We start from the raw sequence: 144,179 nt of genomic DNA on the forward strand, positions 1-144,179 counted from the left end.
TCTCAACATTTAAAAAATACATCAAGCAATTTAGGCTAGTTCCAATCTGTAAATTAACTGGCATATATTTCTTCTTTAACATATTCGACAATCAAGTACAATAAATAGGAATACAAGAGAAAAACTTGGAATTCTACTAATGTCACCAATGTTAATCTTGGGTACTAGTACAAAGCCAGTAAGAAATCTACAGTTGTACCAACCAAGATATTTACAAGACTTGATCACAAAAGGTTCATTTAGCACAAAACAACTTCAAAAATATTGTATATATACACTCTTTGACACTGTCAAAGGGAACCATTATTTTAATGATTTTTTACGTAAGAATTGCTAGAGGAAACGATAAACATGATCTCTTTGTTTGGTAGAATCCACCATTAAATTCCCTTGTGATTCACTCTCATTATGTCTCCCTTTCCACCTAGGATGATTTGCTAGATGTACTCCTAATTTATTAGTATGACAAGTCTTGTTGGAGCTACAAGCTTCACTACCATGAACATGTTCAATTGGAGATCTCAATTCAACATCTTAATCATGCTTATGTGAGAAATTTAATGGGAGTTCATACATCAACACGTCATTTGAAATGGTTTTAATAACTACTTACTCTTATCCACTCCTAATGTTAATAGTAGAAAATTCCTTTGAACATGTATTATCTGGATTGGTATCATCTATAATTAGCTTCAATGATCTACTTGTGAGAGAGATGTCTAAACCTGTCAACAAAAGTCACAAGGGCTTCAAAAACAACCAAAGCTACAATTTTAACAGAACTATGAGGAGGTACAAATTCGTGATTTTTAGCAAGTTTGGTGATGATAACAGTACATGCAAGAAGAAGGCACAAAATGAAGTTTGCGATTGCCCACAATAATTTAGGGCCTGTCCTACGAGCCATAGTTTCTATTATCAAAGAACTTGCTCTTAGCATTAGGCCAAATGATCCTAATCTAACACCTTCATCATATAAAATTGGAAGATGTTCAAGACCAAAAGGCTTTCCCTTATAAAATTCTTGACCCATCCAATCTATGTCAAAGAGTAAGAAGGGGAACCATGCAAGCCATTCCAATGCAGTTACAATAAGTAAATACAACATTGGAGAAGGGAGATCTTTGAAATCCCTAAATAGCTCCCATATGAATGTCTCCTGGGTTGCTTCATCAGCCTCATGCTCCTCATCATCTTCATCATTTTCATCAACTGGATTATGAATTTTACCTCCCACTACCTTTGCCCTCGCTTTTGCTTCTTCTCAAGCCTTTGACCATCTTTTTTTAGGGGTGGCTGTTACACTGAGAATGGTAGCAACCACTAGGAGGATTATTGCTATAAAAAATGCAAACTTTAGATTAGCACAGGTGACACCACAGGCCTCTGTTCTTGTGAATGGAAGAATTTTATACCATTTACTGTAAGAACCACTTGCAAATCCTAACACATTCCCTACTACCATAAACAGTGAGGAAAAGGCATTGGCACTCCTAGTTTGTCTCTAGTTTTTTCCTGCCAGAGGAAAAGAATTTAGAAATACATATGGGTGGAGCTTCAAGAGGCGCTAGAATTTAGTAAAATATTTCATTTATCAAATTAAATTCCTTCATTTAGCAAGAGAATACAATCTAGAGTTCATTTATGGTTGTCTAGTTTTAATTTCTTGTGGCTATTTGTGAAGAGCAAAATTTACTCATGGAAACACTATATTGAGTCCTTGAATGATAGGGAGATTCAAAATTCTTCCCTTAAAATTTGCACTACTTAGCCCATGAAAATTAACAACTTTTTCCTTGGAGTGAAATTCCCTATGGACAATGTCCCTCTCCAAGAAATGCGAAGAAATCAGAACTTTCTGGGATACAGTCAATGAAATATAAACCAAGTATGGATGTTCTTTTTGGCAAGCCTCTTCATTGAGAAAAGAAATTGCATTTTTAGTAGAGGAGTCTTTAATGGGTACACACTAGAATATAAAAAAACCAAACCTATCTAGCACTGCCTATGATGAAATATGCACTCCTAACAGGAAATACTCGACATAAGATAATGGGATATAGCCTTTGATGAGCATAATTATTCAAATTACAACCATCAAGAGCTAAATTTTAAAACTCTATAACCATTAATAAAATCTAATGATAAACCATAGGAAATTATTGGCTTCAACGAAAGCCTCTTTAAATGTAGTATGGAAACAATTTCAAAGACCTATGATGAGCTATGGTAATGAAATATTTTTCTTAACAAAATTTTTTAAAGCAAAAACAATTGGTACATCCCTTTGTAAATGGTAGATAAAAAATATCCCATAGGTAAAACTTTCTCTGAAGGGAATGAATATAGTTGATTGTGGATTAATACAGTAATAGTTTAATGAATCTAAACATTAGTCTCCATAGATTAAAAATTAATCACCTCACCATCCTGTAATGGCTGATCTTAACAGAGACATTCTATAAACATATACTTCCTTCAAGGTCTATTTTCTGCATGGCTAAGCTAAGGAGGTTTTCCCAAACAACCCTTCATGGAAAAGTCTTGAACATTGGGCATTGAAGATTGAAAACCTCAAGAGGTGGGGAATGTCAAAGTTTTGCATTAATCAAAAAGGTTTCTTTCTCTAAACATTTGAGTTGTTTTATGCATGGTACTTTTTGTTGGAAATTTTCTATAAATGGTCATGTTCAAGTGAGATTGGAGCTAACACCAACATAGGACAAATGTCTGCAAGTTGACCATTACCTTGAAAAATACTACAAGATGACATTGAAAAAAAGAGAGGGGAAAAATAAATGTAGCTCAAAAAGGCTATAAGTAAGGCCTTAACCATCATCTTAAACATAAACTTTCTAGATACCATTGCAACAAATAGAAAAACAATATAAGCATGACATACCTAATAAATCTGTGAGGATTTCCCTGCAAGGACCTTTAAGCATATTGTTGGCAAGATTAAGGAGCCAAAACCCCAAAACAAAAATAGTAATAGCTCTTGTCCTGTATGAGATTGAATCACCAAACATACATCCCAAATCTGCTGAAAATCCAATGAGCATAACTACCATTACCATAATGCACGCTCCCATAACTATAAATGGCCTCCTTCTTCCCTGGAAGCACTCTCATATATCACTATAATACCCCACTATTGGCTGCACAAAAATGCTAGAAATAGGGCCACACAGCCATATATAACTAGCCCATGTATGAGGAATACCTAAAACCTACACATATGGTGTCAGTAAGGAGAGCTGCAAGGCCCATCCAAATTGCATCCCTGCTACCACTGATGCAACCTTGCTAGAGTTCTTAGAGGAACTCCATTCTTCACTTTTCTTCCAACACCAAAATTTCTATTCATGATTAAAAAAATCCCACCAACTCCAAAAAATTGGTATCCGTATGATAAATAACAACAATTTTTCAATGAAACTCATAGTCAATTACTATGGCGATAAAAGAGGTTTCAAATGATGGATATGCTGATAACATTAACTATTGCATGAACCTAATGATTCCAGATTATATATATATGATGTCTTGTGATTCACATGTGAGCAGGTCACTATAGTCTTTGTGATGTATATTGGAGCTACTTACTATGTATGTGATGTATGGAAAGCTAATTAACTTGTGTACCTGTGATGTGTATGAGCAAGTTTTTGTATATGAGATAGGTGCTCGCTATAATCACGATGTGTGTGATTTGTGATATGATCCTTATGAATATGTGTAAGTTACTACAAATAATGATAGGTGATGGTAGAGATGGAAACATCACCTGAATACAATGAGTATCTTTATTAGTATCTTTATTTGTGATGGGACTAAGATTATTGGGTTTTTATTGTCCAATCCTGAATAATTTTCAAAAAAACACAAAAATTAAATCTGAGATGTGTGGCAAGATTATCCAACACAATCTCAAATCTAGCTTAAACACATTTGATTTTGATAATCTCTAGTATTCAATGAGGAATAGCAAGCTTGAAAGAAGATACATCAGATTTGAATACATAGAAATTGATTCTTGGAGCCAATAACATAGCAGAAGCTAAGGTTGTGCTCGGGTCTAGTTACCAAAGTCAATCACAATTGTAAAATTACATTTGGAAGGACATTGTCTTATCATGACAAATGTTGTCCTAGGGGAGATTGTATTACTGGATAATTAACAAAGTGATGGAGATCCTCTCAAGTCTACTTCCAACATTCTAAAGTTTCAAAATATTATGGTAAAAAAAGAGGGAAGCATGGATGAAACCCAAATTTCTAATTTGGCCATCGAGTCAAAGGATCACATGCATGCAATGACATTCATGGATCTAAGGAAAATTAGTGCCAAGGATTGGTGAGAAGATAGGCAAGTACACAAGTCAAATACAAACTCAAAATTGCATCAGTCATAATCCTCTACAGAGTAGTAGATATCTTGTGTGGAAGAAATTGTGATCTCAAAAGGGATACCACATTCAAAGGTACTTTTGGATGTTTAGAGGTGGCTAGTGAATACCACCTTTCCACTAACAATGTTGGAAAATTTCTCTCTTCGGGCCACAAAAGCAATGATTGTATTTTTCGAGAAAGTTTCCTAGAATAGATTGAAAAAAATGAAATCGTGCATAAAGTGTCCATTATGTTGGGGGATGACTATCTTATGGAAAAAGGAAGATACCACTCAAATGTGGAAATTACATCATTGTTTATGGGGCAGTTCTTGGAATTAGATACAACTACAAACATGAGAAGGGTCATTGACCTTGGAAGCAATAGCTAGAAACTATTTACTATTCCCAAGCTATTGTCTATTTGCAATTCTATATTAAAACAAAAAACAAAACTAAGGCCTCACAATGTTACAATGCACTACTTTGCTGTAAATTAACTTTCTAGAATGATGACATGGTGAGTAGACCCAATTGGGGGTATATATTTTACAGATTAAAATGTCCATAACTATCAAAGCTACTATTACAAATTCAAGTAACAGTATGAAAGAAACATTTCTACAAATGAAGGAATGAAGTATGAAAAAGGGCTAGACCTAAACCAGTGCATTCTTCAAAATTCATCATGTCAAGAGGAAAAAGATCATATAATGTATCTCACTAAATAGATAAGCATGCAAGCATGAAACCCAGATATCAAAAAGCTTTGTCTTAGCTTAAAAAGTTACATCACAAGAACACAAAGTAAATAGGAATTTTACTGGAGGACTGGAAGTGATAGAAGAGTTATGTAAAAATCTGACAAAAAATAGTTGAAGAGCTTGAAATCAAGAAAAGACCTAGATCTGTGCTCGAAAGCATTCTTCATCCCACTGATCCAAGTAGTAAAATTATTAAGTTTGTACTGCTTAACAGTCACAAGGTTTCTAATGCAAAAGTAAAGATATGTAGTATGTTAGTGCCTAGAAGCAATAAATACGCCAGCCCATAATAAGAATCTATTTGTTTCCATGTCTTACATATCAGTAGTGACTCACTAACTTATTAGTAGAACATATCAAGGACTACTTAAGTAAATGGCACTAAGTTTGAAAATTTAAACATAATACCCATAGCTATGCATATAAAAAAATTATAGAGGTTGTGTGGATATATCCATGGAGTTGCTGGTTTCTCAGGTTAACTATGTTGGATAGTAAAAATGTTTTCTAGAAATTTTTTTCACAAGTTTGAATCTGTCAGAACTAGTAGCTACTAATTTATTATGTCAAATCAACATACCCAACATCTAGCAGATAAATGTGCAATACAATTTGTGTGCTATTCACATTAAATTGTACAAAAATGATCCCTCAATTGAGGACAAAGTATCTTTTAATGAGTACATCAGATATGTTGGTCTGATTTTTTGCGAATCAAATTTTCTTAGGATCATAAAAAAAAATTAGATGAGAAGTTTCTGATAAGTCATAGGGCTTTAGGTTTTGGCATAGTATATTTTGATACCTTTGAAAAATCTATGAAAAACCTTAGGTTTGTCCTTTTAAGTTTTTCCTGGCGCGAAATTTAAAAAAAAAAAAAAAAAACAACAAGGAGCAAATATTATTTTCCCACCTGCTTGATCACCATTGTTAAGTCTTTTGAAAAAGGGGTTTTAATCTTGCCATTTGATTTGATTTGAATCTACGGTTGTTGCATGTTAGCTATGGCAAGATGCTCATATGTTATGCATAGTGAGGTAGTGACCTTCAAAGAATTATGTGTGATACTGAAAAGTGGAGTCTGGTGCCATGAAATGTGTTGGCAGGAACATCTATTGACAATGTACTATGTCCTAGACTAGTCTGTTTCAAGAAGAAAGGCTAGTGGAAATATTTGCAAGTAGTGTCACTAGAGTATAATTTTATCCGAAAATTCACCAAGTCACTAACTGAAAACACTTGCGACTTACTAGTGGTGATATAGAAAATGCTTAAATTTTCCAAAGACGACGTCTTTTTGAGATCAGAAGTAATTTTGAGGATCTCGAGGAAGATATGGTGCACATTTCACTTTTGTCCCTCTACAGGTTATTGTCTTTTGTAGTTCTTTTTTTGGGATTTGTTTTTAAAGTGCTTACCGGAACTCGCCATATTGCTAGCTAGATTTGTGGTTTTTGTGCCGATAGTGATGTAGCGATTGCTCAAAAAATGGTAATGTAACTGAAAATTCCTCAAACATGGGCCCCAAATGAGTGACATGATAAGGCTGAGCTGTGCAGATCAAATTACATGATGGCGTCCTGTTGAAATTTCTTTGAGCAGGAAAACTCTGATTCATCGAAGCTCGCCATGTCACTAGCTAAATTGTTGGTTTTTTTGTCGATAGCCACATAACAACCCACCTGAAAGTCATAAAAATGGTGAGGCCCAAGACATGTGATGCCATCTAGAGATTTAAATAAATAAATATATATATATATATATATATATATATATATATATGCCAATGTGTTGACCCAGCTCAACGACAGCGGTATCATGGACCCACTTCCCGTGTATAAAGTACAAAGATTTTTGATCATGAGATTGATTCAGGATCAAAGGCCATCATTAGCTCACTATGAAGAAGTTCTTGGAAGTTATTTATAGCAAGTTGGCGAGTGGTGGCCCACCACTATTGCAGTAAATTGTTGATCGCAAGATCAAATCTAGATCAACAATGCTCGTTAACTCTCTATGAGGAGATGTGCAATAAATAAGTATAGTGAGTTAATGACCAAGGGACCCACCATTGTTTTCTTAAAGGTTCTTTCAATTATCTACCACATGATTAAAGTAAGATCAGTGGTTATTGCTAGCTCACTATGGAAAGGTGCTTGAGAGTTATGTATAACGAGTTAGCGAGTTGATGACACGTGTTTGTGCTCATCCGTGGGCCCAATTTGAAGCCCTAACCTTGAAGGAAAGGTATAGATGGAGGTATTTCATTGGTTTGATTGCCAATGTGTTAAGAAGAAAGCTGATTCAGCCTAGTTGTCATTCCCAGGTCATAGGATTTTTCATGGATCAACGGTGCAAGTTTAAAAAAGAAAATGCAATGCCACTCTATTTTCTATCTTACACGTTTATGATAAATGAAAGCTTCGTGTGTGGATAAAATAGAGTATAATACAGAATATTTTCATTAATTCTAGTCCCACGCAAACAAAGATTGTAGATTTTCTGAGCACAAGAGCCTATTGATTTCATCGTGTTAAGCTTGGTAAGAACGAAAAAACTATTCCTTAGTTGTTCGAGATCAATTACAGAGGTTTAGAGAAGAAAAATTTCAGAAAGTCAAGTAAGTACTCATACTATAACCTCTGTGGCATTCCAGTTCTCTCAATACTATCAAAATGCCTCCTAAGAAGCCATTTTCTAGGCAAATTAACTATATGGATAGGAATGTCCATGATGATTTATTAGAATTACTCCCAAAGTCTACTGTAGAGCCTACACAAGTTAAAAATTTGATTTCCTTAAACCCTAGGCTTAAAATTGCGGATGGCCTATATGACAAGGGGAATTGGGTAAGTGATCCAACAACTACTCAAACTAGTCTTATCCTATTTAAAAAGTGGTTTTCAGAAAGGAAGTTGTTTGCCCTACATGCTAATGTCTGGAATTTTGATTTGGGAAATTTAGTAGTCCCAAGTGTTTTCATGGATTATAATTTTCTTGAAGCCATTGCTAAGAATTATGACCAAGCTATTAGGGTTGTAAGAAGAAAGGATGGTGTGCCTCTGGTCTTGATTACTCCTAAAGAAATTAGAGAGTTTTTTCACCTAGAACCATTATCAGATTACAATGTGCAAATCAATTTGCTAGAATTAGAGAATGAATATAAAGCAAAGTAGGATGCAATTAGGGGAGGTGCACTAAGGGAACATATTGGTACAATAGGAACTTTTCCAGTAATTACTGCAGCCTCTAGAGAACCTTTTAAGAAGAGTCTTTTTACTTCTCGGGCTATAGAGATATATATGGGACCTTATGCTGAGTTTTTGGTGAAGATGAGCAAGAACTTATGCCCATTGGTTTCATGTACATGATGGTTCAGATTTCTTCCTTTGGTGAAGTTGTTATTTTTTATTTTTCTTCCTTTTTGGCTGAAGAAATTCACATTGGTTTAGTTGGGATTTTGAAGGGCAAGGTGGAAAAAAAAATTGTTCACTACTCTCTATTAATGCATATGTTTTTGCTCAAAGGAGTGACATATTTTGGTAATGAGATGGAACTAAACAGAGAGGAAGAATGGGGAAATACTCTTAGTCCAGTTGTGGAGTGTAGATATGACCTGAGATGCAATTAATGCTAGTTTTTTCAGATTTGATAGATATTTTGCTTCTAAGCTGAGGTGCCTTATATTGAGTGACAATCTTAGAATCCCTAAAGCACTAATGAGTCTCATTAGGCCTACGGATAACCCCCATGACTTTAAAGTTTCACATAATTGGGGAGATATCATCCCTTACTATGTTTCTAATATTTTTAGAATATATGGTTTTAAAGGGAGTCCTCATATTTTGCCTTACCAAGTACCTTTGAAGGTAGGAGTGGCTAAAGTTTTGTGGCAGTTAGGGGGAGTTGAAGAAATGTTTTTGTTGAAAAGGCAATTATGGTTAATTTTCCCTACCTACATAGTGGCCCATTAGTTTGTGATTACAAAAGGGGGATAGCTCTTTTTGCATAAAATTTTGGAGCAGTATATGATGGCTGTCTCTCATCCCCATTTTTGTGATTCTAAGGGATTTTTCAATCAGATGTTGAGGCATAGAATCAAGTTGGGATTGGTCAAACACAATTCTTATTATCCATAGGACATTATAAGGAATGAATTCTCATTGCAAGAGCAGGAAACTAAAAAGGAAAAGTGGAGAGTTTATTCTTGGGTCTTAGAATTCATTCATTGTTTTGATAATAAGTATGATCCTTTAGATAATGCTATTAGAAAGGCTAACAAAATAAGTAAACTCATGAATACCTTCCCTAAAATAATGGAAGTCATGAATGAAAAGATTTTTTTTTTATTGATTCTTATCCTGATAAGGCTAGAGAGGTCATAAGGAGATTAGCTTTCACCCCAAATGTGGGAGTTGGTAAAATAATTGTACAAAAGAGGCTTGGGTATACTATAATTTCGAATAAAAGGGTTCCTATAGATAAGGGCAAACAGATAAAAGGATCCACTGGTATAGCCCTAGAGGAGAGACCTGATGAGCCTAGTCCTAAGAGGCAGAAGGTAATAACAGAAGAAAGACCTCAAGTTGAGGAATATTCACCCACTCAGTCCCCTTTTAGGATTGGAGAAGAACATCTCACTGGTGAAAAGATCGAATAGATGGGATCATAGGGAGGTATTTTTACTACTCAAGCAGAATTAGATGAGGGTAACCCTCCATAACCTTCCCTCCCAAGTTTGGATCTAACTGTAGCAGATTTTAGTGGTAGGGAATTAGACCCTGTGTTAGAGCAGGCAAGTCATAAATTTTTGACTGATGACAGTTTTGTTAAATCTAGGGCTTTTCAGCAGTTTGCATGGAGGGAAAACATGAACCTTTTTTAGGAGAAATGTAAAAAGATGAAAATAGAGCATCCAAAAATGGATGAAACTTCCATTCATAACCAAACTAAAGAAGAAATAATAAAAGAATTGTAGAATATAAGCCTTGAGGAAGGGAGGAAAATGATCAAGGCATCTAACATTTTATTGTTGCCAAATTGGGATATTACTGATGCTTTAGTTTTAAGTTCTATTTCAAATAAATTGACTTTGCAAGACCGGAATAAAGAGAACTTTCAAGGCACTTTATTCATTGAAGATCAAGCTGCATTGGTCAGTTGGTCACTAAGAAGAGGATCCAAACCCACATCATCGCAGTCAGATGACTCTGGCTTGATGGGAATCTTAATTGTGAGAAGAGTTACTGATACCTCACATGTGCAGGCAGCATCTTGGAATGTTTCTTTTGGATACTACAAAGAAGGAGGAACAGGCCATGTCTATGTTACAGGGTAAATATGAAACACTTCTTGAGGCCTATATAGGGAGGTAAAAAGGAGAATTGAACTTGAAAAAAAGGTAATGGGGAAGTGCATAAGGCCAAGAATAACATACCCGCATCCTCCAGTGGAACCTTTTAAATCCACGCCCCTTGTAGAACTACCAGACACACCTCAAAGGCTAGAATATTATACAACTGAGGATTTTGAAGAAGAAAAAAATAAGCTATGGGCTTTACATGTAGAGTTAAATATGCAATATTAGGATAAGCTTAGAAAGGCCCTAATGTATTTGGTAGATAAGATTGAATGGCCCTTGTTTTTTGATCAGTTGGCAAGAGTAATAAGTATATGGGACCAACTGAAAACCCATGATGAAATCCTCAAGCCTATTGTTAACAAGTGGGGGAAAAGGGAAAAAGAAATCACCCTTTTATGTTATTTAGTTATAAGGTCTTCAAATGACCATATTGAAAAATTATATGATATTGTTAATGACTTGATAGATTTTGATAATAGGAGAGTTGCTTTGCAACTGAAAATTGTTTCTTATTTGAATAAATACAAGAATAAAAAATTTGATCTGTTTCCTTGTGCTTTGGATAGAAAGAACCAATTGAAAAACAAGGATGAATGGAGTAAACAACTGGATGACCTTTTCTACATAAGGATAAATAAAGTTGTTAATGAAAAGGGGCATGCCTAGTGGGCCACCATGATAGAGGAATTGGTTAAAGTCCAGTTATTTTTTTATTCTTTGAGGCAAAAATTTGTTGGTTTTGAAAAGGAGGTTGATTATATATTAAAGAAACAAGATGATATCCTGCGGTTTAGCTAGCTGGATGACATACAATTTAACACATGGATGGTAGATATTCCTTCACACCAGCAATTAGAGGAAGACAGTTCAAATAATGATAGGGAATAGGAAGATGAGGTGTAGGTCATTGACACATCAGCACCAAAATTAAAGGGAGAAGAAAGTGAAAAGGAAATAGTGCCTGCTCAAGGTGAAAGTAGTGAAAACCCACAAGAATAAACTAATTTGAAGGCATGAAAAGATCACCCCTCATTGGCTAGCCTGGTAGCCACATATTCTAAGGGTCCAAAAAAATGAGAGACAAATCAGAACTTGATAAGTACAACAGTAACAGGAACGGGCCTACCTAAAAGAATATTTGATACGCCTGGCATTCTGTCATGACCTTTTTGTTTTTTGTGTTATGTTTTGTTCCTTGGACACCTGTCAATCACATTTTCCCTTTTCTTGTTGCAACTCATATCTATATAAAAGAGTTTTCAAGGCGTTGTGATGGTCTAAGACTTATGTAATTTTTTGTTTTCTTTCAAGAAGAGTACATATATAGTCGGTCCAATAGTATGCAGGGCTTTTGAGTTTGCTTCCATTGTACTTTCTAATAAGAAAATTGAAATGATAGAAATGGCAATCTATTCTAGGCATTCAATTGGTTTTCTATTGGTTATTATATTAGTCATATGAAAAGGATAATACAACAGGATATTTACACTATATCTGTGTCATCAATTTCTATCTCCAGTTTATGGGTTTGTTTACTTTAAAGTCATTTAAATAAGGTTTATTTGGCTGAATGCAGTTTGGATGGGTTGTATACTGGTTTTATTGTTGCTTTTAATTCAAGAAATTACATAAATGCTTTAGTAAATCAGTAGGGTTTATGAATTCATAAAAGGGATATAACATAAGAATGGAGATGGGTGATTGCAGTTGATTAATTCTTATACAAGTTATTTGAATTAGATCTCTCGCCAATAGTCAATTTCTTGCCCAATGGATAAGGCACTAGTCCTATAAATTAGAAGTAAACAAGGATGAATTCTACTATTCCATATCAAGTCATTTCATAAAATCAAAATTATTTCAATCTTGTTCAAGAATTACAAATACTGGTCTCAACTCATTTATATCTAATTCCTGAGTCTTAGGTAGCTATTATTTCCAGGAATATTTATAAATTTTAGGAGAATTATGACCAGATCTGTTGATAAAGGATGTGTATAAGTTTGAGAGCATTGAAGAATTGAAGTGAGCTATGTATGTATGTGAAGGTAACAGATGAGAATCAGAATGAAACTAAGATAATTTCATACAAAGTTGCATTAGAATTATCCCTAGGTATACCCGCCTTGGTTTAGTAGAGCCAGAAGAGTAGGAAACCATCATTTGGATTTGTTGAAGTTAGGTTATAGTGATTCATTCATATAGTTGATATTGGGAATTAGCTAATCCCTAGAGTGTGTGAGTCATTTCACTGTGATATTAAGCATTTTGTTGCTTGATAGTTTCAGCAGTTTGAAACACCAACAAGATACACATTACTCCTAATCATTCAAAGCACAAGCATGAGGGAAAAATGAATAATTATTTATAGCAGGACTATCTATGAGAGAATATAACACAGCTTCAAGAGTATGAGCTACGTCTTTAGCCAGAGATGATAAAGCAAATTGTTTATTTTCTTCTTCTTTTGTCTCCCACACAAGCATACCACGTCATCTGCTAGAATTAGTACAATACATTTTCTATTTTGGAGAAATAGTTCCTTAAAATGGTACTTCTAGATTTCACTAGGAAAGCATTTATAACTTATAATAATGCATCTCATATAGTTTCCTCATAGTATTTACATTGCTAGGTCTCCAAACTCTACAATGAAGTTCTTTTGAAAACTTGCAAGCTAAGCTTCCTTTCTTCTTTAAATAAAGTAGTGAAAAAGACTTCTGACTCAACAAGGTCATGTTGTGGATGCAAGCCATACAGAAAGATGAAAATAAACTACTGGAATGAAGAGGAAAGGAATGCAGATATAGATGTTCTACAATATATCAATCCTCCCAAAGATTGAGTTCTTGTTTAATGTCTTGCAAAGAAATCTATAGTAAAATGGCCACAAACCTATGTGAATGGGTCTAGATCAAATTCTATCAGAGGCAATGCTACTAATTTGAGTGAAAAAGAAAATGGGACTAGCTATGGCATATTACATTCTTTGTTTCTGATCCAAAGTTTTCCAACACCAAGACATCTCGAGATCCCCTACATGTAAAAGAAATACAAAAAATGAATAGTGCATTATATCAGAAATATAAATTTTCCACAACTTTATCCTTGCACTTAAATATATGCTAACCCTGAACCTAAACATCATCTATAAAACAACTTTGTGACCTGAAAGAATTAACAGTGGCTCTATTTTTTAAATTGTGATGAGTAGAAGAGAAAGAGAAAATGTAAAAGTATTGAATAGCTTTGGAATTTTCCTCTGCAACTTTTTGATAGATAACAAACTTGGAATGATATCTGATGACCAAATTCTTACCTCCTTTCTCCTCCCCTATTGACCTTGCACCAAACTCCTGCCCATTGTAGTCACAGGTCGCCCCAAAACAAAATTACCACTTTCGTGACCTTTTTTCTTATGCTCTAAAGGTCAAAATTTAAACAAATTTACCATAGTCAAAATTTGGTCAAAATTTTGACCATATCGGGCCCATTTTTTTCAAAAAAAATGAATTTAACAACCCAAATAGGCCTTTGGTCAAAAATGGGGGCCTAATGTACTAGTGGAAGGATGGGATCACCTATTGGATACAGTCCATAATGGAAGAAGACAAGGTTGAGAAGGCTACTGCTAAGACATTTTTGATGAGTGGGAAAGAGTTCCTTATAGACGTAAAGGAAGGTGGAGGAGTAGGGTATGCCATCATGGTAAAACCTAAGTAAGAAAAGACATCACACACGTATCTATATCTACAAAGGTACAAAATCTTTTGGATCAATTCAAAGAAATAATCTATAATGGAGCACTACCACCACTACCTCCAAAGAGGACAATAAGTCATAAAATTGACTTTATACTAGGAGAAAGACTACCAAACAAAGTTGCATACAAGATAACTTTAGATACGTACAAGGAGATGGAAAGGCAAGTTCAAGAGTTGCTTGATCAAAGGCTGATTAGGAAAAACATCAGTCCATGTAAAATACTAGTTTTCTTAATACCTAAGAAAGGAGGTAAGTGGAGAATGTGCACTAATTCTAGATAAATCAATAGAATCACATTCAAGCATAGATTTCTAATTCCTAGGATAGAGGATGTAATGGATTATCTAGGTGGGCTTGGTACTTTTCCAAAATTGATCTCAAGAGTGGCTATTATCAAATTAGGATGAAGGAGAGGGATGAATGGAAGTTTTCATTTAAGAGTAGTGTTGGTCTCTATGAGTGGTTGGTAATGCCATTTGCCATTACCAATGCACCAAGTACCTTCATGAGAGTCATGAATGAGGTCTTGAAGGACTACATAGAAGTATTTGTTGTTGTGTACCTATATGACATCCTTATCCTCAGTAAGACAAAGGAGGAGCATATGAAGCACCTAAAAATGGTGTTAAAGAAACTTAAAGAAGAGGAATTGACAGTGAACCTTGAGAAGATTGAGTTCATGAAAGAGGAGTTTGTATATTTGGGTTTTTTAGTCTCCTAAGGGAAGTTGAAAATCAATAAGAGAAAGGTAGAGGCTATCCTAATTTGGCCTACTTCTAAATATGCTACTAAGGTTAGAAGATTTCATGGCCTAGCTTAGTTTTATAGGAATTTTTTGAGGAGATTTAGTGAGATTTATGTACCAATGAATGACACCATCAAAGGAGGCATGAAGACCAAGTTCACATGGACCAAAGTAGAAAATGAAAGTTTTGAGAGATTGAAGAAGGAGGTGGAAAATCAAGTAGTATTGGTTTTGCCTAATTTTGAGAAGCCATTTGTAGTGGAGTGTGATTCTAGTAACATAATAGTTAAGGCAGTTTTAAGCCAAGAAGGTAGGCTAGGAGTATTTTTTGATGAGAGGCTTAATGAAGCTAATACAAGGCATTCAAAATATGATCTAGAGCTCTATGCACTTGTCTAAGCCATCAAGAAGTGGATGCATTACCTATTGCCTAAGAAGTTTTTTGTCTTCACAAATAACCAAGACCTAAGTTTTATCAACTCACAAGAGAAACTAAGTTTTAGGCACATGAAGTGGATGGAATTTTTGTAGTCCTACACTTTCACAATTGAACACAAAAAAAAGGCACAAAAAATAAGGTGGAAGATTATTTGAGAAGATAGACTGTCAAGAATGTAGAGAAGGTAGGGTGGGTAGTTGGTTAGATCTAGTATGGATCGTACATGGTCCATAGTTGGAGTTGGCGGCTCTCCTAGGGGTCTTTCTTATAGGATCCTTGGGGAAGAGGATCAAGTTGGCCCTTGCGAACAACTTGATGTACTATCTCCCTTCAACCCTTTTTAGCCCAAAAAACGGGGGCAGAAAGAAAAGTCATGCCATGGACTGACCCCATCATCTCCACCCCGTAGGAACTACGAGATCACTCCAAGGATGCTTTCGTCATCTAAGGGTCACAGACTGACCACAAACCCTGATTTGAGAAGTGGAACGCATTAGCTATCTCTTCTGATTGGGCAGGAAGGGTCGGAGAAGGGCAATCTTTTTAAGATAAGACCAAAGAGTCGGTGGAAAAAAGAAGAGCTTTTTGTTCCTAGTTCTTTCAAAGTTTTTTTTCTTAAGAACTTCAAGAATTCCTAGGGTCAACAACTTATTTCTTTTGGGAGGAGTTGCTCTTTGGAGAGCACAGTACAATGAAAATTGTGAGCTGTGTTCGGGGGGAAGGCTATTGTCGATTGTGGACCTTCTATGGTAGACTTAATCAAGAGGGTTCAATAGATAGTGGTAGACCCTGTGGCGGATGCCAGTGGTTCGAGTCTACTTATCTCCACCCTGTGATGATTCTGCGGAGCAGATCAGTCATAATCGACAGTTTTATCTATGATTTATTTTATCAAGTTGCAAAGCATAGGATTGGATGGATTCAAAGATCAATATGAGGAGGACGTTGATTTCTCAGAGGCTTATAGGGTATGTGCTAACTTTGAAAATCATTTCCATGGTGACTTTTCTGAATACACCTTTCCAAATGGAGTATTATTTAAGGGTCAATGGTTGTACATCCCAAGGGGGTCTATGAGGGAAAATCTCATACAAGAGATCTAGTACAATGGGTGTGTGAGTGGGCACATTGGTCTTAACAAGACTTTGGACCTTGTGGAGAGGTTTTATTATTTTCTTAAGATGCAAAGGGATGTAAGGATGTATGTGGAGTAGTGTCGCATATGTCAAAAGACAAAGGGTACTTCCTCTATTGTAGGACTCCATCAACCTCTACCCATTCCTAATAGGCCTTGGGAATGCATTAGCATGGATTTTATAGTGGAGTTACCAAAGACTAGGATAGGGTTGGACAATGTATTTGTGGTAGTAGATAGGTTCAGTAAGATGATCCATTTTATCCCATGTAGGATTACACATGATGCAAGAAATATAGCCAATTTGTTCTTTAAGGAGGTGGTTAAAATACATGGATTGTCAAGGAGCATAGTTGCTGACATAGATGTCAAATTTATGGGGCACTTTTGGAAGACTCTATGGAAGAGGCTTGGCAAAAATCTAACTCAAATATCTACCTCCCATGCTCAAACTAATGGTCAAGAAAAGGTCATCAATAGAGTCCTAGGCAAGCTTTTAGGGTGTGTCACCAAGGAATACAGACAAAGTTGGGAGCAAGTCATTCTTCAAGCTAAATTTGCATACAATAATAGAAATAATAGGACAATAGGGTTAAGCCCTTTCCAAATAGCATATGGGACACATCCAAGGGGCATGATGGAGCTAAGGGACCTATCAGAACATGATAACATTAATGGGCACATGATCAAGTGAAACAAATCTTCATGGAGGAAAATCAAAAATTGAAGGAGAAGAAATATGAGAGGAGAAGAGAGTTGTAGTTTCAAGACTTAGTGATGGTTTATTTGAACAAATCTAGGTTACAAAAGGGCATCTCGAGTAAGTTGCAGTGAAGAGGATCGAGGCAAGCAAGATACTCGAGAAGTATGGACTCAATGCCTATAAGGTAGACTTACACAAAAACATGTATATCTCTCCCACATTTAATGTCCAAGACTTAATACTTTAAAATGTCCTAAGTTGGATGAAGTAGAGTATCACGAAGAGCTAAGCAAGAATATCAAAGACCTCAAGGTTCCTAAAAAAGAAGTAACTACATGTTGAGAGGACTTTGGATTCTAGAGTGAAAAAAAGTATAAGGAATAAGGTTTACAAGGAACATCTAGTGAAGTGGATAAATACACCTGAAGCTAAGACCACTTGGATTGTTGAGAGTGATTTCAAGAAGCATGTGTTGGAATTATAGATGGATTAACTGAGAGGGGGGGTGAATCAATTATCACAAAAACAATTCATAGATCCCTTAGATGTCTTTTAATACTTATTTACTGTTGATACTTGGTAAACAATGCAGGAATACTATAACTCGGTAGATTAACTAGTTACTGATCATCTAGCATTCATAGTTATTAATATGCATGCAAAAGTTAAATAAAATGAGCACAAGAGACACCAAATTTAACATGGAAATCCAATATGGGAAAAACCACCAAGTAACTAGCTACCAATTTTTCCCTCTTTTGAAGTTAGCCATGTTAGGAGCCAACCCTATTAAAGGTTACAATGCACACTATTAAGTGTGACCCTATTAGAGGATTTAATCACCCTATTAGGAGTGGCCTTGCAAGAGGTCTTTAGAAAAATTAAACTAAACTGCCACCTTGTTGGAGGATTTACAAAATGGCTATTAAACCAACTCTGTTAAGAGATTTGAAATCATTGCTACAATGGTTAGAAAGCAACAATGAATTGACCTGAACAAGATGCAACTGAATTTGCTGACTCTAGGTCTCTCTTTAGCATCATTAGATCCTCCTTGATCAAATATAGCTTTTCTGCTCCTGAATGATCTCTGATCATCCTTCCAATGTGCTTCCACAATAATCAGTCCTCATATCACATTAATTCCACACACACCTTTTTTTTTAACACTTTCAATTTGCAACTTGACCTCTTAAATATACCATTTAGATTATCAAGTTGGCCCATTTACATGTTACATTTATTAGTAAACCATACATTAGCTGGCTACAAATATTACTCTAAACAAATAAGCGTTATTTCATAAAACAATGAAATCCTTTACCAGTCGACCCTGCTCGGTGAATACTGCTTCCAAAGATTTCCTAAGTTAACCTTCTTGACTTGGTTAATAGGGAAATATCCTTAAAATCCTTTGGCTGCCAAGTTTACTCAGTAAGAACTATTTTAGCCACATTTCCTTTGATGATTGAGTGAGCTTGATAAGAACTATTTCTGCCACATTTCCTTTAATGCCAAGTGAGCTCGGTAAGAACTATTTCTGCCACATTTTCTTTGATGACCAAGTGAGTTTGGTAAGAACTATTTACTCAGTAGATACTGCAAATTTTCTTTACTAATCTCCTGTGCTTAGTATATTCTATTCTTTTGCCTTGCTAAGCATCTGAGCTCGATAGACTCTATCTTTTGCCTTGTTGACCTTCTGAGCTTGATAGAATCTATCTGATGACTGATATGACATTTGTGCGACATCAAAGATAACACATAATTGAACAATTGTATCCAACAATCTCCCTCTTTGGCATTAATGGCAACACAACATGTTACAACACAATGAAATTTGAAAATAAGTCTTAGACTGACAGAATCAAGTCTTTTACTGACAAAATACTTCACTTTCTTTAAATACAAAAAACTCCCTCTTTCATAACAATCTCTCCCTTTTATACAAACTTTTATTATTTTGCAAATTTCAAAAAGATTCAGAAAGATATGACATACTTTCCCTGTTTGATAAAACATGCCAAAGACAACTCAAAACAACTGAATAGCATTGTACCTGATGCACTCATTCATATGCAATGTCTTCATTGGTTTGATGCATCAACTGATAGATCTTCAGTTCTATTTCTATTGATGCATCACTAGAACTATATTTTAGTGAGCTTCAGATAAGGGAATGATCCCTAACTTACCTCTTAAATACAAGAATGCATCCTTAGGTAAAGGCTTTGTGAATATGTCAGCAATTTGTCCCTTTGTATGGACATATTCCAATCTTATTTCCTTTTTTTGCACCAATTCTCTAGCAAAGTGATACTTTATGGCAATATGCTTTGTTTTTAAATGCATCACTAGATTCTTGGAAATGTTAATTGCACTTGTGTTATCACAAAACATAACAAAAAGTTCTTTGATTTCATGCTTGATACCTTCCATTAATTGTTTAAACCACACAATGTTTGAGAAATTTATTGCTACTACAACATATTTAGCCTCTGATGTGGATTGAGATGTACAATTCAGCTTTTTGCTTGTCCAAGAAACTGACCTTTTTCTAAGAAAGAAAGATCCTCCACTTGTTCTCTTTCTATCTTCAATATTTCTTGCCCAATCTACATTAGTGAACACCTTTAAATTCATATTTCCTCCAAGTTTATACCATAATCCATAATCTTCAGTTTCTTTTAAGTATCTCATGATCCTTTTGATTTCCATCATGTGATTTTCTTTTGTTTTTGCTAAGAATCTTGCTACAATTCCTACTGCAATGGAAATGTTTGGTCTTGTGTGCACTACATATTGCAACTTTCCAATCATAAATCTATACAATGTCTGATCTACTTCCTTTGATTCATCATCCTTGGTCAATATTAATCCAGTACACATAGGAGTCCCAATTGGTTTGCAGTCTTCCATACCAAACTTTTTCAGTATCTCCTTGATGTATTTAGATTGAGTGATATAGATGCCATTCTTACTTTGTTGAATTTGAAGACCAAAAAATAATTTGATTTCACCAAACATTGACATCTCAAATTCCTTGTTCATTTGTTCTGAAAATTCTTTGCAAATATCATCATTTCCTGTGAACAAAGTATCATCTACAAATATCTCTGCTAAAACAATCTTATTATCTGGTCCTTCCTTTATGTAGAAACTATTGTGATCATTAGTCCTTTAAAAACCAATCTGAATAAGATAGTTATGGAATATTTCATACCATGCTCTATGGGCTTGTTTCAGACCATATAATGCTTTATGTAGTTTGCAGAGCATGTCCTTCTTGTTTTGATCAATAAAACCTTCAGGCTATTCAATGTAAACCTCTTCATCTAAAATGCAATTTAGAAATGCTAACTTGACATCCATTTGATAAATTCTAATTTCTTTATATGCAGCATATGCAAGTAAGGTTTTGACACCTTCCAATCTTGCAACAAAACAAAAAGTTTCTCCATAGTCTACACCTTCTTCTTGAGAGTATCCTTTACATACCAGTCTAGCTTTGTTCCTTGATACCTTACCATCTTCATTTAGTTTTTTTTCTAAATACCCACTTAGTTCCAATCACATTTTTGTCTTTAGGTCTAGGTATAAGAGTCCATGTTTTATTTTTCGCTATCTGATCTATCTCTTCATTCATGGCCTCAATCCAACTTTCATTTTCTAGTGCATCTTTGAGATTTCTAGGTTCAAAATTAGCAAGTAAACAAGTGCCTTTCAACTTACTTCTTGTCGTTGTTTCTTCTGATTTATCTCTAATGATTTGATCTGGTGCATGATGCTTTCTGACATACTTGGCTTACATGGGCTCCTTTCCTTTTGAATGACTTCCATTGTTATCCTTTTGCATCTAAACTTCTTCTCCTAGATCTTCTTGCTCAAGCTCAGTAGATGTTGATTCGGTAGGTTCTGTTTGCAACTCATATTCCTACAACATAGGTTCTTACAACTCGAGAGGCATTAGCTCGGTTTGAACTTGCTATGACTCAGTAACTAAAGAGTTTGGAGTTGAGGATTCCTGATTAACTAGTATACTTGGCATTATATCAAGTTTAATGTAAACAAATCTCCTGTAGTCTTCATGTACACTTTTGCTTTCTTCTTCTGATCTTTTTGCAAACTCATCAACTTTCACATGTGCACTTTCTATGACTTTGTGAGTAGACAAATTCAAACATCTATATGCTTTACTTTTGCAAGAATATCCCAAAAAATATTCCTTCATCACCTTTTACATCAAATTTACCTTTTTTGGATTCTTTCAAAATGTAACATTTGCTTCCAAATACTTTTAGGTAACTTACATTGGGTTTCTAGGAATACCATAACTCATAGGGATTTTTGAATGAGTCCTTTTTCAGTTGTGCTTGGTTTAAGGTATGAATTGTAGTGCTGATAGGTTCCTTCTAGTATTTCATAGCAATGCCTTTCTCAATCATTAAGGTTCTTTTACAATCCATGATAGATCTATTCATTCTTTCTACTATTCCATTTTGTTCAGGAGTTCTAGGTCCTGAAACCTATCTTTTGATTCCCCTTTCAATGAAAAAGTTATTGAACTCATGTGAAATGAATTCACCACCTCTGTCAGATCTTAAGCATTTTAGTCTTTTGCCTGTTTCCTTTTCTACTCTGGCCAAATACCATTTGAACTTTTAAAATGCTTCTGATTTCTCTCTTAGGTACATGACAGTCATCATTCTTGAATAATCATCAACAAAAAGAATGAAATATTTCTCATCAGTATAACTTTCAATGCCAATAGGTCCACACAAATTAGTATGCACAACTTCTAGAACTTCTTCAGACTGATAGTTCTTGCTCTTACAATTCTTGCATAGACCACCCTCAGGTTTCTTTATGTTAGGAATGCCTCTTACTTTCTTGAATTTACTTATCTTTACCAGGTTGTCAAATTTTACATGACACAACCTTCTATGCCATAACTAACTTTCTTCAATTTGAGCAATAAAACATGAACATTCACCAAGTTAAAGATAAAATAAGTTACCTTTTGTTTAAGTGCCTTATCCAATCATCTTTCTTATGTCATCCACCAGTCTTGCTTTTCGATGCATAAATTCCACTTTGAATCCATTATTGAGTAGCTGTGCCACACTTAATAAGTTATGCTTTAGTCCTTCTACCCAATATGCATTATCACACATGAGTTCCTTTGTTAATGAGATTCTTCCTTTTCCTTTTATACAACAAGGTTCATTTTTATCAAATCTTACATTGTCACCATCATAGTCCTTAAAGTATTCAAACTTAGTTTTTATCACTAGTCATGTGATGAGAGCAACCACTATCTATTATCCATGTATCATTTATGCTCATATGAGAAATGACTGCCATTTATTCATCATTATCAAACTCATCTTTCATAGTAATGTAGACAATTTTATCTTCTTCTTCATCATCAAAATCATTAGAATCTTTAGCCATAAAACATGTTTTCTTACCTTTATCCTTGAATGATTTGAAGTCTTTCTTGGCATTGTACTTGTGACCTTTCCTATCATCCTTGTTTTGATTATTTGGGCACCTAGCAGCAATATGTCCAATTTCTTCACAAGAAAAATAGATTAAAGGAACCTTACCTTTGTATTTTCCTTTTGCTCTTGAATATTTCCTTGCTACCAGAGCTTCAACCACTTCAAGATCACTATCTAAACTTTTTTTTGATTCTTCATCACTATCTTATTAAGGATCCTTTAGCTTTTTTCCTTTTTCTTTCTGTGAAAGCTTGGCTTCAAATGCTAATTCAATGTTTTTGGTAGCTGTAACATAATTATCATAGTTGTCTAGCTCAAATGCAGTCAATCTTCCAACTATGGCCTCTAGATTTATGTTATGGTTTGCTTCACATCTTCTTTCTTGAATTGTAGAGACTCTACTTGCATAAATGGGAAGTAGAGTTCTAAAAACTTTACTTATAACAATCTCCTCCTTGATATCTCCTCCAGATGCTTTGATTGTACTAGCACATGCTTTAACTCTTTGAACATATTTTGCAAAGTTTTCATCCTCTCTCATCCTTATTTGATCAAAATTTCCTCTTAGACTTTTTGCTTTTTCTCTTCTTACATTATCATCTCCTTCATAGATTTTTTTTAGCTTGTTCCACATTTCAAAGATGGTTTTGTAGTCCTTGATGTCATCAAATTCTTCCTAACTATGAGAAAATGCTATATCTAACATCATGTTGTTGTGGGTCTTCTTTTCAGCAATATCATTAACAAATAATGTACCAGCAGGTTCTGCATATTTTTCATCAAGGTGCTTTAGTCCTGTATCTCCAATAGAAGCTAGATGAAGTCTCATCAACCCTTGCCATGCTGAGAAGTTTTCCTTGTTAAGTCTTGGAATTTCCCTCTTATAAGACATCCTAACCTTTGGCTTAGATCCTTGAAATCTTTTCCTGCAAGCACCAAGAGCTCTGATACCAATTGTTGGAATTATAGATGGAGTAATTGAGAGGTGGGGTGTATCAATTATCAGAAAAATAATTCACAGATCTCTTAGATGTCTTTGAATACTTATTTTCTATTGATACTCGATAAACAATGCAAGAATACTGTAACTTGGTAGATTAACAAGTTACTGATCATCTAGCATTCATAGTTATTAATATGCATGTAAAAGTTAAATAAAATGAACACAAGAGACACCAATTTAATGTGGAAACCCAATATGGAAAAAATCATGAAGTAACTAGCTATCATTTTTTCATTCTTCTAAAGTGAGTCCTGTTAGGAGCCAACCCTGTTAAAAGTTACAATGCACACTGTTAGGTGTGACCCTATTAGAGGATTTAATCACCCTATTACGAGTGGCTTTGCTAGAAGTCTTTAGAACAATTCAACTAAACTGTCACCTTGTTAGAAGATCTAAAAAATGGCTATTAAACCAACTCTATTAAGAGATTTGAAATCATTGCTACAATAGTTAGAAAGAAACAATGAATTGACCTAAAAAAGATGCAAATGAATTTTCTAACTATAGGTCTATGTTCAGCATCATTGGACCCTCCTTGATCAAATATAGCTTTGCTGCTCCTCAATGATCTTTGATCATCCTTCCAATTCGCTTCCACAATAATCAGTCCTCATATCACATTAATTCCACACACACCTTTTTTCTTAACACTTAGAATTCACAGCTTGACCTCTTAAATATACCATTTAGATTGTGAAGTTGGCCCATTTACATGTTACATTTATCAATATACGATACATTAGTCGGCTACAAATATTACTCTAAACAAATAAGCGTTATTTCATAAAACAATGAAATCCTTTACTAGCCAATCCTGCTTGGTGAATACTACTTTTAGAAATTTCCTAAGTTAACCTTCTTGACTCGGTTAATATTGCAATATCCTTAAAATCCTTTGGCCGTCGAGTTTACTCAATAAGAACTATTTCTGTCAAATTTGCTTTGATGATCAAGTGAGCTCAGTAAGAACTATTTCTGCCACATTTCCTTTGATGACCGAGTGAGCTCGGTAAGAACTGTTTACTTGGTAGATACTACAAGTTTTCTTTACTAACCTCCTATGCTTGATATATTCTTTTCTTTTTCCTTGCTAACCATCTGAGCTCGGTAGACTCTATCTTTTGCCTTGATGACCTTCTAAGCTTGGTAGAATCTATCTGATGAATGATATGACATTTGTGTGACATCAAATACAACACACAATTGAAGAATTTTATCCAATAGAATGGAATTAGAAAGGAATTCCTATCTCTATTAGTACCATATGCTTTTTCTTGTAGGGGGGAACAATACAGGGGCACATATGGGTAAAAACCCTAACTTGCTTTTGGTTTGTAAACGGTCTAACCAACCATTGAGGAAATAAGGACTGGGAATAAATTCCCAAGGTAAGTTGAGGAGGTTTAAATAGGTAGGATTTGGAATGTGAGTCAAATTTTGTCAATTAGGTCCTAATAGGCAAAAGTTGCTCAATAAGGAAAAATATGGGAAAAGGCCTTAAAAGGGGTAATATGTGTTTAAAATTAGTCCTTACATGTTTTAAGTTTACTTTATAAGATATGGAAACAAATTGGTCAAGTTTGAAGGCTCAACTTGCAAAATTGCAAAAGTTGTCAAAAAGTTGCTCATTGAAAACTTTGTAATTTTTGCAAAATTGCATAGCAAATTTTTGCACAGATTTGAAGAATGAACTACATGGGTAGTTATGACTTGAATAAAATACTAATATGTAAGAGAGAGCCTATTTAAACATTCTTAAACTTATTTGTATGGGTTGGATGCTAAGTTGTATGGACAATACAATTTGAAGGAGAGTTTTTTTGCGATAGAAACGTAGATTGAAGGATTGAATAAAGAAAGTGCATTGAAAAATTACTATTTTTAACGTAGTCATTTCTTGGTTCCTTTTATTTATTCTATGCATATTTCTTTTGGTCTCAAGAATTCATTTGATAAAGTTTAGAAAATTAATTAGTTTTAGTGTTCATGCTATCTAATTTGGCATTTTTAGCACTAAAATCAAATCACCATGGACTTTGTAAATCAAGTAATAGCCCTTGCAAATAATGTAAATAGAGATTTTGGAGTTTTTGGAAGTGAAACAACTATTTTTAAAAGTGAGCTCTAGGTAAGGAAGAAAGGCTTGGCAATGTGCAATCAAGGTTTGTAATGGGGTTTTGAAGGGAACAAAGGATTGGTACATGCCAATATTGTTTAGGAAATGAAGGAGAAGGATACCAAAGGTCCATAACTCAGAGGAAGATGTTGGAAGTGGAGTTGGGAACCATTTGTGTGAGTTTCATTGACATTGCCTTTAAAACCCTTTAAACTAAGTTTTTTTGGAACTATACTATATGCTCACTGCAAAGACCTAAAACATAAAAAATATTAAATATTATTTCATTAGTTGTAAAAAACCTAAAGACACCAAGTGGCCTTGTTAAGATTTTTTGGGTGTTATAGCTAGTTCCTACTTTGTAGGAGGGCTAATAGGGCTATAAGGTAGAATGGGACAAATTGGAGTTGTGGGAGTGTGAAACTCAAAATAATGATGAAGAATGGTGGGAAATGTGACAAGAACCCTATATTAGTGGTTCAAACTTGATTTTGACCTTCTTGGTACACTTACAAAAATATTGCCACATTAGGTCAAATAGTGCATAGCTGGTGAACTAAAGATAGAGGATCGAAACTTGAATTGTTCAGAGAATTTCCTAGTGAAAGGGGATTGGGAAGGAGTTGCATAGTTTGGGGTTAGGAGGAGTAATCCTAAATAGTGCAAGAGTAGTCTTGGAAAGAGAAAGAAAGCTCTAGAGTGAAGAAGCTACCCATCAAATAGCTTACTCAACATACAACACTATGTTTGAACACATACTCCTTGTTATAATTGCTTTAGAATAACTAAGAGGTGGGGTGAGTTAGTTATTCAAGGTCCAAATGTCCTATTCAAAATTTTCACTAAGTATAGTGAACTCATTCAACCATTCATTCATCGAAGATTTAACTTATCTAATTAGAAAGTTACTGTAAATCAACATGCAAGTATAACACACAAGAAATCAACACACAACATAGTGATTTATGTGGAAACCTAATTTAGGAAAAACCACCAGTAACATGCTACTCAATTTTTGCTCTTATGAAGTGATGCCCTGTGAAAGGCTTGCCCTATTAAAGGCTTACAACACACTATTAGATGTGACCTTGTTAGAGGATTTAGCCACCCTATTAGAAGTGGGCCTGGTTAAAGGACTTTAGAACATTCACTTAGAATGCCACCTTGTTAAAGGATTTACAAATGGTTATTAAACCAACCTAAGTCCATAGGATTTTCACACCTAATAAAATTTCTAGAGGGTATTAGAAAATCTTGACTTGACTACAACATACAACTTATCTTGTAGATTTTAGATCACTTCTTTGCTCATACTCTTGCCTGGCCTTCAATCTCTACAACTCTTGACAACTTTCCTTCCTTTCAAGCTTTGTCCCCTTGACACTTCATACTCAATGTACTAGTGTAATCATCTCTTCATGAACACTTAAAGAAGCAAAGCCTCTACGCTCTTCCTTCACCTAGATATCACCTCCTTGACACCCTTGTAACCACTTCGTAGATTTTGGGTCTTTAGTAGCAACAGTATCAACAACTCTTTGCTTCTTGGTCTATGACTTCTTAAATGGAAGTCTTGAAGTTCCATTTCCCACTCAATTCTTCCTATCTTCAATTTCAATTAGCATGGATAAGGTAGGATACATTGTATCTAACCCATATTATATTTCCTCTAGAAACTTCTTGAATAATCTTTTAGAATTTGCCCAAAAAGTCTTACATAGGATTTTATGCTAACAACTCATCATCCTTATCTTCCAACTCATTCAAAAAATTCAATGCAACCATTATATCATCTTATATTTGGAAAATCTTTGTGATTTGAAATAATGCAGCAGCTCGACACTATTGAAATATTGGTGCTTGGCACATACTATGTTACTTGGCATCAACTTTGTTTTTCCTGATACTTGGCACTTGGAGATCACTCAACACCAACTGAAAATTTTCTATTGCTCAGAACGTGATCTTCACTCAACACATGAAGATCACTTGGCACACACTAGAAATGTCTGTTACTTGGCTCCTACTCAAAATTTGCTTGGTTTCAAGTAACTTGCTCAACACCCACTAAAGATCTTAGTTTAAGATTTGCAATCAACCTTATTACAACTTCTTCCTCCAATATTTCTAAGTTTGGCCAACCTTTGTATCTTTGAGTATCTCATCAATACATTACTTAACCATCGTCTTAACTAATCTTTGCAATTCATTACATCACCATAACTCAACCTTTCCCTTAGGTGCTCTTGTTACATCTTGTTGATCAAATCCTCTTCATCAATCAACTAACTGATAGTACTTGGATCTTATAAGAAAATATCATCCCTACAAATAGCATGTTTGACATCAATGACAAAACAATGATTAAAAACATTCTTTTACAACAATCTCCCTTTTTGATCTTCAACAACAACGAGCTTTTCAATCAGATTTCCAACAATCTCCCTCTTTGGCATTGATGGAAAACCAAATTGATGAACCATCAAACTCAAATATTCAACCACAAACTAACTAGGTTAGAATACTAAGCCAAATGCCAAAAAGTAAACTATAACTTCATATCTCCTTCTACTATTTTGATTGTTTCATTTCAGTTTCTCCTTGTTTGCTATTGTATCCTTGTTCTTTGTCTTTCTCCCTTTATATTGTTCATCTTCAATTGTTCTGATTAACCTCTAAAATTTCCTCTATCTTTATTTCAACTGTCTGCTTCTCCCTTCTTTCCTGATCTTTTATCTTCAATAGTTGTTGATGAGTTGTTTACATCTCCCTCTTTGACAACAATGCCAAAGACATATTAACATCTTAATATGTTGATGTAGCTCTTACAGGATCATTTAATGTCTCCCTCTATCATCTTGCTTGTGATTGATTTGGAATTTTAACATTTTTTACTACTTTAGACATGAATTCCCAAAGTAAACATCCTCTGCATCAATGTGTAATATCTTTAACATTAAGCTCATTTGATGCAGGGCATACTCGCTTTTGCTTCAAGTAGCCTTAGCTAGGGGTATCACCCCTAACTTACCTCTAAAACACTAAAAGTCATCCTTAGGTAGTGCTTTTGTGAAGATGTCAGCAATCTATTCTTTTGAGCTAACATATTCCATCTTTACTTGTTTGTCTTCCACCAACTCTCTTACATAGTGATACTTGATTGCAATATGTTTGGTTTTGGCATTCATTACAGGGTTCTTTGATATGTTAATAGCACTTGTATAATCACAATAGAGTATCACAGGCTCAATTAACTCTTCCTTCATACCTTGCAACAAATATTTGATTCATACAATATTGGTGCAGTTTATAGTAGTTTCCACATATTCAACTTCAGCAGTGGATTGTGAGGTGTAGCTTTGCTTTTTGCTAGTCCATATAATCAATTTTTTTCCTAAGAAAAGTGCTCCTCCACTGGTACTTTTTCTATCATCAATGTTGCCTCCCCAATCTGCATTAGTATAGGCTCTTAGTTCAAACTTCTCATTCCTCTTGTAGTATAGACCAAAGTCATAAGTTCCTTTTAGGTATCTTAGTATTCTCTTCACTTCCATTAAGTAAGTTTCTCTTAGATTTGTAGAAAATCTAGCTACTATTCCAACAGCTAATGCAATATTTTGTCTACTATGTACAACATATTTTAGCTTTCCAATCATTGACCTATACAATGTTTGATTTACTTCAACAGATTCATCATTCTTGGATAGCTTATGTCTAGTTGCCATTGGTGTGCTTATTGGTTTTGAGTCTTCTAGCCCAAATGTTTTGAGTACTTCTTTGATATATTTGGATTGAGTCACAAATATGCCATGCTTCAATTGATGTACTTGTAATCCAACAAAGAATTTGATTTTTGCAAACATTGACATCTCAAATTCATGCTTCATTTGATTAGCAAAATCTTCGAAAAAAATATATTTTTCTCCAAATATTACATCATCAACAAAGATATCTAAAATCAAAATATCTTTACCTTCTTCAGCTTTGATGTACAAATTTTTGTTGTCATCTATTCTTTCAAATCCTATCTTCACAAGATACTTGTGCAACCTCTCATACTATGCTCTTGGTGATTGTTTCAATCCATAAAGTGCTTTATGTAGCTTGCAGACCATGTCTTTGTTCTTCTCATCAACAAATCCTTCTGGTTGTTCTAGGTAGACTTCCTCATCCAATATACCATTTAGAAAAGCAAACTTCACATCCATTTGGTAAATATTGAAAACTTTATATGCAGCATATGCAAGTACCATTCTTACTCCTTCCATTCTTGCAATAGGGGCAAATGTTTCCCCATAATCAAGTCCTTCTTCTTGTGCGTAGCCTTTGCAAACTAGTCTGGCTTTGTTTCTTATTATCTCACCATTCTCATCAAGTTTTTTTCTAAACACCCACTTGGTACATATCACATTCTTATCAGTTGGTCTAGGAACTAGAGACCATGTTTTGTTCTTCTTAATCCGATCTATCTCTTCTTTCATGGCTTTATACCTATCATCATCTTGTAATGCATCTTTTATTGTTTTGGGTTCAACCTTGCTTAGCAAACATGATTCATTCCTAAGCCTATTTCTTGTCATTGGTCTAGCTTTCTTGTCACCAATGATTTGATATGCAAGGTGATGTCTTCTAACATACTTGGCTAATTTAGATTCAGTCCTTCTCTCCATGTTTGATCCTTCAGCTTCAGAGTCATTTTGTTCTTCTTCATCTAGCATTTCATCGTTCCTTTCTTGCATACTATTTTTAGAACTAGAATGTGCATTTTCTACATTCTACAGCTCAACTTTTGAATGTAGCTTAGCATTCATAAGCTGAGACTTGATAGATACTAAATTTGTTGCTAATTCCCAATTTGATTTGTAGTGTTGTCTTCAACTGTTATTGCTTCATAGAAGTATACAAAGGATCTATAATCCTCTAGTTGCTTTAACTCATCAACTTGGACTTATCCATGCTCATCAAAATTTACATTTGCACTTTTCACAACTTTGTTAATGTTAACATTCAAACACTTATATGCCTTACTTCTAGTGGAGTATCCAAGAAATATGCCTTTGTCACTCTTAGCATCAAAGTTGCCATTTCTAGTTTCTTTAAGAATATAGCATTTACAACCAAAGACTTTGAAATGTTAAACATTAGGTGAGTGACCATGCCACAATTAAAAAAGTGTTACATTAGTACTTTTCTTGACTTGAACTCTATTTAGTGTGTAGATTGCAGTACTTATAGCTTCTCTCTAGTACTTTAGTGCAACATTTTTCTCCATCATCAAGGTTCTAACATACTTAATCACTGACCTATTCCTCCTTTCAGCAATACCATTCCATGGTGGAGTTCTTGGTGCTAACACTTGCCTTTTAATACATTTGTCATTGAAAAATACTTCAAACTCTCTTGATGTGAACTCACCTCCTTTGTTTGGTCTTAGGCATTTCGGGTTCTTCCCTATTTCCTTCTCAACTCTAGCCAAATACCACTTGAACATTTGAAATGCATCAGATTTTTTCTTTAAAAACATAGCAGTCATCATCCTAGAATAATCATCTATGAATAACATTATGTATCTATCTCCTAGGTAGCTTTGCACTTCTATTGATCCACATAAGTCTGTATGGACAAACACTAGTACTTAATTGCAAGTGTATTTTTTTCTTTTGAAACTAGACCTAGTCATCTTTCCTATTTGACATTGTTTGCACATTGTGTTTTTAGGTTTCTTCAACTTAGGCAACCCTCTAACTTTTTTTTCTTGCTAATGTTGATCAGATTATCAAAATTAACATGACACAACCTTTTATGCCACAATCACACATCATCAGGTCTAACAATAAGACATGTTGTATCTTCCATATCAAGATAAAATAGATTACTTCTAGTTTGTTCACCTTTTCCTATTAGATTTCCACCAGTGTCATAAATCTTGGCAGTTTTATTTCCAAATTCAACTTTGCAACCTACATTGGCTAACTGAGATACACTTAGCAAGTTATAGTTCAATCCTTTAACATAGTATGCATTATCACATGAAATTTTCTCTATGAGCTTAATAGAGCCTTTTCCTTTGATTTGACATGGGGCATCATTACCAAATCTAACACTATTTCCATCATATTGAGTAAATGTAATGAACTTACTTTTGTCTCTTGTCATGTGATGTGAGCATCCACTGTCTATGATCCACTTGTCATTCTTGTTTACATAGGCAACTAATGTTGTTGCTTCATCTTCACCTTTGTCTGATTCATCCTTCATGGCTACAAAGACTACTTCATCATCATTCTCATCAGAATCTTCTTCAACAATGTAGCATCTCTTGCCTTTTCCTTGTAGTCCTTGCTATCATCTTCTTTCTTATTCTTGTACTGGCTTCCTTCCTTGTAGTTCTTCTTCTATGTACATCTTGTAGCAATATAAACAACTTCATTACAATTGAAACATATGATAGGGAGCTTACCTTTGAATTTTCCTTTACCTCTATGGAATCTCCTAGCCAGTAATACTTCTAACTATTCCACATCTTCCTCATATATACTGCTCTCACTGGATCCATATTTTCCTTTTCTTCTTCTCTTGCTTAATGTGTCTTCCTTAGTATCTTTCATTGTCATCTTGGCCTTGAAAGAAAATTCAAGGTTAGTGTGTTTCCTTGTACACACCTTAGCTCTTGGATGGCTGAAACTCTTATGGCATAGATAGGGAGTAGAGTTCTTAACTATTTGTTGATGTTTGTTTCTTCTTCTAATTGTCCACCTAGACTTCTTATTGCATTCACCACTTCTTTCATTATTGCAGCATACTAAGAAGCATTTGTTCCTTCCTCCATCTTCATGTCATCAAACTTTCCTCTTAGGGTTTCTCTTTTGGCTATCTGAACATTCTAATCTCCTCCATGGATTTTTAACAAGGTTTTCAACATCTTGAATTTAGTGTCACAGTCTTTGATGTCATCATATTCTGCATAGCTAAGTGTAGAGGAAATCTCCAACATGTCTTGGTTATGGTCATTCTTTTTATTCAAATCATTTGCAATAAGAGGTCTTGTTGGAGTTACATGTTCTATTCCTATTGAGGTCTATGCATAGTCACCTATTGATCCAAGGTGAAATTTCATTAGACTTTTCCATGTAGCAAATTTATCTTTGTTCAGCTTGGGAACTTCCCTCTTAGACATCTTGATCTTCCTGCTTCTAGTAGCTTGAAACTAAATCAGCAGATGGCTCTGATACCAATTGTTATAATTGCTTTAGAATAATTGAGAGGGTGGGTGAATCAATTATTCGAGGTCCAAATGTCCTATTCAAACTTTTCACTAAGTATAGTGAACTCATTCAACCATTCATTCATCCAAGCTTTAACTTATCTAATCAACAAGTTATTGTAAATCAACATGCAATTATAACACACGAGAAATCAACACATGACACAGTGATTTAAATGGAAACCCAATTTGGGAAAAACCATGAATAACATGCTACTCAATTTTAACTCTTTTGAAGTGATGCCCTATGAAAGGCTTGCCCTGTTAAAAACTTACAACACCCTGTTAAATGTGACCTTGTTAGAAGATTTAACCACCCTGTTAGAAGTGGACTTGGTTAAAGGACTTTAGAACATTCATTTGGAATGGCACCTTGTTAAAGGATTTACAAATGGCTATTAAACCAACCTATGTCCATAGGATTTTTAGATCTAATACAATTGCTAGAGAGTATTAGAAAATCTTGACCTGACTACAACATACAACTTATCTTGTAGATTTTAGATCACTTCTCAGCTCCTAGTATTGCCTGGCCTTCAATCTCTACAACTCTTGATAGCTTTCCCTCCTTTCAAGCTTTGTCCCCTTGAGTCTTCATACTCAATGTACCAGTGCAATCATCTCTTCATGACCACCTAAAGAACCAGAGCCTCTATGCTCTTCCTTCACCTAGATGTAACCTCCTTGACACCCTTGTAACCACTTCACAAATTTTGGCTCTTTAGTAGCAATAGTATCAATAGCTCTTTGCTTCTTGGTCTATGAATTCTTAAATAGAAGTCTTGAAGTTCCATTTCCCACTCAATTCTTCCTTTCTTCAATTTCAATTCTCATGGATTAATTAGGATACATTGTATCTAACCCATATTCTATTTCCTCTAGAAACTTCTTGAATAATCTTTTAAAGTTTTCCCAAAAATGACTTACATAGGATTTTGTGCTAACAACTCATCATCCTCATCTTCCAACTCATTCACAAAATTCAATGCAGCCACTATGTCAGCTTAGATTTGGTGAATCTTTGTCATTTGAAATAATGTAGTAGCTCAGCACTATTGAAATACTAGTGCTCAACACATACTATATACTCAACATCAACTGTGTTTTTCCTGATGCTTGACACCTGAAGATCTCTCGGCACCAGCTAAAAATTTTCTTTATCTCAGTACCTAATCTTCACTCAACAGATGAAGATCACTTGACACACACTAGAAATGTCTGTTACTCAACTCCTACTGGGAATTTTCTCGGCTTCAACTAACTTGCTCGACACCCACTAAAGATCTTAGTTTAAGCTTTACAATCAACCTTTTTACAAATTCTTGCTCCAATGTTTCTAAGTGTGGCCAACCTTTGTATCTTTGATTATGTCATAAATACATTACTTAACCATTGTCTTAACTGATCCTTGCACTTCATTACATCATCATAACTCAACATTTCCCTTAGGTGCTCTTGTTACATCATGTTGATCAAATCCTCTTCATCAATCAACTAAGTGACAATACTTGGATCTTATAAGCAAATATCATCCCTAAAAATAGCAGGTTTGACATCAATAACAAAATAATGATTGAGAACATTCTTTTACAACAATCTCCCTCTTTGATCTTCAACAAAAATGAGCTTTTTAATCAAATTTCCAACACTCCTAACCCTAACCCTAAATATTTTCCCAACCCTAACTTAATAAAAATTTACCATAATTCAACCCTAACAATGACCCTAAACTCAATCTTAAAACCAAATTGTAACCCTAAAATTAACCGTACCCATAATATAAAGCATAATCATGATATAACATTGACCTGGAATGCCAACCCTAATCAAATTAATTTATACTATGAGGCATGTGCAACAAGAACAATATGTACCACTAACTATAGTGTAAACCTAACTATAACCCTAATAATAGGTCTTAACCTAACCCTAATATTTTAACTTTAATCTTAGCCCTAAATTTAACCCTAAACCTAACACTAACTCTAACCATATTGCTACTTATTTCCTTAACCTTAGGCATGATCATGACAATATACGTATTGAATTATAGAGTGAATCTAGTTCTATATTTAACCTAGTTGTGTGTCAAGTAGTCCAACCATGTGATCTAGACTCTATCTAGACTTAATTGAAATAATTCTATGAAGTTGTCTCATGCATACATTATGCATATATGAAACTTTTACGAGGTAAAACACACAATGTACACATGTCTGTTATGTTTGTTTCATGTTTACAAAATTCTACGTACATGTACATAACATATGTTTATTACATGTTTACATGTACTATTTAATTTCATGTTTACAAAATTCTAGTTTCTTAAATGTCATCAAGTACAAAAAATTTCAAGTTTAATTTCATGTTTATGAAATTCTAGTTTATTAAATGACATTGTACAATAAATTTCAAATTTATTAAATGTCATATTTTAATTTTAATTTTAGGTTTACACATTATATACACATACATACTACATAAATTGACCTCCATATGCAAAATCAACAACCTCCTATCCCCACAAGAAACAACCTCCTATCCCCCTAAGAAGTACTCTTGTATCCCTCCTGAGAAGCAACACCCTCCTATATCCACTCAAGAAAAAACACCTTCCTATCCCCCATGAGAAGTAGCCTATCCCCCCAAAAGTGGCCTATTCTCACAAATCAATAGCCTATCCCATTTGACATGCTCTATGATCATACTAGCCAAGAGATTCAGAGACTTCATGAATCCTTGGCTAGTGGCACATGCTCTAGTGTACACAGTAGTACATGTCAAGAAATCTTATGAAGCCTCACATATATTAGAGATGAGATTCATGGCGCTGCTCCAAATTTTGCATGTACTATATAGATTGTCCTTATAAGAGACAAGATTTCTCTTTAGGTCTTTCACTATAGTAGGTATAAGGCTTAGTGGCTAAAGAGACACTGAAGAGGGAATTTTCCCACATTATGTTACACTAAAGTATGTAAAGGGGTATTCCCCCCTTAAGTCTATAGATCCATAGATGGTTTTACTTCCATGCTTCCTTCCTACTGATGGTTGTTAGCCAAATAACGACCAAATTCCACTCTATTTTGTAGGTCAACTTTATGCTAAGGTTCTCTTAGGCATGGTGGTTAACTAAACTTATTTATCATCACATTTAGGATAGGGGCATGGTACGTAGACTAGTTAATAAGTAGTTAGGTCATCCACCATGGACACATAGGTCAATTATTAGAAAGAGGGCACCTATTATTTCCCCTATATCACGTTCATCAGCTAATGAGGCCATGTGTACCACCCAGTTATGGGGGGTGATTCAGGGAGTTGGAGATATTGTTGTAGCTATCTAATTGATTTCAAGTGACAAGGGTGGCCATTATTTGATATCTCCTTGGCATTCCATACCATCATCTAGTGCTTCATCTTTAGGAGACTTGTACAGTGCACCAGACATCCATTCATTGACTAGCTTAGAGGGTCTCACTGGAGTGTTGGCACAAGATACTATGAGTAGTCTTGCTGAGGATCTATTATATTTATATAGATTCATATCAAAGAATCTTGGCATACCCATATTATCATGTCCATGGTCCTCAATGAAATTGATCAAGTAGTGGTCATGGTGATAGCACACATCATGATCCACCTACCACTCATTTTCTATTGAGGGACATATACATACTAGTACATACCCTTTAGCTAGTGTAGGGCATGGTTAGAGTTCATATGTGGGCCTTAATGATGTTGACTTCACCTTGTCAACCACAAGAAGGATGGACATGTTGAAATGTGATGATTCTAATTCTATGCAATCTCATCTAGTCAGTCCACTTGGATCACCATTATTAGGATGTGTGCTAGTCACTAGTCATACTAGCATAGATGCAAAGATGGAGTTAGATGAGGTCCAAAAATGTTTTGATATATTGGTGGACACAATTGATGTTAGAGAGTCTGAGTATTATAAGATGCCAACATCTAGACAGGTAGATCTATAGTTTTCTCGTTCATGTTAAAATTTCAATTGTTTCTTTGAATAAAAATTTATGCATGTATACATATCGTGCCTTTCTAATTATACATTTTTAAATTTCATTTCTTTCACATGTATTTATGTATTATAGGGATACATGCCTCTTTTTACTCCATATTTGATGCAAAATTGTGTACGCCATTGACACTCATTTGATGATATCAGTAGTGGATAGGTGAGTTTTAAATATTTTGAATTAGATACATGTGAGTTTTAAATGTAATATATAATTTGCATGGAATTTGTAAATTTAAAAGAGATTTAATTTAATATAAAATTATGTACATTTCTATCACTTTCTCTTGAATATATATATAGGGGTCAGCACATCCTAGTGAGCATCCTGATAGTCAATCTTTAGACTACACTGTGAAGAGACGTCATGATCATAGTCCTGCACCTGACAATCTATAGTTTTTTAATATTATAGATTAGTAGATCTAGACTTTCATCTATGTTATATATGCTTTTGTTATTTTTTCAATGATTGATACATATATTGTAGACTCGAGAATGATGTTCAACACATGTGTTTATGTTCAAGTTCATATACATTTTTGATGATTGACCTGCATATATACATTCTCTAGAAATTTATTTTATATGTTAGATTATGTTGAGTAATCTTCTATTATGTTAGATTATGTTAGATTATGTTCTTTGACATGTTAGGTAATGTTGGATAATGTTCTATTATGCTAGATTATGTTTAAAGATTATGTTGGATTATGTTCTTTTCCATGTTAGATTATGTTAGAATATGTTGGTTTATGAAATTGATGTATACATATGTGGCTAATTTTATTCTATGCAAGTGATATTTAGATATGATTAAATTCCTAATTAGTTACAAAATTCCTAATAGTGTTAGGGTTAGGGTTTAAGGGTTAAAGATGGAGTTATATAATTCCTAATAATGCATATAAGTTTCTAATATCTATAATTGGCTACAAAACACAATTTGAACTTGACAAGTTAAATGAAAGAGTAAAAGTAATATATAATTAGTTACAAGTCCTAATTTCAGCCCCTTAAGACAAGTGTTCAAAATTCTTCCCCTCAAGGCACATGTCGCAATTAGTTGCATATAAGTTGTTAATTTCTATAACTAGCTACGAATCACAATTTAAACTTAACAAGTTAAATGAAAGAGTAAAAGTAATATATAATTAGTTACAAGTCCTAATTTCATCCCCTTAAGACAAGTGCTCAAATTTCTTCCCCTCAAGGAACATGTCCTAATTAGTTGCATATAAGTTCCTAATTTCTATAATTAGTTACAAATCACAATTTAAACTTGACAACTCAAATGAAAGAGTAAAGTTAATATATAATTAGCTCAACCAAATTGAAAATTAAAAGTGATCAAGTTCAACCAAATTTCAAATTGTTGACTCAAATTTCAAAGTTTAAATAATTGAACCAAATTTCAAAATGTTCAAGTTGTTTCAAAGTACAAGTTGATTATATCTTGTATCAAGTGGGCCATCCAATTGTTCGATAACATTTAATATTTTCCCATTGTCATCAATATCAAGCCTCCACTTACATGTTCCAAGTCCTTTAACTAGATGAAGAGTTAGACCATGGCAATAACATGGTTATTTTATTGATATACCTTATTGTTAGGTTGATAATTAGGGAAATGAATCCCATTATTAAGTACTCTTTTTTGCTTCAAATATGTTCCCTACACAACAATAGAACCTACATACACATTTTAAAAAATCACATAGATTAATTAATTACTAAATATATGTACTCATATGCATATATATACATCAATAAACTAAGTCAATCAATTTGAATTCACAAAAGCATAGATGTACATACATGATTCAACTATACACTAACCTATGGGAAACATAATTCCATCACTTATTTCAACCTTTGTTAGATTCTCTCTTTGTATGGTGAAATGCAATAAATAATAGCTAACATTTTCTAGGTTTCTAGATTTTTCCATGGCTTCCAAAACATTGCCTACACAAAGTATATGTATATAAATTCCATGTGTCAAGTACATGAGCATATTTATTAAATCAATTAACCAAAATTATGAAACAAATACACTTGTACATAAACATGCATACCAACTCTGATCAATCCTGAAATATGGTCATAATCACTAGAAATTAATGGAATATCATCATAGTTTTCATCCTCAAATTCAGTTGTATTGACAACATCTAGTACCACCAAAGTGTATTCACCCAGATATCCACATTCTTGATTAAGGCAACCATCATAGTATTCTTGAATGCTATGAGGGAAAAAAAAAAGAGTATTCTCTTGTGTACAATGATCACACATTACTATCTAAGCTCATAATTGAATGGAAAGATTGTGTCATCTCTACCTTCTTCCATGCATGCATTGATCTTCTATCAACACCTAAATGTAAGGTCCATCCATACATATAAAAAATGATTTTAAACATGTGTGTACATAATTTAGTTATCACCTAATGTATTAAATATAAATTTTATTCAATTATAATATTAAATTAATTTATACCTGATACCTCCCAAAACAATCTGAATGGTATGACTCGATCTGTTGGTGATGACATGTTATTTGTATTTGTTGGCACCATAAAATGTATTTTGTACCACTCAACCACATCATGAGCATTATTAATGTGGTATCCTTTATAGTCCATTTGAAACTTTCTTAAAGCATGTTTGATATAAGCTCTTGCACCATTAGGATCACCCTTTCCATGTTGACTCTAAGAAAACTCCAAATGTGTAGTATATTAAGGTATCGATGATATATAAGTGTAATGCATAAAATGGTCTAACTGATTTAAATTGTGATGCACATCTATCTGACCATACAAAATGGTTTTCCATTTTTATTCCTTTATTTTTCAAATATTCAAAAAATGTCTTAAAATAATATTCCACAAAATATGTGTTGTGTTCTTTGTCATCACTAATGTAAAAGTGATACTCTTTTTTAATGACTCATTCTTTATCTGTACTTTCCACACCATCCAAATTAATTTGTGTATGTCAATAGGACACTTGAAACATAATAGTAACCTGCTCTATATAGCAATATTCCTCTTGAAGTTGTTGAGAAATGAAAGAGTAATTCTCTACAAAATCAACAAAAGATAAAATTGTTCTGAGTGGGAAATTTTATCTTAGTGTTTGAAACTGATCTACTTTCCACTTAGCAAAAAAAGAATGACACACATATGGTTGAATCAATTTACAAAAAATTGACATAAATTCTCTAGCAAGTATGTCATCCTCTACATAATCCAACCTTGTTGATTCTTTTCCAACTTTTATTTTTGACTTTATATACTTATATCTATTACATTTTACCATCCTAATAATATTCAGTATCTTCATCTCTCAAAGGAAATTTAGTCATGTTACCACATGTTTCACAAGTTCCTCTTATGCAATCTATTTCACCTATTGCACAATCATTTGGGTTGTCACATAAGATTGATGTTATGAACTCGCTCAATTGTTTATGAAAAGAATTTTGAGAACTACCACTTTCTTCTATCATATTTTGTAATCCTTGATAGTACAAATAAAATTCAATGTGATATTGACAACAACATGTTTCAAAATATCTATTTATCTTCACAAAATATGGTTTCAATATTTTAAACATTGTTTGTCCAATATTTGTGTCAGGATTTAAATTATAAAATGAGAGATATAGTTCATGTTGCATGACATCCAACCAAGTTTTTGTGTGTTGAAGATACTCCTTAGGCCCAATCCTCTACTTGATGATTTCTCTTCTATTTGGTGAAGGATGATTATTATCAATCCAAAATTGAATGACTAAGTTCTTAATCATTTCCACAATCCTATCAGATGAAGGAACTCTACACATTAGCACCCATTTTGTTCTGATGTACTATCATCTAAATTGTTTCTCCTTTTTAGATAATTTAATATTGTCTTTTGACTATACCCAATATCAGATGATAGTCAATATATCTTTTTTTTTTTTTCTATAATTTCTTAGTTAAAATTGATGTCAGTATCACTCTTTGTGCAATGGATTTATCTGCAGATCTAATTTCTTTCCCAATGGAATGTAACCCTTCCTTAACACTTTCAATAATATCTTTTTGTTGTTTAGCAGTCTTCCTATTTTTTATACTTGTATCTACACCCAATAGTCTCAATGACTCTTTCAATTCATCTTTAAGAAGTGACATTGATAATAGTTGAGTTTTCTCCACTGTATCAAGATTCTCAAATTATGAAATTAATTTTTAGACTTTTTATTCAATTTCCTCTTCATAGTATGTGTAGGTTAACTAGCATATTCTCTGAATTTTTCCACATCCATTAAAATTAAATGATCTATGTTTTGATGATTAATTTTTCTCTTCAATTTTCGATTGAGATTAACATTCTCATTTGTTTTTTTCACTTGAGATGCAAGAAAAATTAAAATAAAGAATTAATATAAAAATTCATTTTAGGGACATATGTGTATATACATAACAAGTGAAATATTAAATACAATTTAATCTAACCTTTATATTATCATTGTTCAATATCCATTGCTTCATCTTCAATTTCCTCATTTCCAACATTTTCATAATCTAATATTGCATGTGCATGATCTATAAAAAATAAAATCAAGCAATTTTGTAAGGGGATTGATCTCTAAAGTTAAAAATCAAAGATGTAAAGTTTTCCTAGACCTAGAAATCTAGAAAGAGATTGTACTTGTGAGAGATGCATGCATACATACCTATTTGACCTTGGGATGAACTTTCTCCAAACTTAGTAGGTTGTCCTAGTTGACTACATCCTAAATAAATAACAATTTGAAAGACCATAATTAAAATGCACCCTAATTCTAAATATTCATAATTTAAAATTCATAATGTAATAAACCCTAATCCTAAATATTTGGCTCTTTAATTTAACCTAATTCATAATTCAATAAAACCTTAAAATATTAAGTTAATAGTAACCCTAAGTTAATATTTACCATATTCCTAATAAGATAAACCCTAATCCTAACTATATGTACAAAAAGTCTAGAATACAATTATACACTATATGTTAAATATGCATCAGAAAAATGATTGCACATGTGTACCTTGCCTCCTATAGTATGATGCTAAAGCCTTTTGACAATTTTCATCTTCTTGTTCATGAATTATTCTTTTATCGTATTTACTTTCACTTTTATCTTTATTTCCCATGTCACAAATTCTTCTTCCAAAATTTGAAAACAAAAAGTTAAAAAATATTTCCTCCCTCCCAATTGAAGTGTGAATTATCTTATTGGATTTGAATTTTAAAATTGAAAAAAAATAAAATATTATTTATATGAAAAGTTTTATAGACAAAAATAAACCCCTAAAGGCTAACAAGAGTTTCGATTGAAATTACCAAGGTAGTTTCATCAAAACTACCTAGGGTTAGTTAACTGTACACATGATCCACTTTCTTAGTTTCAATAGAAATTTTAAGATTTGGTTTCTATCTAAACTAATGTTTTTAGTTTTGATAGAAAATTAGTTTCTATCAAAACTAGAAAATTATAGGTTTTCCCCAAAGGTTAGAAGATATCAAGTGTTTTCATGGTTTCTAGGATCAATTACTAGGTTCAAATGGAGCACTGAAGACATTTCATTTTGCATGATATAAGTACTATGAATGAGCTTTCTAATGACTATGAATTTGATACATTTTGAATTTTTTAGGTATATAGTTTTTTATGTGAATTGAACAGAGGTTCGTTATAAAAAATAAATCTTTATATTGAAAGGTCATGGAAAATGTGTATCTCAGAGATTTTTTATTTTTTTTGAAGAATAGCTACAGTCTCCTTATTTGAGTTCTCTTTCAATCAAAAATAATAATTTGAAATCAAATAAATATATAATAAGTTACATGTGTCAAAAGCTAGGTATGTCCAAATTAGTGTTATGTCAACTTTAAACTTTGATAAAATATGAAATAGTAGGGATAAAGACATCAACCACCTCCACAATTTTGGTATGGATGTTACCAAACTAAATTTTAAAGAATTAAATTGATATCTATTTTAGAAAAAAATAGTTATGGGTGTCAAAAGCAACGTCACTCTTTCAAAATAAGGTTTTTGATAACGTACCAATTTTTGTGGGAGAAAAATAATAAATCAATAAAATCAATGAAAAAAATTTAAAAAAATATTTAGAATCTAGATAGAAAATCCTAAAAAACTCTAATTTACTTAATGTTCAAATTCTTAACTTTAAAATGGAATTTTGCATTTGAAAGTGAAAGTTTTCTCAAAAATTCATATTTTAGTGTCAGTTTAGGCAAAAAAGTGTAACCCACTATTGTGGGTTCACCCAATATACCTTGTATGGATAGTGTTCCCTGTTATACAATTTCATCAATGATATCACTAATGAGCTAAAAGGGAAACAAGTAGAGATACAAAATAGTGTAACTGAGTTAAAGTCACCCAATATATAGATTGGGGATTTAGAAAGAAGAATTGGAAAGGCCAATGATGATATAAGTTTGATAGAGTTGAAAAGAGAGATGATAGTTAAAAGGTTTTCATTGCTGAGAGAACACTTCACTTTGAAAATCAATCATATTCAAAAGCATCTGGATGAATTCCTTAAAGATAAGGCATCTTATGAAATATTTGTTTATTCATACTTTAATGTAGTTGAAGTTGACGCATATCAAACAAGTTAGCATGAAGTCAAGAAGATAGATCAATTTTTTTTTATTTATACCCAATTGTCAAAGCGGGGGTGATTTTAAGGAAAATTGTATATTTTATATGTAAAAGGAGGCATAATGTAGAGTATAGAGTAAGGGAAAATATGTATAATGTAAAGATGATATGATATGTAAATAAGTTAACACATTTTGAACTTGCAAGTTTCTAGGATATAGATAATTTCCCCATATGTTTCCATCATTACCAGAGGGGAAGATTGTTGGAAGTTTGGCTAAGAGAAGAGTATAGAAATATATTAAAGTTGTAATTTATGGGAACATATTATTTTTATTGAGTCAACTTATTATGGAGGTATAGTTTTGGTTGAATGACTTAGAAAATTGTCTAAGTATTATAAAGTTTATGGGTATTTACAAGATCATGGTCAACCAAAATGATGGCCTTAAAAGTGGACACATAATTTTAAAGTAGTTATGGAATTTATATCAAAAAGTTGTAAGAAAATAATCTATAGGAAATTGAATGTAATTCATAAACTACTAGGCCTTATCTGGAGAAAAAATTATTTGATTGGTCAAGATTTTGGATTTCAATGCAGTACTGAAAAATTTCAAATTAAAAATAAAAAGTAGGTGTATGTCTGACCACCTTAATCAAAATCAAATGATAATAGTTTTCAATATAATTATAGATATAAAAGGTAGACTCATGGCCATATGTAACGCATATTTTTGGATATTTTAATTCTAAATAAATAATTAAATATGAATTTTCTCTTACAATTTTTTAAACACTCATGTGTTTGTCCACCTTAACTAATTGAAAATTTTACAAAAAAAATTCTTATACTAGGTGAGGCATAGAATGTGATGCAACTTTTAGATTATGAAAATGCTATACTATTTGAAAGTTATAGCTATTTTTCAACCAGTATGTCAATCAACACTTTGCATACATCTTCATTAGAAATTAACTAATATATACTTATAAAACTCATAATTAGATAACAATGATATTGATGGAATATTGAGAGTGTTCTCAAGAAGCCCTTTTCATTTCATTGAATTTGGATGAAAAAAATGTTGTCAAATTGCCAGTCAAAGCCCAAATGTCACGAAAATATGGCTCAAAAATGGTTTTTGAGTTGACCTAACAAGTTTGGATAATACCAAGCCTAACCAAGTACCCAATACAAAATTGGGTACCCAAAACTTGGCGACAAAGTACAAATTTTCAAATTTGAGATATTAGGGACCAATTGTACATTTTAAACCAAAAGTCTTACAAACATATTTAAATAAATTTTACATTTAAGATATAATGATATTTGAACCTTATTATTTTTTATTTTATTATATATTATATAATAATTTTAAATATATATATATTATATGTGGTATTAAATATGACTAAATAGTATAATAGAATCATAGTACTATATATTATTATATAGTACTCTATATTCTCTATTGTATTTTATACTATCCATATATTATTATTATTATATATAATATATAATATATTATTAAATATACTACTATAATATATTCTAACATAGTATTAGAAATTATTACATATTGTTATATAGTTTATTAAATTACAATATGTCCCAAGGTGTCCTAGAAATCCTAAGGATATGTGTTGTGATGATATAGGTCAAAGGGGCTCGTAGGTTACCTTTGATCCATATGATCGATTACAGTACGTCCCTAGGGGTCCTAGGACCCCTAGGGACACATTTCATGATGAAATTGGTTGAAGGGGGTTGTAGGTTATCCTATGACCCCATTCGAGCTATATAATCAATTATAATATGCTCCTAGGGGTCCTAAGACCCTGAGGGATACATGTCATGCTGAAATGGGTTGAAGGGGGTCATAGCTTAGGCTACAATGCCCCAATCTATATGATCGATTATAATATGTCCCTAGGACCACTAGGGACACATGTCATGACAAAACGGGTCAAAGTGGGTCAGAGGATAGCCTACGACCGCCTTCAACCCACACATTGATTACAATATGTCCCTAGGGGTCCTAGGACCCCTAGGGACACATGTGGTGATGAAATAGTTTTGAGGGGTTCGTAGAATAGCCTGAAAACCTCTTTGACCCATACAATCGATTACAATATTTCCTTAGGGATACAGCTAATGATGACATGGGTCAAAGTGAGTCATAGGTTAGCCTATAACCCTCTTCAAACCATACAATTGGATGTAATATGTCCCTAGGGGTCCTCAGAACCCTAGGGACACAAGTCATGATGAAATAGATCAGAGGGCATTGTAGGTTATCGTATGACCCCACTCAACCAACATGTTTGATTACAATATATATCTAGGGGTCATAATACCCCTAGGCACATATCTTGTGATGAAATGGGTTCGAGGGGGTTTTTAGGTTACCCTATGATCCCATTCAATGCATATGAATGATTACAATATGTCCCTATGGGTCCTCAAACCCCTAGGGACATGTCATAATGAAATGGGTTTGAGGGGGTCATAGATTAGCCCACAACCCCCTTTCACCCATACCATCAATTACCTTTGACCCATATGAACTCCTGTCAGATCCATGCTAGAAGTGGGCTAAGCGAAATGGTTGACTTGGTAGACAATCACTTCAATGGTTGTATAGGCCACTCTACAAGTGTGTCTTCCAATAGATTCACATCAACCAAGCCCAAATCTAATTCATGTTGATCATTTCCATCTAAAGACTTAAATTTTGAAGTTTCCTCAAAAACCAAAACTAAAACTCTCATACATAAATTCATTAGTAGATGCATAAGGTTTTAGTAAGAGTTGAGGTCAAAAAATCAACCATGAACTTGGCATTGGAACTATGTCCTCCATGCCTACACAAGCCCTTTTAGTGTTGACCTCAAATCATTTTATCAAATTCATTTCATGATTCTTGAACTAATAATTTATTAATGTCCAAAAAATGTATCCCAACCTTTTATCCATCCAATAAGAAAGGAAACCAAAAATGTAGCTCCCTTGTGATATTTGAGATAAAATATATTTTTTCCCTTTTCCCTCTCTCTTCATAATTGAATATTAATTATAACATTTCATGTTTATTTTCTATAATATATTCTAGTTCTATCTTCTCCTCCATCCATTTGCCTCTAAAAGATCTATATATTTTTCTAAATGATTAATATCTTCTTGTTCGATTGGATTGAATAAGAACCCAAAATGACTAAGGTGTTCTCTTTAATAAGGATGTAGTTTATAGTCTAGTCCATGGATTAATTGCCAAATTTATTTATAATTTTGTTTCATATTTTTTCGGTCATGTTCAGCCAATTGTAAAACTATGATAGAGGTTTTTGGTTATGTTTTTAGGTATATTGTGAGATTGATGTGGATGAAGGTGTGCAAAGAAACTCTGCAATTTTTTAACATATATTATTTTATTTTATTTTTTAAAATTATGTTGTAAAAAATTGATTAGATTTGGTAAAAAGTGATTAATTATTATTTTTATATTTTGAAGCTTTTATCAATACTTTTTACAATTTAAATAAGTTAGTAATTAATGAGAATGCTTTATTTATGATTATTTTAAAATATTATTTATATTTTAAAACTATTAACATATTTGTTATAAGTTCATAATTAATTTTACTCAATAAGAATTATATTATTTATCTTTATTGTTCTAACATAAATGTTCATTGTAAAGCTCCAAATCATAGTTTATCTTAACATTGGTTTCCTTATATTAAATTAAAAACATACATAATAATTTTTATATTTATAAATTGTTGGACATATTCAACAAAATGACTTAAATTTTTTTTTTTTTTTGATGAATATACATTTTTCATTAATTAAAATTTAAACATACATATTCAAGAAAAAGGGGTCAGGGGATACATGATCACCCCATGAGTTCAAATAGCCCAAGGTCAGAGATCAACTATTCATAAAAAAAATATATAAAAAAACATAAATCCTTTAGCTTGCAAGAGCAGTGCCAACCAAAGGAGGGTGTTTATCATTAGAACCCCATAAATCCTTGGGGTTGGTGGTTGACTCAAGGGGAGACAACCATTAGCAGCAACATCATCTTATTAGCATCATTGTCTTTAGCCTCAATCCTGGGAGGAGAAATGGCTAAATCCATATGAGGGAAAGCGCACTTGGGGTCACAGGGAGCAGATGACCAACCCACATCAGCGGTAGTAGGGGGAAACACCAGGGACTAACCCGACCCTAGCCTCCAAGGAGGTGAAACTGAGTGATGACCATGAAAAAAACCATTGGAAGAGTAGCAATGAGGTTGCGACCTCGAGGTCTATTAGCAATGAGAAAAATAGCTCCAGCTGCATTGATGATCGTGAGGAGGAGTGTGGTCTCTAGAAAAAGCATTTAGAGGCACATAAGCAACTGTATAATGGGCATTTCTCTAGTGACCAAGTAGCTCCTATAGGTGAGCCACCTTCAACAAAAATTTGTCATTTTGTACATGAATATGCAACATGAAATTATTACATATATGTCCTTTAGAGTACATAACAACATGACTATTAAGAAAGCTATGAGAGAATAAAACAACATTGCAATCTTTCCGAATAGTAAAAAAAATCTCTATTCTAAAAGCATGCCAAATTTGGGAAAATCTAAAAGGAAGCATCACCTAGACCCACCATATGCCATCTGAAAGCCTTAGGATGAAAAAGGATGAAAAAATCATAACTCTAGAGAAATTAGTTCTAGGCTCAATTATATAACCAAAAAATATACATGAAGCTTTCAGTCTGACCACAAAAAGGGCATCTAGGATTAGGAACTTCCAGATGTTAGAGCTGAGGACCCAATAGCAAGCCCTAGAAAAGGAGACACTAGGAAAAGTGAGAAATATTTGACTTTTTCATGGTATTCCAGATGGTGGAAAATTTAAGACTCCAAGTCTTATGAGAATAATATAAATGCGAAAGCTAGTTAAGAGTATCAATCGTCAGAAGATGAGGCACCAGCTATTGATAGGCTAACTTGGATCTATAAGTGGTAATTGTAGTGGTAGGATACCACTTCCAATCTTTCCACCAAGGGTGAGATGAGTGAATTCCAAGCTTATGTAACAAATTGGGAGGTGTCATAGAAATAAGAATTGTTTGTCGATCAAAACAAACAAGCTTATACTGTACCTAAAAATCCTTCCATGAGCGAAGGCTCGTAGTAACCCTGGAGAATAAATATTTGGGTGTTTTAATACACCTACACAATAAATGAAAAGCATTGGCTTCTTGAATCTTGGCTAAAGGCACACCTTGAGTTGGAAACAAGGGCGACCACCAAAGGTTATATTGGTTTATTGAGAGCCCATCTTTGAACCCATTACCAGTCCAGTGAAGCCATGGCTTAATGGTTGTCTAGGATTTCCAATTTCTCCTATCAACAAAAGTGCCCTAAATTTGAAGAGGTTTAGAAACCACAAGAGGGGTTTAAAAGCCAATACCCTTCCAAGATGACCAGTGAACTGGAAAGCCTAAAGAAATACAACATCATAACAAAGTTTTCCAGGGCTCATCTCTTGTGAGAGCCCACATGACCCACTTGGCATAGAGGGAAATCCCCTATTTGCATGTAGAAAGAAATCCAAGGCCACAAGAATCTTTCAAAAAATAAGAAAAATCATAGGCAACAATGTGAAAGCCATGATGCACAACATTAGAGGCCGAGAGAAAGTCCCAGAGAAGACATTCAAGTTTAAGATACAAGGCTTTGGAGGGAGCCCAACAAGAAGAATAGTACACATGCATAGTAGCGAGTACTTTGGAACAAATTTGGAACTTCCCCACAAGTGAAAGGGGCTTAGTGATCCAATATTCTAGCTTATTCTCAATCCGGGCAAGAACAACATTCCACAACTCCCTAGGAGAGGCTTGAAAAGAAAAGGAAATTCCCAAGAATTTAAAATTTTCCCCACGTTGGACCCATTTCCACCCATACTACTACAACCAAGTGTTGTTTTCCTATCAAGAATAATTGTTGGTGGCAGAAGGTTTTGTGCCATTGAATAGTAGATCTTGAAGAAAGGAAAAAGGTATCCAACCACTGGAAAGCATTGGTAATGTTTTCCTTGTCCTCAATTAGAGTGAGGAAAGAGTCATATACAAAATGACTATTAACCAATGAATTGGTCAACTCTAGAAGAGAAATGCCATGCACAACACCCTGTGAAATGGCATTGGCAAGAATATAGGGAAAGCCCTCGGCCACCAAAACATAGAGAGAAGGTGCAAGGGAACAACCTTTTCAGATAGATCTAAAAACCCCAAAAGCTTTAGACTATCATCCATTGATGGTGATGCAAGTAGAAGCATCCCTAAAATGTATTTGCACCAACTATGAAAGACTGGGCCAAAACATAGAGCTTAAAGAATAATTAAAATAAAAGGCCATTCAATATGGTCATATGCTTTGGTAAAATCAATCTTGAGGAATAAGGCCTACTCTTTGGATTTCTTGGCCCATTCCATGCCTTCCTAGAGAAAAATAATGTTGTCATATATATAGGAAGACTTAATAAAACTAGGTTTTTTGGGCCAAACAATCTGAGGGAGCAAATGCCAAATTTTAAGAGAGAGGGCTTTGGCAATGATCTTGTAGGAGACATTCAACAAGGTGATGTGCCTCTAGTTAAAAATCTCTTTAGGACCACCAGCTCTTTAGGTATGAATTTAATATTTTTTTTATTAATGATGATGCCCAAAAAATTAGAATTGTATGCTTCATGATAAACACGAACCAAATTAGGGCCAATTTCATCCCAAAGTATCTTGAAAAATTTACAAGGGAAGCCATCACATCTAGGGGCTCTGTCAATAGCCATGGAAAGGATAGCTTCCTTTAGGTCTACAAGCATTATCTTTTTCTAACAAAAGGCATATTGCTTAGGAGAAAGTCTATTGGGAGCAATAGCAATCTGGGCTTGTAATGTGTGATCATGCACAATAGAGGGCCCTTGGGCTATAAAAACTTGCTCATAATGATGCATAAAATCCTAGAGAATGTTTGGCAGATTAGTGAGAACTTGTTGATCTTCTTGAATGCATTTAATGCTCACCACAGAGTGATGAACCCTCACAACAATAAAAAAATTCCTTAGAAGCTTAATCACTGACCTCCAACCAATGGAGACGAGCCTTGATCTAAGCTCCTCAACCAGCATAGCTATCTAAAACCTATTTCTAATGTCAAAGGTTGGTAAGCTAAACCTAGAGATCCATAGCAAATAGATTTGTGGAAAGAGCCTCAGAGGTTGTAAATAGATCTTGGGTTATGGCTTCATAAGATCTTTTGTGGTACATAGCCAACTGTCTCCAATAAATGCTAAGAAATCTCATAGTATAGAGGATAGCATTATTCCACCACTAAATCCATCCATGGTGAGTGTGGGGTTGAGGTTCAAGATTCTAGATGCATAAGATGTGTGCAATAGTTGGTCAATGGGACAACAAGGAAGTGTTGAGAGGAAATTGGGTTTTACATAGGCAAGGTTGAGGTGTCTGCCAACTGACAATAAATGAAAAAAAAATGGGTAAGTGATCAAACAACATCATATCTAGTAAGGGAGTGATAGGTAGGGAATTCTTTTGAGAAAAGGAAAAAAAGGTACTATGTAGAAATCATAGCCCTACCAAGTCTCTTAAAGACTCAGTTGAACAAAACTCAAAAATTGGACCAAGTATGCCAAATCCCATCTAGGTGGTGGCTAGCATTCAAATAAAAAATGCCTAACATGTTCTACATGTAAAACCAAGTCTCCCTTTCACTAGCTACCCATCTGAAAGGTAGATGACCATCTTTGTCAGAGGCCATCTCAACCATGTTAAAATCCCCACAAAAAACTAGGTCACAGGTGGAAAATGATCTGCCAACCAATGCCACAGGTGTGAACTCTCAACAACATCATTGGGGGCATAAATGTTAACAATATTAAAAGAATGATTATAAAATGATAAAAAAATCCAAACCACTTTATGCAAAGGATTAGAACCATATTAAATGACAGAGGAAATTAAATGAGGGGAGAGAAGAGTAACAACACCACCTTGACTAGATTCATGTTGAGAAGAAAACAGGGCGTTGTTTGGCTAAATAACACGACAAGCTAAGGTTAGAAGAAACCCAATGACTTTAACTTCTTGAAGAAAAATCACATCAAGATCAAGTCAACATTTTGCATCATGGATAGAATAGTTTCTAGGAAGGTCTGTCAACTCCCGCACATTCCATGAAAGATAATTCATGGTAACCTAGCTTGCATGTCATCCTCATCCCCAAGAGAGAACCTATTGTGCAAAAAAGAGGAAGCCTCAAATGAGGAGTCATCAAGAGCAATGACCCTCTATTTTTCTCCCCATTGTCAAAAAAACTCATCACGACCATCTAGGCTATAAGACCAATGTAGAGTTTCCTAGCCAATCATCGACGTTGCTTATGGTGCTTGAGTCCAAAGAGGGCATGGATCTAGTTTATGAATACCCACTATCCCTTGGCCTCCAGGGTTTGAAATAGGAGGAAGAGGGAGAAATCACAGTGAGGATTCTACTAGTATATGGTTTGAGCTAGATCTACCATTATCCACAGGCAGAGAGCATTCCTTAGTCATAGCTAAACCCTTCCCTTTTTTCACCATTTTAGTCTATTCATTTTTCTTGGTGGTTGTAGCAAGCTTAGCTTCCAAAATAGGGGGATAGTTATGGTCCAACAAGGAACAATCCCTAATCTTATGCTAAGTTGACTAGCACTGATAGCAGGTATTCAAAAGGTTGAGGTAAAGAACCTTTTGAGTAAAGGTGGTACCACCTATCTAGATTTTCACTGTATCTTTGAGGTCCCTAAATAGGTCAACCTCAACACAAACCCTATGCTAGGGCTGAGAGTTGAAAAACTTGTCTAATTCAAGGTACAAAACTTTGCCAAAAATTGGTGTAATAGTGGTCAAAAAGGAAAAGCAAGGAATGGGAAGCCCAAGTAACTCTACCCAAATCAGCACCTTAAACTTTCGATCATCAAAAATTATAAAATCATGCAACTAGCATTGAAAAACCAAAAGGGAGGACCTGACGGTCCATGGACCTCACACAAAAACATGTTCAGCTTGGCCTACATTGGCAAAGAAAAAAATAAGAAAGGCTTTGGTAAGGCTTTGGATGCCTTCAAGGTGAACACCCTGAGGTGTCCAAACCTCGGAAACCCATTGCCACAGCATGCATTCAGAAGTACTATGACCCAAAATGTCCCAATGAGGGTTTTCTTTTCTAGCCATGTGCATGAACTATTAAATGCCTTGACATTCAAAATAAAATCAAGAGAGAAATTACCTCACGAAATACCTTAGGTATGAACTTGCGTTGGCGCTTGGTCGGCAGAGCCATTCTCTCCAGTAGCAACAACAACTCCAATACCAGCATCAACTACTAGGTCAAAGATGGTCAAGCTCATTTTAAATGAAAACTAATTCCCATAGTAAATGCGGTATGACAGATGGTGGAAACCTACGAGGATTCAGATGAAAACCATATAAACCCTACGTGAACTCATTTTCCAAGTCCACCTTCAAGATACACCAAATTTCTATTATTTTGAACATGAGTATTTTTAATTTTTTTCTCTTATTTAATAAATAAGTTTAAATAGATTTTGAGAAAAAAATATAGTTAGAAACACAAATTATCTTCAGTTATTTTAAATTTGTTAACACTAACAAACAACAAAGTGAAAATTAGCAAGATGGAAATATTTGTTGAACATGGAAGCTATGAAGCAAGAAAATCTCCCTTTAAATTATAGATAAGAAAATTACCTTGCCACATATTATTTATCTTTTTCTTTCAATGTACATTAATACAAAAAATATTGGTAGATACATAGATCATTTTTTATTATAGTTATTTCTTTATTTTATTAAATTCATTGCTTTCTTCTACTAGTTTAGAAAAATTCATATAATTTATGTCCCTTCAACTTTTAAGTGCATTAAAATCTATAATAAAAAATTATAAATTTGAATATCAATAGGAATGTTGACTTCCTTTGTGATATATTATAGAATCATGTTATACTATCAATTAACTTTAATCTCATTTAGTTTAACTAAATTCTTAATGATAATTTAATAAGGTACCCAATAAAAGGTAGGACTTGTTGATCAAATTGACAAATGAGTGTCAACACACTTAACCATCTTCACTATACATGCTGAGTATACAATGTAAGTTGAGCTAGAACTCTAACACATGCCGAATTACAATTAGTGCCGAGTAGATCAAAAAATAGTATGTGCCCAGCAAAGAAAAAGTCCAATAAGTGTCGAGTAACACAAGAAGTCCAATGTGTGTTGAGCATTATGAAGTTAATAGGAGCTGAGTGATTGAGGAGTCAGTAGAAGTTGAGTGACACAATAATTCTATAGGAGTCGAGTAACATAGGAAACACAATGGATGCCGAGAAATCTAGAATAGATGGTGTTGAGCATCAGTATTAGTTCATTTGCCAAGCCATATAGGATCAGCATGACAGTTTGTGCAATTGGAAGCCAAGATGTAAAATGGTTATGCATGACTCATGATAGGATAAAAGGATAAGATCAAATGGTCACAACCACCTATGCAATCCTCATGTAGCTAATTAGAAAATTGGAGATTGCATGCAATGAATAGGTGAATTTCAAGGGTTTGAGTGGGAACATTTGAATCAAGGATGCATAATGAACCACTAATCTTTATAAGGGAGTCTTGACGCGATTGAAAAATATAGAGAGAGGAGTCATTAGAAGAAGGAAAAGAAGAGCCTATTATTAAGGTCATTGCAGAACATTGGTGTCAATGATTTAGTGGAAAGGACAGAATTTACACATCTAGTTGATCAAAATAGAACAAGGAACACAATCAACAAATCAGATCTAGCAGAGACCAGTGATAGAAGAGTACATCAAGTACCTAAGATCAGCATTCGAGATTGCATTAGATCAGGCATATTATTCTAATGCTCTCTCACAATTGTATTAGGAATTTGGAAATCCTATTGAGTTAGGTGGGTTTAACAACCTTATGTAAATCATTTAACAGGGTGGCATTCTAAGTTGAATGTTCTTAAGTCCTCTAACAAGGCACACTCCTAATAGGGTGTAGAAATCCTTTAACAGAGCCACATTTAACAGTGTGTTGTAGCCTTTAATAGGGCAGGCCTTTAACAGGGAAAACCATCAGAAGTGGTTGAAATCAATTACTGGAGTAATTTTATGGGTATCATCCCCACCCTAGTTTTACCTTCATATTCCTGGAGGTTTTCTAGGTCACCAAAATCTCAAGTGTTATGTGGTGATGCATGTTTTCTTTTCATGATTTTTTAATGTTTATATGCATGCTTGTTAATTTCAGTTATATGTTAGTAAGGATTTAAAATATATAAAAAGGATAGTACTTTTGATTCCCCCCCCCCTGCACCTCTCAGAAGCACTCTTCCCATTAAGACATTCCAATAATTGGTATTATAGCCAAATTCTCTCAAGAAGAAGCCTAACAGATTAGAGGAAAAGATCTAAAGATGGAAGTCTTCAAACTTGGGAAGATCATTGAGACCCAAGTGATAGATGTGCATCTCACTCTACACAAGGTAGAGGAAGCTAGAGAGGAATTAAGAAAATTCTTTAAAAGAAGGAAGGAAATAGCTATAGCCAAAAATGATATTCACTAAAAGGAGGTTGACATTACACAAGTATTTTCCAAAGGAGATTCCAAAGAGTTTGATGTCTACCAATAGTAGAACTAATGGAGAAAAATATAGTTCAAGTAGAAGAGATAAGAGCTCGCAAGATGGAACATGAATCAAAGGCCATAATGTTATGTGAAATCACTGAGCAAAAGAAAAGAACAGTTGAGGACAGAGTCATGCTTTAAGATGACAATGAAATCTTGCAAACAGACTTGAAGAAAAGTCTACTAAACTAACAAGGATCTCAAGCATGCAGATGGATACACTTTCCGAACTGATGAACCTTCATCATGAACTCAATATGAAAGATATTGAGATCTCTACTTTGAGGATGTAGAATGAACAATTGTAGAATTAATTGGAGAGAGAAAAAGAAACAGCAGAGAATCTCAACAAGTCAAGTGAAGCTATCAAGTACTTTGAATAGTTGCTAAAATCCCCAAGATCAACCCATGATACATTAGGACTTGGATACACTAGCACTGAAGTTGGTGAATCATCAAAGAGTGCTAAGCAAAGAAGTGATAAAGGTAAGGATTCAAAACCCACTTGTCATTACTATAATAAAAAGGGGCATACTGCTAATGTTTGCAAGAGTAGAATGATCAATTAGCCAAACACACCCAAAAGCAAGGGTTATTGTGACAAGTGCAACATGCAAGGTCACAAGACACAAGACTGCAAGTCTAAATTCATAAGGACACAAAGATTTGATGGACACTACCATAATTGCAAGAAGTATGGACATAGAGCCTTTGAATATAGATCAAAGCCTATGTGGACACCAAATTAGCATGCAAGAAGGGACAACTTTTTACACCATTACAATTGGGACTACAATACAAGGCAAAGTTGTCACTATTCTCAAGGGTATGGACATATACCCCAAAATTGCATTAGAACACATTTCAAGGGGAACTATAAAATATGGTTGAACCAAACTACTTGCTTTAGGTTCTTGAAAATTGGACATGTTAGTAGGAATTGTCCAAAAAAGGCCAAGGCACCCAAGACTGAAGTAAATAAGGGCAAAGAAAAGGTTGATGAGGAACACATCAGAACAGACATGAAGAAGACATGGCAAAAAAAGATGGACCAAGTACATCCAATGAAAGGGTCACTTGACCCAAGAGGTCAAGTGATCATATCTCATCCAACTAATCACAAGATGAGCCTATGGGGCTGATACATATAAGAGAGTATCATACATCAGCCCTAAACCATGATGAAGCACTACAAAGTATAAATTTGCATGAGATAAGATGCTAAGACAAAACTTGAATAATGATGCCAAACTATCTTTGGTTGCCGTGTAAAACTACTTTGGAAGCTGAGTCAAGAAGTTTAGTGCAAGTCGAGTAAAAATTGCAATGGTTGTTGAGTTATCAACAAAGTCAAAAGATGCTAAGTGATAATAGCTGCCGAGTGGATGTCGAATTGAAAAACCTTTGGAAGTCGAGTGATAGGTGAAAGTACAAGAATGCATTAAATGCAAGATTTTTGAGCCACTTAAAGGTGAAAATCGATTCATTTTGAGCCATTCAAATGAAGAGCGATTACCAGGAGCATGATTGAGTGATTTTCAAGCATTCAACCAGCAATTTGTAGTGATTTAGCATCCACCGAAGCGATTTAAGCATTTATCTAGGTATTTCCTTTAGGTGCTGAGTTGTACAGCTTGTGAAGTTTATTTTAAAATGTAAAACCCTAGTTCAGTAAAACTGGCATCTGGTTCAAAGTCCACCAAAGGGAAAGAGAGCAATGAAATTCAACTTGCCAACAACGAGGTTAAGCAACCCGAATTCAAGCCAATCCCAAAAGTTGCATATAAAAATGATCCCGCTAGTGCCCTATCTACCATCCCTGATAAAGTTGTTATGGTTCAAGATGTGTGAAGGTGTTATAACTACAAAATAGGAGCCATAGGAAACTTGGAAATCTTTAATGCCTTTGACAAACTTTGTGACAACGGTATATTGAAGGATGAATTTTCAATCATAGAGAAGAAGGCTTTAACCAAAGCCTTAGTTTTTCAAATTGTATTCAAAACTAAGTGGATATGTATAGTGCTTACCAGAATTCATGATGGATCATTCTGGCTAGAGCAAGGACTAGTCAAGCTTACTAAGAAAATGGTTCATAGGGTCACAGGTTTTCCAACCCTGGATAGGCCAAGACACTGAGAAGTGATAAGAAGGAAAAAATAGAGAAGAATACAGGTGTGAAATGGAATAACTGGGGAATGAAAATTGACACAGTAACAGATCCCCTATTAGATTTTGTTATGAGGATCATATCACACAAATTTTACTAGTCTAGCAGATTAAATAATGTGCCTTGTATAGTTGCTGATGTTGCATACAAATTGATAAAGAAGGATCATACATATTACCTTGCAAAGCTCATGATGTAACAGATTAATGAAAATCTTGGAGCTATTAGAAAATCCAAGGGGGCACAATGCAAATTTGGGTCAGTGTTAGTTTGTATGTTCTTCTACATAATGAAGGAATTCCCTTCATTTGGAAAAGTCAACTGGAGTCAGAACAAAAAAATTGTTGATCAAATCAATGACTTTATTGGACAAATGGGAGACAATTTTGATTATCAAATGACTTTATATTTTGATGATTTCAAGAACTCAATGAAAAAGAGAATGAGGATACCAGTTTCACTGGTAGAAAAACATGTAAATGACATATGCTTTCTAGTTGATATTGACTACACCTATATACAAGCAATCATTCCAAGAGTAAGATAGCTCGAATAGTTGGGATATGAGCTTGATGTTGACCAATCTTCAATAGCCATCACAACATTGCTTGTAGAGGAAATGGACAAAACTACAAAGGCATTTGGAACCTATGATGTTGTTAGATACAGGGTGGTAATAGACCTAAAGAGAAGATGGTGAAGAAGATAAAGAAGAAATTTGGTGTTGAAGAAACAAGTGCAATAGGACAAGAAAAAGAAATTAGTGGAGATGAAGAAGAAGTTGATAATGAGAAAGAAAAAGATGAGAGTGCCAAGGAAGCACCCATCAGAGGCAAAGTCATCAAAAGGAAGGAAAAAATGCCTCCTGCACCTCAACGTAAACCAAAGAAAGCTACCATGCCAACACCCAAGAAGCCAACAACCAGAGCTACAACAAGGGCCTCCACAAAAAAAGCCAAAGAGGAAGCTACGAAGAAGAAACCAACCAAGAAGGCATAGGAAGAGCCAAGGAAAAGGAAAATATATGTGGCTTAACCTGATACTGATAAGGAAGAGCAGTCTAAAAAGGTAAGTCATCCTCCTAAGTCTTCAGTTGATACATTAGGTGAAAAGATTAGGAATGGAGACTTAAGTGACATGAAAAAGATTGGTTTCAACAAGTTCACCAAAGAGGAACAAGATAGAATAGAAGAATCAATCTATGCAATGATGGCACAGTTCAAGTATACACCTCTTGAACTAGATGGACAATTGACAAAGGAATGTTCTAAAATTATAGAAGACAAATGGTATTTTTGTCTGAAAATGGAGAAGGAGATGAGAGAATCAACCCTAGAAATCTTACTACCTAATTTGACAAGGGAAAAAATAACTAAAGCAGTCAAAAGGCATAACACTAGGGTTACACCTAAATATAGGAAATTCTTCATTCTCCAAAATAAAATAGGAGAAGTTTTATAGAGAACCACAAGATTGTGGAAGAATCTATATAAGAAAATTGAAGATGTCTTTGAAGAGGAGTACAAAGAAGAAGCTATTGCAAAGCCAGAAGAGAGAAGAAAGAGGAGAGAATAGAAGATAGAAGTAGAGAAAAAGGTTGAAGAGGAGGAAGGAAAAGATGAAGACAAGGGTACTGATGGGCAGCAAGATCAAAGTGTGCAAGACACACAACTACCACCTCCTAGCCCTCCTCACTCTTCCATCACACCTGCATAAATCATAAAGATTAAGGATATTACTGACACCACAAGTCAAAACATCAACCCATTAACTATAGAGGATTTCACTAAGATCCTTGACCAAACAACTCTTCAAGCACAATTGTGTGCAAATCCCATAATGGTTAGTGTTGATGAGCTCCAAAAGTTAGTAGATAAAATCAAGAAAGGTGAGGTGCCACCACAAGAACCACCTAAAAACACTCAAAATAATAGACTTTCATTTTTTCCACCTCCATCACCACCAAGAATAGCCATGCAAGCTCATCAGGAGCTGAGTGCAATAGCAGGGGAAGTCATAGGTACACCAGTACAGATAACAAGTACACCCCCAGTAGTAGTGGTACAAGAAGAGGATAAGGAAGAAACAAAGGATAAGGAGGAGTCTGCAATACAAACTTTGGTTGAATTGCCAAAAATAGGAACTCCTACCAAATCTATTCAGAAGCCAAGTACTGACATGTTGACCTTACAAGTCAAGTCACCAGGCTCAAGCTCTACTAGTGTAACTAGGACCATTCATTATGGTATTCCTGAGCTTGATGAAGAAATTCAAATACACTATTATGATTCAAGCACTTTAACTGAGGAAAAGATGAATAAAATACAAAGTGCATTGGACAAGAGAAGGAGGCAAGATCCATTGAGGAAAGACTTCAAATATAAGCAAGCAATGAATGAGATCAAAGATATTTCATGGATGCCTTCAGCCTACAACCTCCAGATTCAAGAAGGCCAATCCTTGAGCAACTATCTGATATAGTTGACCAAGCGAATAATGAAGACCATGATACAAATGTAAAACTCATGGAATGGTCAGAAAAGAAGTTTCTAGGCAAGGTTAACCAAAATATAGCTAATAATATTATTTTGGGACAGTTTGACCTAGCCAAGAAATTGGATGAGGTAAAGATTGTATTAGGGAACATCTTTTCCCTTTATAGAAAATTGTGTGATTTTTCTAGGTTCACACAAGAAATAAATCAGAAAATTTTTGAACCTTGAGAGAAACCTTAAGCTCTCCAGTATGCAACTACCCTCAAATCCTGCACAAAGTGAAAAGCATTTTGCTCAAATGCTTCACACTCAGAGGGAATTAGCTGCATTATCAGCAGAAGAGGCCACTATGAAAGAAAAACTAATGCAAATACAAGCCTCTATCACTCCCCATTTGGAAGTCTTACACAAGGAGCAAATGTATGCAGAAACAGTCCTCAAGAAAGATCTGAATATTTCTACTCATGAAGGACTTGTTGATCTAGTAGCAGAACTTGCAATCTAACACAAGTCATTGGATATTGCACTGAATAATTGGGATGCAACTCTTAAAAAACTCCTTGAGGTAAATAAAACATTTTTAGCCAAGCATGGCATTACCATTTAGCACCATTGACATAAGTGTCAAAAGGGGGGAGATAATATTCTAAGGGGACAGATAATGTAGGAGACAATATTCTAAGGGGGAGATATATTAAAGGAGGAGAAATGTATATAGTAAGAACATAATGAGATAAAAGGGTCATTAAACATGATCAGAACATTAAACATGATCAGAATGCAAGAATAGGTCAGAAATAGGTCAAAGAACAGAGAACATCAGGCACTATGGCACAAGACATCAAAATTCATGACATGATCAACTCAGGGAAAGTAATAAGGTATATTGTTGCTCATAATATCTATTAGAAATTTTGTAAGTGAAGAATGTACACATAATGATTATATCATGAATGATCGGTTAAGTATTTTTGACACTCATGTCAAAGGGGGAGATTGTTGATTAGATTGACAAATGAGTGTCAACACACTTAACCATCTCCACTATACATGCCGAGTATACAATGTAAGCCGAGCCATAACTCTAACACATGCCGAGTTACAATTAGTGCCAAGTAGATCAAAAGACAGTATGTGTCGAGCAAAGAAGAAGTCTAATAAGTGCCAAGTAACACAAGAAGTCCAATGTGTGCCGAGCATTGTGAAGTTAATAGGAGCTGAGTGACATAGGAATTCTATCAGAGCTGAGTGACATAGGAATTCTATAGGAGCTGAGTAACGCAGGAAACACAGCGGATGTCGAGCAATCTAGAATAGATGGTGTTGAGCATCAATATTAGTTCATGTGCCGAGCAATACAAGATCAACATGAAAGTTTGTGCAATTACAAGACAAGATGTAAAATGGTTATGCATGACTCAAGATAGGATAAAAGGATAAGATCAAATCCTCACAACCACCTATGCAATCCTCATGTAACCAATCAAAAAATTGGAGATTGCATGCAGCCAATAGGTGAATTTCAAGGGTTTGAGTAGGAACATTTGAATCAAGGATGCATAACAAACCACTAATCTTTATAAGGGAGTCTTGACACCATTGAAAACTATAGAGAGAGGAGTCGTGAGAAGAAGGAAAAAGTAGAGCCTATTGTTAAGGTCATTATAGAACATTGGTGTCAATGATTTACTAAAAATGATGACATTTACACATCTAGTTGATTATAACAGAACAAGGAGCACAATCAACAGATTAGATCTAGCAAAGATCAGTGATAGAAGAGTAGATCAAGTAGCTGAGATCAGCATCAGAGATTGCATTAGATCAGGTGTATTATTCTAATACTCTCTCACAATTGTATTAGGAATTTGGAAATCCTATTGAGTTAGGTGGGTTTAATAGCCTTATGTAAATCCTTTATCAGGGTGGCATTCTAAGTTGAATGTTCTTAAGTCCTCTAACAAGGCACACTCCTAACAGGGCATAGAAATCCTTTAATAGGGTCACATTTAACAGTGTGTTGTAGCCTTTAACAGGGCAAACCATCAGAAGTGGTTGAAATCAATTGCTGCAGTAATTTTCTGGGTATCATCCCCACCCTAGTTTTACCTTCTTATTCCTGGAGGGTTTCTGGGTCACCAAAATCTCAAGTTTTATGTGGTGATGCATGTTTTCTTTTCATGATTTTTTAATGTTTATATGCATGCATGTTAATTTAAGTTATATGTTATTAAGGATTTAAAATATATAAAAAGGCAAGTACTTTTGATTCACCCCCCCTCTCAGAAGAACTCTTCCCATTAAGACATTCCAACATCACTTATAATTCATATGGTTAAATATCCTTGAGAAGAATAATTGAATAAAAATATATATTTAGAAGTATAAAATATTTAGTGATTAACTTGATTGTTATCTTGATACAATAGTGGAGCTAGGGAAACACCATATTCATTAAGCATATTTGATTATGAAAATGAATGTGACCTATGCTATGATTGACCAAAATGACTCCTTTCAAAATTACAAATCAAATATAATATATATAAAAAAAACATGTAAAACCAATTTAACAAGATTCAAGATTAACAAGGTGGCATGGAGTAAACGTATTGCAAAATAGGCTGAGTGAGAAATATTCTAAGTAGGTTTTGCTCCATCGAGAGAAAATAGCATAAAAAATAGGTGGATGCTACTCATTATTGGTTATGGATACTATTCATTATTGGAGAGAGAGAGAAGGGGAGAGAGAGAGAGAGAGAGAGAGAGAGAGAGAGAGAGAGAGAGAGAGAGAGAGAGAGAGAGAGAGAGAGAGAGAGAGAGAGAGAAATGAGGGATGGAGATAGGGAGAGGAAGAGGAAAAGAGTTAAAATGATATAGTAAGATGGTTAGAAGGAGGCAGAGATCATGAAATAGAACCAATTTTGAATTATTGATTTGAAAACGTCTAGGTCATTAGTTTCATACAACAATCAATAGTTAGAGGGATAAGGAGAAGTAGGAAGGCAAGAAGGGTGGGGTGTAGTGAGTTAGATAAATAAGAGATAGACATAACAAAAGTATAAATGTGAAAAGAACAATAGAGATAAATGGATTAGAATCAAATATCAAAGTGGAGAAGAGAAGAGACAATGGGGAGATGAAGAGATAAAATGATAAAGAGTATGAGGTAATAGATAAATAGATAGATCAAAGGCAAACAAAGGAAATATAATATATAGATATAATGAGGCTAATGGTAAAGAGAGAGATAATGAGGGAGAATGAGTGCCTATATAATAATAGAAATATATTTACTTTTCTTCCTTATCCACAGTACTATATATGTATAATGCAACAAGTCTTCAGAAAACTAATGCTTTCCTCAGTGTCCCACAATCAAACTACACAAATTAGTGTCATGAATAGTTTTCATATATATCTTTTGCACAACTAATAGTTATTAACTATTATGCATGTATTTGCTATGCCATGGATAATTTATTAGCTTTAAGCATATATCATACCTAGCCTATATTTATAATTATATTATTAAATAAAATTTTAATAAATAAACTCAAGTGTCATTGTGATAAAAATAACTATAAATTAATAATATATAAAAATAAGAAAATTTATAATATTGAAAATTATATTAAAACAAACATACATACATACATACATACATACATACATACATACATATATACATATATATGTATGTATGTATGTATGTATATATATGTATGTATATATATACATACATATATATGTATGTATGTATATATATATATATATATATATATATATATGTATCTATACATACATATGTATATACATATATATATATACATACATACATATGTGTATATATATGTATGTATATATATATGTATATACATATGTATGTATGTATATATATACATATACATACATATATGTATGTATATATATACATATGTATATACATATGTATGTATATATATATATGTATATACATACATATGTATATACATATATATATATATATATATATATGTATGTATATATATATGTATATATATATATATATATATATATATATATATATATATGTATATACATATGTATGTATATACATATATATATATACATACATATGTATATACATATGTATATATATACATACATATATGTATGTATATGTATATATATATATATGTATATGTATATGTATATGTATATGTATATGTATATACATATACATATACATATACATATACATATACATATACATACATATATATATATATATATATATATATACATACACACACACACACACACACATATATATCATACATGGCATATATTTATATTATTATATATAATTTCTTTAATAAATTAAAGTATCATATTTAAAATTTTCTAAAATTTAATATGTCAATTCATATATTTCAAAAAATTCAAATTGTCCTTAAAAAAATTGTTACACTATACTTCAGAGATTAACATCCTCATTGTAATATGTCACCATTGCAATATACATCTAAGTTCTTCACTAAATTTGAACCATTTTAGTAGCTATTGTTGCATCTAATGGTGTTATATTTGGTTTACAAATTTTGCCAATGCAACAATACATTCCTTCTCCCTTTTATTATTATTTATATGTTCTATAAAAGGAAATCATAATAATTCTATGAAAACTTGTTAGGTGTTCATTTTGTTAGCTTATGAATTTTCTAATTCATGTGGAAAAGTCTTACCTTCTGTATAAATATAATTCATATCTATATGCTTAAATTTTAATTCCTCAGGAATATGATTCATTGTTACATGGTTGAAAGTTTATCTTAATTCCACAACATTGTCCAGTATTTACTTAAATTTCTAGTTGTGGATCTTCTTTGTCCTAGTTATTGTTTTTGAAATTGAAAAAAACAAAAAAATGGGGGCTAATTCAGAGTAGAGGATGCTAAAAAGTCTATAGTCAATAGGCATGCCCATAATTGACCTACATCCCTTTTCAATTTCAAAACCCCTCATATTAATGTGTCCCAACCATGATAAAGAATATACAAAAAAACATACAACTTAAAATATACAAAAATCTTTAGAACAAAAGTCCATAAAACAACCATTAATAGACCCCTCGTGGGACTAGTGCTATAAAAATAATTGAAACAAAAACTAAAACATAATAAAATGTGGGTACTATTTTCCCTTGTTCTTCACCTTTCCCTCTTGCTAGTCTAGTAGTAGTTGGAGCCAATCATTAGATAAGAACCTATAAAGCAAGCTCGTCACCCATGCCATAGCAGTGAGGCCTTCCCTTTTTGTGAGCAGAAAGTGAAGGGTGGAGGCTACTGAATGCATCACTCACATAGAAAACCTAGTGATCTCATTGAACCTCTACTCCACGATCTCCTACCTATCTTCCAACTTCTTTAGGTTCTTGTTAATGACCTGTGAATCATCATTTTGAATAACAGTAGATGGGGACTAACGATGTCCTTCTCAAGAAAATGATCAGCTTTTCTAGTAGCACATTGGGGGCAGGTGAGGGTCCCTCCCTTCTCACCCCCTAGTATATCAAGGGTATTATTCTTCTAAGTATCAGAGACATGAGATGGAAGGGGGTTTAAGTGGTTACTATCCTCACCCTTTACCTCACTAATAGTTTCCTCCTCCTCCTCTCTCACAAATTTCCTCTAGGAAATATTGTTCTTCTACTTTTTTGAGGTGGTTTGTATTTGAAATCCGTCCTAGTTATTGTTGAATCTCCTTCATTTTCAGCATTTCCAAAGTCTAATTATACAGAAAGGAATAATCCTTCTACTAAGGCCCTAAATTCTCTACATTATTTTTATCAATTGCAAATATTTTTGAGTTCAAATTTTGATGTGTGACATTAGTAATACTTAGAAGGTATTTCAATTTATTTAAGGTTATTTCAACGAAAAATATTGTAATTGAAAAAAAAATTGCGAATTAAAGCATATTAGATCTAAAAAGCGAGATGAAAAATAATATTAACTTTTATATTTTTTATCAATTTATTTGTTAATAATTTTAAATTATAACTTATACTGAAAGTAAGATTGTCAATCATGTATACAATAGTTTTTAACAAATATTTGAAATTATTTAAAATTTACTCAAATAAATTTAGTAGCACATATATTTGTTTTAGAAAAATTAACGATTATTTCCATTGTAGTCATTCTATTTTACCAAAGAGAATTTAGTTTTCAAAAAATTATTTAATAATAAATTTATCTTCAAATATTATTCAATCAATAATTTGCTGATTTATTTTTATTTTTATTTATATATTTGTTTGATTTCCATTTAAAACAATTTAGGATTAGTTTTTAGCATAGATTGAGAGTTAATTTATTTTACCTTTGACTATTATATTTTTTTCAATAAATTGATTTTTTTTGTTCAACTTTGTCCAAATATTTTCAATTTAGATAATAGTCATTCTATTTAAAGAAATTTTGACTTATTTTAAAAAGTTTACTTAATAATATATTATGCTTTTAAATAATATTTAAGTTTTTTAATTTAGTTTAATATTTTTTTTTCATATTTATTTACAAATTTATATTCACTACTAAATCTTCAACATATAATTAAAATATTAGTTCTTCAAAATATTCTATTATTTTTTCTCTAAATTACTTTTATTTACATATAAATATTCTAATTTGGATATAATATTTAAATTTAGATTATAACATTGTTTAACTTATTTTAAAATTAATTTGATTCATTTTCATTTAAACTAGTAGAGCCCATTTTCTGGGTTTGTCCTTTGGTTTCCTTCCTTTGTTTTCCTTTGTGTTGTGATCCAATGGTCAATGATCCAAGTGTCTAAAGAGGTAACAACATTTGAGGAAGCATAGAAAGAAGTTGCTAGTGAAAAGGAGAAAGCCATTGGAAAGATTGCCTTTTAATAGAGTCTGGACAATGTAATTTGGTGGGATGTGAGGAAGTGTTTTGTTGCTAATTTAAATTTAAAGACCAATTAGAAAAGTGTTTATCAGCAAGAGTATTGTAGCCATCTACAATAATGAGTGGTAGATATGTTGTGGTTGAGTGATTGAATCGAGTGTCCTAAAATTTGCAAATGTTCTATTGTATTTTTCAACTTGTTGTATGTGATTGTCAATGATCTATAGAGCATCTTTGTGCAAGCAGGCATGCTAGAGATGGCATACTCTAACATGTTAGAAGAACAAATCAAGAGACTGCTATGAGAAAGAGAGAAGCCATGAAAAGAAAGAAGCTAATCTTGAAGGTGAAAGCTTATTTTGTTACTATTAACAATGCTTTATTATATGTTTTTATTTCAAATATGCGTTGAGTATTACAAGTCATTTGTAGGAGTTAGCATTCATTAGGAAATGAGATGGTGTGCTAGAGTTTGCTGCCAAGGTGTAAAGGTCTGAGTGTATGTTAATTTGGGGTAAAAGTGATACAATTGAACATGAGAAAATGTTTAGTTAATTGTGAAGGCTATGGTGTTGTCACGATGTGGTAACTTGTAATCGGAGTTTGTTGCATTGATATCCACCAACTAAGTGATGAATATTGAATTAGTAATGTTTGTTAATGGGCTATGTGAATGTATGGTGTGCATTATTGGTTGTGCCCAACACTCCCAAAGGTTTTTTGTTCACATATTGATGAACCATGTATTTGAAAAGGATATCTATAGAACTAGCGAGTAGAGCAGTTGGTTACCCATGTATCTTGGTTGATGGATTTCTTTTTATATGGACTCAATAATCAGTTTTGGAGCAGGTACAAAAGGTTAAAGGCCCAGAGTGATGATAGTTTCCCCGTAGTGATGATTTGTGGAACCAATGAGTGCTTGGTTTGTAGTAATCCTAAAACTATTTGTGAGTGAGGTTTGTGGTGATCCAAAACCACTTTAGTGTGAAGTTTGTGGTGATCTTGAAACCACTTGTGTGATGAAGTTGTTGGTGAGTTTGAAACTACAAAATTGCATCGGTTAGGGGTGAACTGTGAAAACCCAAAAGTGATTGTGATATAAGGGAAAGGATGTGAATGATGATACTTGATAACTAATTATAAATGGGTACCTAACAAGACTTAGACCAGGACCCACCAATTCTAGATTATGGAAGAATCTTTAAAATAATAAAATTGATAATTAATTTATGAAAGGATGTTAACCCTGGTAAATTAATTATCCCAGTCACTGTTGGCAGAGACCACCAGATTCTAAAGAGAAACGAAAAATATGTGCAACGGACCCAACCACTTTAACAAGTATACTCATTAATATTGTATCCACTATTTCAGCTACATTATTATGTACATTTATGATGAGTTCGATTATAAATACAATAGATTGGTCTATAATCAGTAGAGCCAGTTTTATGGGTTTCTCCTTTGGTTTCCTTCCTCTGGTTTCCTCTGCGTGTACTGTGATTTTATAAAAGGGATTTGATTAATCATCGCGACAACACAGGGAGAACTGCATCGCACATAGCGCTGGAGAATATCGAAACGGATAGAGCACTTTACAAGGCTGTAAGTTTTTGTATTGAATTATTTAGTATGCTTCTACCACTTCTATGCAAAGATTTACAATTTGTATTTTATAAGTACCTAGCCTTCTTTATGTAGAGTTGTTTCAAAAGACGTTCTCGTTCATGCAGATAATACACGAGCTTCAAATCCGTGGTGCGTTGCTCACTTCCGAGATTTTGGAAGATACAAGAAGGATAGAGCTCTCACCTGCTAAAACATGGATCAAAACCAGTAAATATATCAATAAATGTGATCTTGATCACCACAGTGTCGTTTGCAGCAGTCTTGACCAGGAGGACTTACACAAGCAGATGAAGATAAGAAAGTCGTACTCATTGATGCCCTTCTATTCCAATTGTTTCTGATATGTGACGCATTCTCCTTCTGCACTTTTATTGCATCAGTTGTACTTGTTCAAAACACAGGCGAGGGTGACCAGTGATATCAACCCCAGGTTGTCTACAACGTTTATTTGTTGTGGTCAGCACTGTTATGGTTGCTTGTGGCATTTGGAGCAGCGGTACACCTAGTCATCGCACCATCCCCATGGTTAGCAAGGATTATACGGATTATGGTATCCCTTGCTCCCTTCTCCATACAACTCCTCCCCTTTTGTTCAAAATTCTATATTTTCTACCCAGAGAGGTATAAAATTTGGGCTGTAGTAGGAGGATTTCCATACATTCTGATTCTTGTGACATTCTATATCATAGGTGACATATTGAATGTGTTATTCTTCACTGGTTAGAATTTAATCTGTCCTTGGATTACCCTGTCTAGGGCCTGGTTGAATTCTTCATGTATTTATCTTCCATTTTGTTCACTTTATTAAAGTTGTTTAGGTGAATTTTATCTCCGTTCTTCATCCTTTACCCATCTCATTTCCGTTTCAAAAGTCATCATACATCCATGTTTTCATACTCAAAGTTCATCTCCTAGTTGTGTCTTTCAAGTTAACTTCATACTTGAGATGAATATCTTCATTAATCTCATCTGGGTCTCTAACTCTCTAGGTGATTCTCCCGCCATACTTATCTTGACTTTAACTTCTCGTTCAAATCCATATTTCATTCTCTCTGGCGGATAAGACTTAGAGTCCAATCTAGGGCCATAGCAGAGTCAACACCACCAATACCAGGGGAAAAGGCCTTCAGAGACACAAGCAGTAGAGAGAACAAAATCCTTGTGATAAACTAATCAGACCATGGACCTCTAACTCAATCCTTCTAGACCCTTTACTAAGTGTTAGACTTCTTGCACATGACTTCGATTATCTTGACCGACCTGATTCTTAGATGGGTAAAATTTTCGGAAACTTATCTTTGTGACTTTGAGACATTGGAGTTGCTACCATGGCCATCAAATACCACTACTTCGGCTAGAACAAAAAGAAGGGTGTTTGTGTTTGCATTGGGACAATGGTGTGAAAAGGTCACAACATTAATCACAGAGAAAATTCCTATGCATTACCTTTCATTAATTAAATTCTTGATTTTCAAAGATGCTGAATATAATGAATATAATGTGGTTATGCAAGGGAAATCAATTGGACGATAAAGAAAAAGCCTTTTTTTAAAAATATCCCTTGGGCCTATATAATATTGTATATTCCATATTAGTTCACATAGACCTAATAGACTCTAATTTAGAACTAATCTTGTTAGTATTGTCTTCAACTATTATCTAATTGATTTATATATTAAATATACATAGTCTAATACCAGTGTGAATCTCTAATAACCATGTTAGATAAGTGAATAGAAGAAAAGTAATTCTGCATGGTAACCAATATTAGTTCAGCAAGAAGATTAGATTCAGATAGTGACAGTTTGCTGCAGAAGTGCACCTATAGAAGCATGTTGGGGACTCATTGATTGTTTTTTTCATTTCTACAATATGTTCACCCTAATTCCTCTCTATTTTTACTGGATGCATTTTTGAGTCACCTATATTTTCTCTCTTTTTTTCTGATAAATCTTTAGTCAGATGTTTTTCTTTTTCACTTTCTTTTGTCCCTAATCATCCTCCATGCTTTTAAAATTGTTTTATCTCTTGTTCTTCATTTTGGAGAGACTTATTTTTCCTTAATGTTATTTTGACTTACTGTATTAAAAATTTACATTGACTGAGTTTGATCACATCTGGGCGTTAATATGTTTCTTCCAGAGTATTGTGTTTTTAGATATATGGCTTGAAACCTTTTATGATACTTTTTCATTTTTATTGTTTTTTCTAAAATTGTTAAAATCAGGTTTTTCTGTACTTTTATAAAATGACATTTATGTTGTGGGTCTACAGTCATTTAACGTAAAAATGGGGTGACTAATTGATTGGTGCAATCTAAATTAATTAAGTTCCACTCCAACCTGCACCACCTCATGGTGAGTTTAGTTATGTGTGTATATGTTGTTTTGATAGCATGGGAAGTTTAACATATTATACGTCTTCTGCAAAGCAGGTGTCAGATTGGTGTGGATGCTACTGCATCAATTCAGATGGATGGACAAATGCAACAACACTTAATTCAGCTGCAGCATAGACAAATGCATTCTAGGGAAATACCTCTCCAAAATATTGAATCCTCAATTTCCGAGATTGGAAATATTTTTACCCAACTAGCCAACCACAATGGTTTCTCAACATGGAGAGTTGGTGATTAGGTATTTTTAATCTAATGCTTTAGTTTAAACAAAACCATATGTATATTCATTTCATTTTAATATTGTTTTTTATTTAAACTCTTTCAAGCAAATGTGATTTTTGTCGTTTATTTCTTATATATCCATATGTAACGTGAAGTAGAAAACAATACACTGCTGTTTTTTTTTTCATCTTTTTTATTGTGATAAAATAAGAGCAATAGCCAATTTCTTATACGTATGAATTCTAGAAGGGAGTTATTTGGACGATAATATGCAGGATACATGATAACATGGATGATCCTCTGTTCAATGTTGAAGGAGCACAAGGAGCTCTTTTGAAACATTTGCATTGGATATCTTCAAACATGTGGCTTAATGTTAAGATGTTTTTTTGGTTATTATCATTTTCATAATAATATTTGTTGTTTTTATAACTTAATGTAAATTAGACAAGTCATGTAATTTTAAAACGCTGCAATAAGTTTATGGGTTCTATTATGAGAAATCCAGATAATAATATTATTCCTTTTACTTATTTTGTAGTGTTGGGTACAAATTGTAGATTCAATATAGGAGTTAAGTTGAAAAGATCTATAGTATTTTTATTTCACTTTGACACATTTTTTAATTTCTATTATAGATCATTTTGTTGAACTCCCAAATGAACATGTGTTGACTAATATGTTTTTGCAGAATTTCATATTTTCATAATGTTTATTGCAACATGAAATTCTACTTGCAGGAGGCACCGCATTCCATCCATTATATACTTCTCGAGTGAAAAACAATTCCATATTTCTATTAATCCTTTTCTCGTATTGAAGGGTGACTAGTAGCGTCAGTGTGTTAGCATAAAGTCTTGCATCACCCAATCTATTGCCAAATCCTTGAAATCGGCTCTTCTGAACAAGGGAAATGTCCGCAACTATACCATCCCTCTTCACTCCTTGGTCGTATCAGCTATCCTCAATGATCTATAGTATTCCCCAAATTATTCTGACTGGGTACGGTGTTACTTTTATCCATGGTTGATATATTTTAAGTTGCGTTAGGCGTCCTTGAATTTGATCTCATTCTCCAGTTACCAGGCCAAATTCAGGATAACAGCTTCAAACAGTATAGCGGGTATATCACCACAAATAATGTAAATAAAAGAACCTTATTTTATTACATTGTGGAGGTAGAGAAAAATCCTACATCTAGCCCATTGACCCTAATAGTTTAATGGATCATTGACGAGTTGCACTGTGGCTGAATACATCTTATAGGTTTAGCCATTGTTGAATTTATATTTGATTGAACACATCTCTATTGCAAAAGTGTAAGTCATATCATACTAGAAAAGAATACCAAAATTTATTGCAAAGTTACAAAGATGATGCATGACATATTGCATCAATTTAGGGTTCATTAAAAGGTTAAAAAATAATTTTAAAATTTTATATTCAGATAGACATTCTTGAATGCATTTTTTAATTCTTGTTTCAATTTGTGTGCACCTATGTCTCTCTTCCAAATCAAATGGTGTTGGTTTTCTTTAATGTAATATTTTCCCTATCTCTATGGAAAAAGGGGTATAAATTTACTAAGACAGAAAGGATTACAACAAAGAGAGCTGAACAAGGAGCTCTATCCTAAGCAACAAGTTCATCAAATCCTTGCACCATCTCAAAGGGAAGTTGCCCCCTATCCATAATATTCCAACTCGGAGCATGACCAAAAGCCCATTTGGCCAAACAATCAGCAGTTCTATTTCATTCACAAGGAATGTAAGTAAACCTAATGAACTCAAGGGAGGTACCTTGTGAGGTGAATATCATGTCTCTGCTAGGTATTAGGAGATAACTAGACAATTATTTTGGGATGTTGAGGTCCCATCGTGGAAGCAAGTTTGGAATAATGTTTCTTAGTCCAAATGCACCTTTTTCATGTGGCTAGTGGCTAGCAATCACTATCTTACATGGGATAATCTTTGTAAACATGGATTTTAGGGCCCCTTTTATTGTGTTTTGTGTGGTAATGGGGAGCAATCTATCTCCCATCTATTCTTCCATTGCTCCTTTTCTACTTAGCTATGGCGCCTTTGGTGTAGTGCTTGGGGTTGCTCTTGTAGGCATGCTTCCTCTTTCCCTAAGTTTTGGGCCCGCTTGGGCAGTGCTCCCTCCAAGTCTTCTCCTCTCCATGCTACTTGGATTGCTGGCATATTTGGCTACAGAGGAATCCTCCAAGGTGTTCAGATTGGTGTTATGCATCTTTCATGGAAGATCTCACATTCTCTTTAGGAAATTATTCAAGTGAAGTGTGCACTAGATGGGGGTATGGAATGTTCATTTTTTTTTAGAAAGAGTTTACTCCTGTGCAAATTATAATATGCATCCTTTGTCTCTTATCATCTAATTGGGAATGTCATTTGCAATCCTAATTTTCCTGAATGGAGTCTAGTATTACTTGTCAATAGTAGGTTCCCTTGTTCTTATACCATTATTTCTTATACTGACAATGGGTGGGAGTGATGTAAGTATTGGTGTCAACTACATTGTTTTTTGTTAAGAAAAGAAAGTTTTATAGGGATCCTAAAACCCAAAAGTTCTTACATAAAATAGGGTAGCAAGTTTAAAATGGCTAGCAACAGAAACATGGCCAACAGAAAGGCCAAAACAAAAGATAGGCTAAAACCTAACAAGAGAAAACCAACAAAAACAACAACAACCAGATACAAAAATTATATATCCTGTACTTGCTCCTCCATCCTCCTCTCAAGGTCCTAGATGGTTTCTACTACATCCTTGATTATTTGAAGCTCTTCCTTCAAGTGTTCCTTGTCCTTCTCATAGCTCCAATCTAGGTGACTTTGAGTTATTTCCATTATGGAGCCTTCTTCCATCCTATCTTTTTAATTTTCCTTTTTGTTCTCCTCCAGAACAAGCCCCCTAGCTTTCAGTTTCCCACTAAGACCGACAATGTTTGCATTGAGTGATTTAAGGATACTGAGCATCTGGTTAGCCATATTGAATTTGAAGTTCTCCATATTTTTTATCCTATCTTCAGCCATCTGATATTAGATCCCCTAGATTCACCTGGTTCCTTTACTCATTCTTCTTCTCCTAGCTTTCCATCTACCCAAGTGTATCTTTAACTTCCTCCAGCTTGTGAAAAAGCCATTTTATGGATTAGAAGTTATCAACCATGTTATTTTTGGCATTGTTGAGAAAGTTCATACCCACCTCCCTCACATTGTTGGTAATGGCCACCAACGCTAGATTGATGAGTTCATCCAGTTGGCTATTCCCCTCTTTTTCTTCAAGGATTTGAGGGTACATAACTAAACAAACTATCCCCATTTTGGAGGTTCTTGCATTGAAATTCTTCTAGGCTATTCACCTATCTCTAATTTCCACCACACCACTTCTATTGGCTTTCTCCATTTTCTCATTTTGCTCCTGTTAGGGCTTGGGAGGGTCATCATCCACACCCTTGGTCTCCTTATCCATGTCCATGTCATCACCTTCCTCATTGTACTCAACATCTACTTGGCTAGACATTTTGGACATATGACCCCTAGGGCTCTTATTGCAAGGGTCTTTTCCAAGAGAGGGAGCACCCTTAACTCTCCCCTTGCTCTTCTTCCTTGAAGAATGATAAGCTTCCTCCTCCTTTGAGCTACCACTCATGTTTTCCTCTATTTATAAAGAGAAATCGGAGCTCCTTGTCTCCTCAGAAGTAACCACAACATGATGTAGGTGCTTACTCCTAGACTAAGCTTTTAAATATTCAAAGAGCAGAAGAAGAAGACCCTCGTGCAGGCAGGATTAGTACTAAGTTTTTCTTATACCCTGAAATATTCTTGTACATAGAAGAGAAAAGGTAAAAAGGAAAAGAGACTTGAACACCATATCCACTACATTGTTATTGATATTAAATGTTTTGTTGTTTTTTCCCTTGCTAATAGTTTGTATATTATAGAATATGGATGATAGTAGTTGCATACCATGACAAAATAATGACATTGCAAGATTGGTATCAACTATGCTTTTGTTATCTAGAGTGACAACTCTTTTGCATTCATTTTCTATCCAAGAATTCCACTAATCTATGGAGTTTCATTTGTTTATTTCCTCCATCTCTAGCTATTGTCAACTCATAAGAATTTCAAGCTTTTACTAGACATGTAAGTTGGTTAGTTTTGTGGACCTCACTTTTTTCTTTTTTTTTTGCACCTTTGCCACAAGGTAATCTAATTAAAATGTGGAATTTTGATTTGTAGTTTGATTAGAAAAATATCACAATCTAAAATATTTTGCATTTTTAGAATGTCCACAATTTTATGATTCCTAGGAAAAAACACAACCGATTATGCCATAAGAACAATGTAACCCTTGTCCCATTTGAGCAACACAATTTGTGGCACAAATATTTTTGGGATGACTTTCTGACAGTACTGAGTTGTAGCACAAATTCAACCACCTACCCCATCTGTGCAATAGGTCCATTCCATGATATTCATATATTCATGTAGTATATACTCAGAACTTGATCCACACACCATGTTAGTATTTACATGCACAATGTATATATACCTAAAAATATATCTACATGCACTACATATAGCCCTCTTCCCATTCTCTTCACTCCCTACAATTCTAGCTGTTGTTTGTAGTCCATTTTCTCAGCATCTTATACAACTATTTTCCAAACAAGTTGTACTCCACTAAACATGGTTTTGGAATGCTTCAATAGAATAGTGGCATTTAAGATGTTAATTCAATACAAAATATCAATGTTGTCTTTAACATATTTTTTAAATTTAAATTATTTCTAAATTTTTTAATTATTTTAAATAAAGGCAATATGAAAAATCACTTTTTTCTAAAATATGTATTCTAATCATTCCCTATCTTATGGCACTCAACTCAATTTATGACTTCATTCTAGTCTAACAACTAAAGAGGTAAAAATATAATCTCTTATGGTATATTGATAATCAAAGAAATAACAACAAAGAATAAACAATGAACAACTAAAATTAGAATAAAAACTTTATTTTTATTGAATGTGTACTTCTAAAATTAAAGAGTGCATTATACAGAAAAGCTCTAAAACTTAACCTTGAATGCTAATCAAGAAAGATAGTAAAAACGACAATAAAAAATCCTAAACAATAACATGCAAAGAGATTGCATAAAAATTAGAGTTTGGCATATCATACAAACTAATTAACAAATAATTAAAACTGATGCCTAGGAGGCTAATTGTAGGGTATGTGTAAGATCCTGATCAACCAAACTGTGGCCTTAAGTGGCGGTGAAAAACCAATAAAATAGATTTATGTTAACTTGACACATAATTTTAAAGTAGTTATGGGTTGTATATCAAAATTTTGTAAGAAAATAATCTCTAGGAAATTGAAAGTAGTTTCTAAACTACTAGGCCTTATATCGAGGAAAAATTATTTTATTTGTCAAAATTTTGGATTCTAATGTATTACTACCTTAATCAAAATAAAATGATAATATTTTTTTTATATAAATGTAGACACAAGAAGTAGACTCATGCTTATATGTGACACATATTTTTGGGTATTTTTATAACAAATTAATAATTAAATATGAATTTTCTACTATAGCTTTTCCAAAACAAAATAAATCTCATGTCTGACTACCATAACTAATGGAAAACTTTACAAAATTATTATTATTATTTTTTCTTATACTAGGTGAAGCATAAAATGTGACGCAACTTTTGGATTTCAAAAATGTTCTACCATTTGAAAGTTATAGTTGCTTTTGAATCAGTATATCAATCGATAGTTTACAAACATCTTCATTAAAAATGAACTCATAAATAATTATAGAACTCAGAATTTGACAGCAATTATATTGATGGAATCTTGAGAATGTTATCAAAAAACACTTTTCATTTCATTCAAGTTTGATGAAAAAAATTTCAAATGGACGCTTGAAGTCTAAGTGTTAGTGAAACCTATCTGAAACACATTTTATTTGGTAAATACCAAGCCTAATCAAATACCCAAAATTTGGCACCCAAATTTTTCTTTTCAAAAATCGATTGCCCAAATTTTGGAGGGAAATCAAAACTTGGGAAGTGTGGGCAATCAATAATCATCATTATTATTAACTATTATTATAATATATGATTGTTGTCATTATTATTATATGATTATTATTATTATATATAGTAATATATATGATTATTATTATTATATAATCCAGTAATATATTACTATTATATTAAAATATAAAGTCATATATTATTATAATTGTATAATAGAGTAATGTATTATTATTATTAAATATAATATTGTCAAATGCATTGAACCTATGACCCCTTTTGATCCATTTGAACAAACCAAATATGTCCCTAGGGGTCCTAGGACCCCTAGAGACATATGTTGTCACAAAATGTGTCGAAAGGGGTCATAGGTTATCCTATGACCCCTTTTGACCCGTTCGATCAAACCAAATAGGTCCCTAGGGGTTGTAGGATGCCTACGGACATATGTTGTTATGAAATGCATCGAAAGGGGTCATAGGTTATCTTATGACCCTTTTCAACACATTCAATCAAACCAAATCGGTCCCTAGGAGTCCTAGGACCCTTAGGGACATATGTTGTCGTGAAATGCATCAAAAGGGGTCATATGATATCCTACGACCCCTTTCAACCCATTCAATCAAACCAAATAGGTCCCTAGGGGTCTTAGGACCCTAAGGGACATATGTTGTCATGAAATGCATTAGAAGGGGTCATATGATATCCTATGACCCCTTTCAACCCACTCAATCAAACCAAATAGGTCCCTAGGGGTTCTAGGATCCTTAGGGACATGTTGTCATGAAATGCATCAAAAGGGGTTATAGGTTATTGTATGACCCTTTTTGACCCATTTGATCAAAGCAAATAGGTCCCTAGGGGTCCTACCCCTAGGGACATATGTTGTCATGAAATGCATCAAAGTGGGTCATAGGTTATCTTACGACCCCTTTCGACCCATTTGACCCATTATGAAACTTTATTGTCATTCGTTGTTGCCTTTATTTTGCCATATAAGAGAAGCACTAAAAAATCTAAGAATTTTGGTGGACATCTCAATGTACATAACTCTTATGGGCTAAATAAATAATATTTTTCTTTTAAAGAAGATCAGTCATTGCTCTATATTTTTAATGGTAATTTTTTCAATTATAGATGGATTACCCTAGCCTATGACCCCATAACTATATAATAATGATAATACATTATTGTACTTATATATTAATTATAATATATGACTATATTAAATATAATAATAATCATAATATATGACAATTAAATATAATTATTATTATAATATATGACCATATAATAATAATAATCACATGTATTCATACATTATATTTAATAATAATTATAATCTTAGTAATAAACATGATAATAATTATATATACTACTATATTATATTTAATAAAATACTAATATATAATAATATATAATTTTGTTCGCATTGCCCACATTTGCCAAATTTTGACTTCCTCCAAAATTTGGTTGACCATTTTGGGTATCCAATCTTGAATTGGATACCTAATATCAGATCGGGTACCTGAAGTAATGGCATACTTTTTCCAAAATATTCTATCACTGTAAACTCGACAATCACATTTTTTGGGGGTCATTTTCATGGGTTTAGAGAAAATTGAATAGTTGGGGCCCATATGATCAAAAAAGTTGTTATAATATATGATTAGGTGTCCAATATTGTTATCATAATAGGGAGTAGTAGCCATCAAATGGCTAAACACAAAAGGAAGGTATCGAATGAAGACACTACAACATATAGGGAAAAGGACAAGGTAAATCATCAAAGGAAGAGAAAAAGTATGTTAAATGTGAATCAAGTTGATGATGTATTGGTCGAAGGTGAAATCACAGAGTCAAATAATGAATATGTATAGTTGGGGAATGAAAATGTGCCTATTGATAATGATAATGTCAGGATTGAAAATTTGGAGAATGAAAATTTACTAGTTTGTAATGTAAATGCCATGATTGACCATGTTGAAAATAAAAATGCACATGAATGTTACATATCTCCTAATTATAATCGACATGAAGGTCCTAGAAAACCAAAATGGACAATTGAAATTATTGAAATGATTATTACCAGTTTGGAAGGAAAAAAATCACAAAGAACCAATCAGTTATGCACTTCAAGACTATATAAGATATTTTTCACTAACAAGACAATGGTGGAGCAGTGTCAACTTTTTATGCACTTATTAAAGATGCAAAAGATGAAACCTATGCTTTCCAAATTGAAATTTTTTTTCAATAAAAAATTGGAAAGAAATGTCATTATTATGAAGAATCTTTTTAGTGGTCTCAATAGCATTGTGAAAAATAGTAAGAAGAAGTATAAGAGAGTTTATTGAAGGGTTATTACAACCTATTTGGTAAGTCATCATTTGAGAAGGGGTAGATATATGAGACAAACTTGTATTGATTTTAACCTAAATCATACTACTTTGGAAAGAGCACTTACTAGATAAGAGAATTAATGATCCTCTTCAAAATGAAACATGGAATTTCGATGGGAGACTTCCACATTTTGATAAGAAGCTATCTGATAATGTGAAGTAAGAAATTAAATAGTTTGGACACTCTATCTCAAGAGTCTCACCCATTGTTAAAGACATGTTGAAGTTGAGAATTGGCATCAGAGATTGCACGCCATATACTAAACATTATTTGAAGGTAAGTCAAATTATGTTGTTCAAAGAATTTGGAGAGAGTCATCCAAGATTGCATTTATCACAAAGGGCTTTTGAATCTTTGAAGCTGTTTTATTATATGCCACTTAAAATTCAAAATACATGTTGTTGCAAATATCATGTGGAGTTTTCTATGCACCTTGAACTATTATGTTCCATCCATTATACTTTACATAGTAAACAAATGTTGTAGAATTGTAGTGCTAGTGGCCTTCCAAACTCATCAAGAAACTTGCTAGATCAATTTTTATATCGTAGAGTTGATGGTTGTTTATTTTATAAAAATGATTTTTTAAATGAGAAGTGTTCAAGATGTCGTGGCTTGTCCAAATTTGACACGTGTTTCTATGAGGGGTGCAAACAAGATCTTCGGAGGAAAATAATAGAAAAATTGTATATCAAATAGTGAAATACTCATTGAAGAGTGGAGGTGAGGGCTCTAGATGTGAATTGGTTGCAAAAGAAATTAGTGTGGCTAGTTTTATTTCAGATTTCAAGACAAATCTTTTCTACAAGTATGCAAGGCATAGTCACAAATCTGAGTGGTTGTCCATCAAAAATTTAGAATGTGTAAGGAGACTTTTCCCATTGGCACTATTATATCAATTGTTGAATTTTCAAAGAACTACACATTGTAGGCCCAAAATGAGACACAATCTTAGTATTAAACTTCATTCATATTTTTATTTTTGTCCACATAACATATAGACATGCTCCTGATAGTGCGGAATATAATCGGAAGATTATTAGAGAGTACCATTTTTGGATTAGTGATGATAGATCTCACTCTCGCAAATTTGTCCAACATTCTTTCAAAAATTATTTTGATTTCTTATAGGAGCATGACATTGTTATGGAAAGACATATCATTTAGTTAGATAATTGCACAAGTCAATTCAAGAATGCTCGCATTTTTTATTGGTTGTGTAGGATGCACATAGAGAGGAGGTGCCTCATATTTGAAATTTTTTTGAGTCTCTTCATGGGAAAGGGGAACATTATGGAGTAGGGGCATATTTGAAGAGATGTCTAGTTAAGGAGTAATTGAAGATTTTCAAAGTAGAGCTTCTTAATGCTCTTAGCATTGTTGATTGGTGTAGTTCAACATTATCATAGGGGGAGACTCTTGATTTAGTAGTATGCAGGCTCTTTTGGTTGGTTGAGGAAGGGTCCATAGGTGATAGATTAGATTGTGCTACTGTTAGAGAATCATAAGGAATGCATTCATTCTTGAGCTCTAATTCTAGTACATGGACCATTTGGATATAAAAACTTGCTTTCTTTTGTCCTAGTGATTTTTAGTGTGATTGGGATCACTATTAGTCAAGTGAGTGGGTGGAAACATGGGCTGCACATTATCTTACTTCATTTTCTATCATACACTCTATCAGAAATGATGACATGAAAAGTTCATGAGCATAACCATCTATCATATCTTCTTCCACTAGGATATGTCTATGGGTCAGTGCAAGAAGTTGGGTCTCGCTTTTGGCCAAAAAGTGGAAGTGTTTTTCCTATTTTTGAATTTTTTTGTCAATTGATGTCAAATTTTGAGACATTTAGAGATTGAATATAAAAAAATTTCAGAAATAAAAAATTTAGTGTTCAGAATCTAGTTTTTGAATATGTAATTTATTTGTATACCCATATGATAGATTTTTTTTGGATATGGATCATTGAAAATCACTTTTTTTTAAATGTCTATTTTAGGACTATAACACACTCATGTATGGACACCATAATTTGACACAAATAAATTATTTTTCACAAATCCTTTTAAATTGAGTTACCTAATACACCTAAGATTGATAAAAATATTTTTTCTTAGGTTTTTTATTTAATAATTATTTTTTATTAATTATTAATTGGCTATAAAGGTAAATTTTAAAACCTCTTGTGTACGAATGCCATAATTTGATCAAAATCTCACTTTTTTCAAAAAAAAAAAAAAAACTCAAAAGAATTGTATGCAGATTGATGGCATATAAATTAATTTAATAAAAATTATAAAATAAAAAAGTTATTAAATTTTTAGTGAATGTCACTTGTTAACGTTTAAGAGATAGTTTTGATTAATAAATAATGAAAAAATAGCAAATAAACTAATAACGCTATAAAATTTACATTTTTGGAATCAAAATAGTAAGACGTATAATGGGTTTTTGTTTCATCAAAAAATTCAACGGGAACGACTATAAAAAAAATTATGACAATCCCAAAAATTGTCGATTAAATGCCTTAGAAAAAGATGGATCATAGAGGCATGGCTTGGTGGGACCAAACCTATGCCATGCCTTTCCACAAGGCAAAACCCCATACAAAAGTCACATGCCATACCAAATTCCTACTCATGTCTCAAGAATCGGGCACTCAATTTGTAATTCAAAGATTGGGTGTCCAATTACATTTCAACCATTGTAAGAATTAGGGACCTAATTATTTAAAATTGGGTGCTCGATTCTTTTAAAATTGGGTACCCGATTTGTAAGTGGGTACTTGATTTTTAAACAATCATGTACCCATTTCTTATGTACCCATTGGGCCCCAAAAGCTGCCCAACAAATTGACTTTCAATGATTGAAATGATTGAATGATAGTTTTGATCTGCAACAAAAAATTCTATCATAGTTATTCTATTTTCTTGTCTTCTTTTACAATTCGCAAGCTACTAATTTAAATTCAAAATTGGTGCTACCATGGGATCAAAACTACAAAGAAAGAAGAAAGCAAAAGTTTTGATAGATGAGGAGATTGCAACAAATAAGGAGAATGAAGCATGACGTCAATGAGAGAGAAGAAAAAGAATTAGAGACTTGAACAATGTTTCAAAGGAGAAAGACATTGAGGATACTACGATGGATGAAGAGGTCAAAGAAGAGAATCCAATACAAGAAAATTCAGCTGCACATTCTAATCATGCCTTCAATACAGGTGTGTCTCCAAACCCTTGAATTTTCTTTCATGATGAAATTGGTGATTTTTAAGAAGTAGGTTACGATTTAAACGATTAAGATTTTCTTCATGAGAATAAATTGTCAAAAAATCATGCACAAAAAACTCAAATTGAAATTAATGCCCCAAAAGAAATACCAAGAAAAATAGAAAATGAGATTCAAATCCCAAATAATAGTGAAAATAAAATGGCAATTGAAAAGAAAAATTTCATGAATGTAGACATAGAAACACCAACTACTGAATAAACATGTCAAAATGATAGTAAAGTGTTGGAACATAATTTTCATATTCCTAATGATGTGGTAAATAATCTTGAGGGATTGGTTTCATGGATATAAATTAGGAATTTGGGTTTCAATGTTGGTTGATGTCTAAAATGCCAAAAGTAATGAGAAGGTTGGGAATAAGTGCAAAACCAAAGAATAAAAATGAGTCTTTAAAAAAAGTTGTATCCGCTGTTGCTAGTGTCATTGATGTTATTGAAAAGAGAAGTTGGTCTAAAGATAAGAATGTAACACGATGAGCAATAACGACAGCTTTAGTTAACAACTCCACATATGACAATAGATTGATTAGCAACATAAGTGGATATCCTAATGTGAATTATTAAACTTTAGAAAGAGTTCTAAAGAGAAGGGTTAACTTTGAATATGATCCAACAAATATTTTATGGACTTCTAGTGGTAGACTCCCGAGATGTGATATGAAACTTACTAGTGAAGTCAAAAGTATGATTAAATTTTTTTGGCATGATAATACAAGTGTATCACCTAATTCAAGAAATGTTTTTAAATTTAGAATTGGGTCAAAAATATATGATCCGCATCCTAAACACCTTTTGGATATGAATCAAACTAAATTTTTTAGAAAATTTGTAGATGGTAAGGTATTAAATAATACCATTAGTCAAAGATCTTTTGAAAAGTGTAAACCATGGTATGTAAGGATTAACAAGGAAAGAATCACATGTTGTTGTAAAACTCATATTCAATTTCATTACCATTATGATGTACTTTGATCTATATGTGGTACCATGCATAGTAAAGAAATGTTGCAAGAATTTTGTATAAAAATACCACCTCAAACTATAAAGGATTTCATATCAGGTTTGTTTTGTAAGCCACCTAATGATCAATACTTTCTTTTCAATGCATGTCTTTCCAGTACATGTGATATGTGCAATAATCTTTCTTTGTTAGATGAATGTTTGCATGAAAATGCTTTGACTACTTTTGGACAACAATTATTTGAGGTAAAAATATTAAAAACTATTAAATATCCATTGAAGGATGGGAAGATTGGAAGAAGGTGTGATCTAGTTACAGATAAAGTTAGTTGTTATGCATTTATGGATGAGTTTAAGAGTGTGATCATACAAAAATATGTTAAATGCTCTCAATATGCTAGATGGCTTAATCAAAAATTTGACATATGTAAGAATACATTTCCAATTGGTACTATACTTTTAGTTGTTCACTTTGTAGAGAACTACTCACTTGCACCACAAGAAGAGGTACAACCACAATATTACAATTCAGTGCAAGTAACAATTTATGTTCATATATAGTTTATAGGCATGCACTTGATAACACAAAGGAGGATAAAAAAATATTGAGAGAGTACCATTTTTATATGAGTGATAATAAAATCCATTCATCTGAGTTTGTTCAATATTGTTTCAAGGTCTTTTATGATAATTTAAAAGAGAGACAAATTCAAATGACACAACATTAGATATGGTCAAATAATTGTACAAGACAATTCAAGAATGCTATAATGTTCTATTGGTTGAGTAGGACACATAGGCAAACTAACATCCAACATGTGTAGATTTTTTTTGAGGCTAGACATGGTAAAGGAAAACATGATGGTGCCGGTGCATGCATGAAGAGAGCCCTTAGTAGAGAGCAATTGAAATTTTAGAAAAAAGAAAAATTCAAAAATGCACATGAGATTGTTGAATGGTGTAACAAATATTTATACATGGGATCAAGTGAGAACCCTACAATCAAACGTTTCTCCTAGTTGAAGAAAAGAAAATCCTTTCAAGATATGACTGTGATACAATTAGTGGGTTAGCTAAATGGCATTCATTTAGGAGTTCAAATTCTAACACTTGGAATATATGGACTAGGGAGCTTGCTTTTTTTTGTCAGTTTTGTCTTGCAAGTGAATGAGAAGAATGCAAAAATACAAAATGGGTTGAATATTGGCAACAAAAAGCATTAGCGCCTACTGACACACATTTTCAAGATGATATAGTAAATGCAGGCTAGAATGTTACTTTTGCATCAAAAGACTATAATCATATTTCGTACCTTGTAGAACCTAGTATGCACAATTTAATTAGATTTTGTTGTGATCTCATGCTTCAATTTATATAATTTGCATATGTACTCATGTGATTAAAGTGTTTATGTACTTTATCTTATCTTGTAGGACATGTTTATGTTGTTATTGCACCTAGTAATAATGATGACCAAATTGAGTATTGGCAAGCTAGATGTGTGGAACCTAAGAAACAATTGATATGTCATCAACTAGATGATGATGGTTTTGAGTATCTAGTTGGGTCTGTCATTGTAGCTAGCACCTAGCTACGTAGATACCTAACAAGAAGAAATGGTTTACTAGCATTTGAAAACTACCAATCTGAAAAGAATATTTTACACTATTCTCATTTGGCTATGGCAATGAATATCAAATTAGAAAGATACAAAGGGAGATCCACCAATAAGGTATTGTGTACAATTTCAATGGACAAGCACGAGACAATCATAGATGCATTGGGAAAGAGAGAGGATGCAGATGGTATAGTGGGATGCCTACACTTAAATCAAACACATGTATGTTTTTTCTTTATTGTGTTATTTTTATATATTTACCTATATAATTTAATTACATGAATCTTTTCGTTGTCAATACCAAATTAGAGAACTTATATATATTCCTCTTATTCAGGTCTCAATTACAATTTATGAAAATTTAAGTGTTAAAATTGATTGAGCTTCAACATCTTGTGCAATTCCACATAGTGAGTACATACACATTACACATATATTTACATAGTTTAGATACCTCATATTAATTTATGTGTTTATTAGCATGTGTTTTTTTTTTACAATTTTATTTTATAAGACCTCATTTGAAGAGATGTGTTGAACCAGTTTTATATTTTGAGTTTGTGCTTCCATATACTTATCATTGACATTGTGTAACATATATTGTGAAATATGTTGTACAAACAAATTTAAAAATAGGAGTTGACTTCTATTTGAAAGTTAAAGGTGTGCACTTGATATTATAAATTAATTGTCAATTTAAGTAATGGCCTCCTATTTTTTTCCATTACTTTTACATTCAAACATGTTTAAATTAATGTTTGTTTGAAGTTTCAAATTACTATTGATTGTAATTAATAACCCTTCACTTGTACATGATAATTTAAAAATCATTACTCATTGTATTCATTATATGCTATTGTTAAGTTGATAATTGACATGTATGTTTAACCATGTTAACCATGTTAAGTGAGGAGGGAAGGAGGAAGAGAGGGAGAGAAAGGGAGGGAGGGATATGGGGAGGGTTATAAGTGCTTGTAATTTATTAGAAAGGGGTGCCATTAGGACACCTTAAAACAAATTAGCACCTCTTAGGACCCCTTACAACACATTAGTTATTGTAGTCGTAAAAGTAATCTTTTCTAATGTCCTAGTACATTCTAATATTTCCAAGAGGTTTTGATGGGTCATATGTGGTCATAAGAAACACATTAATCATCATAGGATACACTTTAGCATTGTAATGTGTCCTATTCAATCCTATTTTTTCCTAAGGAGTTTTAGTGGGTCCTAAGTGGTTCTAGGAATCCTTGAGAGTAATTACAACCTTCTAAGAACCATTATGATCCCATTATGAGCCTTTATAGCATATTAATCATTGTAGGACACCGTTTAGAGATCTAATGTGCCTTAATGACTCATATGTTGTAAGGGGACATTAGGGATTTTTAGGACCCATTAGTAAACATTAGGTATCATTAGGACACATTAGGATCTACTCGCACACATTAAGACCCATTAGACCCCATTAAAAGCTCTTATAACACATTAACCATTGCAAGACATAGTAATGGGTCCTAAGTGGTCCTAATATCTCACAACAGATCACAATTTTTCCTATGTGGTTTGAAAGCCCATTAATACTATTTAGGGTGCACATTATGACCATTTAAAACATATTAAAATTCATTAATGCCTCTTAGATAATCTTAAGGGGCATTTAAGACACACTAATGGGTTATAATATGCCCTAATAAGTCCTATTGTGTCTTAAGGGGTTCTAATGTGTTTTAAGTGATCCCATGACCTTTAAGGACCCATTAGGAATCCTTATAATCCATTAGGGGCCATTAGGACTCATAAGAACCAATTATAACCCCTTTGAACACATTCACCATCATACGATACACTACTATGTCCAAAGGCATTATAATAGTTCCTAAGTGCTTATAATCAGTCTCAATGTTTCCTCTTGGATTTAAACTATAGTATTAATATATCATGAAGGGTCATAATGGGTTCTTAGTGGTCCTAGGACACCTTATGGTCTATTAGGATTCCTTAGAACACATTAATTATAATAGGACACATAAATGGGATGTTAATGATTCTAATCTATCATAAGGGGTCATAATGGCTTGTAAGTGACCCCAAGACCCATTACGAAACCTTATAATATATTAGGACTAATTAGGACACATTAAAACTACCTCAATTGGTTATTTAATAACTTGGGATGTAAGAAAACCTAAGTCAAAGTTACAAGGAACCATCGAGGTGCATGACTCTCCTAGGTACATAATCGTATGAACATACATACATAGCCTTGATGTGAAAATGTGTGAAAGGAAGGGTATCATCTATCATTTCATAAAAAAAACTTCAATCTTTACCTAAATTTTATAAATTTGAATTTTTAGGATGAAAAATATTTATAATAATAGGTCAAATTTATTTGTATGAATCTCAATGCATAAAATTGATGTGATATTTGTCCAAAAATCTTTTTGATATCAGTAGTAATGCTCTATAAATAGTTAAAATTATTGTTCATGTAGCATTTATACTTACAAAATGTGTCATATGTTCATGAATAAAATATGTCGCAACACAGAAAATAGTTTGAATACATAAAACATGATGAAACATAATAATATATACTACATAGACTAGCATGATAAGAAGTCATAAAAAAATAGTACATGGTATAAAATGTCATAACATGATCTATGAAGTCAAAAAATACATATAATACAATTAACTTTTGTAATACAAAGTCGTAAAAACACAATCTAAAGGTGCCACCAAGACCTGATCTATCTGATCGAATGTCCTCTTTACTCCATGCGAAGAGGACTTAGATGGATCATCCTATGTAATATAATCTATATCATCATGTGGGACACCGTATGAGGTAGATGGATCATCCTATGTGATGGGAGGAGGTGCACTAGGAAAGCTACCAAATGTAGCAATGGTGATGTCTTGTAATTTACAATACACAATTTTAAAATTTGATAAAGAGCATTCAATGAACTATGTATGTACATAAATCACAATACTGGCCTCAAAGGATGATGTAGGAACCTCCATCTGGCTAATTCTCATACTCTCAGCAACACTCATGGCGACATAGTCCTAAAATTATGGATACATAAACATTGACTCAAAATTATATATACATGAATAATTACAAAGTATGTAAACTACAAAGTACATAATTTGTACACTACATTTTTTATACACTATAAAAATATGTATATATATATCATACTTTAGTAGTCACTGCTATTACAGATGTGTCAATAGGTATGATAACATGATGATCAAAAGATGGAGTCAAAAATAAACTATATCGAGGCCTGTATGGATGAGTATGATTGATCTCCTGTTTATAAAATCAAAACACATAAAATATATGCATGCATCAAAATTGTTTAGATTATAAGTTAATAACAATTTGCATACATAAAAATAGTACAAATTATTTGTCTTCGGTCAAAATTTCACACCATATGTATTTGAGGCTGTGCCTTAGTGGTTACTAGATTAGGACCTCTACTAACATCAATGATGGAGGGCCACACCACCCTTACCTACTCACAATCAAGAATGCAACAATATGGAGACCAAGAGAAATAAAAAAAATGCTTCACAAGTGATTTTATTATACTTGAAAATCCTTACAACACCCACAAGATGATATCATAGATATGACTTCTTCAAAAAGAAGTTTACAAATTCTTCAACATAAGAGAAATCCCAAATAAGAGTCTTCACACCAAGAGCTTCACCAAGAATTTCTACTTGAAGAGCTACACCTTTAGAGCTTTCACACCTTGAAGTTTTCACGCCTTCTAGCTTCTACTTCTCAAACTTGATTAGAAATGCTCATATGCCCCCCTTAAATAGGCACTTACCACCCAATGCATGACTTATCCACAACCTTCTACAACTTCCATAACCTTCTACAATATCCACAACTTTCTACAATATTCATAACTTTCTAGAATTCTACCCACACACCTCGATAAATGGAATGACAACCATTTTTTATTTTATTTTTCTACTACGCCAACTATGCACCTCAAAAATAGAAATCTTCTTTTCCTTTCTTTTCTCCTTTTTATTTTTTTATTATTTCTCCTCTAATTTTCGTCACTATCTCTGTCCATTTTTTTTTCTTTTTTTAATTTTTAATTTTACATTCAACATGTCTCCCCTTTATTTTGGATGCAAGATGCTCCTACATCAGACTCCCCAGGTCCAAAAAGATGTTCTAATAACTAGAAGAACATCTTTTGGGATTCAACACATAAATCCCAAACTGGTTCTTCACATATATGTCCTCCAAATCTTCAATTTGCACACTCTTTCCCTTTTTTTTCTTCTTCTCCTTCACATGCACCACAAGTGTTACATAGGTCTGCTTCCCATGCCAATTTTCAATTTTCTCAAAATTTGCAAACTCAACTCGACTGCCAATACTCAAGTTTCTCCGACTGAGCACTTCATTCTACAAAAGAATCAAGGAAAACTTCCTACCACCTTGCTCAATAGTAAACACATTCCTAACACAATCATGCATAGCCCTACAATCATACTGGCAAGGTCTACCAAGTAACACATGACAGCTGTTCATATCCACAATATCACACAATACTTGATCCTTATACTGCCCAATCTGAAAATCAACAAGACATTGCTCTCTCACTTGCAAAGCATGCTCACCTTGCAACCAGCCAATCCTATAAGGAAAAGGATGTCTCAATCTCTTCAAACCAATTTTTTGAACCATCTCCTTAGCAACAAGGTTATCAGTACTACCACCATCTATAATCACCTTGCAAACTTTCCCACCAAACTTACAATAAGTTTTGAACAAACTAGTCCTCTGACAAGAATCCAATGTCTTCTTACCCATTAGTACTCGCCGAGCCAACAAAATTTCTCCTTCCTCAGGCTGATTTTCTTGGACTTCAACCTCATTCACAATAGTAGCTATCCTACCAATAGAACATTCAAAATATCTATGCCCTTCTTGACCACACTTGAAACAATTACCTCTGAATACACCTCCACTTGTCCTTCTTCTTTGTTCAATAGGTTTTGGTTCACCTTCTACTTTATGTTTAGCTTGTACTGAACTATTCTACTTCTCCTTCCCTTGGGAACTACCTTGATTCTTCCTCTTTAGCTTCTCCTCTACTCTCAAAGCATACTGATAAGCATCCTCCACTATGGAAATATTTAGCATACCAACCTCATCCTGAATATTGAATCTCAAACCATTAATGTACCATGCTACCTTCTCCTTTGATAATTCTCTATGCCCAAACCGAATAGTCAACTTGTAGAACTCCTCGGTATAATCCTTCACAGTCATATCCTTCTGTTTCAAATTCTACAACCTCTTAAACAATTCAAGTTCATAATCATCAGGAATGAACTTTGCCTTTAACTTAGTCACCATCAATTTCCATCTAGTGATCTTCATTTCACCTTTCTCTTCTCTGTCTCTTTGCAGTTCCTTCCACCAAAGAGCAGCATGTCCCTTCAACTTAGTTTGTGCCAACCTTACTCTTAGTGGATCTTCAATACCCTCAAGCTCAAAGTAGTCCTCTAATTCACCAATCTAATCAATTAGGTCTTCAGGATTCAAAGTACCTGAAAAATTAGAAACCTCCATCTTATGCTTCAACTTCAACTGAGATCTTGGTCGAGCAAACTGACTAGCCCTAATTCCAATAGGTGTCTCCTCATGATCACTTCTATCCTCACTAGCAGCTTCAAAGTCTTCGACAACTTCTTCATATCTGTCTTCAGTACCCACATGCCTAGGTACACCACCCAAAGCACTCACAATTTCAGCAATTATGTCACTCTTCATCAATGCAACCTCTGATTTGACCTCTGCTCTTATCTTCTCTAAGATTATTTCTTCCATCACTTCACTAAGGTCGTCATTTTCCTTGGGGTTCAATCTTCTTGGAGGAATCTTCCAAAAATTTAGCAAACCCTAAACAAATCCACCAATCTAAAAGATCAATCAGCCACAAGATCAACCTTCTTTGCAAATCCTGGTGTAAACTGCCTCACATTCGGCGATATGTCCACACACTCAGGAACTCCTGCTCTGATACCACTTGATGGAGAGCCACACCACCCTTACCCACTCACAATCAAGAATGCAACAATATGGAGACCAAGAGAAATTAAAAAAAATTCTTCACAAACAATTTTATTATACTTGAAAATCCTTACAACACCCACAAGATGATATCATAGATATGACTTCTTCAAAAAGAAGTTTACAAATTCTTCAACATAAGAGAAATCCCAAATAAGAGTCTTCACACCAAGAGCTTCACCAAGAATTTCTACTTGAAGAGCTACACCTTTAGAGCTTTCACACCTTGAAGTCTTCACACCTTCTAGCTTCTACTTCTCAAACTTGATTAGAAATGCTCATATGCCTTGCTTAAATAGGCACTTACTACCCAATGCATGACTTATCCACAACCTTCTAGAATTCCACCTACACAGTATCCACAACCTTCTACAACTTCCATAACCTTCTACAATATCCACAACTTTCTATAATATTCATAACTTTCTAGAATTCTACCCACACACCTCGATAAATGGAATGACAACCGTTTTTTATTTTATTTTTCTATTACGCCACCTATGCACCTCAAAAATAGAAATCTCCTTTTCCTTTCTTTCCTCCTTTTTTTTTTTTATTATTTCTCCTCTAATTTTTGTCACTTTCTCTCTCCTCCATAATCTAAATGAATCAACCTCACAATCTAGATGTTGTATGGAGTGAATGATGCCTTGCATGCTATCTGCAAGGTGTATTAGGTGAGGAGGGGGGTGTGGATCATATCTAATAGCCTAGATATATCGCGTGAGGTCATTAAGGTTATGCCTCATGCTCTCTCATAGATAATCTACAGTGGGTGGTGGAGGAGGACTACGTGGTCATGGAGGTTGGGGCGGAGGTGGAGGTGGAGATGGAGGGGGTGGAGGCAGGGGTGGAGTAGGGGCAGGGTGTGGCAATCGGTCCATCAAATATAATCTGCATATATGTTTAAACAACATAAAAGATGACAAAATTACTATTTAATAAAATTTAAATCTAAAATATCAATTATATAAATGCGCAGATCTTTAAAACCATATCAATTAAATAGATAAAGTTAAACACTTAAGTAAACTTTAATGTTAAGGCCAATTGAAAATTATACCAAATTTAAGTCTAATCATAAAATAATACTCCAAAAGACTATATTAATAAATCAACTATATAAATCTGATTTTAATGTTAAATACAAACTTGTTTTGTCTATGCAAGTTCAAGGGAACATGTTTTTGATATTAAGGAAAAGGATGTGAAAGTACCCAATAGTTTAACCATTATTTTGTTAGATTATTATCTAGATCCTATATGGAATTACTTTATGAAATATATTGTAGTGATTTTTTTATTATTAATATTTTATATTGAATGCTAAAGTAGGTATATTCCTATTCTATTTAGTTTTTAAAGTCTTGTTGAAAAAAATATTATAGTTATATGTTTCTATCCTAGACCCCTAACTGACCTCATAGAAAGGGAAAATATATTTTGATACTCCTATAAGATTTGTTATTAAACACTATTTATGCATTTATTTGGTCTACTAAACTTGTGAGGAAATGCACAAAATCATTAAGAAATATAAGGATAAGATGAGATAAAAATGAGGATAATTAAGATTATGGAAGGAAAATATGAAGAAATTGGCAGGGGGATTAAGAATGCAACTTCTAATGTGTTTTTTGTTCTAGGGTTGTTTGCCTCAAAATTGTTTCCCTTTTCTATATTCAAGTAGATAGATCAATTTTTATGTACACTCATTTTGTGACATTGGGGGATTGTATTCTCTTTATGGATTATATGTTCATCTTAGGATCAAAAAAAGGTAAGATTATGGAAAGGTTATGGTTTAGAATTTTGTTATGTTTAGGGTTTTCATGATGGCTAAGCTTAAGATTATTATAATGATTATGACTGATATTGGGGTTTACCTAGGATTATAGTTTTCTAATTAGAATTATATTTAGGTTTCAGTTATTTTATGGTGCTATTATTTAAAGATATATAATTAGATGGTGTAGACACTAAAAATTGTCCCAAATGACTATATTAATCTAATTAATACTAGTCACATTCCTCTACTTATTTAATTAAATTATTTTAATTAAATAAGTTCATTTTTGCCTAAGTATTTAAATTTAATTTAAATACTCCTAGCTCTAATGTATTAATTTAAATTAACACATGATTCTCCACATACTCCTTTTTTAAATAAATTTTATTTATTTAAAATCCTCCATATTTCCATTAATTCTTCTAGACCTTGATTAAATTAAATTTCATTTAATTTAATCTTTATCCAAACTACCTAGAAGTACGTGCATTCATATGAGTTGTCATCACATGGGTCCATATATCTTTTAAGCACATGTTGTCTACACCATAGGAACCTTCTACACACACATGCCACCTCATCAGTCTTATTCATCTATCTAGAATGTGAGATAAGGTGCTTAGTTGTCAATCCTTATCCTTATCTCCTAGTGGCTTCTAAGCACATTCTAGATGCTTCCTCCATCTACTTTAAATAGACAGCTTGTCTCAAGCTTTTAGGGACGAAGCCCATCCTGGGTTAGGAGTCATTAGAAGTCATTATCATCCATTAGGTACCATTAGAATCTCTTATCATTGCATCATCATTCTGTGATTTTGATTTCTCATATCATCTAGTTTAGGTACATATTCCATTACTCACACTTGAATTCACAAATCCAAGAGATTCATCCATTGTTGTATTCCTAAGAGCATACCAAACATACTCTCCATCTAAGATACACCAACAAGGCTTCTTACGGACGCCTTTGTTGAGTTGTAGAGGTGGAATGGTCTTTGTTTGCCATTTTCTTATTCATTCGTTCATAGTTTGAGATTGTATAATCTTGGTGACAATTTTATGCAAATACATTTTGGCACGCTCGGTGGGACCCACATCCCTGATCTCACTTCAGAAGTCTGCCAATAAAACTTTCTGCAGTTCGGATTAACGTTTTGTCATTTTTGATAGTCTTAGTGTCATCTGCATTTTGCGTCTACGTATATCAGCATCTCCGAAGATTAGGGTCTTCGAGAACAAGCGTCTGCACTGACGCCAAAAAAAAAAAAAGCAGGTTCTTTTCTTTTTGCATCTGCGTATTATTTATTATGTCGTCCGCATTAGGATTTTTTCATCTCTGTTGATGTCTTTTTCATTTGCGCACTGTGATTTGTCTTCTACGATCCGAAATTGGCATCTCTGCTTTGTATTTTAGCTTCTATGCTCTGCATTTTGGCGTCTACGCTCTGCACTTTGGTGTCTACGCTTTGTAGTTTGGCGTCTGCGCTCTGCATTTGAGCGTCTGCGCTCTGCATTTTGGCATCTGCGCTCTACACTTTGGCGTCTGCACTCTGCACTTTGGTGTCTGCGCTCTGCATTTTGGTGTTTGCGCTCTGCATTTTGGCGTCTGCACTCTGCATTTTGGCAGCTGCGCTCTGTGCTTTGTCGTCTTCGTGTTTTAGCATCTTCGATTATTAGTGTCTGCAAATCTTGAGGTTTAAACTAACGGTTAATTCTTTCTTGAGCATTTTGTTAGTTTGCAGGTCGAGGATTGATGTTAGAGGATGAACTAGAGTGTAAAAGGCTTGGTCACATTTGAAATTGGAGCATTTTAAACGGGTATATTTAGTATAGAGCACATTTGGATTTGGGCCTTAAAATGAAATCACATCCAAAGCCTTAAGGAAAATTAACTTCATTTCAGCATTTTCATTTTCAGCATTTTCTTTTAGTATTTTATTTTTTGCTATTTAAAGTTGGAAAGAACCTTGTATGCTCTAAACACACGTGACTTCAATTAGAGTAGCAAACTTAAATTTTTGTGGATAAAGAACAAGTGTCTTTTAAACCCCAAGTCCACTTACGTATTCTCTCCCCTCGCGCCTTTGGGTGACCTTGGGTGCACAAGAGATAAGTGGACTTATTTTTATTTTTCTAGGAGGCCTGCTTGGGGATTTCATCACCCTTTGGGATGACCTCAACTCTAGCGTTCTGGCGGAGTATAAAAATCAGGAGGTGAATCGAAAGACACCTCTCTTGGAAGTGTAATATTGTCACTCTTGGCTAAGCCCCAAAGAACTTTATACCTTTGGGAAGTGAAGGAGGAGATTGGGTTACCGTCTCCCCCCAGTTGTGTGGCAATATTTCCTTTCATCTACAGATTCGGGCCTCACGTACCTTGCGTATATCGAGGATGCCCCTTAGTTGAGCCTTGTACAACCTAGTTCAACCTTATAGGACTGTTGGTGTGTTTGGAGTGTTTGAAACACATTTGTATTGTACATATTTCATTTTTTGCTTTTGCATCTTAAACCTAAAAATTCAAAAAAAAAAAAATCATAGAAGTTCAAAAATCCAAAAAAAAATCAAAAAACATTTCAAAAACACAAAAAAACCTCTTCTTAATCATCATTCCAAATCATTTCACGTCACATATTCCTTCCATCCAAGACATCATTCCCTCTTACATATCTTAACTTCATCATTCAAAATGTTGCTTGACATCTTCATCCTCTTTATTTATTTAGATCATTTCTTGGTCATTCAATCACATTCCTAATCTTCATCCTAGTCATGATTCATCATTATTCATATTCAATTTCCCTAGTCAAGCTCATCATGCATTCTTAATTCGATCCTTCAAATCAGCATTCTTCTAATCCAATCCCTTGTCAAATTCAGTCATCCAAGTCATAATCAATCTTTCAAAAACTTCATTCACGTCTTCTTCTATTTCAATTTGACATCACATATTCTACTTCGGACATAGGAGCATTTTCTTATCATTGGACTTTCATTCAAATCAAACATTCACTTTGTTTGCACTATCATAGGGTTCTTATCAAATCAAATTGAACCCTCATCCAATCCAAATCCAATCCAAATCAATATCAAATCAATTCAAATTCAATCAAATTGAATCATATCAAGTGCAATCATTTTCAAATCAAATCAAATCAAAGTCCAATCAGCACAAAGCTCCTAATTCCAAGTTCATATTCGCTCTTCAAATCTTTTCTTCACTTTTCATCTTGCATCCATGGATTCAAATCTGCTTCTTCCAATGATTGACAATATTGCATGACAACATGGTCTCGTACCTCCTCCATATCAAATTCCTTCTCAACACTTCAATTCTAATCTATCTCATGTTCATCATTCTCCTACCTTTGACAAGGGAAATCTATCTCCTTATCCTTCATTTGTAGACAATTCCATCCATAGCCAATATAATTCCTCCATCATAAATGACCTCACCATAGGAATTGAGGAACTAAAGAATACACTCTTGGACAAAATAAGTCCGCAGGAAAAGGTCATTTTTTTTGCTATGTGTCCTTCATTTTCTAGTTCTCATATCCCTCCATACAATTCCATTCACGGCCCACACAAGGCCTCAGACATAAATACCCTTGCCAAGAAAATGAAGGAAATAAAGAATTATCTCTCATATTTCAAAGGCATTAGTTCTCATGTCCCATCCAATCCTAATCCTCCATGTAATCCCCCTTACTATGAACCTAATCCAAATCCTAATCCTATAATAACATTATCCTCTAGTCTTCCAACTACATCATCCCCTAATCCTCCAACAACATCATCTCCTAAGCCTCCAACAATGTCATCCCCACCTTGTCAGGGGTATTTCACATCACTTTTGGCTAGATTGAAAATTCAGCATAATGTGAGCAAATCACCCAAAGCCACACCTCCAGTTCCATCTCAAGACCTTCCTTCAAAGCATGATGTTTCTCCTCTAGATCTGAGCACTTCTCCATCCCATCATTCCACTATCCCTCAAGATTCATCCATCCCTCCTAGTCCATCTTCTGATTCCCCTCCTAATCAAGATCAAGACATTACACCTACCACGCACATTACCGATTCCATTCCATCTCCAGGATTAGCATCCATAGGTATTCCCCTTCATGAAAAAGTTTCTTCCACTCCATTCACTAATACTCCTCCATGTCAAGATCAAATTACTCCATCTCATGATTCCATTTCTTCCACGCCCACATATGATGATCCACTTACCATGCTATATGATCTTCTTTCACCACATGATTCCATTCCTTCCATGTCCTTATATGATTCTAGTCCATTTCATGATCCACTCCTTGAGCTATATTATATTCTTTCATGTCAAGATCAAAGTACTCCATCTCATAGTTCCACTCCCTCCATTCCATCTCATGAAACTATTCCATCTCACAATCCACTCGTTCCACTCAATGATCCTCTTCCAAGTCAAGATCAATGCACCCCTTCATCCATATTTCATGATCCCTCTCCATCTCATGATCCTATTATTCCTCATGATCCCCCTCATAACCCTACTCCTTCACATGATCCTATCACACCTATCCAATCTCCTCATGAACCCCATACACCTAGACTCGCATCTTGCATTGAGGATACTAAGTATCCCCTTAAAAAAATAATTCCTCAAGATGTTGGTACACCTTCCACACCTAAAACTTCTCCTCCTTCATCTTCCAAGTCCATTTTAGGTCCTTATAGTCCATCCATTCTAGGTTCTTATAGCCCATCCATTCTAGGTCCTTATGTTCCATCGTCAAACTCTTCTTCCCTTCCTTCCATATTAGGTCCTTATATACATCCTTCTACCTTATCCACATTTTCCAATTTATCCCCTCATAGTCCTAGTAAAGATCAACAAAGGCGCACGTCCTTGAATTCCTTCCAACATTCACCTTCCATACATTCTACATCTTATTTACCTTCATGCACCCATACCATGGCCAATGGAAGCAAATTGGATGCCAAAGAAAAAGAAAACAAAGTTGAAAATCCATAAAAGCGTAAGGATCAACATGTCTCATCTAAGCGACATGTCCAAGAAAAGAAAAATCAGATCCAAAATGCAATCAAAAAGCCACAAAGGCTAAATATCAAAAGTGCAAAAGTTATGTGGATACCAAAGCTACTTAATGTAGCAATGAATCTCAAAGAAAGATTCCAAATGACATTCAATTCTGCTAATCCAAAGGCCTCCCTCCTTCATAAATTCTCCCAACCTCCATTTTCCAAATCCATTTTGGGTCCTTATACACCCAAATCCGCCATCCCAACTCTATCATTTCCTTCATCCATTTTGGGTCCCTATATCCCAAAATTCCAACTTTCTCCTACACATCCTTCACAATTTACTCCTTTCCACTACCCTTCAAGGTGTGTGCCAATGAAGATCTTTCCACTTCCTTCACAAGTCTTCCAATCTAGTATCCATCAACCATGTCTTCCTCCTACTTACTCAACTCCCTTAATTCAAACTTTTTCATAGGTTATTGTCTTCTATTCCCCAATTCACTTTAGCATTCTTTTCCTTACCCTATCAACATCTACAAGAAAAATACCAACAATTCCTTGAAAATAAAAAAGATAATAAACAAACTAAAGAAGCATAAATATCAAGGGATACATCCATATACCTAGATGCTTGAGTCCTCCCTTCATTTTCCTACTATGTATCCATTGTCTTCCACTTTCACTTACCTATCCATTAACTTCCCTTTTTCCACTTGCACTCTACACTAGGGGCAAGTTCCATCCATATTGTTCTTCCTTACCTATCTTCCATATTCCATCTATCATCCATTGTCATTCCCATCTTTGATCTTGACTTACACTTTCCATTTTCCCTTGCGCTTTATCCATACAAACCTTCTATACATATCCTTTCATGCACCCATCTTACTGTTCATTATCCTTTGGTGTCCATTATCCATACATTATCCTATATACTTCCTACATTCTTCCATATGTTTGATCTTGACATGGTATCCCTATCTTGCATTCCATAGTCCTTGTCACGTTCATGTTCATGCATCCATTTTCCATCCATATGCATACATATTCCCATCCTCTTTTCATGTTCATTCATATCTTTTCCATCCATAATCCTACGCACATCTATCTTTCTTCCATATACCCTTGATCTTGGTTATCCCTTTCATTTCATCCACTTCTTATCACGCATTTCCTTCATATCCTTCATATCATTATCCCTTTTCCATCCATATCCTTCATATAATTATCCCTCCTCCATATCCTTCGTATCATTATCCCTTTTTCATGCCTTCCCTCATTCCACTTTCATACCCATGCTCATAATCAATACTAGAGGTACAACAACAAAAATGCTCATACATGCTTAAGAAGAGCACATGCCTTTTCTTCCTCCATATGCGAGCTTTCACACCATCTGTCCATTTTCATGCAATCCTTCCCCACCATTACTTCCTTCCATTTTCATATCCTTGGAATGGGGCATTTTTGGTCACTCCTTTGAAATATGGTTCTTGGTTCCCCATTATCTAACACTATATCCGTTGGTCATCCATATTATTCCTCCATTCATATATCTACCCAACCTTCCTATCCATTTACAAATACCATGGCTCTCCCATTTCATTGGTCTCAATCCATTATATTCCACATTCATTTACTTCTATTCATTCATTCATATCAAATTCAATCCAAATCTTTCACATTCAATCCATTTTATTCCAAATTCATTCAATCAGTTCATTTCTATCTATTCTATCTATTCATTCATATCAAATTCAATCCAAGTCTCCCAATCTATTCAATCAATTCATTTATCCCCTAATCTCATCATATTCTCTTCTTCCAATCACTTCATTCACATCATTTCCATAATCAATTCCTTCATTCTATTTGCATCTACCTTGATCAAATTTCTAGTCTTCCATTCAACACATTTTCCTCTAACAGAATATTTATTATTTTCATAATCAGTTCCTTCCATTCCGTTCCAATTCAATTCATCCATTATCTTATCTTATCTTATCCATATTCTCATTACACTAAGCTTCCATCCATAAAACCAACCTCATCAAATAGTGATTGCAAACAAGCTTACACAAATTTGCATTTAGACTCAATGATTTGAGAACATCATTCCTTTTACTGTCATTGCCAGCAACCAATCACAAATATCTCATTTCAATTCAATCAATCAACCAATTTTTTCCTTATAGGATGAATCCTTCCCACATAGGCTTAACAAATTTAACAAATTTATCAGGTTCATGGCAAGCATGGTGAATTGAATGACTACTTAGTCATAATGTCTTTTTGTTAATTTTATCTTTGTGTGTCAGTGATAGCCTCCCCCAGTGTGCTTTGATCTTCCATATCCTGGTATCATTTGAACAACTTATCCTGATTACACATGTTATTTTGAAATATGATCTATTTTCATGATTCTTTAGCACATCTATGTAAGTTTCAAGTTATGTTAATGCATTGCTCACTGGGGCAACGGGTTAGCACACTTTCCACCAAGCTCCTTAAAAAGACTTTGGGTGTGCCCAGACCTCTCCAGTGCATATAATGTCATTTGTTCCCTCATGATTTTGAAACCTACATCCATTGTGTTAAGAGTCTAATACACGCAGAGGAATCTTATTATCTATGCTTCTATAGCATTTTGTGCATAACTCCTCTTGCAATATTAAAATAAGGTTTGCTCTCCATATGAACACAATTGAATCTCTTGCATTCATGTAGTTAAGTTGCATTTAGATTACCATTTTTTTTCATCACCCTTCTCCTTTGTCGGTGTGCCTAGTCCTCTCCTATCTTCTTTGGCGCAACCTGTATTTTCTTTGATATGATGTCGTGCTGACATCACATCAAAGAGGGGAAAAATGTAGACACTAAAAATTGTCCCAAATGACTATATTAATCTAATTAATACTAGTTACATTCCTCTACTTATTTAATTAAATTATTTTAATTAAATAGGTTCATTTTTGCCTAAGTATTTAAATTTAATTTAAATACTCCTAGCTCTAATGTGTTAATTTAAATTAACACATGATTCTCCACATACTCCTTTTTTAAATAAATTTTATTTATTTAAAATCCTCCATATTCCCATTAATTCTTCTAGACCTTGATTAAATTAAATTTCACTTAATTTAATCTTTATCCAAACCACCTAGAAGTATGTGCATTCATATGAGTTGTCATCACATGGGTCCATATATCTTTTAAGCACATGTTGTCTACACCATAGGAACCTTCTACACACACATGCCACCTCATCAGTCTTATTCATATATCTAGAATGTGAGATAAGGTTCTTAGTTGTCAATCCTTATCCTTATCTCCTAGTGGCTTCTAAGCACATTCTAGATGTTTCCTCCATCTACTTTAAATAGACAGCTTTTCTCAAGCTTTTAGGGGGGAAGCCCAGCCAGGGTTAGGAGTCATTAGAAGTCATTATCATCCATTAGGTACCATTAGAATCTCTTATCATTGCATCATCATTCTGTCATTTTGATTTCTCATATCATCTAGTCTAGGTACATATTCCATTACTCACACTTGCATTCACACATCCAAGAGATTCATCCATTGTTGTATTCCTAAGAGCATACCAAACATACTCTCCATCTAAGATACACCAACAAGGCTTATTATGGATGCCTTTGTTGAGCTGTAGAGGTGGAATGGTCTTTGTTTGTCATTTTCTTATTCATTTGTTCATAGTTTGAGGTTTGCATAATCTTGGTTACAATTTTATGCAAATACAGATGGAATTAGGATGAGAGTTAATTTTACAATTAGAACGAAAGCTTAGAGAGAGAATTATGATTTGTTTTATATTTATGATTATAGCTCATCCTAAATATTATCCACTAATGTAAACTATAAGTCTAGATCCTAATTCTAATACATGAACCATATCCCTAACCATAATAATCCTAATTCTAATCATAATACTCAAACTTATAATTTATCTTCTTTAGCAATTTATATCTTAACTTATAATTTAACAATTGTTATGAATTTTGACCTAATAGAACTTTTTTTCCCTCTAAATCTCTATGTTGGATTGCGTTATATTAATTGCATTTTCTAATTATGACCAATGTCTTTTTGCTATTAGAAAACTTTGTATTCTATTAATCACATCTTTTAGAATTACTTTTGGATTCTTACTTGTCTTCCACTTGCGAACTACTCTTGCCTCATCCAAACATTAGCCTCGGTAGTTTCAATGATTAAAATAAAATATGTTTTCTTAATTCTAACTTGTAAATGGAAGCAACTTCACAAATTATCATTTTTCTTAAGGTGTTTTAATGAGTTGCTGGATATAAACCTTAGTTATAAACCTTAATCATAAATCTTAATTATAAACCTTAATTATAAACCTTAATTACAAATCTTAAATATACACCTTAGTTATAAGAACTAAGTTATAATACTTATCCTATTTATATTCTAGAATTGAATACAAATCCTAATACTAGATCCTAATCTAAAATGTTAAATGTTAAACAAGGGGATTATATTCTCATTGTGGATTATATGATCATCTCAGGATGAAACAAAGTTAAGATTATGGCAAGTTTATGGTTTAGAGTTTTCTTATGTTTAGGGTTTTCATGATGGCTAAGCTTAAGATTATTATAATGATTATGACTAATGTTAGAGTTTACATAGGATTATAGTTTTCTAGTTATAATTATATTTAGGTTTCAAATATTTATTATGGTTCTATTGTTTAAAGGATATATAATAGATGGCATTAGGATGAGAGTTAATGTTACAATTAGAATGAAAGTTTAGAGATAGAATTATGATTTTTTTATTATTTATGATTATAGTTCATCCTAAATATTATCCACTAATGCAAACTATAAGTCTAGACCCCAATTCTAATCATAATACTTAAACTTATAATTTATTTTCTTTAGTAATTTAAATCTTAACTTATCATTTAACAATTGTTATGAATTTTGAGCTAATAGAATGTTTCTTCCCTCTGAATCTCTATGTTGGAATGTGTTATATTGCTTTCATTTTCTAATTATGACCAAAGTATTTTTACTATTACAAAAATTTGTATTATATTAATCACATTTTTTTATAATTGAATATAAATTCTAATACTAGATCCTAATCTTAAATGTTAAATGTTAAACCCTAACCTTATATGTAAATCATAGTTAAGGTCAAGATTAGGGTTTAACATTTAAGCTTGATATTTTTATTTAGAATTAGGAGAAGGGCTTAGCAGTTATGATTATTTCTTGGATAAAGGTTTAGCATTTAGGATAACTTAGTTAGTCCAAGGGCTAAGAATTTAGCATTAAGGTTTAGGATAAGGGTTAGACTTGAGATTAGAATTTAAAACTTAATGTAAAGGCTTAATATTTTGTATTACATGCATGTTTTGCCATTTAAAGTATAATTTTAGCATTTATAATTAGGGATGAGACTATAATATCATTGACAACTATAGTTTAGTATTTGAAGAGTTTAGATTTTTTTATTTTAAATTGTCATTTAGTATAACTTAGGGTTATTGCTTGGGTATGGATCTAATATTTAGTATTTAGTAGTTTAGATTTATGTAAATCTTTTAGGATTAGGGTTACCGTTTTAATAAAAGTTAGAGATTGTTTAAGATAAGGGTTAGAATTAGGAATATTAATGTTTAAGATAAGTGTTAAGCATTTAGGATTATAGTTTATCATTTAAGGTTAGGATTATGGTTTGACATTTATAATTAGTACTTGGTTCTTAGGATATTTATTTAATTATTTATATTAGGGTGTAGGTTTTAGCAAATTAAGATTACGGTTAGGATGATAGTAAGGGTTATGATTAGAGTTTTGGTTAAAATTGGGATTATAGTTAATCCTAAATGTTTTCCCTTAATCCAAAACTATTAGTGTAAATCCTATGCCTAATACTTGAACCCTAACCCTAACCATAATAATAACATTGATGTAAATTAAGGACACACATTATGTAGTGCCCAATCAAGGGATCCAGAGAACTAACCAAAAGTTTTACTAAGCAAGCAATAACATATACAATAATTTACATAAAAAACATAAGAGATTACATTCCTTAACGATTCCTTAATGAGCACATTTACATTTCATTTTTAAATAATTATAAGTGCTAGAAGTAAAATAAATAACACATCCACATGAAAGTATAACTACAACTTTAATCCATTTAAATAATATATATTTGTTCTGAATGCCACTTGGCAAATTAATTAATAATGCACAATCATCCACTGTACATGTCACAGGGTATGAAATGCTGAAAGAATATACATTTATAAAATAGTTTGCAACATCCATTTGCAATCCATGAAACAAATAACACTACAATAAGTAAAGTCATTAAATACTAATTTTTGTGTTTGGATCCCTCTGTGGGGTGTTACATGATTAAGTACTTAGTTATATGTTTAGGGTTTTATTGTACAATTATATGGTTAGGTTGAGGTTAAAGACAAGTATGAATATAGTTAGTTTTATGGTTTACAAACTAATCTATAATAAATCACTAGTTATTTGAAATCAATATTTATTTGTAATTACATGTTTAAACAATGAATTTACATCTATAATCTAATCATTCAACATTGTAATTTACATATTAAATACATTTCAAAACATCTAAAATAATAATTTTTAAATGAACATCTATGAAAATATTATTTAAATTAATAGATACAATAGTCTAAAGATAATACTCATTAATAATGAATATTTACAATTTTATGTATATTAAAACAGAAAAAAATTAAAAATTGATAGTATATAAAACATAAAACTGAAAATAATTAAGTAAAATAGTATAAAACATAATAAATTACCTAGTATGTTATAAAATAGTAGTAGGGGGTAGTCAATAGAGGTTAAAAATGGGCTCCCATATTGCTTTGAAATCTTGCTCCCATTTTCTCAATGGTGAAAATGAAATCAAATCAGCTTAAAAGGGGGTATTTGTAACTTTTTGAAATCAAGTACCCAATATTTTACAAATTAGGTGCTTGATTTTTAAGCGGTTCAAGCACCGAATCCACTTTTCAAATAATGGGTACCCAATTTTTTAATCACGGCTTGAGTATTTCAAGAGCAATTTTAGAAATGCATACCCTACGAGTACCCATTTTTGAGAGGTCTAATTCTATGAATTTGACTTCCACAGAATTGTGATCCGACTTTGTGCTTATACCCCTATGCATTGGTTGCACCATAGGGTAAGGATGAGAAATTGGGTTATTGGTTAGCACATTATATAAGAGATAAACAAAATCTTGCACAACCGATCATAGATGATGATGGATTCACATGTCTTAATGGTTCAATTGTTGTTTTTGGAACATGATTGCAGATAGACATGCTTAGAAGGAATGGAATTCCTACACTCAAAGACTATCAAAAGAACAAATCAATTCTCATATATTCACATTTTATTACAGGAAAAAAATGTGAAGTTGTTGAAGCATCAAGGAAGAAAAAGAGTAAAAGAACTTTTTACTATTACTAATGTTGATCATGACACCCTATTGGAGACCCTAAAATAGAGAGAGGACCCTACATGAACACTTGACTAGGTATATTTACTTCTTATGTTCTTTTGTTCATAATGATTTAGTGAACTAATGATTGTCTTATTTAATACGATTATTTACTAATATTTTTTATGATATTGGAATTTAGGTAGATCATGAAGAGTAGCCATGCATGAAGATAAAAAACTAATCAAGGAGCAGAATGAAGAAGAATCTATTATATTTTGGCACTACGATTTTTTACATTATTATTTTCAACATGACACTACAATTTTTTATAGCTGTGTATTGATCTAATAATGATGAAACACTTGAGATATTGTAAATGTAAACTTGTTGATTTAATGTCAGAAACAAAGATGTTTTTACTTAATGTAATTTATGTGGAGGGACCTAAAAAATGATGATTTTAATACATAATAATACCAAACTTGCACTGTGACCAATGCCAAAACCTCGAGGGAGGTAAAAAATAATATTTTACTTAATAATAGCTCTAGTAATAGCCTTGTTTCATCTATAGAGAGCTTTCATCATTCGTGGGCACCTCGTACCAAAGAGTCTCCAAAGTGGTCTAAGTGCATTTCGATGTTGATCTTCTAAGGGTCATAACTCAGAGCTCATGGGGGATATTGGTGGAACTTCAAATGCTACATAGAAGGTCATGTCGAGGTCTACAATAACCTATCTCATTTCTGATAGATAACATTTTTTTTGGATTTTGCACAACAATGTCGCTCGATGCCAAAACTCATAGTGTGCCTCAGTTCATAGGTGCATCACTACATAACTTTGAAACTACTAATCTTGGCATTGAATCATTAGAGACATTAGCTCTAGATGGGTGGGTGAACCCTAGTAACACCCTTTTTCTAGCCATGGAGAGCCTCCATTGTTTGCAGTCACCTAGTACCACAAAGTCTCCAAGGTGCTCTAAGTGTGTTTTAAGGTTGATCTATTGAGTGTCATAACTCATAGCTCGTGGTGGCTCTTAGTGAAATTTTGAATTCCACAATAAGGTAATATTGAGGTCTACAATAACCTATCTCATTTATGAGAGATCACATTTCATTTGGATTCAACACAATAAACTCACCCGATGTTAAAACTTGTAGTGTACCTTAGTTCATAGGTGCATCACTATGTAACTTTGAAACCACTGATCTTGGCATTGAATCATTAGTGCTATTAGCTTTGGATAGGCAAGTGAATCCTAGTGACTCCCTTTTTCTATCCATAGAGAGCCTCCATCATTCATGGCCACTCCCTACCGAAGAGTATCCAAGGTACTCTAAGTGTGTTTTGAAGTTGATCTTCCAAGGGTCATAACTCGAAGCTCATGGAGCCTATCAGTGAAATATCTTGAATCTAACAATAAATTCATGTAGAGGTATAAAATAAATTATCTCATTTCTAAGAGATCACATTCTATTTGGATTTGGCACAATGATCTCGCTTGATGCAAAAACTCTCAGTGTGCCTCAATTCATAGGTGCATGACTATCTAACTTTGAAACCACTGATCTCAGCATCGAATTGTCAGCTCCATTGGCTTTAGATGGGTGAGTGGATCCTAGTAACACCCTTGTTCCAACAACAAAGAGCCTCCAAAATTCATAGCCACCCCATACCAAAGAGTCCCCAAGGTGCTCTAAGTGTGTTTCAAGGTCAATCTTCCAAGGGTCTTAAATTGGAGCTTGTGGGGGCTATCAGTGAAATTTTGAATGCTAGAGGATGGTCACGTAAAGGACTAAAATAACCTATCTCATTTCTAAGAGACCACATTCTATTTAGTCCATAGTCTAAGGAAACTCAAGTGCGAAAACAACTTTCTACACTAATCTCTTAAGAGAAGTATGATGCAAATCCTATTAAAATCTTTTACACTTATAGATTCAATATCGTGTAAACAACAATATTTCAGTTAATCAAGCATAAAGAAAATAGGTAGAGAAAGAAACACATAATACAAAGATTTTCTAGTGGGGAAAAACCTTTTCGTAAAACAACCACACCTCTCTAGAACCTGCATAATGTATTATCTTCAACACAAGGTTGCAATACACTTGCAATGCAAGTTCAATGGTGACAACATAAGACTTTAGTAGCAACTCACAGTACCAACAATACATGTTTTTGCATTTTCCTCTTTGCAACCCTAAAAATTCTTATAACATGCGCTTCACTTTTAGAGCTACTCCCAAAGGTAACTGTATTAGGGTTTTACCATTCTCCGAGAAAATAGGAACCCCAAAAAATTATTGGCGTAGAGTGTACAGTACTCAAATTTATTAGTTTCCACATGTCTTCACCTGTCATTGAATCTTCCTAACATAGTTCTTATGTGTCATATGAATTTTTCATAACCATTTTAGCGATGATCTCCTTATACATAATTCAAGATGCCAACACATCAACATTATTTGCAAGAAATACATTTTACAAAACAAATAATAAGAATAGGAATTATCCAAGGTTGAGACACCTTATTTCTAACATTCTCCCACGTGTTAAAAACCTTGTAAGAGCAATAGGAACATAACAAGAACTAACCGCTATAGGCCAAAAAGCCCATAGACTCTGAACACCATCTAAACTTCTCAGTGCTCATTGGTTTCATTAATGCATCTGCAACATTCTTCACAGTATCTACATTTTCCAAATTTACCTTTCCATCTTCCACCATATCTCTCACAAAGTGAAACTTCACATAAATGTGCTTTGTTTTGGCATGGAAAGTTGGATTCTTTGCAAGAAAAATAGCACTCTAACTGTCACACCAAATAGTAATCTATTCTACATCAACACCAACATTAGAACACAATCTCTTAAGCCAAATGGATTCCTTACAAGCATGAGTAGCAGCCATATACTCAGCTTCTGTAGTGGACAAAGCAACCATAGGTTGTCGCTTGCTCATCCAACTAATGGCACCACCAAACATAGTGAACACATAAGCACTGGTGGATCTCCTACGGTCAATATCACCTGCCCAATTTGAATCCACAAACCCACGTATACAAACTAAATGCAAAAATCTAGAAGAGTTACCATGATAACATATGGAGTAATCTGATGTACCCCTCAAATATTTGAATACTCGCTTAACTACATCCCAATGTACCCATCCAAGATTAGCCATAAAATGACTTAGGACTCCCATTACTTAGGCAATGTATGGTCTAGTACAAACCATAGCATACATAAGACTGCCAACTGCACTAGCATAAGGTACTCTACTCATGTCCTTCACCTCACTAGGAGATTTTGGACAATCATCTATAGATAACTTTTTTCCCATAGAAATAGGAACACATAGTGGTCTACAATCTGCCATGCTAAACTTGTCCAACACTGACTTCACATACTTACTCTGACTCAACCAAAGTTTTTTGTTAGACCTATCTCTACTGATTTCCATACCCAAGATGTACTTAGCTGCCCCAAGATCTTTCATCTCAAACTGTGCTGACAAATGAGATTTAAAATCAGAAATCATACCCTTACCCTTCCCAAAAAACAACATATCATCAACATATAATGCAACAATAGGAAGGTGATCATTTTCAACTCTAAAATAAACACAATGATCTGATTTGGATCTTACAAATCCGATTGACAACACAAAGGCATCAAACTTAAGGTACCACATCCTAGGAGATTTCTTCAAACCATATAGAGATTTCTTTAATCTATAAACTAAGGATTCTTTACCTTTAACAATGTAGTGCTCAAGCTGTGACATATAAATCTCTTCCTCCAAATCACCATGAAGGAAAGCTATCTTCACATCCATCTATTCTATCTCTAAATCATATCATGCAGCAAGAGATAACATAAATCTAATGGATTTCAACTTTACAATAGGAGAGAATATTTCACCATAATCTATTCCCTCTACCTATGAATACCCCTTTGCAACCAATCTAGCTTTGTACCTTTCAACACTAACATCCACATAGAATTTCTTCTTGAACACCCATTTTCAGCCAACATATTTTCTCCCTTTAGGAAAAGGTACAAGGTCCCAAGTTTTGTTTTCTCTAATGAAGCCATCTCATCATCGATAGCCTCAATCCAGGAACCTACATCTTCCATGCCCAAAGCCTCTTTCACAGATCTAGGCTCATCAGTGTTAGTAATCAAAGAAAAAGCACAACTGGAATCTAACATAGAATAACCAAACCTTTCTGGTTGCTTTCTTTATCTTGTGGATCTCCTCAAGGGCTGTGTTTGAGGTTGTTCTTCCTCTTCTTCTAAACTATCAGAGCTGCTATAGCTCTCCTCATCATTAGACCCAACATGTTCTCTCTGTTTAGTCTTCTCAAGGGTAGGAGGCAACTGAACAACATCTTTTCCCTTTTCTTTTTCATCTGGATGTAGCACAATAGGAGAAGATGTTAGCTCTCTAAAAATAACATTTCTACTATACATCACCTTACTAGTCACAGGATCCAGAAGCTTGTATCCTTTCACACAAGCACTGTACCTAATGAAAATACATTTAACAACTTTATTTTCCAACTTAGATCTTTTCTCCTTGGAACATGTGCATAAGCTTCACAACCAAAAACATGAAGATGTCTAATTGAAGGCTTCTTACTATACAACACCTCCATGGTTGTCTTACCAACAAGGGCTGATGTAGGAGATCTATTAACTATATAGCAAGCAGTGGCCACAGCTTTGGCCGAAAACCTTTGTTCTAAACCAGCTCCACTAAGCATACTCTTAGCCTTCTCCATTAGTGTCATGTTCATTCTCTCTGCAACTCCATTTTTTTGTGGGGTATAAGGAGTTGTCTTATGCCTCTTGATACCTTGTTCTTTAAAGAATTGTTCAAACTCTGCTAAGCAAAACTCACCACCATTTTCAGTTCTCGCACACTTAATCTTCTTACTAGTCTAAAAGGGCTTTAAATTCCTTGAATTGACTAAAGACTTGTGTCTTACTTTTAAGGAAATAAATTCATGTCCTTCTACTGTAATCATCTATGAAAGATACAAAAAATATAGACTTGGAGATTGAAGGAACTTTTACAGGACCAAATACATTAGAATGAATAAGATCCAAAACATCAAAAGATTTGTGAGAACTAGAGTAAAACTAAACATAATTTTGTTTACCATAGACACAGTGTTCAAAAAATTCAAAATTGAGATTGCAATCATTTAACCCCTCAAAGAGATTTTTATCTATCAGGGTTCTGAGACCCTTTTCACTAATGTGACCAAATCTCATATGTCACAACATTGTCTTTTCTATAAGAAACTTACCTTCCAAAGTGTTTGCATTGCCATCGAAACAAATAACCACAAAATTCTTCACTGCTCATTCAGATGGTGAGGATGAAGAACTATTACATAGAGGAGTACATGCATCTAGCTAAAATAAGGTACCTCTCCTAGTACCCTTTGCAAGCACTATCGATCCTCTCATCATCTTGCATCCTTCTTTCAAAAAAACAACTTACACATCTACATCATTCAACATACTTACAGATAATTTGTTTCATGCAAAACTTGGATTGTGCATAACTCCATTGATTCCCTTTACTCATCCATCAGGAAATTTGATAGTGACCCTTCTGCGTCCAACTATCTTTAGGTGAGAATCATCACCCAAGTACACCTTTCCACCATCAAACTCTTCATATTTTGAGAACCAGTTTCAATGAGAGGTCATGTGAAAAGATGCACTCGAGTCAACCAACCACACATCATCAGATGCATGGGCTACCAAAGCTATGATGAATGCATTTCCATCTTCTTGAGATCTTTCTGAAGCTAAATCTGAACCTTTCTTCTTCTTCTTTGGCTCTTTGCAATCTTTACGAAAGTGCCCAAGTTTATCACAGTTCCAATATTGGAATTATTGGAAGTCTTTGACTTCCCATGAGATTTGGATCTACCCTTATCGTCAGACTTATTGTCATTTTTCTTCCATCTTTTTGTGGATCTCCCATGAACAAGAAGGGCTTCTTTTTCTGAAATGGAAGCCTTTCTTCGCATCTCCTCTAATAGCAATGAAGACACCACATCATCCATTTTGAAAGTGACTAACATGCTTCCAAGAGCCATCACAAGATGGTCCCATGAATCTGATAAAGAACACAAAAGTGTGTAGCAACGATCCTCCCCCTCTAACTTAACACCAGCTAATGTCAACTGTGCAGCCAGTAGATTAAATGCATTTAAATGATTTGTTAAGGATCCACCTTCCTCAATTAGTAGAGAGTACAAATTCTTCCTCAGGAAAAACTTGTTCACCAAAGATTTTGCTTGGTACACGGCCCCAAGTCTTTCCCATTAACTATATGTGGTTTTCTCATCTAGAACATTTAGAAGAACTGCAATGGTTAAACAGAGTCTTATGAGACCCTTAGCTTTAGGGTCTTAGATATCCCAATCTGCTTGAGCTATAGTTTCTTATCTTGTAGTTCTTGAAGTCACTTCCCATAGGTCACGATCTTCCAACATGTCTTCCATCTTGAGTTTCCACAACTCAAAATTAGTGCCATTATATTTCTCCACCTCCATTCTGCCATATGATGAACTCACCATCTCAATCTAAAAATAAGATTCAGGATACTCTACACAAGACTCCCACTCAACTAGAGATTAGCTCAAAAAATCCTACCAAATAACTAGGATCAAAAGTTGATCAGGCTCTGATACCACTTGTAAGGAAACTCAGGTGCAAAATTAGCTTCCTACACTAATCTCTTAAGAGAAGTATGATGCAAATCCTATTAAAATATTTTACACTTATAGATTCAATATCATGTAAACAATAATATTTTAGCAAACCAAGCATAAAGAAAATAGATAGAGAAAGAAACACATAACACAAAGATTTGTCGGTGGGGCAAAACCTTTCAGTAAAACAACCCCACCCCTCCAAAACCTACACAATGTATTATCTTCAACACAAGGTTACAATACACTTCCAATGCAAGTTCAATAGTGACAATAGAAGAGTCCAGTAGCAACTCATAGTACCAACAATACACATTTTCACATTTGCCTCTTCACAACCCTAAAAATGCTTATAACATGTACTTCACTTTTAGGGCTACTTCCAAAGGTAGCCGTATTAGGGTTTTACCATTCTCTAAGAAAATAGGAACCCCAAAAAATTTATTGGGGTAGAGTGTACAGTACTCAAATTTTTCAGTTGCCACATGTCTTCACCTATCATTGAATCTTCCTAACATAGCTCTTACATGTCATAGGAATTCGTCATAACCATTTTAGTGATGATCTCCTTATACACAATTCAAGATGTCAACACATCAACATTATTTGCAAGAAATACATTTTACAAAAAAAATAATAAGAATCAAAATTATCCAAGGTTGAGACACCTTATTCCTAACACATAAGTGCATCACTATGTAACTTTGAAATTGCTGATCTTGGCATCAAATCATTAGTTCCATTAGCTTTGGATGGCTAGGTGAACCATAGTAATACCCTTGTTCCATCCATGGAGAGCCTCCATACTTTGTAGCCACCCAATATAGAAGAGTCTCTAAGGTGCTCTAAGTGTATTTGGGCAGGTGAAAAATAGTGACATCTTAAGGAATTGCAGAGATCATTTCAAATTAAACATTGCATCAAAAGTTGATAATAAAAGTTTTTAAAGTGTTCTTCACAAATTATTGCATTTGAATTGAATATAAGAAACATAATAAAAATGAATGATATTCCATAAACATGAACAATACACATGATCCATGATAAATTGAACAATACTATACTAAATTAATATGTATATATATCATTGTGCACATAGATGAAAAATAATATATCAAAATACATGTATCCATAGACAAATTACAAAAATATATATCAAAGTTCATGTATCCATAGACAAATTATGCAAATATATATCAAAATACATAGATCCATATACAAAATGTGGCTGATCATGCCATTGGAATGTGCATAATATTAATGTTTGTGTATAAAATGTGGCATATGCCATCTCAAAATTTCTCATGATGCATCCTATGACAACTATACTATACTATGATGCTAGTGGATGATCAAAATGCAACCTCTTTCCTGCACTACGTGGCTCGAATGCCTCCTACATAAATAAAAAAGAAAAAGCCAAAGTTAGACTACTAAATTTATATGATTCTATGTATCTAACATTGCATTACTCAAATGCATAATGACCCTTTTTTAATGAATATTTATAGTACTAAAATTTCATCATAAATACCTCTCTCATCGACCTCCTACGCCTATCAAGAGCACTCTCATATGTCCTCAGTAATGCTTGAACCTCATTGATTATGACCTATATATGTTCAAGTATGTTTGTAAGATAAATATGCAACTTAAAATATAACATTACAATTCATAGCATAGTAAATTTTAAACATATAATCAAGAATTTAAACTACAACTTACCTATATCGACTACTCCTCTGGATATAATGGCTATGCAAGCAATGATACAAAACTTTGACGTCCATTCTCCTGTGTACTAGGTGTTTCCTATGGGGTACAAAAGACTAGTTGTTACTATCATGGAAATCAGTTTTCAATTTATTTATGAAAGCAAGGAAAATAACAAATAAATGATACATATACATATGATGGGGCTCTCACTACGAATGGAAATACTAGAGGGTCTGCTACACCGAATCTACTTGGACTCATCACCAGTAGCCACACCTTGTACAATAAAGGATGTCATTAAATTTCATTACCATAAACATTTTACAAGAATGCATCAATATATAATCACTTTAAAGGCATCTAATTACTTTTTCCTTGTCAATGGGTTGTGCCTCACCTCTTGCACTCTATCCCCCACTAACAAGTGATACTTGAAATAGAAAAGAAATATTAGAAACCATATATGCTCCAATATCAAATAGAGGAACAATGTGAACACAACATAATGTACGATAGGTGTCTCAAGACTAAATGAAATTGCCCAGAGCATGACATTATCAACCTATCTGAGCTCCTCCTCAGTCATCAACTAAACATTGATGAAGATCGCATACATGTATAAGTCAATATGGGTTAAAATTAGTCTATTATAAAGATTAACTTTAAATCACATATGCTATAACAAAAAATGCATACACGTACAAACACAAAAGGATTACATCCCTCTACATGCCCCTCCTCTATCACATCAAGGTGTGTAGCCTTTGTACATGAATCTAGTGTATCCTCCTCCTCAAATACAAATTGATACTCAAAAAGATCACCTATGGGACCCAGATGAATATTCTTGCACATTATGCAAGTATGGGGCACATAAATATGTTATGAACTCACCACTAATGAACTCGCACTGGCATTAGAAACATGAGGAGGTGACACTAACCTAGCCTAGGATATCAATTGGCCACTCAATCTATGGATGACTCTAATAATTTGAGAGCTAGCCTCTACAATGATATCAAGATGTTGCACTAGAGGACGGGGGAGACACTAGTAGGGGGGACAAGAGTGACAACTTTCTTCCACTGGGAAAAGGGTATATTCTAAGGAGCTCCTCCTCCTACACCCATGTTTGGCCTCATGCTCCAATAGTTCACCTTGAGGTGCAACAAAAATTTCACATACAATTTTTTAATGAAATAGAATGGCATGTCTAAATTGATGTGTGGAAGAATGTCAAAAACCATCCACCGACGATCCCAAAAGTTTGCACACATAGCATCATTTGTGCACCATTTAATTGATAATTTGAGCTTTTTGCATTGTAATGGTTTACCAGTTTTTGGGTCTGCAAAAAGACTAACTATATCATCATTAGTTATATTTAGGGCCACAACCTCATCATAGGTCAACCCATCATCAAACATGGCATGCATTTTCTCATGCCAGTAAAAAGAAAAATATTGTTCATTGTTAAGTGTTTCAATATTATCTAAGTATAGTGTTTAACATGGCGATCTGTAAACTAGGATTTACAAGTTTTATAACTTTAATCCAAATATAGATTTAATCCCCAATCTAGGTAGTAATTGCATGGTATGTATTTTAAACTGTTGAAATTACAAGAAAAATTATGCTTTAAACACAATTAATCAACTATGTCTTTAATAATAATAAAAACTTAAAGAATTGAGAGAATAAGAAAGAGAATAAAGAGACACAAACAATTTGATATAAAGTTTGTCTAGGTGGGACTACATCTTTGGGTTTGCTTCTTAATTGGGGGACTTCTCTATTAATTCTACCAAACAAAACACTTTTTTATAGCTAATCAAAGCTTCAAGCATTCACAGTCTTTCCTATGCACTTGAAGACAATACACCACACCTTTGTGCTTACAAATTATCTCAAAAGAAAAAAAATTCCTTTGTTTACAAAAAATCTCTCTCCAAAATTTCTCCAAGACTATTTTTCCCCTAAGGACTAATTATTCAAACTCTACTTACCTTCCAATGCCCAAAATCATCCCCTTTTATAATATTACATTTTCCTATTATGGTAGAAACCATAATATTTTACAAATCTTTCATAATCTCCCTTACATAGTCAAAATATTCCAAAATCCTTAAAAAATTTATCAAAGCCATTCAAAAGAATTAATTGACTTAAAACAATGAATATATTTGGGGTTGTTTAGTTGAAACTAAATTTCCTCCTTCCACTCTTTGCCACCAATTATTTGGTTGTATATAGAAAGCTCACTCAATGGTTGATTAGATATTTAGTGATGAGCATGACAGAAGTTCTAATTTCACAAGCTCCTATTTTGTCTTCTAGTGTGCTTTATCCTTTCCACATAGTTTAACTAAAGTAGCCACCCAATTTAATTCAAAGTTCATGCTTGGTGTAATGGAGGAGTGATAATGTTACACATTGTAAGTCCTAAGTTCAAATCTAATGAGAACCATTTTACATAACAAAAACCTCATTGCCACAAGTCAAAACATGACTATTCTATATCATGTAACTGCTATTTATACCAACTAACATCAATATTTTTACTTAATCTCTTTACAATCCTTAAACAAGCATATCTTCTATATACAAACTCTATCTTCAACAAAATGAACATTGTTTGAAAGATATCAACGAGATCTATAATTTGAAATCCATTGTTGACTACTTTTCAGATGGTCAAAAATTCTATCTTTTTGGTCAACACTTGTTTTTCCTATTTGATCCAAACTTTGACCAAGCATAACTTTTTTACATGAGCTCCTTTTTACCGATTCAAGTTACACTAGGTTCAATTTTTAGAGCTCTTTCTACACATGCTAAATTTGAGAGATTCTGAGACTATAATTTTTTTTGACTTCCCTAGATCCATGTGGATCATTCCTCCACACTGAAAAGATTTTGGACCTCCAAAAATCTATTTTTAAATAGAATGAAAGTGTGGGCATGTTTTCCTCACTTGTCTAGTATCACTTGTATAACCTACTAGAATCCTGAACATCTGACTCATCATAAACACAATAAAAAATGAGATAGCATTGCTAACACAATTAACCATACATCCACCAAGATTCATTGTTTCATCCATCACCAACATAGTACAAACTAGTAGAAAAATAAGCAAGGACATTGAATAAACTGATGAAAAAGGAAAAGTATCAACTCTTTGGATCCTCTGCAGAAGAACACCATTAGAAAATGAATTGTTCAAATCCTCTTTTAGCATTACTAGTTAAAGACTTGATTCTCCTTGCACTTGATCCTCATTAGTTGTTGAAGACATGAGAGTTAGTCTACTACTTGCATTTACAATCATCTTCAAATGCCCTTTACAATTGATCATTCATTCTTCATATGGTGAGCTCTCGCAACATACTCAATTCCATCATTAAACAAATGATACTTATTATGCTCCCTATAGAAGATAGCATTCCTATCATATAAGTACAAGCTACCCAACAAAATCCCATGGATTTCAAGTGGAACCACATCAAATTCAACTTCATCTATAAACTTGGATGTAATTGCAAATCTTAACTTGCATTTCCTTGTTATCCACAATTGGTTATCATTGCACACCCAACCTAAAGGACAAGGTCTCTTATGTGGTGTAGTTTCCAATCCCAATTATTTAACAACTTCCTTTGAAATTAAATTAACTTGGGATCCACAATCTATCAATGTGTCAATTTTAGTGTTCTTAGAAATCACCCTTATATGAAAATGCTCACACCTTTTACTATCTTCTTAAACACCACAACTTTTGGAAGTAGAAAATGAAACATTATTGGTAGACTCAACAACAACTTTACCTTTCAACCCCACAACTGATATCTTCATTTCATCATCAGAATTTGGTCCAAGATCTTGAATAACAAGTACAATCTTTTTTTTTTCATTTGTGATCCTTCTTAAACCATTTTGGTTTCAACTCACGATGCAATTTCCAACACTTTGCATCTACATGCCCTTTCTTCTAACAATGTCAAGAAGTAAGCTTTTCACCTTACTCTTTCCTAATAATGGTTGGTTTCTTTCCATTACTGTGTCCTTTAGGAGGAACAAGTTCCTTCTTAGAACTGAAACTTGTATTTCCTCCACCTGCTTCAACATGGGTTTCTTGAACACACACTTCATCAAAGTCAGAAGGAATAAATATCAATATTCTATGCTTTAAATAAGAATTCATTCCACCTATATACTTTAACGAAGTATCTTGTGTGTAAAGATGAATTCAAAGAGTAAGTGACTTCTTCCTAAACACTTGTGTATACTCTTGCACAGGCTTCCCCTTACCTTGCCTGAGATTTTTCCAATCCACAATGGTTTGTTGCATATGACCAAAATGATAAAATTGTTTCTTCAAAGCAAAATTAAATTCATACCAAGATGAAATGATTTTACTATGTGTAGCAAGATCATTCTAGATCTTACTCTCCCACTAGACTAATGTAGTACCTCCCATTCTGAGAAAAGCTAGTAGATTCTAGAAGAATCATCAAAAATATTTTGAACCCTACAGTACACTTCAATCTACTTAAGCTAGTTATCTAGTTTTTCTACATCCAATTCAACGCTATATACAGGAAAATCAAACTTGACATCATGTTTTAACAAAGGTGTCTTCACATGTTTCTTTTTAGAAGAAGTAAACAACTTAGAAGAAGAAGATGAAGAAGATGAAGAAGATGAAGAAGATGAAAAATATGTAGATGGAGGTTTAGGAGGGTCACCACCACCTCCTAGTCTTTTTCCTTTGTCATATTTTCACAAAGATTTAGCTTCTTCCTAGCCTTGTCTATCTATCGCATATGTCACTCTTGCCTTTCTTGAAGAAGAATGTCCACCAAAGCCTTCAATTCTACAAAATCTCTCTAGAAGGATTTCACATCAAACTCAAAAAGATTTTGTTCAAATGCCATGACTTGCAAAAAATTTCTTCTTTTCCCAATCTCTATATTGAACTCTGCAAGTTCACCGTCTCCTTGTTTCAACTTTAACCTAGTTAACATTCACCACTTGTGATTTCTCTTCAAAATAGGCTCTGATACAAACTTGATCTATAAACTAGGATTTATAAGTTTTATAAATTTAATCAAAATGCAAATTTAATCCTTGATCTATGTATTAATTGCATGGTCTGTATTTTAAACTATTGAAATTACAAGAAAATTTATGCTTTAAACACAATTAATCAACTATGTGTTTAATAACAATAAAAACCTAAAGAATTGAGACAATAAGAAAGAGAATAAAGAGACAAACAATTTGATATAGAGTTCATCCGGTTAGGACTATGTCTCTGGGTATGATTCTCAATTAGGGGACCACTCTACTAATTCTACCAAATAAAACATTTTGTTATAGAATCCAAGCTTTGAACATTCATAGACTCTCCTGTGTACTTGAAGACAATACACAATTCCTCCATGCTTACAAATTCTCTCACAAGGTAAAATTATTTCTTCCTTTACAAAAAGTCTTTCTCAAGAATTTATCCAAGACTATTTTTCCCTAAGGACTAATTATTCAAACTCCACCTACCTTCTAATGCCCAAATTCACCCCCTATATAATATTACATTTTCTTATTATGGTAGCGACCAAAATATTTTACAAATCTTTCATAATATCACTTACATAGTCAAAATATTCTAGAATCCTTAAAAAAAAATCAAAGCCATTCAAAAAAACTAATTGGCTTAAAACAATGAATATACTTTGGGGGTGCTTAGTTTAAACTAAATGTCCTCCTTCCACTCTTTGCCACCAATTATTTGGTTGTATATAGAAACATCAATATCAATCCAAAAATTAATGGGTGGCTCAATTGTTGACTGGATATTTAGTGATGAGCATGGTAGAATTTATAATCTCACCAGTTCCTATTTTGTCTTCTAGTGTGTTTTATCATTTCCTCATAGTTTAACTAAAGTAGCCACCCAATGTAAATAATGTTACACATTGCAAGTCTTAAGTTTGAATCTCGCGAAAACCATTTTTGTACAACAAAAATCTCATTTCCATGTGTCAAAACATGATTGGTCTATGTCATCTAACTATTGTTTGTACCAACTAACATCATCATTTTGACTTAATCTCTTTGCAATCTTTAAACGAGCATATCTTCCACATACGAACTTCATTTTCAATGAAATAAACGTTGTTGGAAAGAAATCAACTAGATCTATAATTTGAAATCTATTGTTGAATACTTTTGAGATGGCAAAATTTTACCTTTTTGGTCAAACCTTGCTCACCTATTTGTCCCATACTTTGACCAAGAATAAATTTTGCAGATGAGCTCTATTTTCACCCATTCAAGTCACACTAGGTTCAATTTTAAGAGCTCTTTGTATGCATGCTAAATTTGAGAGATTTTGAGAATATGAATTTTTTTGACTTTCGTAGATCCACCTAGATGACATATATAACATGGGGGCCAATGGAAGTATATTATTATATGTGATTTACAAAATCCTTAGTTTGGCAAGATTTTCAAATATCAAATCTTCAATTCAAGGAGGGTTTTGAGGGGGTAGGGGATCATTTGGTGGAGGATTATGAGGAACATTATTTCCTAGTTCAGTATCATTATTTGGGTCAACCATACCTATTAATTTGCAAAACATTTAATTTCTATTAAAAAAACATAAATTTCAACAATTTCTCCTTTAAAAAAACCTAATTTTAATAGATTCTATTTAAAATAACTACTTCATATTTATATTCATTGAAATAATATATAAATACAAAAAAAAAAATCCTGTATTTGATACCTGTTCTAAAATCCAATACCCAAAATGGAGCACAACCAAACAATCCCAAAAACACAATGCAAAAATCGTTCTCGTATTTTTTTGTGTTTTTAAAATCTATGTCACAAGTTTTGGGTATTCTATTTCATATCGGATACCTGATATGATATTGGGTACCTGATAATTGATCTGATACCAAAAAGGCTTGGGCCAAATATTTTCGCCTTTGTACCAGGATGGGTGGAAAAAAATAGAGCAAATTTTGAAACACTTTTAGATGTTTTCAAACTCCACCTTTTTCTCATTGCCACTTTTTGGCACACCATGATCCTACATATACCCTGCAACATGCAGTTTTATTAAGCATGAAATAAATAAAATAATCAAAATTAATACATTTTGAATACATTGAAATGCATAACTGTTGCATGTACATGCAATGGAATGATGTATGTGAGTGGTGAAGTGCATGCCTTTAACAACTAATGTTGTAGTTTTGAACTGGGGCATCACAAATAGTTCTCAAAAAAGGAAAGAATGTTTCATGGAGATGAAAGGTAGTCATGGGTTCATGATTTGTTATTTTAATCGGGTTGCATGGCATAGATATATGACATTTCATGTTATGATCTATGCCCTAATTGTCGTCTTCTTCAACAACTTGTTTACAACTATTCAAGCATCTTAGATTGATTTAGTTTTGTATGATAAATAGGTATGCATTTTAGATCTCGAGAATCCAAGACCTTATTGGAAATAAAAATGGGAAAATGAATATTGAGTAGGGGTTGAATCAATACATCAAACTTCTAATCATAAAGCATATTCACCTCATCTTTGTCTCATTCATTCATCTCATAATATGTAAATTAAAAATACTATCCATGCATGTCATTCAAAACATAAAAAAAATAACACTTGACACAAAATGTTTTATATACTAGAAATCCTCCAATGAGAAGGTAAAACTAGGGTGGGGATGATACCTGCAAATATTTACTACTGCACTTGTAAATTTTATGCAATTAAGGTTACAAATGTTTGAACATAAACTATGATCTTTCCTATGAGAAACCTTCCCTGTTGAAGGATTACAAAGACTGTTAGGTCTTACCCTATTAAAGGATCTTAACATGCTACTAAAAGTGTGCTTGGTTAAAGGTCTTAAACTGACAATAAAGTAAGCACCCTATTAAAGCATTTACAAAAACCCATTAAGACTACTCTGTTAAGAGATTTTGACTATTTCACCTGTTAGAATGTTTTAGAAATGATACTTTCATTAGCACTCTACTACTAGATATCATATCCTATGTTTCCTCATATGAACTTGATCCTCTTGATCAAATTAGCACTCTACTACTAGATATCATATCCTATGTTTCCTCATATGAACTTGATCCTCTTGATGAAATGTATCACTTGTGTCCTTTAACTACTCTATATTGTTCTCCTCTAACTTATTCTATAATTCTTATCTCTACCATAACCTTCATGGTCACCATGAATGCTCTTTAAAAACTTAGTATTCACCCTTTTCCTCTCAAAGATGCATACAAGACTCACAAAATTTTTAGAGTTTTTCCTCTTTATAAAAATCTTTGGTGACCTAGGGTTAGGTTAGAATCAGTGATTGTGATTCATCCAATTGCTGCTTAATCATCCATCAATTTGATTGCTCTCATGTACTGCACAGGGATCCTCAATATACCTTTTTCCTTGTCTTCTCAGATCATAAAACAATCCTTAAGTTGGTTCAAAAAATGGTTTACATAGGAGTTTGTTCCATTACAAACAACTATCCCAAAACTATTTACTCAACACTTGAAAGCTCTAATGCTCAACATCCACTATATGCTTAATGTTGTAACTCAGTTTCTGAATCACTTGACATCCATTGTTTACTTGGCACTAGAATTACTCAACATGTACTAACTTTCTTATCACTAGAGTGACTTAGCACTAACTATATATTGTTTGGCATGCTTTTTTTTCCAACTGATGCTTGACATCCTTCGATCACTCAACTCACACCAATTTCTCAGCTTGTTATAATCACTAAGCATATCATATAAATATGATTTAAGTGTGTTGTCACTCATTTGTCAAAACCAAAATGAGATTAAAAAAATCTCCCCCTTTGATGTGAGTGGATAAAACACTTGGTCATGCATGTATAACCTCAATATAAGCATCACTTAGATAGTCTATATACATTACTCGACTGACACGCAAAAGTTTAAAATTTCAAAATTTTGGACAACTTATAACTAGTCAGTCACACCTCTTCAAAACTGTATAACTCACCCTCAATTAAGTGTTCCTATCTATTGCTGAATTTTGTATAACTCCTACTGAGTAAATATGTTGTGTTATTGTTGTCCCTTGTTTCTATCTCAAAATTGTACTACTACATCTGAATTTCCTTTACTATCTCCCCTTTTCTTCTCATTAACATTAATCATTCATAACTACTATCTGCCTTACTATCTACTATCCCCCTTTTTGACACTTATGTCATGGGTGGTACACTGATACTGTGTTTATCCAAAAAAAAATTATGGACCTCCATGATAGTCTTTAATGGTGCATCCCAATTGTTGCATGCTACCTCTAGAGAATGGTGTTGAAAATCTAGTAGGGCAACAAGGTCTACTAACCCATCATGACTAGAAAGATGAGAATTTTTCTTCATCAAAGTTTTAGCAAAGGCTAGTTCCTTATGCAACACTTCCATGTATGGGGTCAAATGGACTGGATGTTGATCAAGTTAGCTGTTATATTTGCATCTTGTGCTTATAATCTTTCTAGCTGACATTGAGTAGATAGCAACCTCTAGAAATGAGCTTGGCTTTGACCAAAAGATAATTGATGAATATTACTTTTCAAATCTCCTTGTAGGAGGTCAATATCCCTTTGTACTTTTGTGTGAGTATATTCACATCACATAATGTTTTGTAAAGAGAAAAGGTATTCTCCAACACCTTCTTCACACTCTCAATCGTGGTTTCTAGATTAACCTATTTTAGTGCAATAGTACTAGATATCTTCTCAAGTCCTTTAGTGCTTCCTTTTAGGCCATTCTAAAAGTTTAACATTATAATCTAGGTGTTCATCTCTTACCTTGTCAAAAATGTTGACCGATTTCTCAAGAATAAGTTTATCTTTATTCAGCTCTAGGAAGATAAAGGAGTCAAGAAATATATCTTTTATATCATTAAGAACTTTGTTCTACTAATGCTCCCTTCTTAGCAACTCTTGGTGTTTCTTCCTTGCTAAATTTTCTTGTAGAATGCTCATCTACTCAATGGTGATTGTGTTTAGATCAAACTTGGGTAGTTCAATCACCTCATCTAGACTTACATCTCCATATGATATATCTTCTTATCTTCTAGATGTATCTTAACTTGGCCTTGATATTTGTAATGGTGTGGCTTGAGTGCTCAACCTCTAAAGAACTTGACTACTAGTAAGAGTAATAGAAACTGGTAAAGTGACTATAGTTTGTATTGTATCATGTTTCTCTATAGAAGTAGTCACCTTCAATTCTTTGGCCTTGTCAATCTAACTTTCCTCATTCTACTTATCACCTTGTGTTTGTGATGTAGGTAAAAGACTTGCTTCCTAACCTAGCAAGAAATTTGTTCCATCCTTCTCAACTGTAACTAAGGCTTTCTTATGTGAAATAAATGGCACTAGAAGTAATGCAACTAGTGTTGTAATAACACCTTTCTATTCAATGCTTGCACTCTTTTTTTTCCTACAAATTTTACCTGTTGGAGCATACTATGCGTGTCAATTTGCTTCTCTCTTGCTAATGCCATATCTACCTTTTCAATGTCATCTATTCCCACCAATACAGGATTAGTGCATAGTTTAGTTTCCATGGTGGAATCCTTCAATATATTCTTCAAATTATCATTAGTCAAAGGATTAATATTCTAAGTAGAATTATGAGAAACATCCTTTATTTTTACTAAGTCCTACTAACTTACTTGGTCTACATGTGGAGGACTGGCACTTGACACTTTTACCTTCAGTACACTTTGATCATCTTGCTAGTCTTCCTGAACTATGGCCTTTTCCTCTTCTATTTCCTTAGTGCCTTCCACATGACCATCTTTGACTGATACATCTTTTGTAGTCTCTGCTGCCTTTTGTTCAACTTTCTTAGGATTTTTCAATTTTTTCTCACCTTTCTCTATTATAGTAGGTGGGGTTAACTTGTAAATAGATCTCCATATAGCTTTTCTCTTATTTATGAAATCCTATATATTCTTTTTCAAAATAATGGATGCTCTATATTTAGTTGTAAATTTTCTTTTGTGTAACTCTATAGCCTAATCTATAATCTTCTTGGGCAAGTCAAGCATGACTTGGGCTAATTTTGTTTCCATGATTTGCCTTTCAGTTTCCAAATTGAATTTCCACTTCTTCTCAACTTTGTCATATAGAATTTTGGGTAATCAGTTGGCAATATCAATAGGTGTGGTCTTGACTATGGCCATCATCTCATATATTGCTTCCTCCACCTTATTCATATCTAACTTTCCTAGTTTATCAAACTCAACATGTGCGAATCTAGATAAATCAACATTATGCTTACCACTTAAAATTTACTCAGTTAGTGGAGGGACTGTGGCTTACCACCTAAAATTTACTTATATCATCTAAATCCATCTTCTCCTCATCTGACTCAGCTAGAGCTATACTTTTTTTTCTCTTTCTCTTCTCTTGTTGACTCTACTCTACAGTAGAAATAGTCATCTTACCTTTATCTTTTCCAACTTGTTTTGCTTTTTGAGTAGCTTTCCTTGTGCTAGCCCTAGTAATATGTACTCCTAGCTTTTGTTATGTTGACATCACAACTTTCTTTGGCTTTTCTTCTACGTGATTTTTTGGATTTGTTTTCTTCTTCTTAGGTGTACGTACTTTCTCAGCTACTTTTTCCTTGGCACCTTCTACATTTACTACTTGGTCTTCACTTTGACCTCGAGTGAGTTCCAGTAGGGCTTGGCCCTATTCTTCCTCTTCTTCATCTTCATCTTCATCTTATTCTTCTTTTCCCCCTTCACCAAATCTCTCCTTAAGCTTCTTGACTATTTTGTTCTTCTTTCTAATCACTGAAGCAGTCTTTATATCCATTGTCATCCTAGACTTGGCTACCTCATAGTTGCCAAATGAAGTGGCACTCTTTTCAACTTCCTCTACTAGTAGTGTTGTGATGGCTGAAGATGCCTCATCCACATTAATTTTATAAGGTAATGGCTTCATCCATCTAACCCTAGGAATAGTTTCCTACACATATTTCTAATCAACATCAACTAAGTAGAAAACATCATCATAATGTTTCTCCACTAGTGATAACAGAATCCTCAGTCCTTTCTTCATTGAATTCTTGAAGTATTCAAAGTAGCTTTTCATTACTGTATCAAAATTCTCTCCAAGTTGCTCAATCAACTCTATAATATGCATTATCAATGGTCTATTTTTCTTCCACATTACCTTTCCAAATGTGGGAAATGTATTTTCTACATAAAGAATATACAAAAAAGTATTTAACCAAATTCACATTGTCCACTCTTTATCTTCCTGATGGCCTTTAAGTTTTTAGATAATTGTTGAAGTTTTAACTTGACAAGGTCATAAGAGTGGTCTCTCTTAACAATCTTATATCCTAAACCAACTACCATACATGATACACTATTTAATATGTCAGATTAAGAGAATTTGTGACCTATCACTCTCACTAAAAATGCAAGTAGGGGATAAAAAATTGAATCTACTGACATCCCTCTTTTATCCCACACTACACCTATGATCTTCTCTAAAAATTCCTTCACATCACTTCTCATGCTTTTAGGTATGTCAAGGGTAGGATACCCTATGACTCGATGGATGATCCTCTTTGTGATCTTAATAGGTCCATCATTTTATAGCCATATGAAGTCATCGTGTACTTTGCTTAGTACAATCTTAATCCATTATGTTTTGAATACATTGGGAAAATCTAGGGCATGGGCTAACCCTTTCTTCGCTATAATTTTTTTATTCTTCCCTTAAGACTCCTTCAACACATAGTTTGTTGTACAAATCTCTAATTTCCATGTCTCCTATACCTCTAAACTTTAAAGTGTAACAACATATGACATCTTGTATCATCAAGACTCATTGTGGTATGATAGATGACACATCAGATGGGTCTCCTTTGTATGCTATCTTAGGAATAGCTCGAAAGGGTCATTGTCTAATCTCGTTGCTGATTAATTGTACATTGAATACCACTTTTTCTTCCTTCCTAGTAGGTGTAGGAAAGCTAGATGCTATTTTATAGAATTAGGGTTTGCAAAATTTTAAATTATGTAACTCAGTACACAATAAATACCTTGTGAATCTGATGAATGGAGATAAGTAGTAGCGTAATCTAGTTCACAAAAACTTGAATCTTTCTCCTTAGTTTTCCTTAAGCTCTTCATGTACACTTCAATCATTGATAAATGCAAATAAGTAGGAAATCGACTATATAACCCTTAATGTTTGGCAATAAATGCTTGGTGCTTACATAGCTGTAAGCTTGGCTACCATAGAAATTTCAACTCACTCAGCTTACACATCTAATCTCCACTATGCTCAGCAACCACAATGAGATCAACCAATACTATTAAACTTAAAAGCTTGGCATCAACTATAAAACTTTTCATGCTCGACAAAAACATGAAAACAAAAAAAGTATAGATTTCTTCCAAGTTGAAACCAACATATTGCATCTTAATTCATGCATATATGTACTCTTCATATCTTAGATTCTTGGAATTGATGTATGATGTAACTTTAAAATATCAGTCCCACATATACCTCTTGATTGCCTAGTTGGGGGTGATGCAATCACCTGATCCATTAGATGAAGTGACCACATCCGCACTTGATGTACTACAATATTCTATTTTATTCCAAGTCATGTCCATCTATACTTTGAATTTTTCAACATCAACCTTCTTTTTTCCTTTTTGACTTTACTTCTTGGTTCTTTTGACCTAGTTGGACAGTTTCTTCTTATGTGACCAATCTTCAAACAACTAAAGCATGCAGTCTGACTCAACCATCTACTATAATCACTTCTAAAATGTGTTATTATGTAATTCTTAGGAACATGTCCATACTCTTGAAAATAGTGACAACTATATCCTATATTGTAATCCCTACCATTTGAGATTCCATTGTGGTTTACCTTCCTTTGCTTATCTGATGACCATTTGGGCTTGGATCTATATTCATATGCTTTGTATCCATACTTATAACAATTATAACAATAGCCTTCAAATCTTTGTGTGTTCATGGTCTTGGTTTTGCATTCATGTTCCTAATGTCCTTAATTGTTGCAATTGTAGCAAACTGCTCTGAATTTTTTCTTAGGTTCTTGATTAATAATATTACTCCTACAGACATTAGCTGAATGACCTTTCTTTCCACAATTATGACAAGTGGATTTATTTTTCTTACCTTTGTTACTCCTTTGTTCACCACTTTTGGATGATTCTCCATCTTTAGTAGAGTTATATCCCATTCCAATAGTATTGTTTTTGGATCTAGGAGATCTCATTAGTTTCTCAAAGCATTTGATAGCTTCACTAGGTTTGTTGAAACTTTTAGCAAATTCCTTTTCTTTTGTCAATTCATTCCTCAGTTGTTTATATTGTATCTTCAGGGTTATGATCTCAATGTCTTTTCCATTCAATTCATGATTTGCAACTACCAGTTGATTCAATGTTTCCAATTACATGTTAAAAATCCTTAGTACCTCTGATGTCTTCTCTTCCAGTCTGTTGGTCAGTGATCTTTTGTCATCTTCAATCATGACTTTTTCTTCTTCAACTTTCTTTTTTTTCTTAGTCCCCTCACATAACAACATTGATTGGACTTCTTGTTCTATTTTAAGATATTTGATCTCTTCAGTTAGGGCACCATTTTTCTCCATCTTATGTATAATTTTTGTATCCAACTCACTTGAGTTACCATTCTTAAACAATCTAGTAGTTAAACCTCTTTATATTTTGTTTCATCTTGTTGAATAGACATATCTTTAATTCTCTTCAGTGAGCACTTTAACTCATCTCTTGCTTCATTCAAATAATGTAGGATAAGTTGTATTTCAATCTTATGGTTATTAATAACCTTTCCCAATTTGTAGACTTCCATCTTCAAGATCTTTCCTCAAAGCCACCAAGCTTTCCATTCTAGATAACAAGCTCTAATACCAATTATTGGAAATAAAAATGGGAAAATGAATACTAAGAAGGGGTGGTGGTGGTGGGGTGGGGGGTGAATCAACACTTCAAACTTCTAATCATAAACATATTCACCTCACATTCATCTCATTCATTCATCTCATTATATGTAAACTAAAAATATTATCCATGCATGTCATTCAAAACATAAAAAAAATAACACTTGACACTAGATATTTGGTAACCCAGAAATCCTCTAATGAAAAGGTAAAAGTAGGGTGGGGATGACACCCACAAATCTTCACTACAATAGTTGTAAAGTGTATCCAATTAAGGATAAAATTGTTTGATCATAAACTATGATCTACCCTATGAAAGGTCTTCCCTATTAAAGGCTTACAATGATTGTTAGATCTTACCCTATTAAATGATCTTAAAACCCTGCTAAAAGAGTGCTCAGTTAAAGGACATAAACTCACAATGAAGTAACTAGTCTTGTAAAGGATTTATAAAAGGTTGTTATGACTTCTTTGTTAAGAGATTTTGACTGATTCACCAAATAGAAGGCTTGAACAATGATCCTTTGGTTAGCACTCTGCTACTAGATCCTCTCATTCCTTTTATGAACTTGATCCTCCTAATCAGATGTATCACTTTTGTCCTTTAACTCCTCTGTTATGTTCTCCTCTAACTTATCCTACAATTCATATCTCTTACATAACCTTCATAGTCACCATGAATGCTCTTTCAACACTTAGCATTCTCCCTTCTTCTCTCATAGATGCATACAAGACTAATAAACATTTTAGGGTTTTTCCTTCTTATAAAATCTTCGATGACCTAGGGTTAAGTTAGAATCAACGACTATGATTCATCCATTTCCACTTGATTCATCCCTCAATTTGATTGGTTTCATTACTACATAGGGATCCTCAATATACCTCCATCTGTATCTTCTTAGATTGTAAAGCAATCCTTAAGTTGGCCCAAAAATGGTTTACATAGGAGTTTGTGCCATTATGAACAAGTATGCCAAAAATGTTGACTTGACACTTGAAAGGTTTGATGCTCGACATTGACTATGTGTGTCATGTTGTAGCTCAACTTCTGAATGACTTGGCATCCATATTTTACTTGACACCTAAATCTCTCAGCATGTACTAACTTTCTTGGCACTTGAGTAACTCAACTATATATTATTTGACATACATTGTCTGCAAACTAATGCTCGACATGCTTTGATCACTCGGCTCGCACTAATTACTTGGCTTTCTATGATCACTTGGCATACACTATAAATATGACTCAAGTGTGTTGTCATTCATTTTTACAAAACAAAATGAGATCAATGGACCTATGTATCTCTTATATCATTCTTTTTCTAAACTCTCTCTCTCTCTCTCTACACACACACATATATTGAAGACTTATATATAATTTTTATACCCTTCCTTCTTCTACATTAATTAGCATTGTTTAAGAAAAGATCTTAGATCATAGTTGAACTAAGAAAGTTTTACCAATCCTTGGTTCTCATAAAAAATATCCCCAATGTGCTAGAATTGTTTTCCCTCTTGTGTATCAAACTACATATTACTTGGGGCAATGACAATGCATATTTATTCCAATTCTTATGTCTCCAGGTAAACCATTAGTAACAAAAACATTCATATCTGGAAGAAAAAATATATATTATTATTGGAAAAATAGTAAATATCAAGTGTACATAACCACCCATGCATTTGATAGTGACTTTGGTCTTTGAGAGAGATCCCAATTATGGACATTAATGTTGATTTTGATAAATCATTGTCGGGGCTTAGCTCATGAGTGTCATTTAGCCCATCAAAATATGGTTTACAACCAACATATCACAAAATTCTACTACCAATAGATTATAAGTGACTATAACATGTGTGAATTTGGTTCCATATTTAAAAGTGCACAGGATCCCATTCAAGTCATTGAAGTGAATATGGTTTGAATATGTGGCCCAATTGCAAGGCTCGAGCACTTGAATGCATCTTGCAAAATAAGTTACTTTTTGTTCCTAGTGTTAATGATGACATGTAGAGCTACATGTTGATCCAACTATTAGGACCAAATGATAAATAAATTTAGTTTTGGAAGTTAAAAAGGTATTAGTTGCAAGTCATCATGTTGATCACATGATTAATAATTATTGTACGTGGAATTCAAAATAAGTGTTGGCACTACTTCCCATTTCTTCTCTTCCTCTTTACCAAAAATCTTTTGTTGTGTAAATTGGCATAGGAGCACCTCTAAAAAGATATCAAAATAGAATTGAGTGTTGAAATGTAATTTCCCCCTCAAATTAAATGTAACAGTGTAATAGAGGAATCTACAAATTGTTGGATTACCGAGTAGGGTTAGGTTCTAGAATACATTTATGTTTAGATAATTCTAGAAAATTCTATTTGTCTTATGCTGGCTAACTTAGATGTTTCTGAAAACAATCAAAGACCTCTATAAAAGAGGCACAATGTAATGTTTTTTATGATCAGGCAGTGAAATGATTCTATAATTTCTATAAGTGCTTGTACTATATATATTTTGTTTAATTATTATTCTGCATCCAATCCATCCACCCCTATCAAATTGGTATCAGAGCTACGTTGGATAGAAGGTTAGATAGAATTGTTGATTTTGATAAAAGAGAAAGTGATGTTCAAGTGTTGCTGAATAATTGTGGAGGATTGATTTGTGTTATAGAAAAGAAAATTGTTTTGAAGAAAACAATACAGGAAGTGTTGAGCAGCTATGACAAAAAGGAAAGAGGACAAGATGGCAAGAAAGCACATTATTGAGAATAGCAGGATCAATGGAAAGAATATTTTTCATGAAGATTATGAAGGAACTAAAGTGTTTGTAAAGCATGGAAGAAAGGACAAAGGAAAGAACAAAAGGTATGGTCATTTGAGAAATTCTCCTATTGATGTTTTAAAAAAAAAAGAATGTTCAACATCGAGTCAAGTTTGATATTTATTTAGGTTTTTTCCCAAGTTGGTTGAAGATTTAATTAAAAATTTGGAAGTAAAAAAGTATTTAAAAGAAAGAGTAGGGTGTGTTGAAGAATTTATTTCAATGGGAAAAGTTGGTAGAGTTCAAAAAGAGATGACAAATAAGTTAGAAGAAGAATTAGTGATGATAAATAAAGAAAATGCAATATTATTGTGTGAAAAAAATATTTTGCAAAAGGAATTGGAAAAAGTAAGAAATAAAATGGAGAAGAAAAGTCTAAATTGTTAAATGAAATTAGTGTCTACATAGAGGAAATTGAAGAGCTAGAAAATAGATTAAAATTTGTGGAAGAAGTACATAATTGGAAGGCAAAGGAAACATGAAAGCTTAGACAGAAAATAAAGAATTAGAAGAAAAGTTAAAGTTATTTGATGATGCTAAGAAAAAGAACAAAGTTTTAGAAGATAATGTGAAGAAATTGGAAGGGAAAAATAATATGTTAAAGAAGGAATTGTCTACTTCGAAAAAAGAGAAAGAATATTTCAATGTGAAACCATTTGTATCTGATGTATCTTGTGACACATATGATTTGAGTGATTATGAGATTGACAAATGTGATTTTGCTGATGTTGTTTGCAAAAAGGAGTGTAATGATGAACATGAAAATTGTATTTATAGAACTTCTAGCTATTATAATGAGAATATTGGTTTGAAGATTATGGAAAGAATGGGTTTCAACGGTAAAGGTATAGGAAAGGATGAATAAGGATTATGGAATCTGATTGAGACTACAGGCAGGCCAAAATATATAGGTCTTGAATGTGATGTAGGTAGTGGAAAGATGAATAAAGGTTCAAGAGAATCAATTGAAAGCATAAAGATTGTGCAATGTTCACACTATAATAGGAAAGGGGATACAAAGGATAGATGTTGGGATATACATCCTTGTAATATTTGTGGCTTGAGAAATCATCATGATAAGACATGTTAGAATAGAGAGTGCAATAAAGATTTTATGGCAGGTTGTATATGTAAGAATTTGGCTTAGCGCAAAATCACCCAAGATCAAAAAACTCAAGCACAAGCACAAAATGGGCCAATATAGTATGATTAGAATAAAAATATCAAATTGAATTGATGTGATGTTATTTTTTTGTGTACATACACACTAGGAGTGCTTGTATATAAAGGCCTCTAAGATGCTTCTAGAATCTCTCTGAAAATAGAGAAAGAGGGAATACCTCATCGGAAAAACCCTCCCCCAAAAAGAGAGATGAAGAAAAAAGATGCATGGATGGATGGAGTAATTAATATAAACCCCCCCCCCCCCCCCCCCACCCCCCCACATTACAACATACATCATGTATATACAATAGAGAAGTATGAGAAGAACACAATCCCAGAAGAGGAAAAGGTCCCCCCCATAAGAGAGAAGAAGAAGAAAGGGGACAAGGTAATTCCACCCCCAATGTAGAATGTTGATTGGTGATAGTTGCTCCAATGTAGAAGCTGATCCATGACCACTGAATAATGTTCCTCCCTTTAGGAAGAAACAGTGTCACATATACATATGAGATGCTTCCCCAATGTGTAGAAATAATCCCAAAGATGAATGGTGTCTCTAAAACTTGCTAAACTATCCCTTTTGTCGATACTAACGATCACTCCTTCCAACACTACTAAAATGAACATGGTTGGATCTAGCATGGATGGATGTAGAACATATCCCAAAGAACCAACTATCTCCTCAAATAATAAAGAGATCTCCTGCAACTATTGTACATAAGGATCCAAAATCATATCAACTAGGTAAGACTAATCATGTAGAGAATGGAAAAGATGATCAAAGTATTCCCTTGTAACAAATGAAAAAGGATCTTCTTCATCAAACAGAAGATGTATATCATCAATGATGTCTCCCAAATTTTCTATGTAGGACTCCACAAGAAAACCTAAAATATTTGTTATGTAGTCTTCCCCTGATGCTAGAACTAGAAGACAAGGTGTACCCAACTATATTGAATTGCATGGACCAATCACTATAGCAATGTATGCATGTGGAATGTGCTAATGTTGTGACCTTGTTCTATAGCTATCAATAGGATCCCACATATCTAAATCCATTAAATCACTATCACTATTGTCACTATCAATTTCCACAATGTATGAAGTATGGAGAGGATTAGAGGATAAGCTAGGTGAACTTTCCTAAAAGTGAACATTCCTTTCTATGAATATATCATGAGTCTCAGGATCCATAAGTCTACCTTAACCCTATCATCATATCCAATGAAAGTACAAGGCCTTGGTGGTGGTGCCTTGCATTCCCTTGAAGATATGTTTACCCATGCTGGACAACCAAAATGTTTGAAGTGTTTCACAATTGGTTTTCTTCTACACCATGCCTCAAAAGGAGTCTTTCCACCTTAGATATTATGAGGAGACCTATCAAGGATGGGTAAAATAACAAACCTCTATCACTTTTTATAAAGAAATAGGATATCAAAATGCGAAAGTCCAACATTAATGACAACAAAATGGTGTTTGTGTTTAGAATATGAAGATGATGTAAACTGATGAAATGTGTAGAATTGGATGAATTTTATGCCTATAATTTTTATATTTTTTTGACTAAGATTTTTTTCATTTTATTTTATTTTGAAGTCTCTTTTTTGACCATAAAAAATATAGGATGTAGTTCACATCAAACAAGTATATGAAAATCATCTATTTTTGTTCTGATTTGAAAATATCTTATAGATTACATGTATAGCTAGGGAACAAAAAAAGAAATAACCATTTTTTATGTATATTTTCTTTGTTATAAATACTCAAGCTTGACCTTATCAGAATCCAATAGTTTTTTTCTCCCATCAAAACTTCCCTATCAAATCTAAACCTTCTTGAAAAAAAATTACATATTCAAGAAGAGGATACTCTAGAGATAAATATGATTTTTTAATTTTTTTATATGATTTCCTATTTTTTTTCCTTTTTTAAGGGAGCATCTTCTAAAATGTTAAAATATTGACTTATAATATTTTGATATTATAACATATTATAACTGATCAAAACACTCAAAAAATAATATAATGATTATATTGAGTCTAAGATCTATAAAAGGGTATTTTTAGTTTTTGAAAAAAAATGAGTTTTGATAGAGAAAAGAGATTTGACCAAAACAAGTTTTCGTATCCTAAACGATGACATAGATCTATGCTTTAACTTAGATGTGATTGGAATTTCTTATAGCTTCAACTTCAAGTGATGGATCAGGAGACTTAGCTTGAATCATGCAACTTTCCATTAACTTAAGAGTTCTAATCCTCATTGCTGCAACATTTTTCTTTTACAGACTAATTGCTATTGGATTTTGAAGATGAATACCCTCAAGTTCACAAAAGTCTCTAAGTCTTCAGCTCACATATCTACTTTCATTTTCCATACAAAGAACCTTGATGGCTTTCCTTGATTACTTTTCATTATGATACTTGAAGACTATAAATTTATCAAAAACTTCATTCTTGTGATCAAGAAAGTAGACCCATTCGTAGCATGAAAAGTCATCAATGAAAGTGAGGATATAGCAATCCTTGCTAAATAATGTCACTACAAAAGGGTCTAGTAGAACTCTGTGAATCAACTCAAGAACAACAGATGCTCTCAAAGACTTCCCTTTGTCATACTTTTCTTCTAGATGCATATCAATTAAACAAGTTGAACATTCACCCTTAGAAAATTTGAGTGTAGGTAGACCTTTGACCATATTTTTTGAGCTAAGTTGATGAAGATAGTGAAAGGCAAGATGTCCATACTGCTCATGTGTGATTGAGAATATTTCAACAAGGCATGTGAAGGAGACTTAGGCACAAAGTGCGAGAAAGAATAAAGCTTCATGTCATGATTTCCTTTATCTACTGCAACCAATGAATCATCTTTAAGATTTCACACCATTGCTAAATCAAGAAGGAACTCAACTTTATTGCCACCTCCATAATGAGTGATTTGATATATTGAAACGAGATTAAAGCTAAGGTTAGGAACATAGAGAACATGTTTTAACTCTTCATTTTCCTTCTCTAGTTGTCCTTTCCTTTCAACTTCCATTTTTGTATCATCCCCTACAAATATGAGAGGCACCTTAGACTACTTCAATGAATAAAAGTGTCCTTTTGAAGAACTCATGTGATATGAGGCACCCAAATCAATAATCCATTCTCTTGAAGAACTTGAACTTTCCATAAATGCTTTCCCTTTTTCCTTTGAAGTGGATGGATTTGAATCCTTGGAAGCATTTAACACATTGATTTTGTTATTCCTAAGTAATTTTTCCAACTCATCAATTTTAATAGTGTTGCAATGATGCTCATCATGATTCATTTTCTTGCAATATGCACAAAGTAGTTTATCCTTCTTGTCATTGTTTCCCTTCTTGTTGGAAGAAGAATTGCCTTGTTGTGACGAGGAAGATTGTTGTCTCTAATTGTGATTTTTTGCTTCCACTGCTTTTTCTTGTTGTTGGTAGAACCTTTTCCACCTTGATTTGATTGGTTCTCATTGCTAAACACCAATGGCTTGGTCTATGATGATGTGAGAATTCCTATATCTATCAACTTGGAGTGATCCAACATCAACATTTCAGCAAATGCATCAAACGTAGGCTTAGTGAAGGCACTTCCCATGGTCAATCTATGAGTGTTGTAACTCAAAACAAAAGATGCATACTCTAAAGATAGCCTCTTCAAGATGTGATGAATCAATCTATAATCCTTCATGGGATTACCACAATCCTTAAGTAGTGCTCTCAATTCATTGGCTTTGTTGACATAGTCTTGAGTTATGTCAAAAGTCTTAGGATCCAATAGAAGTAGATCATGCTCAATTTGGAATCCCTTTTCCTCATCCACTTTAACATACAACGCTTCAAATTTGTCCCAAGAACCCTTGGCATCCTTAAAGCTTGAAATGTGGTAGAAGAGATATCTATGAACACAACTTTGAATAATTCCTAAAGCTTGATTGTCTTTAATTTCCCAATCAACTTTTTTAGTAACATCAATAGATTCTTCAATTGTACCATCAACATATAGATTTAAACCTTTTTCCATTAGTTTACTCCATAAAATATCTTTCCATGTAGTACAATTGTGTGAAATTAGAAGTGGAGTTTTAGGTGAACCCATGATGCAAAAAATTAAAAGAGCACAAGAGAAAGAGAGACACAAGAACACAAGACACACTCCCCCTATTCACTCAATCAAAGAACCCCTTCAAAAATGATGCTTTTGGAAGTTTATATGTATTGTGTTTACAATAGGCTACTTATAAAAATCTACAAAGTGGACTTCTGATTTGACTATTTACAACCTCCTTTTGGAATTCAAACCTGGTACTCAACAATGTAGCTTAGATGTACAACAATTTTGATATTTATCAAAGCAATAAAATCCAAAAAGAACCTATTTCTAATAGTGATATTTTTTTCCACACAAGCCTATAATCTGATTGTAGGTTTGGAAAGTAGATGAAAAATTAAGCACTTGCAAAAAAAAAAATGGAACCTAAAAATGTGTCTAGATGAGCCTGTACTAAGCATTTGATGCTGTACAAATTGGGATTTGTAATTTGAAAAAAAAAATTGAAATAGATAATCAAACATCTTGCACCAATGTATAGATCACAAAATTATACCCCAAAACAAAAACAAAAATTCTCAAAAAATGGAGTCTGTATGAGCGAGATATTGTTCTTTCAAAATCACCTCTATAATTATTTTTCCTGAATCGCCACTATCACTCCTCCAAAAATCAAATGACTCTCGATTTCACCCTAGATGTCCAATTTTGATGAAACAAAAGTGGACTTGGGGTTTTTTTGACCTTTTGAATGTGATGCAAATATTTGATTTGCACTAACAAGCTCCAATCTTCACCTACAAAAAATCTCTCCTACTAGCCTGATGGTCAATTTTTTTTTGAAAAATAATGCAGATCTGAAAAAATTGCAAAGATGCAAATAAAAAATGAAGATCTAAAAATTAATTGCACAGATCTAATGAGATCATACCAATCTCACAAATTGGTCCTTTAGGTGCTAGTTTGCAAAAACAATTTGCCACAAATTTGACTATGGCCTTCGGTAGGCAAAATTATAGTCAAAATTCACTGAATCAATGTTCTAGATGCAACAACAAGGTTTGCTTTGGCTATAGACACTCCTAATGACTGTGATACTCTAGATCTAATTCAAGGTCCTCTAAGAGGTGAAGCAAGAAAATGGTCTCTAATGGCTATGTGAAGAGAACCTCCCTCAACTCTGATACCATGTAACAATTTTCCTTAGGTCAAAATTACCCAAGATAAAGGCCTCTAAAATGGTTCTAGAATGTCTCTAGAATGAGCTAGGAGATAAGTATTACAACTAAGAACATGTCCACCAAAAGTGGATTATCCTCCATTATGCATGAGAGGATAAGTATGATAGGGTGTATCTCGTATAGAGATTTTGTAGACACTATGAACATAAAAGAGTTGCTTACTCTTGTGTTGTCAAAAAGACAACTCATATGAGTACACATACTCCTAGGTGTCTAACTAATAAATAATAAAATATTGCATTAACCTAAGTAAACTTAAGTAAAGTGTAAATAGTAAATACATATTTATACCAATAGTATAAAAATAGATTGTGCATGGAGCTATAGATCAAGTTGGTAGAAGACTATAGGTATGATCAAAATTTTGTTTAAGTACAAGCGTTCAAGTGTATATAATGATATAGATCTTTCAAATATCGAATGTTCAAGGAGGATAAAAAATGGTTTGAGTAAATCTCAATCATTATGTAGCAAGAAATCCATAGAAAGTAGTTTTGCAGGAAGTTCAAGTTTATTATTTTGTAGAAATAAACTAATTTATTTTTAAGGACTGCCATAGCAATTGGACAAGGGCATTAGCAGATATGAAGATTATTGGAAAATGGCATTTTCGCATCAAGAAAAAGAAAGGATTTGAAGAGTAAATAATGATAAGAAAAAGGAAAGCAATAGGAAAGAGAAAGGGAATTTAAAAGTTTGAACATTATGATTAGAAGTTTCAAAGACTACAGGCTTGGATGTGGACATAAGAAATAGACAAAAGAAAATAATAATCATGACACATTGGCATATCTATGTAACAAAATTTGAGGTTGAAATTAGGGGGTAGTGTTGGAATGTAATTTCTCCCTCGAGTGAAATGTCAAGGTGTAATAGAGGATTCTAGAAATTGTTGGATTACAAAATAGGGTTAGGTTCTAGAAGGAATTTATGTTTACACAATTCTAGAAAAGTTTATTTGTCTTATGTCAGCTAATTTAGATTTTTCCAAAAACATCAAAGACCTCTATAAAAGAGGCACAATGTAATGTTTTTTATGATCAGGCAATGAAATGATTCTATAATTTCTATAAGTGCCTATTATGTGTATTTTGTGTTTAATTATTATTGTGGGTCCAATCCATCCACTTCCATCATGGAGCATAATAGATTATTTAAAATAACACCAAAGCACAAGATATTTAGTTAAAGTTCAAGGAGACCAAGGAGTTAATCATTATTTATGATTAAATACAAAAACATGAATATATTAAAGTTGTCTATTTGACAACATACACCATATGTAATCGAATGATAAACTAGGGGTAGTAATCAGTTTGCAGTAGTTGGTGTTAAGTAGTTTTATTTTAAAAAGAAGTGTGAGAAGCCAATCATGACTACAGAGTAGAAAATAAAGCTCTCTCTATGGAAGAAAAATAATATGTTAAGAGAGGAAAATGACAATAAAATATTTCTGCATTTTATAGAGAACATCTTACTTGATTGCATATGAGTTTGTCTATTTTAAATATTTTTCATTAATAATGGGGTGCATGTTATTACATTATCTTAGAATTTTCTAGTCATTGTTTTGGGCAAGAAAATCTATTCTAAGAAATGTAAAATGTTCTTTGATTTGGGCTGCATACAATCAGATTTTGTTATCTTTTTCTTGGCATCCAATATGATAGTTTTGGCTGCAAACTTCAATCTTAAAAAAATTGGAAATACTCTTTTGTTTGGGGTTGCATAAATGAGTTCCCTTTGATTTTTTTTTGGATAAGGTGACATAAACTTACCATGATTTATTATTGTATTTGTGCTTTCTTGGAAAGTTACAAAATGAAGTTGGATTATTCCACAAGAAAACACATGGAATACAAGAACATAAAGCTTCTATTTTTTGGTGATTTATTCTCTTATGCTTTGGTTTTATGCAAGGGTTGTGCATAAGGAGTTTCTAAAATAATATGTAGATGCATTGAATATAGATTCTTTAGAAATAGTTTCCTCTTGTATGAAAACTCTATAAGTACAAAGCACTCTTGTAGAGAATTAAGAGAGAGATGAAAAGTTATTTGCACAGGATTATGTTGCTAGATTTACTCTAGAATAGAGCAAGATGTAAATATCTGTGCGAAGGCTGAAAATGTATTGTAACTTGTTGTTGAATAATCTATTATCTTGATGGTTTGCAGGGTGGGGTTTTTACCTAGAAAGGTTTTCCCCACATATATATGTGTTTTCTATTATGTCTTATTCTTCTAGATTTATGATTGTAGAATAATAATTTGTATGTCATAATGCTGTTGAAATTTATTTAGACCACTAATTTGAAATCACTCTCCTTTAAGGTTAAATATTTTTTATAAATCAACTATGTTTGTTTCCACTTTTATGGCATAGTAGTATGCACTTGTATTTTCTTATTAGAATCTATTCAAAGAACTATTGTATATAGGATGTGCATACTGACCTCATATGAATTTTTGAGGTGCTCTCATTTCTCTTGATTGGTATTAGAGATCAATTTTGTGAATTGCATGTGAGGATCCATAGTGTTTCTAGTTTTGGATATTTATTCTATTAAGATTTATTAGCTTGTATAGCATGAATAAGTTTTTTTTGAATAAATTGATTGATAGTTAATCATTTGATAAGTGGGAGTCTTGCAATTGATTTATTTTTTTTAGTAGAAAGCAAATATTTCTTGAAGGATGATGAACACAAAAAAAAATAGAGTTGGTCACATTGAAATGACATTGATTTGGAGGTCTTGGTTGACAACAAAATAATTATTGATGCATGGGTATTTGAAGTTGTCTTTTTTGTTGCCTAGAATGGATAGATGTTATGGAGTTGATCATTGGATGATCTGGAAGCTTTTGGATAGCCTATCTCTCTCAGATGCATGTAATAGTAGTGTTTGTAGAATTTCTATACAAGTGGGCTTGGAGTTCGTATACTATGTTTTCCTCTAGGATTCTTATACATGCATGGCTTGGATTCTTGTTTGTTGGATCTTAGCAGTTTATAGATTTTCCTTAACAATCTATGATGATGCTCATCTATGAAAATCTATTATTCTAGGTTCAATTATTTGGGTATTTTTTATACTTTTGAATCTTTTAGATGAGAAATGGGTATGGATGTGCATGGGTGATCTTAAACACAATTTTTTGCAGGTTTTCAATGCTGAAATTTGAAAAAAAAAAATATGATTTTTTGTGGATCTATTGAAGAGCTATTTTCTAGACCCTAGTTCCTTTAGGGTACATTACTATACGAGATGATTTTAGTTCTACATGCATGCATTCTTTATGGATGGTGAGAGGAGGTGTATTTATTTCTCTTCATGGATATATTGGTATGTGATCAATCACTCAAGATTTCTATAGTGACGTTTTGTTGGATTCTTTGACTATGGTGCCCAATGTGGACATAATTGGAAAATCGAATTTATGCTTGATTTGGTATTTGAGTCATGTTGTCTACATGATTATTTTGTTTGATCTCATTTGTATAAGTCACTAATGTTATAGTGGGTTTATATGTTGCAATGATTGGATTGAAAAGTTATGTAGTCAGGTGGGTAGACCACCCATATCATTGCAGTGGGATAACTTGGATCTAGATTGTCTATATCAGGGAGATTTGATTCAATGTTGGTGCAGACTTGTTAGTTGACCTTGAAGTCACTTCTGCATTTGTGTGGTTTCTTTTGGATGAGAGGAGGGATGTGTTTTGAATACAATAGGGAAATTAAACTCTAAGAGGGGGAGGGGGATGAATCATTACTTCAAAACTTTATCCATTAAAACATTCAACATAGATACATCTCACAATTTGCACGTAAACTAAAATACCAAACTCAACATGTTTATCTATTGTATGAAAATAAATAATATTCAACACATATGACACAAGATATTTGTGTACCTAGAAATCCTACAATGAGAAGGTAAAACTAGAGTGGGGATGACACCCAATCTTCACTACTGCAGTTGTAAAGTGTATCCAATGAAGGTTACAATGCTTGATAATAAACTATGATCTACCCTATGAATGGTCTACCAAGTTAAAGACTTACAAAAATTGGTAGATCTTACCTTGTTAAAGGATTTTAGCACCCTGTTAGAGGTGTGCCTAGATAAAGGACTTCAACTTACAATGAAGTAAGCACTCAGTTAAGAGATTTACACAAAATTTTGCTAGAACTTGAAACCTATTAAGGCTACTCTATTAAGAGGTTTTATTGATTCACTTTTAAGAATGTCTCAGCCTTGATCCTTCAGTTAGAACTCCTTGCTAGATAATAGATCACCTTTTTCCTAATATGTAATTGATCCTCTCCAATCAAATGTATCACTTATGTCCTTTGCTATGCTTTCCTCTATTCTCTCTAATTGTTTCTCCAATTCATATGTTAATTCATGACTTCTTTAGCCACCATGAATTCTCTACTATGCATGTAAACTTCTCTCCTCACTCCTCTTCTTTTTAAGGTTTTAACTCCTTAAGAAGACCTAGGTGGCTTAGGGTTAGGTAAGAATCAACAATTGTGATTCACCCATTTTTCCATTTAGAGCATCCCTTAATTTGATTAGTTGCATGTACTAAATAGGGATTCTCAATATAGATTTATTCTTATCATCTAGAACCACAAAAAAAAACTTTAAGTCAACCCAAAAATGATTTACATATAAGTTTTTGCTATTACAAACAACTATGTCCAAAACTATATACTCGATAGTTAATGCCTCTGATGCTCAACATACACTATATCTTCAATATTGTAAGTTATCTTCTAAATGGCTCAACATCCACTATTCACTCAACATCTAAATCAATCAACATAAACTAACTTTCTTGGTACATACTATATATTCTGCTCAGCTTGCATTATTTGACAACTTATGCTCTGCATACACTACTTACTCGACATGCTCTTTATGAATATGACTAAGTGTGTAGTCATTCATATGCCAAAGAAAAAACTAAGATTAACAATCCCCCCCTTTGACATGAGTGAAAAACACACTTTTTCATGC

Source organism: Cupressus sempervirens, chromosome 5 (assembly GCF_028749045.1).
Source record: "Cupressus sempervirens isolate cs-2001-9-10 chromosome 5, ASM2874904v1, whole genome shotgun sequence".
NCBI classification, from domain to species: Eukaryota; Viridiplantae; Streptophyta; class Pinopsida; order Cupressales; family Cupressaceae; genus Cupressus; species Cupressus sempervirens.